The sequence below is a fragment of the Marmota flaviventris genome, chromosome 8 (genome assembly GCF_047511675.1).
Source record: "Marmota flaviventris isolate mMarFla1 chromosome 8, mMarFla1.hap1, whole genome shotgun sequence".
Classification (NCBI taxonomy): domain Eukaryota; kingdom Metazoa; phylum Chordata; class Mammalia; order Rodentia; family Sciuridae; genus Marmota; species Marmota flaviventris.
In genome coordinates, this window is record NC_092505.1 from 124,008,645 (window position 1) to 124,128,925 (window position 120,281).

Below are 120,281 nucleotides of genomic sequence, written 5' to 3' on the forward strand. Positions count from 1 at the left end.
GCAAGGAAGCAATGAGATTGTATTTCAAGAGGTAAAATAAAAATCTGCCAGCCACTATTAGTGTGAATAACCAGGTATGGAAAAGGCAAGGTGTGGAAGCTGGCTAGGACACACCTGCATTGGGGGAAAACGCAAATCAAACTCAGTGACCCTATTTGTTTGGAAGAGGGCTAAGTACGGGCTTGAAAGTATTGACCGTAAGTGTTGTGCCCCTGGACCTCCAGGTGAGAGACTCCTTTGTTGGTAACCTCCACAGTAGATCATGTTGGCCAGTGTGGGACTCGCGTCCACCCAGACCTGCTTCATTTGACCAAAGGGAAAAGAAAGGTGACACACCATGTAGGCATGAAATGCAATCCAATGGTAGATCCCTGGGACTTCAGATTTTCCCCTTTAAATATTTTGATCAAGTAGGCACCCCCCCACCGCATACATTTTTTAAAACAGTGATTAGTGACCCTAGTTTTAAATTCTGAATTCATTAAGCTGGGAAATAGAAGATTGGAACATTTCCTTTGGTGGAAAATAGGAAGCTGTGAACATATCTGTACATGGTAGAACTATTTTTTACCTATTATGTTAGGGTGCAAGAAATTTAGGTTTGAAGATGTCAAAACAATGTCTTTCCATTTTATATGCTCCCCCCCAAAGCCTGTCAGTGGTTCCCCATAACCTTCTGGGTAAATTTCCTGCACCTTATTATATCTCCTAAGTTTCTCTTTCTGCTTCTCCAATGATGCAACAAACTCAAATTTCTCCAGAAGTTTTCAGTAAGTTCTATTGTATTTGTACATGTTTTGGGATTTGGATTGGTGCTTTTGGGGAGGACGGATATAAACGGTACCAAAAAGGACCAAATTTAATTACAACAAAAAAATTTAAAAAATAATATGGTTTACTGAGCAAATATGAGATAGGCATTACATTAAAGTGATTTGGAACAATTGTGACTAGAGAAAACATAAGTTTTCTCTAAATCTTTCCTCCTATTGCTGAGAACTGTTACTTGCTATTCAGAAACATTCTTAATTATTCTCCAGGTTTGCAGTTCTCCCTCATGGCTGCACATTGGCATCACCTGGCGGGGGTGGGGGTGCAGCGCAGAGATTGATATGATTAGCTAGGGGCCTTCACGAAACTCCCCAGGTGATTCTAATGCGCGTCCAGGGTTGAGCCCCGCTGGCTATAGAAGATTTCGTCGACATCCTTACGTAATCCTTCTTTCCATTCTGTGCCCTGCCCACCCTCTTCTGATCATGTCTGCACTCCTGGAGCCCAATGTAGGGCCTTGCATTTTGTAGTCATTTGGTAAATGCTGTATGGGAGGGTGATATCAACATTCCTTGGGATCCTCCAAATGCCAGTTGCTGCATGGCTCAGTCAAACGAAGTGTCGGGAACTTGGGTGACAGCTACCCAGCAAGAGCTCTTGGTCATGCGAGAGTGGGGTGGTGCAGAGAGGACAGTCTGAGGTGGCCAGGTCTCACTCTCCGGTCATTGCACCAACAAATGTGTATTTCCGATGTCTCCCGGGTAAATGAGGTTCCACGAGACCTCTCACCTAATGCCGCACGCGTGGGCTGGAAAAGCAGTAGGGGGTGATAGCAAGCCCTGAACTGCGCAGCCAAGCTCCGGCCTATGGGTGGTAAGCCCCGCGGCCAACAGCAGAGCCAATCAGCGGTCGCGGGGCGGAGTCAGTCCCTGGTGGGCCGGAGAGAATCGCTACGGTTGCTCGCAGGCCGAGAGTGGGCGGGCCCTCGACGCGCTCGGGCTCGATTGGCCTCCCCTCGGCGGCGGTAACGGTCTGGGAGGCTGGCCCGAGTCGGCTGGGCTGGGCCGGCCGGGCGGGGCTGGGCTGCTGGTGGGAGGCGGCAGCTGAAGGTGAGTGGCGCGTGGGGCGGCAGAAGGTGTCTGCTGGAGCCCTTTGCTAGAGAGCCCTCAGACCTGGCCTCGCCCGGGCCCTAGGTGGTCCGTCCGGCCGAGCCTTCTCCCCAGGGCCCGGAGCCGCCGCTGAGGGTGGTTCGCGCTAATGAACACCGGTGAGAAGGTCTGGGGGCCGCGCGGACCTGGCTGAGCCCCGGCGCCCCAGCTTTTGTGCCTTTGGCTTCGTACTTAACGCCTTTCTTTGTAGCATAAAGGTGGTCATTCTTAGGTGGCGATTGTGAGAATTCAGTGAAGTTCAGAATCGCACCTGGCCCGGGCTGGGGCCCGGCTGGTCGGGCCCGGCGTTTAGTGTCGGGAGCTGTGACGGCCGGGCCTCGGGGACGGTCGCAGGAATGGGGGAGCGGAGCATCCTTTCTCCTGCTTTTTAGGCTCATCCCGGATTCCGGGGAACGCAGACTTTATTGGGAGTCTGTTTTGTTTGGATGTAGGTGGGGGGAGTCAAAAGGCCGAGAGAGACCTGTAACAGACCAACCAGAAGGGATTTTGGGAGTTTCACTTCGTTATTAATCATCATGATTTTTAACCATGCAGACAATACCCATATCGATTTCAATCCTCCATGTTAGTTTTTTTTTTTTTTTTTTTACTTTGAATATTCCCAAGTAGACGTGTGCCACCTCTGCCCCATCTTTTAAGAATTAACTGACTTGGAGTTTTACAGAGTGTTTTCTATTTTATTTTGCCTCACAGTAGAAGAGGCCAGTTCTGACCCTTTCTGGAACATCTTCTGGGACAGAATGAGATGATATCCAGTCCTCACTCTTTCCTTATTTGTTGCGAGTTAAACAGCAAGTTGGTATATTTTTGGAATAGTTTTTGAATATAGAGAATAGAGACTTTAAAAACATAACTTTCACTTATGCAGTAATTTCAAATAAATATATACTTTTGAGAAAGTTTATAGATTTATGATTTAAGAAAGAACGGTAACTGGTCAGGCTTATTTCCGTCCTTTTGCCTCCAAAATGTTAAAAATAATTCAATTTTAATATAGGTAGATGTTACAGGGGCTTCAGATATTTAAAAGTAGTTTAACCAAATGCTCTTGGGAAGCATGGACAGTACCAGGATATACACTTTTTTGCTTCCCTACACTTACATATCATGCACAAACCAACTTCTACCCCACAATCCCTTACTCTGAGAGACTTTAGGTGTGTCATGACACTGATGAAAGCTTACAACTTCTACCGTGGCCCTGGGAAGCATTTGGTTTCTTCCTGTGACTTTCAGTTCCAAATCTGTGGGGAAAAGGCTACTGTAAAATATTATTCAGAATAGACTTCTGAAAAGGAGGACTGAGCACAGGTGCAAAAGAGGAGTAGTTTTTTTTTCTTGCATTTGCTTTTGTGATCACTGGTTGTTTGAGAATGCTTCCTTTTAATTCCCTTGCAAGTGAGAACATCCTATCCATTTCTTTTGAAGCCAGAAATCAAAATGTTTCAACAAAGCAGGATGAGGAAAGGTATGAAAGGGGAGAAAAAATGGAGGAGTCATGGTGGTGAGCCATGGAACCCTGGGACAGTTACTGCATTTGTTTAGCCTTTGGTTAGCAGTTCTGAGTACAAGGGGTCCCTGTCCTGGAAATAACTATGCAAGACTCTTCTTAGTAATAGGTTGAACATTTCAAGATTTTGGTCTGTATATTTTTGAACCTAGATGAAGATCCAGTTTCAGACATGAGACTCACTGAGAAATAACTTCATTGAGATCAACTTGAGTGATTAGATACCAAATGCAAGAGGAATGTGCTATGACTGAGGTATGTCTAATGTGACAATTTTGTGAGATTATGGGAAGGGTCTCATACTTATTGAATACTGTACTAGATTTGTAACATATTTCCTTTTGACAATGCTATCATTTTAAACTCAATAAGGAAACTGAGGTTCAGAGAAGTTATATAACTACTTGACATCTGTTCTGTGTGCAGGGCACTGCTCTTTGTTCTTTTAATATTAGCTCTTCTATCTTTACAATGACCCAGTGAGCTATCATCAAATTAAGTTGCAGTTCATTGTAATTATTATCTTTATTAAAGCTCATCTTGTCTCATCTTTGGCTTGTGGGAACCTAGTCAAGCCTTTTTTTTTTTTTGTTACAGGGATTGAACCCAAGGGCTCTTAACCATGAGCCACACCCGCAGCCCTTCTTATTTTTTGAGATAGGATCTCACAAGGTTGTTTAAGGCCTTGCTAAATTGCTGAGGCATAATTTGAACTTGATCCTCTTGCCTCAGTCCCCTAAGCTGCTGGAATTACAGGTGCATGCCCAGCTTAAACCTATCTTTTTTTAAAATTTTATTTTTAAAATTTATTTATTTATTTATTTTTTAGTCATACATGACAGCAGAATGAATTTTGACATTTAATACATACATGGAATGTACATACATCAATCATATTGTCAATTCTATTCTGCTGCCCTTCCTATCCTCCTTACTCCTCCCCTCCTCTCCCATCCTTTCTCTCTATCCAATCTAATGTGACACAATTTTTTTCTCATTACAACATCATATATGTATTCTGTATATAAATATATAATATATAAACCTATCTTTTAAATTTTTTGGTGGTACTGGAATTGAACCCAGAGGCACTCTCCCATTGATCTGCATTTCCAACCCTTTAAAAAAATACATAAATTTTTAAGATGGGCGTTTCCCCATCTCAGGGCCTTGAACTTGTGATCTTCCTACTTTAGCTTCCAGAGTCACCGGGATTACACATTTGTGCCCTGGGCTTGGCTAAGCCTAACTTTAGTAATAATTTGATAGCTTCCCTGTTATCTGATAGCAATTTCTGTCCCAGACCTAAAATCAGTCTTTAAGAAAAGATAGCCACGTAACAGAAACATGTTTTAAAACAAATCTATTTGCTCAGTATCAAGGAAAAGTGCATCATAAAATTAAAGAAAAGATAGTATAAAACATGGGGAAAATGCACTTATTTTGGGAGTGGGTAATATGTAGGAGACTTTGGGCCTATAGTTGCATGGACGACAGATATTTAAGGGGTCACAGAGCAGTGGTGTCTGTTAGACCCTGTTGCAAGGTTATGCTTAAAATTGATGTTTTCCTCTTGTTCTTGTATAAATAGAGATATATATTGGTGATAAATGAGTGAAGTGGAAAGATCTTAAAAAAAATAATTCTTAGAACAAAATGACATGACCATTTGGCAAGGATATTTAACTTAGTGATTTAAATCCTAAACTATTTTTATGACATAACAAAACCAAGTGCCTCAATTTTACCATTTGACCAATCCCCTTACTTTTTCTTTGACCTTGGGTTTCTACATTTTTTATTTTTTAATTTCTCATTTTTTATTCTCCCATTAAAGCTATTAGTTCTACCTTTCATTGGCTGAATTTATAGGCTTGGGGCTGCTAAGAAAAAATCTGTTTTAAGAAGTTTTGCTTTTAAGCTACAGATGTACCTGATTCTCAGGTATTGACTGAGAACATTTTGTACCTCTCATTAACTAATTGACTTAATAAGAATATATATCAGGGGGTTGGGGATATAGCTCAGCTAGTAGAGTGCTTGCCTCACATGCACAAGGCCCTGGGTTCAATCCCCAGCACCACAAAAAAAAAAAAAAATATATATATATATATATATATATAAATATAAATATATAAATATAAATATATAAATATAAATATATAAATATAAATATATATATAAATATATATATATAAATATAAAAATATAAATATATATATATATATATCAACATGAATTACTAGAATTGAACATCATAAGCATAGTTGTTTTATGGTATGGACTTAATAGCTACAATATCAGAAGTCTTTCTTTGTTGGTTTTTAAAATTTCATTCTCTTTCTTTTTTCTTGTATGCCTTGTTTATCTTTGAAAGTTTGTTGGATATTGTGTATGGAACATTTTTCTGGGAGTGATTTGAAGCCTTTTTTCAGAGAGGATTTCATTTGCATTTTCTACTTCTTCAGGATCAACCTGTTAACCTAGGATGATCTTGAAGTACTAGAACAACAAAGAAGAGGGGAAGCCAGGTTTGAGGTTGATGGGAGAGCTAGTTTACTTCTGATTCATCCTTATCCTGAGAGTTTAGCCCCTCTAGGTTATAACTTTAAGATAGAGTGGCTTTGATCTTTAGCACTTATTTTCACTGCTCTGTGGAATTGGCAGATGCCTTTGGGGAAAGTCAGTTGATGAATCTCTTCATGAGATTCTTTAGCAGCTACATGCCTAATCTGCTTAAGTTTTAAACTCCATAGACTTGGCTATTTGGGAGCCTGATGCAACCTGTTCTGACTGTGTCAGCATCCCTATGTCTTCCAATGTCATAGCTGTGACTACTGTGAGTAGCTGTAGATAAGCATAATTATCACTTCTTCCTTGGTATCTTCCTCTGTTTCCCTGAGACCAGTCTTTTCTGAATTGGTCAATTCTTCCTACATTCTTTGCTAACGATTTTTACTTTAGGAAAGAAGGAATTATATCTGTATGTCGGAGACCTATGGAAAATTTTTCCTCTCACATGGCAGTTTTAGATAACAAGAACAAGTGATGCGTAGGGTAGACTAAATGTTTTTTGGTGACCAACAGAATCCCTTGTTGCTATTTTCTGTTCTACTTAGAAATAAAGACTACCTAAGTAAATGTCACTTCATTTATCCTTGGCGTTCAGTGAATTGTTAGACTGGCCTGTAACCGTAGGCTCAGATGTGGTTCTTTTAGACCTTTTTGGGTAGCAGCTTCCCAAAGATAAGTTCATTAGTGTTGCATCATTTTCACCTTCACTAGTTAAAACAAATAGTTCTTTTCTCATTTTCATTCTCTCTCCCTCCCTACCTACCCCTCTCTCCCCCCCCTTCCTCCCTCTCCCCCCCTTCTCTCTCTCTCTCTGGGTGTGTTGAGAGACAGAGCATGCCCATGCATGCATGTGAGAGAGCCCAGAATTTTTTTTTTTCTGTACTGCTGAGGAATTCAGAATTATATTCCCAGAAAAAATAATTATAATTTAGGGCAGATTCAAATGATTTATACAGTCATCTATCTAGGAAAATAGCTGTTTCAACATAGACATGGCCTGATTTGCTTTGCAAGAGTCATGGATTCTTTTAAGTATAATTTCCTTTAACTCTTATTCTTTTTTTGTTTAGGCAACTCAAATTTTCTTATTACCAGGCTTGACTTTGGACTCTACAAAAGAAACTATGTCTCCAGCAGCCCCTAAAACTCAGGAGTCCGTTCAATTATCAAACAAACTCATGCTTGAAAAACAGGTAAATTGAAATGTTTTAAAGTTTTTCAAAATACGTGCCAAACAATGTTAGATCTATAAATATGAAAAATCTGACTTTGGAAGATTTTCTTGATCAAATAATTTTGGGGAATTCTGGGGTAAATATTACTAAGTAGTTTTACTGACACATCAGTCTCCAAAGGACAATTTAATATATGTCATTTTCCTTTGATCACTAGTTTGAATATTTCATTAGACTTGTGTTCTGTAGCACCTATTTTGGAAAATGCTATTCCCTGTTATTTCAGAATTCATAAACTTTTTTTTTGATATATGAAGTATCAGGTAACAATATGTATAACTTTATCATTGAAAATGTGTACTCTTATTATATACAGAGCATTTTGTTTTTAATGAATTACAGTAATTAAATAATTACAGTGAGTATCCATTGATACCCACTTAGAACTTTTGGCTCCTAAAACAAATATCAGTGATAATTTTAATCCTGTATCCATCAAGTTGTTCAGTTCTGTGATAAATGGCCTAAGGCATAAGTGAGGGAAAAGTTGTGTGTGAGAGAAGTATATAAAAAGTAAAGGGGAGGAAAATGTTAGCAGTCAAAAAGAAAGATATATTTTGGGCTAAGAATATAGCTGAGTGGTAGGATGCTTGCCTAGTATGCACCATTCCCTGGGTTATGTCTCTACACCATACAACAACAAGGATTTCACTATGATGTGGGAGGCAGTCTCGGTGAATGATTTGCATTCTCTTCCCCTTGAGCAGAGGGGCTCTGACCAACACTCTCGTAGTGACCTGGACATTGCCCTCGTCCTGGAGGTTGAGGATGCGTCTTCAGACGTAGGCATATCATTCTGCAGCCCCTTAGGTTGAATTACACTCATCTGTCCTTGTAACCCTGCCCCTCCTGACCTTCTTTGAATGGAACTTTCTGAGAATGAGGTTCCCCCCAATAAAAGCTCACTTTCAAATGTGCTTGCGCTCTCACCAGCCTCTCATGATTTTCCTTGCTTTCCCATTTGGGGAGCTTGAGGCCGAGAGCGGAGGAGCCGTCCTGAAGCTTGATTTAAAGGTAAAGTGTGTGTGTGTGTGTGTGTGTGTGTGTGTGTGTGTGTTTTATTTGGTGTCCCAGGAAATTCACACAAGTGACCTTAAGTTCAGCTGCCTGTACAGGTCAGGGGTGGCACTGTGAGTCATGGTAGTATAAAAGAACCATTAGGGTAATTTGTTTCTTTTTTTGTTGATAAACTGTTTTAAGTTAGGCACTATATTAATAAAAAACTTTTTTGTGTTTTTTATATATATATATATGTATATATATATATATATATATATATAAATTTTTTAAAACATTGAAACTTCTCTCAACCTTTTCACAAATATCCTTTAAACTTAAAAAGCACCTCACACAGTGATTTCAAAATCAATCATTGTACTTGCATTAACAATGGATTATATGGCCAGGCATGGTGGCATATCCCTATAAGCCAGTGGTTCCAGAGACTGAGGCAGGAGGACCACAAGTTCAAAGCCGGGCCTAAGCAACTTAGTGAGATCCTTTCTCACCAAAAACCAAACAAAAACAGGAGTTTACAGCTGGGAGTAGAGTTTAGTGGTAGAGCTGAGGCTCTGGAAACTCAATCCCCAGTGCTGAAAAACCAACCAACCGAAAAATAACCCCCAAAACATATTTAAATACATGATATTAAATTGTTTTATAATCTTTGTTTGTATGTGTGCTGGGATTAAATCCAGGGTCTCATGTGTGTTAAATCCAACCTCTAAATGTATTGTTCTAAAAAATATTCTCTTTTTCAATCCTTTATTTTTTATTTCTTCCCATTCTAATGTTTTTATTCATTTAATCAAGAGAGCTAGAATTCCTGTCTCAAGTTTAGGATGCAAATACAAATTTAGAATCAATTATAAGATTTCAGAGTGTCCTTCAGGTGATTCTACTGGAATTGTTGGTCAAGGTGGACATGCTTCTATGTGATGGACTAGGTCTAAGTTTTTGGCTCCATCTAGTTAAGCGTGTTTTGAAATTTTTGTTACTAGTCATTTGGCTCCATCTAGTTAGGTGTGTTTGAACGACTGATCTTTTCCTTACTATTCAATTAATATTACCTAGTTTGCACTGGTTTTTGAGTGGAGCCTGGTCTAGTTCATGAAATCTGTTTGGCTCACTGGAATTATGAAGTGTTGTAATTATTTTTTTTCTTTAATTTGTCTACTAAGGCCTACAAATGAATATTCTACATGATGTGATAATTTGTGCTTATTTGCATGCTTCTTGTCTGTTGCTGATTTTGTTAGAAATAATAAATGTATTTAATTTTAATAAGATATGCTTAAAAATTCATGTTTGAAAATTTTTTGAAGAAGCTGTTATTTTGAAAAAATAGGAAATTGTATTGTAAGAATTTTTCTTCATATCTAAGGTTGATCCTTTTCTCTCTCCTTGTCATTGTAGCAGGAAGAAGCAGAATGGGAAAGTATAAATGTGCTGTTGATGAATCATGGCTTACAATCTTTGTGCTTGGTCAAAAGACCAGATATTAAAGGTAATCAGATCCTATTTTTTGCTTAAGGTAAAAAATTTTTTTCCTTAAAAAGTTTTTTAATCCTACAATGTTTTACTTGATTATTACTATCTGTATTATATTTTTTAAAATGTAGATCTCATCCTTTTTGACAAACAGTCATCACAAAGGATGAGACAGAATTTGAAAACATTGATGGAAGAAACAGTTCGTCAACAGAACATGTTACAGGAGCTTATAGAAAACAACCAGAAACTTAAGTAAGAAAATGCAAAGTCTCCTTTAAATTATTTGTATATTCTATAAGTAATGACCATGAAAATGATTCTGCAATTAAAATTTTAATTTTGATTACATATTAAATTTAAAAAATTTATAGGTAAATTTAAAAAAGATCTTTTGGTAATAGCTTACCATATATATGTAATGGTACTATGTATGTTTTTGTTTCTGTAATAAGATAGAAATGCTGGGGCTAGGGGTGTAGCTTCATGGCACACCACCTCCTTAATGTGTGAGGCCCTGAGTTCAATCCCTGCACCAAAAACAGAATGCAGATAAATTTTACAAAGTCAATAAATTGGGTATGTTTGGTGATTTTATTTATTTTTAGTACTAAGGGAAGGAATTGTATGTCTATTAAATTAGAAATGAACTTCAGCTAGAACAAAACCGAGCAGCCCATCAGGAACAGCGAGCTAATGAGTTGGAACAAATTATGGAGAGTGTGAAAGCCAAAATTGGTGAATTGGAGGATGAATCCCTAAATAGGGTTTGCCAGCAACAAACTAAAATAAAAGATCTTCAAAAGGAGCAGAAAACTTTACAGGTACTGAGTTATGTGTTTTCTTAGTCAATTAGTACTAGAAGCTCATCATTGACTTCCATGTTGCTTAACTTGGTGATTTTTACCTTCCTTGACCTATCACTGTTTCCTTTTCCAGAACATCCTATTTCCCTCACCTCACTGGACATTCTATAGTTCCTTTGCTGCTGGTTCTTCTCTCCTTCCTAACCTCTTGGTGTTGGAATTCTCCAGTGCTTGGTCCTTAATGTCTTGTCTTTTTTCTACATACCCAAACTCCCTTGACCTCAATCTGATTCATGGCTCCTCAATTTTTATCTATAGCCTAGACCTGTCCTCTAATTCTGTACTGATAGCCAGCTTTAATATCTCTATTGGATGTCTAATAGGCACCTAGAACTGTTTTTATGTGTAAAACTGAGTTCTTTTTATAGAAAGGGTAGTGTTACAACAATGAATGCTGAGTTTCCTAGTATCAAAAATATTTACATTAAAATTTAGATGTTTTGTGATTAAAGGAAATGAATCTTGTGTTGATAGCAAATTAGGGAAGATAAAAGTGCTCCTGGAGTATAATTATTTTACAGTTTAAGGGACATTCTTCTATTTTTAGTATACACTTGTTTTCAATTTTAGACTGGTTTCATGCTGCATATTTTGTAATTTGGAGCAAAGAAATATTGGTTTTTGTATGTCTGGCAAAGAAGTCAAGGAGATCAATAAATGTAGGTATAGTGAAAAACTGGAGAAAAGACAACTTATGTGACATAGAGCATTATATTTATATCTGATCTTTTCTCATTTAGCATATTTGTTTTGAGATTTTATTCATGTGGCCACATGCTGTGATTTAGATGAGTCTTCCTTAAAGGTTCATGTTTAGTTAAAGGCTTCATCCTCAGGGTATCATTATTGGGAAGTGATGGAACTTTTAGGAGGAGGGTTCCAGTGGGAGGTCCTAAGTCTTGTCTTTGCTTCCTGACTTATAATGTTAAGTGAGTTTGCTCTGCCATGTTCTCCTGCTGTGATGTGTCATCCTCACTTGTGACCCAAAGAAATGAAATAATTCATTCTATGTTTTCTCCTTTTTAAAAATTATAGTATTATTATTGTTTACATTTGATTAAATATTAGACAAAATCATAATATAAGGAATCTTATTTCAATCCCCATTCCTCCTGCTTCCCTCACCTCTCCCTCCTCATATTCTTCTTTCTCTACTGATTTGCTTGCTTATTTATTTATTTTGCTTGCTTATTTATTTATTGGTAGTTGTAGATGGACAACATGCCTTTATTTTGTTTATTATTATTTTTTCACACAGTGCTGTGAATCAAACCCAGTGCCTCACACATACTAGGCAAGCACTTTACCACTGAGCCACAACCCCAGCCCCTCATTTACTTTTTGACTGGTACTTTCTACATAAACATACCAAAATGGAATTTCTTCATGTATATCTATGCATGTAACATAATTTTGTTAAACTTGTTCCATATTTCCTTCCCTTTCCAATCATTCCTACCCCACTCTCGTCATTCTCCTTCTGCTCCACTGATCTTCTTTATATTTTTATGATATCTGATCACTGCCCACCCCCCTTTTCTTTATTTCACTCTAGCTTCCAATGAAAGAAAAGTTTTGATCTTTAATTTTCTGAGTCTTGCCTATTTGACTCAGCATGGTCTTCATTTGCATCCATTTATTGGCAAATGCCATGATTTCATTCTTGTTTATGACTGAATAAAACTGCATTGTGTATATGAATCACATTTTCTTTAGCCATTATTGATGGGCATCAGGGCTGATTCCTTAATTTGGCTAATGTGAATTGTGCTTTTATAAACATCGAAGTGGCTGTTATCACTATAGTATGCTGAGTTTTAGTTCTTTAGGATAAATACCCAGGCGAGAGATAGCTGGGGTCATATGTGGTTCCATTCCTAGTTTTGAGGAATCTCCATACTGCTTTCCAGAGTGGTTGTGCTAATTTACAGTCCTACCGACAATGTATCAGTGTACCTTTTCCCCCACATCCTCATCAGCATATTATATGTTCTTGATAATTGCCATTCTGACTAGAGTGAGATGAAATCTTAGTTTTAATTTTCATTTCTCTGTTTTCTAGATATATTTAACATTTTTTTCATATATTTATTTAGTTCTTGTGCCCATTTATTCAAATCCCCCCCTCAACACTCTCCCCTATCCTGCATTGAGATTTTTTTAGTTGTTTATCTATTAATTCCATCAGAGGAGCAGCTGGGAGATTTTCTCCCATTCTTCAGTCTCTCTCTACACTCTCTTAATTGCTTCCTTTGCTGTGCAGAAGTTTTTTAATTTGATGGTATCTCACTTATTGATTCCCCATTTTATGTCTTGAGCTTTAGGGGTCTTGTTGAGGAAGTCAGTGCCTGTACCTATGGGATGGAGTGTTGACTCTGTTGTATTCTAGCAATTGAACAGTTTCTGGTCTAATTCCTAAGTCTTTGGTCTATTTTGATTTAACTTTTGTGGAGAGTGAGATATAGGGGTCCAGTTTCATTCTTCTACATATGGATATCCAGTTTTCCCAGCAACATTTGTTTAAAAGGCTGTCTTTTCTCCCAACATATTTTTGGCACCTTTGTCAAGTATCAGATGGCTGTAAATATGTGGCATTGTCTATGGGGAGGTGGCCCCAGCATCTCCCTAAGGGGTCCTTTTTCCTGCCCAGGAGGATATAAGCCACCGGAGAAGATAATATCTCAGAAAAAATTAGTGCAGAAATAAGACAGAGTTGGAAAGAGTTTTGAAGTAGGGCACCAGATAGGTCCAGCCCACCCAGAAGCTGGAGCTGAACAATTAGAAAATGGCTTCCGTGGTTTATTTAAGTGGGTACATCAAAGACAGGGATAAGGTTTCAGGGTGGAGTCTTGATTTGGGATATCTTGGGGTCAGCAGGTTGACTGGCATCTGGGCGAGTTATGCCCATCTCTGGGAGGCTATGTGGCTGCAGCAGGTCACCCCATCTCCAGTGCTTGTGTTGGACCAGGCAGAGCTGAACAGGGCTCACAGGTGTCTGGGCATTCTAGGCCAGAGGAAATTTCTACTGGAAGTCAGATTCTCCTGTTCACTGGCTATGATACCAATTTTTAGTTCACACTCGGCCTATGGATGGCTCTTAAAATTATCTGTGTGTCTTCTATTCCATTGGTTTTCATGTCTCTTTTGATGCCAATACTATGGTGTTTTTGTTAGTACAGTTCTGCAGCATGATTTCAGATCAGGTATTGTGATGCCTCCTGCATTGTTGTTTTTTAGAATTGCTTTGGCCATTCTGGGTCTCTTATTCTTCCCAATGAATTTTAGAACTTTTTTTTCCCTACTTCTGTGGAGAATGTCATTGGTATTTTCATGGGGATTGTACTAAATCTGTATATTTGCTTTTGATACTATGGCTATTTTGAAAACATTAATTCTGCCTATCCAAAAATATGGGAGGTCTTTCCATCTTCTAAGGTCTTCAATTTCTTGCTTCAGTGTTATGTAGTTTTCATTGAGGTCTTTCACCTTCTTGGTTAGATTAATTCCAAGGCATTTTAGTTTTTTAAAGTTATTGTGAAAGGAGTGATTTTCCTGATTTGTCTTGGCAGAATCACTATGTTAGAGTTAGGAGAGCTATTGATTTCTGAGGGTTGATTTTTATATCCTGCTTCTTTGCTGAATCAATTTTGATAGAATTCTTTGGGTCTTCCAGATATAGGATTGTGTCATCAGCAAACAGATAGTTTGACTTCTTTTCCTATTTATATCCCTTTAATTTCCTTTTCTTGCCTGATTGCTTTGAGGTTTTTTTTTTTTTTTTTTTAGTTCTTGAAGGACTTTTATTTTATTCATTTATTTATATATGGTATTGAGAATCGAACCCAGTGCCTCACACATACTACACAAGTACAACCCCAACATACTACATAAGTAAAACCCCTAGAGTTTTGATAACTACTGAATATGGGTGGTGAAAGTAGACATCCTTGTCTTATTCCTGATTTTAGGGAAATGCTTTTAAGTTTTTCTTCATTATGATGTTGGCTTAGGATTTGTCATAAACAGACTAAGATGTTGAGGTTAAATTCCTTCCATCCCTAGCTTCTCCAGTGTTTTCAACATGAATGGTTACTGTATTTAATCAAATGTTTTTTCTACATCTGTTAAGATTATCATATGTCCTTAATTCTATTTAAGTGGTGAATTACACTTATTGATTTTTGTATGTTGATCCAACCTTGTATCCCTGGGACGAAGCCCACTTGATCATGGTGTATTAGCTTCTTGATGTGTTTTGAGGGTAATATTAAGGATTTTTGCATCTCTGTCAGGGATATTGAGCTTTCTTGATGTGTTTGTCTAGTTTTGGTACCAGGGTTATACTGGCTTCATAAAATGTATTTGGGAGTGTTCCCTCACTTTCAATTTTATGGAATAAGTTGAGAAGGACTGGTGTTGGTTCTTTTTTAAAGGTCTCATAGAACTCAGCTGAGAATCCATTCAATCTTGTGTTTTTCTTTGTTGGTAGACTTTTAATTGCTGCTTCAATTTCATTACTTGATATTAGTCTGTTTAGGTTTCTGTATCTTCCTGGTTTAATTTGGGCAGGCTATGTGTGTCTAAAAATTTGTTTCCTAGATTTTCCAATTTATTGGGGTATACAGTTTCAAAATGAGTTCTAATACTCTGGATTTCAGAAGTGTCTATGGTGATATGTCCTTTTTCAATTCTAATTTTTTTTTATTAGAGTTTATCAGAGATCCTCTAATTTTGGGTCCTCTATATTTTGGTTAGTTTGGCTAAGTGTTTATCTTTTTTGAAGAACCAACTCTGTTTCACTGATCCTGTATATTTGTTTTTTAATTTTCTAATTCATTAATTTAGGCTCTGATCTTTATTTCTTTTCCTCTGAATTTGGAAGTAGTTTCTTTCCTTTCTAAGGCTTTGAGGTAGAGCATAAGTTTATTTGTTTGGGAATCTGTTTTTGTAATGTAGTCAATACTATAAGTTTTTTCCTTAGTACTCCTTTCATACTGTCCCAGAGATTTTGATATGTTGTATCTCTGCTCTCATTCATTTCTAAGAATTTCTTGATTTCTTCTTTGATCCATTCTTAATTAAAATTATTCTTAAGTCTCCATGTTTTTAGGTGGTTTCTATTTTTTTCATTTTTCTTACTCTTGATTTCTAGTTTCATTCCATTATGATCTTGGGAATTCTTCCTTTTTTTTTTTTCCCTTTTCAATGCTTTATTCACTCAAATCACTCGATACAATTTCACTCTATAGGTTCTTAATCAAGAAAATGACAATCCTTAATGCTAGGCACTGCAATAGACATAATCAATTCACAGCAAACAATTCTAGATTAATTCTAAACACTGTAAACACACTTAATCACGACAGGTTCATGACAGACATTTCCTTCTTCATGATAAGCTCAAAGGTCAGATCAAAATTCTCAAGCCTTAGGCTCTAAATCTAGCAGATGCACACTCACTCAGACCATGGGGATCAGGTCAGGAACCAAGGCAGGCTTCTCCTGGGGTGGAGCTGACAGCTGACTGAGGACAGGGTCATAGGGAGAAGTCCTTTTCTCACCAGAGTCAAGAGGCTGCTGTAGAGTTTGAGAGCCTGAGAACAACACAGAGGATTGGGCAGATGAGAAGAGTTGGGATGTCATTCTGGGTCCTCATCAGGCTCTCAGGCCTTAGGGCCTGGTTATTGGTTTGGGGTTTCTCTCTTCACATTTATGAGTTAAAGTATATTCAGGCTCAGGTGGGGCTAGATTATATTGGCTTGGCTGAGTTGTATTTCTCAGCAGCAGGTTCCCTACTTTGATCTTGAAGTGACCCACTTTCTAGACCCTTTTCAGAGAGGGGGAAGCCAGAAATGCCATGAATGTCAGCAACACATGAATAGCCTTAAGATAACTATCTGGTGTCTACTTTGACATCTGTAACACTGACAACTATATAGAAATGTTGAAGTCAGCACAAGTCAGGACTTCAATACCAACAATAAAAATAAAATAAAAATGGTGAACTAGATCAGGCATTGGTGTTAGCTGTGTCATCCACTGTGTCACAGTAATCACAACAATGTGAATGGGCAAAAATTACATAAACTATATAATCTAGTGGGAGTACAATGTCTTTTTTTTCCACCTACCACATGGGTAAAAATCAAATTTATTAATCACAGTATGCTATAAAATCTTCATAAATTGTTCACAGATGTGCAAGTTATAGATATATTTTTGCCCTGCTGAATAACTGTTATACAAGTGGAAGTATGTATTAACAGATTTATGATTAATTGTATATGAATTGGATGATTAGTTTTGTAATTTTACACTAATTTTATTTTTGTACTCCACAACTGTCTTTTACATACAACTCATTACCTTAACATTTGGTGTATTTTCTGTTTCTAAAATAGGGACTAGTGTTGGATATAATTGATTTTTAAAAATGGCCAACAAGTATTCCCATCGATACACACCAAATTATTTCATGATGTGACTTCTCAGCTCCTCTCATTAACGGGCAATCACCTCTTCCTGTTCCTGGAGTCTGAGCTGGTTTTATGACTTGCTTTGGCCAATAGAATTCTCCAGAAGCAATGTATGCCTTTTTCTAATCTAGACCACAAGATTCCTTGCTGATTTCAGGAACTTGCTTATAAACATGTTAAATGACTACATGCCTGCGCTTGGGTAGCCTGGTAGAAATCTGAAACATTATGGAAGTGTACCAAAATACCCCAGCCAACAGTGAGCCAGCCCCAGTCAGCCTGGCAGCTTGATCACAATCAAGAGTTAGCCTAGATAAGACCAGAGGAACCACTTAGCTTGTTCCAGCCCATAGCAATGACCCTCAGAATCATGAATTAAATAAATGGTTATTATTATAAATGGTTGTTTGTTAGTCAACTAATTACTATTCTCAATTAACTTATTGTAAGTTTCCTGACTGCTTAAAATTTTTAAATTAAATCCTTCTAAGAATACCTATTATTTTTCTATTAATGTAATTTTATTATTAAAAAATGGAAAAATAATGAAATGCAGGAAGAATAAAACTAGTATAACTCCTGTTAAAATATTTGTGTATATCTTTCCAGTCTATTTTCTAAATATGGACACATTTTTATAAAATTTAATGTATGCTTTTTAAAAGTGTATTTTGGAACATTCCTGGAAAGTTTCTTCATAAACTTTTTTTTTTTCAAATGAATGCATAGTTTTTTAAAAAAAATTCTATATATGACAGCAGAAAGCATTATAATTCTTATTACACATATAGAGCACAATTTTTCATATCTCTGGTTGTATATAAAGTATATTCACATGAATTTATGTCTTCATACCTGTACTTTGGATAATAATGATCCTCACATTCCATCCTCATTAATAACCCCATGCCCTCTCCCTTCTCTTGCCACCCCTCTGCCCTATCTAGAGTTTGTCTGATCCTCCCATGCTCCCTCTCCCTACCCCACTATGAATCAGCTTTATATCAAAACATTCGGCATTTGTTTTTTTGGGATTGGCTAACTTCACTTAGCATTATCTTCTCTAACTCCATCCAAAAAATATAGAACGTTTCACGAATTTGCATGTCATCCTTGCACAGGGGCCATAATAGTCTTCTCTCTCATTCCAGTTTTAGTATATGTGCTGCTGAAGTGAGCACTTCATATACCTTTTTATTATTATTATTTATTTATTCTAATTTGTTATACACAATGGCAGAATGCAATTCATTTCATATTACAATATAGAGCACAATTTTTTCAAGTCACTGATTGTACTCAAAGTATTTTCTCACCATTCGTGTCTTCATACATGTACTTAGGGTAATGATGTTTAACTCATTCCACCATCATTCCTACCCCTTTGCCCCCTCCTTTCCCCTCCCTCAGGAGTACAATTTCTTAAAGAGAAAACAGGGTAGGAAGGTGAGAGAAAGTTTGAAATATTTAAAAAGTGTTGAGACAGGGGATAGGTAGCAGATGTTGGCTATAAAGAAATAAAAGTTATTTAAAAAGAAAGAGTGAACAGGAAAATTTGGCTGTTAGTGGGTGAAGAGAATGAAGAAAAGGAGACAAGAGGGACAAAAATCATGGTAAAAACAAATCAGCAAATATAAGATCAAAACCACTCAAACCCTCATATAATTGTACCCCACCTAAGTCAAATCAAGGCGAAACAGTAGATAAGTATAGAAGAAAGCAATTAATGTCAAAGTAAAATTATGAGTATATATATATTTTTAATGAATATATCAATGCTGTGGGAACACATGCATCTATACCTCTCCCTGCACACACAAAATTATGCATAATGGAAAAAGTAAAAAGTGGGTATAATGAAGTGTTTGAAAAAAATTAAAAAGCTAAAATTAAAAAAAATATGTAAATGGGAGAATGGAGAAAAGAAAAATAAGGGAGAAGAGTTGCTTTTTCCACTGAGGTGGTCAGAACTGTCAGCAGGGATAGATTTGCATTTTTATTTGTTTTTGGCTTTGTAACCCTTGGGTTGATGCACAGGGATTGTTAAACAAATGCCTTGTGTTCCTCACTTAGCTGCTAACTGTTGTGACTAGGAGGCAAAGCTGATTTGAGTAGATCTCAGCTTCCAGTCTCCCAGTAAAGGCTGGGATAGCACAGTTTGGGTGCTGATAAATTGTGTTCTTTTTCTCTTTTGGTACCAGGGATTGAACTCCTGGTTGCTTAACCACTGAGTAACAACACCCCCACCCCTTTTTGATATTTTATTTAGAGACAGGTCTGCCATGCGTCCAGCGCTGGCTTCATTAAAAAAGGTTCGATTTGTGAGTAAATGCTAGGGAGTTTTAAATTAAAGAGACAAGACTCCAATTACCTTTAAAACTGGCTCCCGGATGGCTTCTCCCAGCTCCCGCCTCCAGCCACCTAATTCGGTATGGAGGTTTACTGAAGAGGCTAGCAAGAGAGAGAACACGCCAGGGAGTGGACTTTTATTGGGTAACAAAAAATTCCAGGGAAAATCCCATCCAATGAAGGTTAAGGGGGGCAGCATCCCAAGGTCAGGGGCGATAATTGGGTCTTTGGGGCAGTGGCCAGACACGCCTCTGCATGGACAAGCCCTTGGACCTGGAGAAGGGTGGGGAAAACTCTGACACAGCTGTGTCCAAGCGCCTCTCACTCAGCCAGGGAGGTAATTCAAATCACGTGAAGGATGGCCTCCCACAGACATGATCTCACTAACTTGTTTAGGGCCTTGCTAAGTTGTTGAGGCTGGCTTTGAACTCGTGATCCTTCTGCCTCAGCTTCCTGAGCTGCTGAGATTACAGGTGTGCACCACTGTTCCCTGCTCAGATTATGTATTTCTATAGCAGGGGTGGTACAGAATTCTAAATTGGAAGTTCCATTGGTTGGGGTTTAGTCTTAGTCTTATCTGAACTTTGGAACTTTTTGGGTAGGTGTTTGGTATTTGATCCACTCCCTCTAGTGCTGGGGAGGTGCTGGTCTCTGCATCTAGGTCTCTAGGGCCTCTAGTAAAATCCACTTTTAGGTTGTAGGGATCTAAACCTCCACAGGTTTCACCTTTACCACTAAGAGTATGAAATACAGGGTATCTGCCCTGGAGTGCAGATTCTCCTATGTGGTCCCTATAGACATCTTCCCAGTAGCTCTTGTGGGGCGCCAGTGACAAGAACAACTTTCTCTATTAAGATCCAGAGTCTGAACGGTCCAGGTAAAATTATCTTTGTGCCTGTTGCAGTCTCTGATTCAGGTACCCTTTGAGATTTTTTTTTAGTTGGCTGCTGGTAGCTTCCTCTGAGATCCTGATCGTCTAGAGCTGCACCACACAGTGGCTGTGGCTTTCCCTGCCCAGGAGCATTTATTGCATCCAGAAAGCATTTATTGAATCCCAACTCCTGGGCTAGCTGTTTTTGGATTTGCTTTCATTGAGCCACTTTGCCTAGGACTGTGTCCATTAAAATTAACCTTCCTCTCAAATCCACAGATTTTCCAAAGTCAATTTTTTCTTATTTTAAAAAGTTCTTTATCTGCTGGCCATGTCATCTCCTTTGTCTACTGCTGGTGCACCTCTAACATATTTCTTATGTTTAAATTTGACTTTCTGTGTGTCTTTTTTCCAAGTTTTTTTTTTTTTTTTTTTAAACAACAGTTTAGTATTAAGTTTCAGTGCATTCTTAGTTTCCCTCCTTTCTGAGAAGCAGTCTTCCAGCTTTGGAATTCTGGTTGCTAAAGAACTGCTGGAAAGTGCATCCTTTTGCTAATCTGCCATTCTCTCTCCACACTAATTCTTAGTCCCCCAAAGTGGAACTACTTGTTCTTAGACTGAAATGTCAAGAACTGTGAGCTAAAATAACCTTGTGCTGTTTATAAGTTAATTGCCTCTGATATTTCATTACAGGAATGCAAAGCTAGCTAATAGCTGTCAGTGGTCTGTTCCTTTTTATGCTGAGAAGTATTTCACTGTGTGGATATACCACTATTTGCTTATTCATTCACCTTTTGATGGACATTCGAGTTGTTTTCAGTTTCTGGCTATTTGAAACTGACCTCATGTAAATATTTCTGTTCAAGGTTTTGTGTAGACATATGCTCTCATTTCTCTTTGGTAGATACCTAGAACTTGAATTGCTGAGACATACAATAAATACATGTTAACTTTTTAAGACATTGCCAGGCTTTTCCAAAGGTGCTCTATCATTTCACATTCCTAATAGGGTATGAAAGTTCTAATTTCTTTATATCCTCACCAACCTTTCAATCAAAAATTGAAGATTGAACATTTCAATTTTGATGAGTATTTTCATTGGATATATAATTTTAATTTGGAAGCTATTTCCTTTCCATATTTCCATTTTCTCCTGGATTCCATTGTTTCTGCTGAGGGTTCACTTGTCAGTGTCTTTGTCGCTCCTTTGAAGGCATTCTACCATTTCTTTGGCTTCCTTTTAATATTTTTCTCTTTGCTTTTGTTTTAAAATAGTTTTACCTTGTGTCTAGTCAAGTTTACTTTTGAGTTATCCTTCTCAGATTTTGTAGCACTTCTTGAATTGGTGGCTTGATGTTATACATCAGTTTTAGTAAATTCATAACCATTATATCTTCAAATATTGCGTTCATCATGTTCTCTTTTCGGTTTTTCTTTTTTAAAGAGAGAGAATTTTAATATTTATTTATTTTTAGTTTTTGGCGGTATGTGGTGCTGAGGATCATCGAACCCAGGCCACATGCATGCCAGGCGAGCGCGCTACCACTTGAGCCACATCCCCAGCCCCTCTTTTTAGTTTTTCCAGGATTTCAGTTCTGTTAGAGTTTATCATTGAATCCCTATGTCTTTTATTCTTCATCTTTTTAATCTTTTGATACTTTATTCTAGGTATTTTCTGTGGATTATTGGATTTTTTTGTTTTAGAATTTGTTTAGTTCTTTGGTTTTTAATTTTCTGAAATTGTTTTGAACATACTAAGTTAATTTATTTTAGAATCTATTCAATTTATTTTAGATGGGAGTGGTGGTCATACAGTATTACAAGAGTATTAGATGCTAGTGAATTGTTCAGTTTAAAATGGTTAATTTTATGTGGTGTGAACTTTATCTCCATTTAAATCTGATAATTCGATTATCTGGTTCTAATTGGATCATTTTTTGTGTTTGTTTAGATTTCTATTTGTGTTTTCTTGTTCTCTGGCATGCCTGATTATTATTATTATTGCATGCTGAGCTTTTTTTCATATTTTATTGATGTATTATAATTGTACATAGTGGTGAGATTCATTGCATATTTGTACAAACGTATGATATAATAATTTAACCAATATCATTCCCCAGTATTTCCCTTCCCCTGTGTGTCCTCTCCATCTTTCTTTTCCCTTTTCCTCTAGCTTTCATATATGAGAGAAAACATATGACCCTTGACTGATTAAAATTGCACTGTTTATATATGTCACATTTTCTTTATCCATTCATCTATTGCTGGACAACTAGACTGGTTCCATAGTTTGGCTATTGTGAATTGTGCTGTTATAAACAGGTATGCATGTATCACTATAGTATGAAGGTTCTAATTCTTCAGGATAAATACTAAGGATTGGTACAGCTGGGTCATAAGGTAGTTCTGTTTGTAGTCTTTTGAGAAAACTCCATATTGGTTTCCATTTGTGGTACTGGGAATTGAACTCAGGGGCACTTGACCGCTGAGCCACATCCCCAGCCTGTTTTGTTTTATATAGAGACAGGTTCTTGCTGAGTTGCTTGGGGCTTCACTAAATTGCTGAGGCTAGCTTTGAATTCACAATCTTTCTACCTCAGCCTACCAAGCTGCTGGGATTACAGGTGTACACCACCACATCTGGCTGGCCATTTGTATTCTTTTGAGAAATGTCTGCTAAGTTTATTTGCTTGTTTATTGATTGGGTTGTTTGAGTTCTTTTTGTTTTTATTTCTTGGTTTTTTTTTTTTTTTTTTGGTACTAGGGATGGAACCCTGCTTAATGACTGAACCACATCTCTAGCGTTTTTTTTTTTTTTTTTTTAAATAATGAGACAAGGCCTTACTAAGTTGCTTAGGGCCTTGCTAAGTTGCTGAGGCTGGCATTGAACTTGCAATCCTCAGTCTTCCAAGTCACTGGGATTACAGCCATGTACCTACATATCCGGCTTTGAATTCTTTATATATTTTGGATATTAATCCTCTGAGAAGAGTAACAGAGATTTTCTCCTGTTCTGTAGGTTCTCTTTGCATTCTTGTTTTCTTTGCTGCACATAAACTTTTTAATTTGATGCCATCATATTTATTATTTCAATAGAAACTAAATATGACTTTGGGTAAAGTATTAAGACAGCATGTCTTAGAGGTACATATCATAATCATGTTTTTAAAAAATTTCTTACAGATCAGATGCCAACATTACAAGAAAAAACGAATGGAACAACAAGAGATTATTGCTTCTCTGCAAAAGGATATCTGTAGATTAACAAAGGAGGAAGAAGAACGCATCATCACTCAAAACAGAGTGTTTGCCTATCTCTGCAAAAGAGTTCCTCATACCGTCCTGGATAGACAGTAATGTTCACCCCATAAGATGATAATGTAGCTAAAGTCATTTTTCAAAAATAAGTTTATTGGGCTAGGGTTGTGGCTCAGTGGTGGAATGCTTGCCTAGCATGTGTGAGGCACTGGATTCGATCTTTAGTACCATATAAAATACGTAAATAAAAAACTTAAAGGTATTGTGTCCATTTACAACTAAAAAAATATTTTTTTAAAGTTTTGTTTTATTTATTTATATGTGGTACTGAGAATCGAACACAGTGCCTCACACATGCCAGGCAAGTGCACTACTGCTGAGCCACAGCCCCAGCCCCCAAAAAATATTTTTTAAAAAATTGAGTTTATCATGGGAGATGAGAGTAGTTATATTTCTCATAGAGGAGACTCTCTCCCTCTCTTCTGCTTTTTTCCTTCTCCATTCTTTACTTTTTTAAGTTTTATTTTATTTATATGCGGTGCATATAAATAAATAAAATAAATATAAATATATAAATATATTTATATTTATTTTATTTTTATTTTTTTATATGCTCTAGTGCCCTAGAGCTCTTTGAGGAATGAAATTAGATATTTGTTAAAAATAACACAAATATTTAAAATTAACAATTGAGTTCCCAGTTAGTTTATAAAGCTGTTTTAATTTTTATTAACTGATAAATAAATACATACAAATTGTACATACTAGTGGAATAATATGATGTTTTGTTGCATGTATATGTTATAGCATATTTAAATTAGGTCAAACTTTTCTGTTTCTTGAACATTTATCATTTCTTCAGGGTAAAAATTTTGAAAATCCTTTTTTCTAGCTTTTTGAAATATGCAGTTTATTATTGTTACCTATCATCACTCTACTGTAGCACCTCAGAACTTGTTCCAATCTAACTGTAACTTAGTACCCATTGATCATCCTTTCTCTATCCCTTGTTTCTCCCCCCAAATCTCCCAGAACCATTTTTTTTTTTTTATGAACACAGTACCTTTATGTTATTTGTAAGTGGTGCTGAGGATTGAACACAGTGCCTCACATGTGCTAGGCACGTGCTCTACCATTGAGCTACAACCTCAGCCCCCCATGTTTTCAACTTTGATGAAATCAACTTTTTTTAGATTCTACATGTGAGTAAGATCTCTGGTTCCATTTATGTGTTTTTTGTAAATAATAGGATTTCATCATTTTTAACGACTGAATAATATTCCATTGTATATGTATGTGTATATATATCTATATCACATTTATTCATTCATCAATTTATGAACACTCAAGTTATTGCTATTTCTTGGCTATTGTAAATAATGCTGCTTTTGAACATGGGAGTGCAGCAGTATTTTTGACATTACTGTTTTTTTTTTTTCCCTATGGATGTACATACCCAGTAGAATTGCTGAATCACATAGCAATTTAAAATTTTTGAGGAAGCTCTGTACTGTTTTCCACAATGGCTGTACTAATTTATATTCCTATTGACAGTATACATAGTTCTCTTTTCTCCACAATCTTGCCAGTACTCATTATCTTTAATCTTTTTGATTATAGCCATTCTTATTGGGTTGAGGTGATTTCTCATGGTTTTGATTTCCATTTCCCTGATTATTAGTGATGTTTAACATTTTTTCATATACCTATCGGACATTTATGTTGTCTTTGGAAAATTGTTTCTTGAGGCCTCTTGCCAATTTTTAAATTGGATTATTTGGTTTTTGGTATTGTGTATGTGAAGTTGGTTTTGTATCCTGAATATCAACCCCCTTATGTATGACTTGCAATTATTTCTTTTATCGGTTGTCTCTTCACTCTTTTGATCCTTTCCTTAGCTATGCAGAGTTTTTTAGTTTGATGTAATCATATTTGTCTTTTATTTTTGTTTCTTGGGCCTTTAGGGTCTTCTTCAAAACATCTTGCTCATTTCAATATCCTGAAGCATTTTTTGTTTTCTTCTAGTAGTTTCCTAGATTTAACCTTATGTGAAAGTTTTTAATCTATTTTGAGTTATTTTTATAACAGAGAGGTCTAGTTTTATTCTTCCGCATGTAAATGTCCAATTCTTCCAGCTTCTTAAAACTCCTGGTTAACCTATCAGACATTTATCAAAAGAACTGATTACTTTTAGTAAGGAATGGTGTTTAGATACTACTGTATAGATGTTGAGATTGCTTGAGTTATTACGTTTTCTTTGACTTAAGACTTCAGTGAAAAGAGCTAGGAACTGTGTTTCTGGGGGAAAAGAAATCTTTTTTTTCCAGCTGAAGTTAATGTTACAGTACTTTTAATTAAACTCTTTGTTTTATTTCATAACTCTTTAAAAAGAGTTTGTTCTTTTGTTCTTTTTGTGGTGCTGTGGATGAATCCAGGATCAGTATAACTAATTATAATATAATATAATATAATATAATATAATATAATATAATATAACTAATTATAATATAAAATATTCTAAAGTAATCCCAGAATTACTAACAATAAGCCTATTGAATTAAATTTACATTTCTTTAGTGTTTTATATTCTACCATAGATGCAGTCAAAATGTGGTTTTCTAAAATATCTTGAAATACCACTTTTCTGTGTGTTTGTGTCACCAAATTAGTAAACATTGGGGTTTAACTTGTTTTTAATTCTTAGGAATTGCCTTTTTTTATTTACTTAAAACAGTTACATAATTTCAAAGTCAAAACTATAATTATTCTTGTTTTCATTTCTTCCCTTTTATACCACCTTAGACTTACTCCCCGCCTTGTAGGCATTGGTTTTAAATGCTTAGTATTTTTAGCAATATAAGCTGTATTGGTATTATATTTGCATTCTCCTTTGAATGAAAGGTATCTCTTTGTGTTTTTTACTCATCAATATGAACTGATTGCATTTAAACTAGTCTTATATATTTATGTAATAGGATTGAGAATCAACTATATTAGGTGCTTCTATTGTGCATAAAAAATGAAGTTATATATAAGTTTGAAGATTTGAGAATACATCTGTGATCTACATAATTTTCATCCTTTTGAAGAAAAAGGAAGGATAAACACTTTGATTCATAAAATATGTAGTTAGTGATAGGTGTGAATAAATGGAAAGAAGAAAGCAAGGAGAGAAAATAAAGGTAAAGAAGATTAAAAAGGAGGAGAGGCAGAGAGAGTTACAGTGGGAGGAAAGGATAGAGCAATGAAGGGGAAACAAAAGCAACGACATAATGAACCCCCAGAACAGCCAATATGAGTGAGTGAGACACTGAGGGAACTTGTTATTGCCACATAAAGTTGGGCTGATCCAGGTATGGATTTGTCTAATGGGCCAGAGATTTTTTCTGCTCTCATTTATTTTTGTGGTGCTAGGGATTAGACTTGGGGCCTTTTGCATGCTGGGTAAATGCTCTACCCCAGAACTCTACACCCCCAGCCTTATGTTTGACTTTTAATGAAGCAAATCTTCGGTTTGAGACATTGAAATTAAAAATTGAGTTAACCTTATTAAAAATACAGCTATTGTCAAAAGGTATAAAGGCACTAGTCTAACATAGAGCAAACATAGATGAGTGAAGCCATGATTTCTGCATCTGTGAGCCCATTGGCTAGTTGAGTAGATAGGTATGTAAGTAAATATAAGGCAGATAGTGGTATGTACTGTACCTGTGGGGCAAATGGGATGCTGAGTATGACAGAGAGGAGTGAAAGGTAGAGGCCCCAGAGAGGCTTCATGAAGATGGCTGGCTTGCAGCTAGACAGTTAGGAACTGTAGAATTTTAATAGAGGTAAGAGAAAGGATTTTTCAGTTAGAGGAATACACAAGAAGGAAAGTGAATTTACTTGGAAATGGCAAGTAATGTAAGAGGTCTCAAGCATGGTGAACATGGTATGTGTTGATCATTGTGTAGTATTGTCATGTTAACCGATGAACTATTAGCATTCCAATCCCTCTTCAGCTTTTTGATGTGAAAACCAGCACTGCCTCTCCATGTGCCCCCTGGCTTACAATATCATCTCCCAGTAAAGGACCCAGAGTTCTTTTTCAACACGTGCATAAATTTATATATAATTTCTTTCTCTATTTTCTAGACCAAATAGAGTAATATTATACATTTGGTTGTACAATATTTTTCCCTCATCAATCCTTATTAGGACATGATGCAAATTTACATCATTACTCCCAGTGCCACATTATTTCTTATAGTATGGATGTGCCACTGTTTAACCTTTTTCCTGTTGAAGGCCTAGAAGATTTGTTTGTTTTTTTTCCACTCTTATAAATGATATAGTGGATAACTTTGTTCATGCTCAGTTGCATCCTTGGGCAAATATTTTGTGGGCAAGATTGCTAGAGGTAGACTTGTTAGAACAAGGAGAATATACATTTAATAGGTTAAAGTATACTATTTATGGCTATTTAAACATCTGTTAAAAATAATATAAAATATGACTTAGTATAATATTTGATTCTGACAGGAGTCTTTTAAACTTTTAAAATCCTGCCAGATAATCTGTACTTCCTTTTATCACTATAATTTGAAATTATGTTAGAATAGTAGATATCATACTGCATTTTGAAAATAATTCAATATAGATTTTATTTTCTAGGTTGCTTTGCCTAATTGACTACTATGAATCTAAAATAAGAAAAATCTATACACAAAGGTATGAATAATCCTGTTACAACTTTTGAAGTTACTATCCAGTAATGAATCATATCAAAAGTTTCTATAGCCTTTTGAAACTTTAAATATCCTACAGAATTCTACCTAATGTCACTAAGAAGTATTTTTAAATATTGTATTTTACTACCTATGTTAAAATATATTAATATACATATATTCAATAACCATCAAAGTATTAGTTAACAGAAGAAATGGCATTTCCTCTTATTTTGTCGCAGTATTATAATTTGTTCTATTGACGTCATCTAGCTCACTCAAAAGTTACCAAGTATATCCACAAAATGCAAAGAAGTAAATGAGCCGCCTACCAAAGTGTAACATAATTAGGATCAGATTTATGAGATAAAGGTAAAAATGTCAGTGAAAACCATATAGATTAAAGCACACATGTCACTTCTGAATAAAGAAGTAAGGGTAAATAGTCTTTGGTTAACCTAAAAATAGCTGAAGAATATCTAAGACCATGTAATCTAAAATGCTTTAATGAACAGTAGCTATTCTGTTCATTGTTTATAAATGGAGCAGTTCTTTCAATAAATAGACATTTACTTGAGCATCCACTTGGTGTCATGTTCTATTTTAGGTACTTAGGATCCCAGGATAACAAATCAGATACATTTTTTGCTTCCATGAAGCATATACTTGACTATTCTTGCCCTAAGAATGACTTTTCAGAAATAGCTGGGGGCAGAGGAAGAAAGGGAAAAGAAAGAAGAAAGGAGCAATCGGAGAAGGATAAAAGCAACTAAGGCTAAAAGTGAATCACTCTAGTCAGAAAGCATCATATCAAGTGCTCAGAGATTTCTGACTTTGTCATTTCAATGGTAGACACAGTGTTGTATAGATTCTACAGAGATTGGACAGTTTTTGATAATAGTCCTTCTAGAGTTTACAGTCTAATAAGGAAGATAAAATGTAAACACTAATGAAAATAACATAAGACTTAAGCACTAATATATAATGTCATAGTGAATAATTTCTAAAGATTGTATAGACAGTAAGTACTGTAGGAATTTAGAATAGGAGCAGAATCAATTTTGATTGGAGTGACCAGAGAAGCCTTCCCAAAGCAGATGTGGTTTATATTTATACCCTTTTTACTCATAGAATCCAAACAGTCTAAAATGCCTTTACCTTTTTTCTTTGTGCTTTTCCAAATCTTACCTACCCTTTAACTCCAGCACAACCCACACAATTATGATACTGGCAGATTTGAAATTTGCAGGGCACGCTGGGAGGCTGGAGACTCTGGAATGAATTGGTATTTCATTCTTGAGGCCAAATGCAGACTGGAAGTAGACAGTTAAAGTGAAATCTTGTCCTGAACAATGAAGTTGTATTTTAAAGAAAAATACACTGATTCAGTTTTTGAATTTAAAGTGTAATGAAAATTAGTTTTTCACTTCAACTAGCAATATTTCAAGTGCTCATTGGCCACATGTTAGCTAGAGGTTACTTTATAGGAGAGTACAGTATTATCTCATCAAGATTGTTAGTGATTTGTTAGCACTCTGTGGATCATAGAATATGCTTTAGTACATTTTATTTGCATTTTAATATCTTTTGTATTCATATTAATCTTGAGGTAGATATGACAACTTCCTCTTTTACAGATAAGACTAAATTCTGAGAGATTGAGCTATTCAGATGAAACTATTGGTTAATAACAGTGCCAAGGTTTGAATCAAGACTAAAGTCTGTGGTCTTGTCCATCTATGTTCTATGTTGTTGTTTTTTTAAGGTAGATTATTTGAGCTTCAGGTACTAGAAAGATAAAAACTGTATGTGGAGAATGCATTTTAAAGAAGAACACTTCTTTAATGTTCTGCATTGTTTTATTTGTTTATTCATTCAATAAGTGTCTTTTGAGCTCTTCTTATGTCCCATAATCTTCTAGGCAGTGAGATCCAGTGGTAAATAATAAAAAGTTCTGGTTCTCATATACTCTAAGTAAAGGGATAATTAATAGATATGTACTATTATTTTTGTAAGTAACGTGTTCTAATGCCATTTCTTATGTGAACAAATAGGAAATTTGGATTAAGTCATGGTTAGATTATTAAGCTCTTATTAGATTGGTTTAATTTTTATTAGCAAAATGTTTTTAAGATTTTTTTCATAAAATGTATACATGTATCTTTTCACAGGCACTATAAAGAAGATGAAAGTCAGTCAAGTGAAGAAAATGATTATCAAAATATGGGTGCATCACCGACTTATAAATGCCTTCTAGTGGTATGGGGACTATAACTAATAAATACTTAAAAAAATTTATTTTTGTGGTGCTGGGGATTGAACCCATGGCCTTGTAATGTGAGGCAAGCATTCTACCAACTGAGCTAGATCCCCAGCCCCAAACACTTTCTTATAAAGTAAAATAATCACCCAGAAAGTTAATTATTTTTGTATGAAATGTGTTGCAGTCATTACAGAATCAACTCCAGGATGCAAAATCTAAGATTGATGCACTTACAAGTGAAAAGCTGAACCTCCAAAAAGATTTGGAAAGCAGGTGAGAGAAACTCAAGTAATGTTTCTTTTTTAAATTTTTTTTTTTTTAAAGTAATGTTTCTTTGTCCTTTGACAAGTAAATACATACTGGAACTTGTTATGTTAAACCATTCTAACCCCTTTACCCTACAACCATCCTGAGTGCTTATTTTAGGCAGCTTTTTTTGCTGCTGTGACTAAAGGACCCAACTAGTAATTGTAGAGGAGGAAAGTTTGTTTAAGGGGCTCACAGTTTCAGAGGTCTTAGTCCATAGAAGGCTGGCTCCATTCCTTAGAGATCGAGGTGATGCAGAGCATCATGGTGGGAGAATGTGGTGGAGGGAAGCTCACATCATGTCAGGAAGCAGAGAGGTCTCCACTTGTCAGACAAAAATACATGTAACCCAAAACCACGCCCCAATTCCTACCTCCTCCAGCCACACCCTACCACTTCAGTTACTACTCAGTTAATCCCTATCAGGGGATTAATTCACTGATTGACCTGCAACCCAATCAGTTCTTCTCTGAACCTTCTTGCATTGTCTCACATGTGAGCTTTTGGGGGACACCTCATCTAAACCATAACAGTGCTTCACATTCATATTCATGGTTATTTGTGTCCCATGGTAAATGATAGAAGGTCTACCCATAGACAGGCAAGGAAAATGAGAAAATAGGAGTCTGTGTTGAAGAAGTTAAAACTGGGTAAGAACTTTCGAGTAGGTATTTTTCCTTTAAAATTAGCTTTATTGGTGTATAATTGATATACAATACATTGCACATAATTTAAAAGTTTTGACATACGTATACTCTGTGAAACAATCATAATTGAGATCATCACCCTAAAAGTTTTCTTTTGTAATCTCTTCTTCCCAGTTTATTTTGCCATTATACAATAGTTTATATTTCCTAGACTTTCTGTAAGTGGAGCCATATTATTTTTCTTTTTATCTTCCAGTGAGCATGATTTTTTTGCATTTTTAAATTGTTTAAATTGTTAACTGACAAATTATAGTTGTATACGTCTTTGGGGTACAAAGTAATTTGATTTTATGAATATGAGGTAGAATAATTAAGCTAACCTATCCATCACCTCAAATATTTACACTTTGTGTGTGTGTGTGTGTGTGTGTGTGTGTGTGTGTGTGTGGTGTGAAAACATTGTAACTTAGTGATTTTGAAATGTTCAAAGTTTTATACCAGTGGGTTTCTCATTCCCAAATTACTTGAAAATATCTTGTGATTTCTTATTGTGGAAAGAGAAGAAAAGTAAATAGTTCTTGTAACACAACAGAAAGCTATATGCAGCATAATTACAAAGAGAAACTGCCATCTGTTGACAGTAATACAGAGTGAACATTGTTGACACTTTATTTTTATTCAGCAAATATTTGTTGAATACTTTTAATAAGTTAGGCAGTTCTCCAAGCTGTGGGATTAAACAATGACCATACAAATCCCTTGATCTCATAAAGCTTACACTTGATTTATTGCAGTGCTGGGGATAAACCCAGCACTTGTGGATGCTAGGCAAAGTATCTTATCTCTGAGCTCCATTGCCAAACTTTAAAGCTTAAACTTTAATGAAGAGAAACTATTAATGGTTTACATATAAGTCATTTATATAAAGTCTGAAAAACTGCTAGGTAATACGTACATTTATGGTTACAGAAATATATAGTAAAGATTTTAAGAATAATGCTTTGGAATAAGGAACAGTAAATTTAGGATAGTGTGGGAAGAAGAATGACATTAATGAGGATGGAGTTCTTAAGTACATTTTTAAAGATTTGGAATAAATCTATTAATATTCAAATTTGGTAAAGCTGGTGAATATACTAGGATTTGTTGTAATCTCTAACATCTGTATATTTGAAATATTTCACTATAAAAACAATAAATTAAACAAGTAAATGGTTTTGAATAAGGAATTATATAGAAGAAATCCAGATGTCCAGTAAACACCTTATTAGCAGTCAGAATTTTTAAAGAATTTTCATGAACTTGTGACAAGTAACAGGATATCCTCTGTAAAGTACTTTTATTGTTTTATTCACTTAATTGAATGCATTCAACGTGGTGTATTTTCAACAGGCCCACACAAGAGGAATTAAAACTTCAAAAACAGCAAGTGAAGAAACTGGAAAAAGCCCTTAAGAAAAGCATCAAGTAATTATATTTCACCAAAATCATAGCTTTTATTAGGGTTTTGTATTTTGTTCCTATTTATCTATGTTACTTATCTCATGTTACTTCATGTAGCCTTGGATTGGAATTACCAGGCTTATGGGGGAAATGATACTTAAAAATGCATATTTCCACATGGTGGCACATATCTAGAATCCTAGTAGCTTGGGATTTGTTTAAAGTTAACAATTTAAACATCTTGCGGGGCTGAGGCATGAGGATTGCAAGTTCAAGGCCAGTCTCAGCAATTTAAAGAGACTGTAAGCAACGTAGTACCTGTCTCAAAAAAAGGACTAAGGATGTGGCTCAGTGGTAAAGTATCCCTGGGTTCAATCCCTGGTAACCCCTTCCCCACTACCCCCACCAAAAAAAGCTTTTCTGGTTCCACAGTTCAAAAGCAATTTCTTCTATATTGGATTTAGCTTAGCTGTATATCCATCTTAGGTGATAAAAAGAAAAAAGGTAAGTTGCCTAATGTAATAAAGTACAAAGATTTTAAATAGAATATTGTCTTCAGAAATGGAAGAATTGCTAGAGAATCAGTAAAAGTAGATATGACAAGCTCCTGATTTTTGTTGTTACTAGTCATGATCTGAAAAATTTAAAGGGAGTCTTATCACTTTAAAAGTACCAGAAGGCATGCAGTAATCCATTCTTACCCACTCTAGCTTTGAAAAGCAAGAGCTCAGAGGTATTTTAATATCTGATCTTAAAGAGTAATGGTATTTTCTTTTTTTTTTTTTTTTTAAAAGAGTAATGGTATTTTCTGAAGCTTGTCCATGAGTACCCTTTGAGTCAAGGGATTGAGAAAGTAGTTTGGGACACATTTTGTTGGAGAAGAAATCTATATATATGAAATATTTTGAAAACTGAGTTAATATATACATCAGATGTATTAAGTCAGTTGTGTTAGCAAGTGTTGATTTAATTTTTACTGACAACTATTTTTCCTTCTGTGGCAACAAACATCACTGTAAAAGGAAAGCACGTGCATCCAGGAATTACATATTGAGTTAAAATTAAGATAGTAGTGAAGGAAAACTAAAAGAGAAGTGGAAGGTTTGGAAAGAATGCTTTCATTATTTAATGCATATTCATTTCCTTCCTACCATTGCTTGACATTTCAGGTGCCTATAGTATTTCCTATTATTTGCTTGGCATTCAAGTCTGGGGTTGCTGTGGTAAACCAAATGGAAGAATATCCCTGCCCTCGTGGAGATGGCATAAAGGGAGATGGATAATGAAATAAATATGACAATTTCAATATAAATACTACATGTAAGATAGTGGGAGCGTAGCTATTGTTTGAGTTTGGACAGGTGGTGGCAGTGGTGACATGGTCAGTGGTGGAAGTACTGAGAAGTTTTGGAATTGGAGAATATTGAAAGTAGAACTAACAACTTTCAATTGGATGGATGGGATATAAGGTGTTGAGCAGGAAAAGAGAAGAAGCAAAAGTCTTCTAAGTTTTAGGCCTGAATAACTAGTTAGTTGTTAGTGCCATTAAGTGAGGTGAGGAAATTAGGAGACAAACAACTGGGAAAGGGGAAGCTGTAGGAGGTAAAGTCAGAATGAGGAAACCTACTGACTCCAAAGCAAGCATATTAGTGAAGATAAACATAAACATACATGTTTTTACATGTACATAAACATCAGTCCTCATTATTCAGATTTCATGTGTGAATTTGCCAAAATCATAACCTCGGATCAGTCCTCACGGCATTTCAGTCGCACATGGGCATGCTCAATGGCAAGGAATTTTGAATCAACATATATTCTCAACTATTGACCAGGTTGATGCTCTTTCCTCTTGTTTCAACCCCCATACTGAAAAGAAGGATCTTTTGCTGTTTAGTACCACTCCCCCCCCATACTTATGCTTTTTGTTGGTGATTTCTCTAAGGTACCTCACCAAGCATAGTGCCACAGTGCTATCTAGCACTCCTGTACCCAGGAAAGGCTGTGGTGTGCCTTATGAAAAAAATACACATGTTAAGTTTTGTTTAAGGCAGGAGTTAAGGAATACTATTGGCAAGTTCATTAGTGAATCAGCAGTGTACTTCAAAGTGTCTTTAAGTAGAGACTCACATAAAACATGGTTATATATTGATCTGTTGACCTATTATGTCCCTAGTTTTCAGTTCTGCAGATACTTCAATGAAATTGACACAAGTACATTAAAACAGGTTGGAAACCATAATCTGGATATTATACGTTGACATGATAATTTAAATTATATTCTTGTATTATGTCATAATTATATATTGTATATTTTATATATGTTTCACATCTGGGACAGTGAGACAAAATGGAACAGTGAGGAAAATGTGACTAGAGACTTGCCAGAAGCATGACAGTGTATTTCCCCTAGGAGCAGTGGTTCAGTACTCTAATTCAGTATTCACAGTGACTTTATAGACCATAACTGCCCCAAATAATGAGAATCAACTATATATATTTTTGTTGTTCACTTGGGTTCTGGTCTTTAGATTGACTTACCATTTTTGTCTTTTAAAATTATGATTCAGTTGTAAAGATGGTGGAATGAGATGGACATCATTACCCTAGGTTCATGTATGATTGCACAAATGTTGTGTCTCTACATCATGTACAACCAGAGAATTGAAATGTTGAGCTCCATTTGTGTATGATGAATTGAAATGCATTTTTCTGTCATGTACAACTAAGTAGAACAAATTAAAAATAAATAAATAAAAATTATTTTAAGAATTAGGATTCAGAACTAATTCCTACTATAATTTTTTTGGTCGAATTTTGAAGGAATGTTTAGGAATTTTTATAATTTAAAAATATTTTAGTTTGGAACTTTTTATCTAGATGTCGATACAGAGAATTGGGAGTGTTAGATAACTTACCCACATTACACAGATGGTAGGCAAAAAAAGAGAAATCATATCCTTAATCATTCTTTCTCCAAGTCTCACTCTTGAATCACCACACTAATAATTAGAACCAAGCTAAATAAAGAAAATCTTTTGATTTTTGTTTCTGTAGTACTAGGGATTGAACGCAGGGCTTGAACCCAGGCTCCCATGCATGTTAGGCAAGTGCCCTACCATGTTAGGCAAATACCCAGCTCATGAAAAGATTTTTATTTTCTGTTGTGCCAGAGGTAGAATTATTTCAAAGTACTATTGATGTTTGGGAAATAATAATCTTCCACAGATATACAAAAGACAGTTTTATTACTGGGTAAGCTTTCAGCCAGACAGGGATGTGCATTATAGGCAATGTGCTAAACAGGTTTACAGACAGAAAGAAATCTTCCTATATAGCCAGGCAGGTAGAATTCATTACATACATGCTGTCTTTAACCAAGGGAAAAATAAAATTTCTGGTGTTCTTATGACAATTAAGAGGTTAACAGCTTGGCACCAGGGCCCTAGACTAAATTCTGATAGTGTCAGATGTGACCATCTTCCTTGATAGTCACATTTTGACCATGGTTCCAGGGTTCCTTTAAAAAAAAATCCTGGAGATATAGAACTGGGAAAAGGTTTATTTAGCTCTGGAAAAGATTTAAATACATCTTAAAGAGACAGAGAAAACATAATTACAAGTTTTCCAAAGGAAATTCTATGAGAAAAAGGAATAGAGGAATCTTTTCTCTTTCACTACCCAGAATATTTCAGTTGTGTGTTTTTTTTCTTTTGTATTTTTAAGAGTTGTAGTTACTCTTAACACCTCCATTTGGTATTGAAGGTTAGTTTAACAATTTAACATGGGAGAACATGATTTCTTCTTACAGGAGAGTTAATATTACGGACAGTTTGTTCCTTAAGAAGGGATGAAATAGGTCTACCAGGGCAAGACAACCAGATGTACTACACTAATTTCCTTTATTTTTCAATACCTAGTTTATTTAGCTAGGGGGAAACGGTCAGAATACAGCCAGTCTAGTGTTGACAGACATCAGAGTGGTCGCTGGCGAGGCACACTGAAATTAACAACTAAGCTTAGTGCCCATACTGAGATAGAAGCAAGAAGCCAAAAGAAAAAGTCTGGCTCCTCAATGTTCTTTTTTTGTTTTCCTTATGAAATGTACTGGGTGGGTTGGTTAGTACATACAGCCAGATGGGGCCTAACTATCTCACTGCCAAGAACCCTGATGTTTTATGGGGCAGGGAGGGTAAAAGTACTGGGGGGGATGTTTAGATAAGGCCCCTCACCAGTAAGGAGATAATGGAAGAAGCACCTGAAAAATGCCTCAGTAAAGTCCTGGTAGTAAAGGGGCCCCTAATGTGGGTGCTGGGCTAAGAAAGCAGAAATGCATGTGAATATGGCTAGCATTAGAGGGAGGGGGTTAGTCCTTAAAAGTAACTGCCTCCACAGATTTCAGTGTGCAGGGTGTGCAGCTGGTCTGGTGTGAGGAAGCTTGCTGTTCCTCATGAGGCCTCCAGGCAAAGCCTTTGTAATTGCTTATTGCTGGGCCTAAAGATAACACATAGTATTTGAGTCTGGGCCTGGATTTGGGCTCCTCACCAGAGAAACAGTTGCCTGCAGAGTTTGGCAGTGGTGCCATGTTGTAGTGACCCACTTTTTTTTCTTTTTTAAACACTATAATTTATGTATTTTGGTTGCTGCATTGACAGCTATAATGTTGTATATTCATAGTGTAGTAGTTATTTATCAGATTTGCATACAATTTGATAACCCTACACTCAGATGACAATGTTCAGCTTAACATTTAAATTAGAATAGTTTACTTGTCTTTCCTGTAGAGGATGTATTAGCTTTTCTGTATCTTTTTGTATTCTAGATAATGTGCTCATTGCACTGCCTTTAGTCAGAACTGCAGACTGTGTGAATGTGATAATTAGAGGTGGAGTCGGGTGGAAAGTGGACTGTGAGAGCCTGGTATGTGGTGGAGAAGTTGGCCAACTATTAGAGCTAATTCTGTATATTTGGTTTGGGCATCTATTCATCATTGAGCAGAGAATAGCAACTGAGTAAAGATCATGGGTGTTACATGTCACTGGAGTAGGAAATTGTAGGGGAGAAGTAAAATCACCTGAGAGAGTCAGGAATACTGGGTTAAACTTCAGAGCATGAGGAATTTTGAATGCTAAACCAAAGAGCTTAGATTTAGTTCACAAAGCAGCAAAAGCCATTGTTTTTCAGCTGGCAAATGACATAGAATTTGACTATTCTTTTGTACAAATAGCAGTTCAGAATTTGTTAACAAGCTATGGAATTAATTTAATGGATTGGGATCCCAGCAGGAAACTGATAGCATATTCAAATTGAAAAGATTGATTTGAAGCAGGTCTGATAAGAAACTACTATTTTCAAAGGCATGATGGGGGATGAGAAGCAATATCTACCTCAGCTGGCCTTTGTAGATATTTTAAGAAGGGAAAAGGTTTGTGACTGGGTGAATACACTCATACGTAGTGAGGTTCCTGGGCAGAGTCTCTCCTTTCCCCAGAGTTCTTGTAGCCATCTGTCTCTTAGGTCTCCATGCTCTTTCCAGGCCTGAGCATCACTACTGTCTGTTCTTTGGCACAAGTGGAACATGTAGAGAGGGACCAAATTGTTGAGATGTTCCTGCTTTGTGCCCAGACCAATTGCCTGCTCAGACTGATTTCTCTCTGTACCTATGGCCTCTAACTTTGGAGCACCTTGGATGGAAATTGCTTCCATCTTTTGCTATAGTTTTTTCCCCTGGTGTTTTTTATTTGTGTTGGGAGAGTGATTAGAATTTTCTTCTTCAGTCTGATCCCTTCTGTTTTCAGGGATTCCTTCTAATTTGTGTTCTGTTGGGAGGACCTTCTCATTTTCCAATGGCAACATGACTTAAGTTTTTAAAAACTTCAATGTATACACGCACATGCATATATCACATATAAGTAAAATGATGTAAGACTTTGACAAGCCAGCTGGATGGATCATTGTCATCTTAATCTAATGTCCAGGAAGGCATTTTGTATTATCTTGATATTTTCTCTCTTTAGATTACAGGAGGTTATCAGTCCTAAAAACTCTGAGGACACAGAGAAAAAAGATGAACCCATCAAAGAAAACCATCAACAGGCCCTAATTGACCAGAGATACTTTCAGGTATTGCATAGCTAACAAAAAGCCTGGTGTTTGTAATGAATCTTGGTTTCAATTGCAGAGTAATAAATGATCACTTGATATGAATACTTGTATAGTCATCTTGTGGTATCCATGGGGATTCATTCCAGGATACCTGTGGATATCAAAATGAGCAGATGCTAAGGCTCTTAAGATAGCATATTATTTGTATATAACCTATGCATGTTTTCTATCCATTACTTATAATACCTAATACAATGTAATCAAGGTAAATAGTTGTTATACTGCATTGTTTAAGGAATAAGGACAAAAACATCAATTAAGACTTTTAAAAGATTTTATAATCCTTTGCTCTCACACTTTAAGCAATTTTTATTTTTGTTGCTTTTATTCTTACATAGGTAATTTATTTTCTTAGGGTAAGGTCCTTGTGTGGTTTTGTTTTGGATATTTAGTTCACATGAAATTTAATTTTCTATTGATATGATGTAGGGAATCTCATTTTACTGGTTCTATAGATCATTATTGAATAGATGAACAATTAAATCTGTTTTATTTTATTGACAGAACTGGGTCTGTACTTTTATTTTATTGGGCCAACATAGGGTTTTAAAATTTTGAATTAATTACCAATATTTCATACATTAAGAGATTTTTAATGTACATTATCTGAAGAATTATGTCTTTTCCCTGTCAGATGTGGACATATGCTCTTCTGTTATCCACAGTTCCCACTCTTCCTTGTTTGACTCATTTATGCTGCTACTTGGCTTCTGTGGGCATTTGACTTCATAGTCTTTTGATAGGCAACTTTTTTTTCTCTGCTTTATTGATGCTTATAATATATTGCTGTATATGCATAGGTTTTTAGATTCTCTGATCTATTTCATTCCTATACTACTTTCATTTTCTTTTTTTTTTTATTTTTTATTTTTTATTGTGGGTTGTTCAAAACATTACAAATTTCTTGACATATCATATTCCACACTTTGATTCAAGTGGGTTATGAACTCCCACCTTCACCCCATACCCAGATTGCAGAATCACATCAGTTACACATCCATTGATTTACAAATTGCCATACTAGTGTCTGTTGTGCTCCGCTGCCTTTCCCGTCCTCCACCCTCCCCCCTCCCCACCTCTCCCCTCCCCTCCCCTCCCCTCCTCTCTCTCTACCTCCTCCACTGTATAACCCTGAGGGTCTTCTTCCATTACCATGCAATTTCCCTTCTCTCTCCCTTTCCCTCCCACCTCTCATCCCTGTTAAATGTTAATCTTCTTCTCCTGCTCTTCATCCCTACTCTGTTCTTAGTTACTCTCCTTATATCAAAGAAGACAATTGGCATTTGTTTTTTAGGGATTGGCTAGCTTCACTTAGCATAATCTGCTCTAATGCCATCCATTTCCCTGTAAATTCTATGATTTTGTCATTTTTTAATGCAGAGTAATACTCCATTGTGTATAAATGCCACATTTTTTTTATCCATTCGTCTATTGAAGGGCATCTAGGTTGGTTCCACAGTCTTGCTATTGTGAACTGTGCTGCTATGAACATCGATGTAGCAGTGTCCCTGTAGCATGCCCTTTTTAGGTCTTTAGGGAATAGACCAAGAAGGGGAATAGCTGGGTCAAATGGTGGCTCCATTCCCAACTTTCCAAGAAATCTCCATACTGCTTTCCAAATTGGCTGCACCGATCTGCAGTCCCACCAGCAATGTACAAGTGTACCCTTTTCCCCACATCCTCGCCAGCACTTGTTGTTGTTTGACTTCTTAATGGCTGCCAATCTTACTGGAGTGAGATGGTATCTTAGGGTGGTTTTGATTTGCATTTCTCTGACAGCTAGAGATGTTGAGCATTTTTTCATGTACTTGTTGATTGACTGTATGTCCTCCTCTGAGAAGTGTCTGTTCAGGTCCTTGGCCCATTTGTTGATTGGGTTGTTTGTTCTCTTATTGTCTAATTTTTTGAGTTCTTTGTATACTCTGGATATTAGGGCTCTATCTGAAGTGTGAGGAATAAAGATTTGTTCCCAGGGTGTAGGCTCCCTATTTACCTCTCTTATTGTTTCTTTTGCTGAGAAAAAAACTTTTTAGTTTGATTAAGTCCCATTTGTTGATTCTAGTTATTAACTTTTGTTCTATGGGTGTCCTATTGAGGAATTTGGAGCCCGACCCCACAGTATGTAGATCGTAGCCAACTTTTTCTTCTATCAGACGGCGCGTCTCTGATTTGATATCAAGCTCCTTGATCCATTTTGAATTCACTTTTGTGCATGGCGAGAGAAAGGGATTCAGTTTCATTTTGTTGCATATGGATTTCCAGTTTTCCCAGCACCATTTGTTGAAGATGCTATCCTTCCTCCATTGCATGTTTTTAGCCCCTTTATCAAATATAAGAAAGTTGTAGTTTTGTGGATTGGTTTCTGTGTCCTCTATTCTGTACCATTGGTCCACCCGCCTGTTTTGGTACCAGTACCATGCTGTTTTTGTTACTATTGCTCTGTAGTATAGTTTGAAGTCTGGTATCGCTATACCGCTATACCGTCACTTCCTGCTTAGCATTGTTTTTGCTATTCTGGGTCTTTTATTTTTCCATATGAATTTCATGATTGCTTTCTCTATTTCTACAAGGAATGCCGTTGGGATTTTGATTGGCATTGCATTAAACCTATAGAGAACTTTTGGTAGTATCGCCATTTTGATGATGTTAGTTCTGCCTATCCATGAACAGGGTATATTTTTCCATCTTCTAAGATCTTCTATTTCTCTCTTTAGGGTTCTGTAGTTTTCATTGTATAAGTCTTTCACCTCTTTTGTTAGGTTGATTCCCAAGTATTTTATTTTTTTTTGAAGATATTTTGAATGGAGTGGTTGTCCTCATTTCCATTTCAGAGGATTTGTCGCTGATATACAGGAATGCCTTTGATTTATGCGTGTTGATTTTATATCCTGCCACTTTGCTGAATTCATTTATTAGCTCTAATAGTTTCTTTGTAGAGCCTTTTGGGTCTGCTAGGTATAGAATCATATCATCTACAAATAGTGATAATTTAAGTTCTTCTTTTCCTATTTTTATGCCTTTAATTTCTTTCGTCTGTCTAATTGCTCTGGCCAATGTTTCGAGAACTATGTTGAACAGAAGTGGAGAGAGAGGGCATCCCTGTCTTGTTCCAGATTTTAGAGGGAATGTCTTCAGTTTTTCTCCATTCAGAATGATGCTAGCCTGAGGCTTAGCATAGATTGCTTTTACAATATTGAGGTATGTTCCTGTTATCCCTAGTTTTTCTAGAGTTTTGAACATAAAGGGATGCTGTACTTTGTCGAACGCTTTTTCCGCATCTATCGAGATGATCATATGGTTCTTATTTTTAAGTCTATTGATGTGGTGAATAACATTTATTGATTTCCGTATATTGAACCAGCCTTGCATCCCAGGGATGAATCCTACTTGATCATGGTGTACAATTTTTTTGATATGTTTTTGTATCCGATTCGCCAGAATTTTATTGAGGATTTTTGCATCTAGGTTCATTAGAGATATTGGTCTGTAGTTTTCTTTCTTTGAAGTGTCTTTGTCTGGTTTAGGTATCAGGGTGATGTTGGCCTCATAGAATGAATTTGGAAGTTCTCCCTCCTTTTCTATTTCCTGAAGTAGCTTGAAAAGTATTGGTATTAGTTCTTCTTTAAAGGTTTTGTAAAACTCTGCTGTATACCCATCCGGTCCTGGGCTTTTCTTAGTTGGTCATTTTCTTTTTTTTTTAAATATTTTATTTTTTAGTTATAGTTGGACACAATACCTTTATTTTATTTAAGTATTTATTTTTATGTGGTGCTGAGGATCAAACCCAGGGCCTCTCATGTGCTAGGCAAGTGCTCTACACAACCCAGCCACAACCCAGCCCCTCCATATTCTTTTAATTTCTATATTTTATAGTGTCTTGAAATTTGGGGGGGAAAGCATCCCGTCATCATCTCCTCACCTGCCCCCCAAATTTTCTTGGCTATATAAAAATTTAGCACATTGCCTTTCTGAATGAACAGTTTTTCAGATTAAAAAATCCTATTGGGATGAGCTGAAATTGGATTAATGTTTGGAGAAATGATACCTTTACAGTTTTGAATTATCCTATTCAGAAATATGTCTCTAATTTCATTTGCGTTTTCCTTTTCAACCTTCAATAAAGTTTCATATACTTTAAATTTCATATACTTGTGTATTTCTTATTAGGTTTATGATCTGGGTTTAATAACTTTATTGCTATTGTGAATGGGATCCAAGCATATTTCTGAAAACTGTTTTATTTTAGATATTGCTATCGGCCAATAATGGATTTCTTTCATTTCATTTGTCTCTTAGATTTAATTTGAGAGGATTTTTTTTTTTTTAAGAAAAAGGCAGGGGCTGGGGTTGTGGCTTTGTGGTAGACCCTGGGGTTCGATCCTCAGCACACATAAAAATAAATAAACAAAATATATTGTGTCAATGTGTAACTAAAAAAAATATTTTAAAAAAAGAAAAGGGCAGTTAAATTATTCATGGGCATTGAGATGAATTCATATTTTTGCTTTTATTCCTGATGCTTTTCTGTTTACTTGGATTTTGGTTCTATTTTACTTTGGTTTGTTTCCTTTTCCTAGTATTTACTAGATTGGTTGAAATTTCTTTGTTGTTATTTACCTTCAAGTAATTAGGAAGTTTATTATGCTAATTCTTTCTTTCTTTAATGATTACCCTTAAAGTTTTTTTTTTTTTAAAAAAAATCAATGTAAAATAATCAATATTAAGAGCTTATCAGTATCTGCAAACTCTGAAGAATGTAACACCTATATTGATTTTCTTTTTGAAATTCTCATCTCTGTAGCTGGGTATGGTGGCATAAGCCTGCAATCCCAGCAACTTGGGAGGCTAAGGCAGGATAGATTGGAAAGTTGAGGCCAGCCTCAGCAAGTTCCTGAGACCATGTTCCCCACCCCCCAAAAAAGGATGGGATGTAGCTCAGTGGTGGAGTCCCTTGGGATAATTCCCAATACTATAAGGGAAAAAAAAAATTCTCATCTCTGGAAATGGGAATTGCCAGTTTGCGGTTTCCTCATTGTTAACGTATCTTTTGCTGCCAATCATCAGAAGGTGTTAAGTCATAAGAAAGAATGTGCTTGGATGTCTATAAAAATTCAGTGGAGAGAAATTAATACATTTTTCTATTAAAATGAAAATCTAAATATAATAAAAGTGAAAAATTTAAAAACACTATCTTGAACTATAAAGAAACTTTAAAATAAGCCTCTGAAGTCATATTACCAGGACACCTATTATTTGAAGCTTAGACACGTCCAAGGAAAGTGATTTCTTTGCTTACCTGTGTATGTGTTGCTAGGGATTGAACCTTAAGGCTTCACACATGCTAGACAGGTGCTGTAACACTGAGCTCCATCCTCAGTGAGCTCCATCCTTACAACACCTGTCTAGCTTTTTAAATATGCTGTTTGGGAGTCTCCCTTGCCTCCTCTTGTATGATATTTAAGGTAGAATTTATCATTTATGGGGAGAGGGTATGGTCAAATAGTAGGTATAATAAGATATTTACAGTTCAATCTAGGCATCAGTAATATTAGGGAATTATTGTTAATTTTCTTAGATATGATAATAGTACCACAGTTTTGTAGAATATGCCTACTTTAAGAGACTCATGCTTTATTATTTGAGGTGAAGAGTTATAATGTCTGTTTTTTCTTTAAATCATTCATCTTAAAATAGTGAGCAAATATGGCAAATTGATGTTAACATCATTGAACCTAGGAAGTGATTTTGTGGGTGACTGTGAAGGTTAGTTTTTCTATGTCAACTTGACTGGGCAACAAGGCACCCAGATATTTGGTTAAACATTTTTGTGTGTCTGTTGAGTGTATTTCTTGATAAGATTAACATTTGAATTGGTAGACCAAGTAAAGCAGATTGTCCTTTATGATGTGAGTGGGCATCATATTGTTCCCTCTGCTTTGTACTTGACCTGAAACATCACCTCTGCAATTGCTAGGGACTGCAGCTGCACCTTAGCACTTCTGAGTTTCTACTTGCTAAGTACCTATCTTGGAATTTATCAGACTTAATAATCCTATGACCCAATTCCTTACAAATAAATCTTATTATAGTGAATATGTGTGTGTGTATATGTAAACTATATGTAATGAACCAAATTTATATGAAGACAATGTGCACGTGTGTGTGTGCGTGTATATATATATATATATATATATATAAATGATACTGGCTATGCATCTGCTGTGAAGTACAAGCCAATAGAGCAGTTCTGCTTCTGGGAGTTCAGAGAATGTTGTCTTAGTAATGAGGATGACTGGGCCATGTGTTGGTCATTATCTACTGGCCCTGCCTGGACTTGGCTATATGGCAGTAGCAGAATGCAAACAAAGCAAAAGTGATCTATGCCTCTTAAAAAAGGGCCCTGAATTGGCATAACATTTTTCCTCAGTACATCTGTGGGTCAAGGCAAGGCCCAAGACCAGCCCAAATTCAAGGGGTAGAAAACAGACTCCACTTTTTGATGGGAGAACTGGTAGTGTTATACTGCAAAAATACACAGAAGAGAGATATTGTCATTTTTTCAACAATTTGAGATAAAGTATGTATGCTGAGGTTCAGGTAGTATCTGCTCCCTGATCTCTTTTGGGAGTTCAACTCCCAAGGCGACAGCCTTCCTGATCTTTGGTGTGAGAGAGGAGAAATAGAAACACATCCTTCTCTCATTAATAATTTAGTGGAAGAGAAGCTGTGGTTGTAGTTCAGTGGTAGAGCATTTGCTTAGCATGTATGAGGCACTGGGTTCAATTCTCAGCACCACATATAAAGTTCTATCGACAACTAAAAAATATATTAAAAATAATTTAGTGGAAGAATGGTAATTATTTTTTCAATTAGAATGTTCTTGATGAGTTTAAATATAACAAAAGTGAAATATTGAAATACACTATCCTCAAGTAATAAAATAAAGCTCTTTTAAATAAACACCAGAAGTCAAATTCTCAGAAAACCTGTTTATTGTAGCTTCCTATGGCTAGAAAAGAACAATAAATAGCACCTGCTACCCATTCTACATATTTTAATTTTTATTCCTGAATTATAATTATTCATAGTAATAAGCATCATTGTGACACATTCATACTCACACAAGACATAATCTTTTAATTTCACAATGAGACCTATCTAATTTCTCACGTTTTCTTGGATAGGCTTGTTACTATCTAGGGTTTTGATTGCGTCTTAGCAAGACGTGTATGGTGTGTCTAGAATGTGACTGTCCTCATTTTGAATTTATCTTAAGTTTTGAAGCAATAGGAAAAGCCTCTTTGAACATCTTGCTTAGCTTAAATAGGAGACAGAAATAGGGAAATGTAGATGTGGTAGCTAAGGATGTCTGGATGATTATTCTTTATGTGGATTATAAGAAGTCATTTATAACTCTTTTTAAATTTGTTTTAATTAGTTACAAATGACAGTACAATCATACATTTGAATCAAATGGGGTTTAATTTCTCATTTTTCTGAGTGTACAGGTTGCAGAATCACATTGGTTATACAGTCATGTATATACATACAGCAATACTAGTGTCTATTTTATTCTGCTGTCCTTCCTATCCCCCCTTCCCCTCCCCTCTCCTCCTATCACTTCTCTCTACCCAATTTAATGTGACGCACTTCTTTTTTCCCCCCTCACATCATCATATTTGTAATCTGTATAACGATGAGGTCTCCTTCCATCTTCTGTGCAATTCCCCTTCTCCCTCCCTTTCCCTCCCACCTCTCTTCCTTATTTAGTGGTAATCTTCTTCTCATGTTCTTCCTCCCTATCCCATTTTGAGTCACCCCCCCCCCCTTATATCAGAGAAGACATTCGGCCTTTGTTTTTTAGGGATTGGTTAACTTCACTTAGCATAATCTGTTCTAATGCCATCCATTTCCCTGCAAATGCCATGATTTTGTTATTTTTTACTGCTGAGTAATATTCCATTGTGTATAAATGCCACATTTTTTTAATTCATTCATCCATTGAAGGGCATCTAGGTTCATTTATAATTCTTTTCAAGTCTTATTCATTTTAAAATTTATTCTTGTTTTTCTGTGAAGTTTTTGGTTCTCCTCACAACTTATATGATTAATCATAATAATGAGATTACTGTATAACCAAAATTTTGCAAGTGTCAATCTCATTAAAAATTTTCATAATACCTAAAATTAGCTCTGAAAAATCACGTTACATTGGCATATAAGGTACCCCTTTACCCTTTTGTATGACTAAAAACTTTTTATTTTTTAAAAAAGGTGTTGTGTAGCATCAATTCAATTATTCACAATCCAAGAACTCCAGTAATAATTTATAAACAGAGCAAAGGAGGAGCCCAAAATTTTAATAAAGATCTTATTCAAGATTGTGGATTTGAGCATCTTGTTCCTATAATAGAAATGTGGGCTGATGAACTGACATCTCTAAAGGTAAGGGGTTGAATGTTTTTTGTGTGCTTGTAAAAATTGATGGAACTTTATGGATTTATTAATCAGACTTGGCTTTTGATGTTAATTTAACAATAAATCTGGAAAAGCTTATCTAATACTGGAATTTTACTATCTACAAAGTTATTTTAAGTACTATCAATTTGATGATGTCACTACTGTTATGTTTTCTTCCTCTAAAGTTCTACCAAAGATTTTTAGGCCCATTGCCTCATTGAAGATCTATCGTGGATCATTTCTGGATCTTCCTTTCTTGTTCCACCCTCATCTCCCTCCTGTTGGTATCTCTACATTGCAGATTTTCTTGGCCCTGTTTGTCTTCAAATGTAATGTCTTAATTGCAGTTTAGTTGAAAATATTTTCCTTCTCTTCTTAATTTTTTTCCTTTACTCAGAGCTGAGCTTAGCTTTGATTTATTCTCTAGAGCAGGTAATAGTCAACTAGCAGCCAGCCCTCCTCTCAGCTGTTCTGATGATCCATGAAGATTAAAATGTATTCACTTTATAATAATTGTGTATTCTTTATTGCAAAATTTGAGGTATTTCCAGTTTTGATTGTATTGAAAGGTGAATGGCCTTGAAGTTACTAGTGTTTAATTTCTGTGCCCTTTAAATTTAGATTTCTCATTAACTAATATCATACATAGCACTCCCTCAGGAAATGAAGATATGCTTCACGGTATTTGTCAGCAGAAGCCTTAATACCATGAAGTATAAATAATGCAGAAAATATCTGTTAAGTATGTGTAAGCTTCATGAGAACAGAAAGTTTTCTTATTTGTTCCTTGATATTGCCCAAGGATCCTCATGACACATAATGAGTGCTCAATTAATATTTATCCAAAGAATAAAGCAGAATATATTCCAAGACAACAATATGTATGGAGGGTGACAATAGTAAATATTAAAAATTTTTAATAAAAATATGCCTATATATAACTGATAAAAGAATCTTCACATTCAGCCCAATTTCTTTTTCCCTTTCAGCTCAGAACTAAACAACACATAAATGTTTTGGTTAAGGATATCCTGTACTGGATTAATATGCTTACTTAAATGCATCTAGTCTGTTTCTCATAAGAGGGTGAAATAATTAGTGATAAACTGTGAACACCACGGCACTTCCCAGTCATTGCCCGTCAGATGGACTTCCCAATAGCATATAACAGTGCCAGCTCCTCAACAGAAATGGAGTAGAAAAAGCCTCACTCAGCCTTTCCAGCAAAGGGAGAAAACAAGAAAGGAGGCAAAGGGATCAAATTAAGAGACATATATTGATTATTTAATGTCCAGAGCATTGTTGGAGTTATTAGAAAAGGTGAATATGAGATTCAGACAAGTTGGAGAGAGAAAATATACTCAAAATATGAGATTTAAATAACCATTCATGGTGTCATTAGAAGAAAAGTATGCTGTAAAGACAGATGGCAAAGTGCACGTGAATAATACATGTGACTTGTACTCTGGAGTCCAGAGAATGAGGAGATCACTCTGACTGCAGCTAGCACCCAAGAAAGCCTTTGCAGTGGTAACACGTTCTTGTTATTCCAGTTTTTCCAGTGGAAGGAGCAAGAATTAGTTTTATAAATTGAATATTCTGAGGACACCCAAGAGGCAATTGGCTAGAATTAGTTACTTCTGACATAGAAGTAATTCATAGATTTTTAGGCAGTGCTTCTGACATTTTTACTTGATTCAAGTACCCAAATTGAGAAATTACGTGAGATTCTTTGAGGCCTCATGTGAACAGTTCTTTATAATATAGCAATCTCTTAGTTTGGGAAACAATCTTCCCAGATTGGTTTTTATCCTTGGGTTTGATTGGCTTAAAAGAGAAGGATGGTTTGAGGGATGAATGGATAAGACAAATGTGTTATATATTACTAGAGAATATAATTTTTGTTTTATTTTTAACTGACACATAGCTGTACCTATGTATCGGATATAGGGTGATATTTCAGTACATGTATACAATGTGTAGCATTCAGATTAAGGTAACTGGTATATCCATCACCTCAACCACTTAAAATTTTTGTTTTTAGGAACATACAAAATCCTCTCTACTAGCCATTTTAAAATATACAATTAATTGTTGTCAACTTAGTTATCCTCCAGTGCTAGACAGCATTAGAAGTTATCCTCCTATCCAACTGCACCCTCTGTTTCTGTTAACCATCCTTTCTCCATACCCTCTCCAGACCCTTCCCAGGCTCTGGTAACCACTATTGTGTTTCTGTGAGATGACATTTTAGATTCTACTTGTTGATCAACAAGAACATGCAGTATTTTTCTTTCTGTGGCTGGCTTATCTCACTTAACATAAGGTCTTCCAGTTTCATTATATACAATAGTTGATATTGCTAGTTTTTTTTAATCGTCTCCATAATGGTGGTATTATATTACATTCCCATCAACCATGTATAACAGTTTCTTTTTCTTAGTGGGTTTTCTTACTAATCCATTAAGTATTCAGTCATAAAAAGCAAAGAAATTCATACCACAACATGAGTGAGTATTATGAAGATATTATAGAAGAAGCTAGTTATGAAAAGACAAATACTGTATGAATCTATTTATATGAGATACTTAGTCAAAATCAGAGACAGAAAACAATGATGGTTGCTTTGGGATGGCAGAATGGGGAGTTATGGAATGGAATAGAGTTTGTTTTACAAGATGAAAGGAGTTGTGGGGATGGACAGTGGTGATGGTTGTACTATGTATTTAATAACATTAAACTTAACGTTGAAAGTGGCTAAGATATTAAACATTATGCATGTGTGTCTTACCACAATTTTTAAAAAGTACATGTTAACAGCTGGAGCAGGAGTGGGTGGGCAAGCGGGGAAACACACCAGGCCAGCTACTGCCTCTTCCTGTCTTTTACTTCTTACCTCTCTGAAAAAGGGAGCTACAGGCGCAGTAGCTTTTCTCACCCAGAATACTTGTGTGCTGTTAGTTTCCCATTCCTCAGTGATTCAGGAAGCCAGTCATACATGACAGGCAAGACCTTGAAGTATTTCTACATCCTATAGCTAAGCAAAGAACCTAGGAGATCCTCTTAGTATTTTTTCCTGGCTTACTTGACGAACTGTGCTACAACCATTCATAGTGACTGCCAAGGAGACCAGAGCATCATCTTAGTTTTGTAAAACTAGTTTATTCTCAGGCACAAATTTTTAAATTGGGTATTCTTTTTATCATAAACTGCTTCTTCATAAATGTACCTGTTAATGGGAGCATTGGTTAATTCAGTTATCATTACGTTGCTACTTGCTGATTTTTTTTTTTCCAAATTTTAGTGGCACTTCTTACTTAAAACATTCATTTGACACTGAATTTATTGCTGTGAATTGCTAAAATAGATAGCTACCATACTACAAAATGAAAAGTATCAGTATGTGAGGTCTGGATCTTAATGGAGGAGTGCTAAATAAGTGGAGGACTAGAATAAGAAATAAGAAAAAGGAGGAATTTCTTGTACTTGTGTATTCTAGAACTTCACTCTTCAATATGGTAGCCACATGTGGTTGTTGATCAATTGAAATGTGGGTAGTTCCCCCATTGAAAAGTGTAAAATGCACACCAGATATAGAAGACTATGGAAAAAATTCGAAAATATTACATATTATTTTGGGGATATACTGAATTAAATACATTGTGCTGAGGACCAAACCCAGGGCCTTATGCATTATAGACAAGCATTCTACCATTATAAAAATATATTAACTAAAGTTAGTGTTACCTGCTTCTTTTTACTTTCCCTAATATGATTGCTAGATGATTAAAATTACTCTTGCTCATTTTTTTCCCAGACAGCATTGTTCTAAAGGGTCAAGCATTATGTTGTGCACAAACTAGATACTTGGTAAATATTTGTCAGTTGGTCAGTCTTAGAGCTCTAAACTTCCAGTGGCTTTGCCTTTTGTGCATAGTGTAAATAGACTAGGGCAATATATCTATGCCAAGAAAGTTAAGGTGGTTATTAAGATTAAGTAGAATCAGGTTTTTAATGTCAGAGGAGCTCTTATATGGAGACATACATTACAATATGGATGAGTCTCAGAAACGATATACTTAGTGTAAGAAATCAGTCCCAAATGGTCATTTGTGTGGTTCTGTTTGGTGAAATGACCTGAAATGGCAGATCATAGAAACAAAGAGGCTTAGTGGTTCCTGGAGGCTGGGGGGCAGAGGAGCATGGGGAAGGATTATGAGTGGATATGGGATTACTTTTGGGATGATAAACAAGTTCTGAAGTTAGATAGTGGTGAGGTTTGTATATTTCTGAAAATACTAAAACTGAGTTGTATACTTGATTAATTTTTTGGTATATAAATTCATCTCAAAGCTATTATAAAAATTCAGAATGTGAGCTGGGGATATAAGTTGGTGGTAGAGTGCTTCCCAGCATACATAAAGCCCTGGGTTCAGTCACCAGCACTGGTGGGGAGTGGGACTCAAAGAGTAAGTTTATCCTTATATTTTGGTTTTATATACCAGTAATTCAAGATAACCACGTAAATAATATAGTGATCATAAATAACATATAATTGCTTAGGGCATCCATATTTGGAATAATCAGTGTGTACTTTGTTTTTATTAAATAAATCCTATGTTTTCCTGGAGAAACCTAATTTTAATAAATTTTTTTAAATTATTTCTAAACACTGATGATGGTTACATGTCTATTTTTTAAACTGCCTGGATTGTTTTATTAGTGTTATTGTAGAAATTATTGAAATCAATACTACCATGTCGTTTCTTTTGTCATAAAGGATTTGTATAAGTCCTTGAAAACGCTATCTACAGAATTGATACCTTGGCATAATTTAAAGAAACAGGATGAAAATGAAAGTATTAAAGTTGAAGATCTATTGTTTATGGTGGATACAATGTTGGAAGAAGTGGAAAATAAGGAAAAGGTAATGCTTAACTTATATAAATGTTCACATTTTTAAGTTTTTAAATTTTTTTAATTAAATATTTAGAATATTTCCAGACATGAATGATCTTTTCCATACCTTCTTTTGGACAGGACAGCAATATGCCAAACTTGCAAACTTTGCAAGCTATCGTTGCTCACTTCCAAAAATTATTTGATGTGCCTTCTTTAAATGGAGTTTATCCCCGAATGAATGAAGTTTATAGTAGGCTTGGAGAAATGAACAACGCTATGAGAAACCTCCAGGAACTCTTAGAATTAGGTGATGACCCTTTTTCACTTTTGGCCCCTACTTGATAATTTTTTTCCTAAGAAATTAAAAAATAGGTTAAAGAATCAAGGATAACTAAAGTATAAAATATTTGATGGATGTAATGATTTTGGAAAGCCTCTTTTTATATATTCTATGTTTTTATTTCTCTTTGCAGACAGTTCATCCTCAATGTATGTGCTGGTGAGCACAGTTGAAAAATTGTGTAGGATGATTAATGAGGATGTGAATGAGCAGGTTAAGCAGGTGTTAGGACCTGAAGACTTCCAAAGGTATTTGTTTGAGGAGTATCATCCAGAATTCTTGGAGTGATGAAATTAAAGACATTCAAAAGTTCCTAACTTATTTACCTTCCCTATTTGGAATGGCACTTGTTAAGTAACTTGACAACCTAAAATAATCCCACACCTTTAGGGATGGAGAAAATGCTAAGTATTTTCAAGACAGAAATAAGTTGCTGGGCCTGTAAGTTTACATAGGTTGGGTAAGAAACTCTTCAGCATAAGCCTGTTCCCAGGGAAAGTTGTATGTGGAAAAATTCAAACCGTTTTAGTCACTGTAGAAACTATTAAAATCTGTAATACCATGTAGTTTCTTTTGTTATAAAGGATTTGTGTAAGTTTTTGAATACTGCCTACAGAATTGATGCCTTGGCATAATTTAAAGAAGCAGATGAAAATGAAGGTTTTAAAGTTGAATACCAATTGTTTATGGTAGATCCAGTGAGTTCTACCATGATCATAGTTAGATCATATCAACAAGTCTTGTTTTTAGGATACTACCATATACCACTGAATAATTACTAACAGGTTATTTATTAATTATTTGATTAGACAGTAAATGTGAAGTATTTTTTAAAAGACTGGGCATTGCTAATATAAAACCTACTGTTTTTAAAAAATATTGAGGGATTGGGGATGTAGCTCAGTGGTGGGTTGTGTGCTTAGCATGCATGAGACCCTGGGTTAATCCCCAACAATACCCCTCCAAAATTGAGATGTAGCTTAAGACAACTTTTCCCAGCCTTCCCTCCTTTTATACTGCAACAGATTGAAAAGGAAACAACATATTCCACGTATTTCTTATGTCCTGTATGTTTTCCAGGAAGAACCCTTATAAAATCTGACACTTGAGTTTTTGATATTTAATGCTTTTAAAAGGAACATATATCCCATTATTTGTCTTTTTCTCTCTACCCATGGTTTTACTCACTGTTCATACTTTTATCTTCATGTTTAATAGGATGCTGAGCATAAAAGCCTGTTAGAAAATGCAATAAAAGCATGGTTCTCTAAAGAAGGCTTGAGCTAAATGGAAAGTTTGCCATGTCAAGAATATGATGTAATTAAACAGATGATGTTTTCTTAAAGGACATTGATATTAGGACAACGAAAAGCAAAAATAGAAAATATTGTAGTGAATGATTATTAAGTTTATATTTAAATTAGGATAGTCTCTTTCCACTTTGAAGATGTTCTTTTTGCAACCATTGGCTTGCAATCAGATGTAAGAACCCAAAGTTGGAAATTTGACGTAACTTTGCATTTTTTAAACAGCATTATCAACAAATTGGAAGAACATGAGGAATTTTTCCCAGCATTTCAGGCATTTACTAATGATCTACTTGAAATCCTAGGTAAGAACTCCATTGGTAATAGTTAAATTTTGAGTCTTTAAGATGTCAGTGGGTTTGAGAGAAGAGTGTTCCTTAGTTACTGGATTGGTGTTTTTACCTTGAATGTTTGATAGAAGTGTCTGTAAACCATTAATAGTTGTGGAAACATGCTCCTTACTTGAAGTTAGAGTCAGTTGGAATTAGTCCACAGAATAGAGCAGCACAGAGCCTTTAAGGAGATTAGAACTGCCTTGTTTTGAGATGTTATAAAAAATGGCATTACTCTGGCCAGGCCCAGTTTAACTCTGGCTCTGCCATTGCCTAATAAGAAATCTTGGCAGAATTTATTATTTCCCCCCACCCCTCACAGGGGATTGAACCCAGGGGTGCTTAAACACTTAGCCACATCCCCAGCCCTTTTTAATTTTTATTTTGAGATGGGGTCTCGCTAAGTTGCTTAGGGCCTTGCTAAGTTGCCGAGGCTGGCTTTGAACTCATGGTCCTCCTGCCTCGGCCTCCCAAGTCACTGGGATTACAGGTGTGCACCACTGCATCTGGCAGAATTTATGATCTTGAAAGGCCTTTCCTCCTCCCCCTCTTTTTGTTTGTTTGTCTTAAAGGTGGCATAGCCTACTGTGTTTTAAGAGTACACAAAGTTTTCTTCTCAGATGATATGAAGTAATGTAAAGTAGTGAACATCTATAGAAGAGACTTAAGTACGGCATCTATACTGTTGGTCAGATTGAGAGCTTCATTAGTAGCAGTATCTGTTAAAGGGGAAAAAATATATTTGCTTAGGGATCATAGGCAAAGAGACTCTTATTTTAACATGGCTGTAAAGTTAATTTATCTTAAGAACAATTTTCAAAGTTTAAAGTGATTTATTCACTAGCAGAATTTTTGTTTAGCTCATTTGAAAGGATTTTAAAGAATGATTCCTCAATTTTCAGAAGCAGAAATGAGACTTGGTAGGAAGATTAGGAAATGATTAAATTCAGATTTGGTAAGAAAATTAATAAATAAAAGAAATATCTTACTGCAGTGTATAGCCTAGAGAACATAAAGGAAGTTTTGTGACTGGTGTTATGTGGACTGTGGACTCAAGGGAAACAAAGAATGAGTGTCCTTTAGGCATTCTCTATATGCTTTGAAGCTCCTAGCAAGTGAAAATATTACTTGAAAGCTAAACTTCAGATGAGTCATGAGGGTGGGGTTATGGCTCAGTGGTAAAGCACTCACCTAGCATGCTTAAGGCACACTGGGTTCAATCCTCAGCACCACATAAAAATAAATAAAATAAAAGTATTGTGTCCATTTACAACTAATAACAATTTTTAAAAAGATGGGTTATGAAATTGTACAAGTGGGTTGTCTAGAATCCTGAAGAGACTGGTTTCCTGCAATGATTCTACTTGCTTCAGGAGGGCCATTAAATTCAACAGTGATGTTTGTATTAATTAATAAGTACTACTTTGCAAATTAATAAACATTTTAGTGGGTGTGCTTGCAACACTTGAAATAAGACCCTTTATTACCTTTGTCTCAGATGTTATTACATTCAACGTAGTACATGTATTTGCAAGAAAGTTCAAGGTTCTTGCGGAGGAATTTTGTATTTGGTTTGAAGTTGAAATTCTGGAGTTAAATATTTAACATTGGGGAAGTTTGGCAAAATGTGACTGGATTTTAAATTACTAAATGTCATTAAGTATCTAGTGGTGTATTGGATATCAGATAGGGAGACTACCCTTCAATAAATTTTAGTTTCTATGCTTATGTAAGTGGTATAATTGGCTGAGAAAATTTCCATATCAACAAAGGTCTTTGTCTATGAGGTTAATTTATAAGGCAGGTTTCTCATTTAATGGGAAAAGAGATATGATTTCAGAATGGATGGGGGTCGGGGAAGGTCTGGGAATAACTTGATTTTTGGACCTTTATTTACCACAATGTAAGGTGTGAACCAAATTCTCTGCAGCAGGCTGGATTACACTGTCCCCCTTCCTGTATGCTTGATGCTTTGTGAGCCCAGACAGGGATTCTGACTGAAGTCAGAAGCTTATGGAACTCATGACAGTGGGTCAGCATGGGTCAGGTGTTAAGGCTAAAGCAAGAGCAACCAAAATCTAGCTAAACAATGGAGAGAAAGAGAGCTGGATTCCAAGAATTCATGGCAGAATAAGTCAGAAAAAAGTAGTGGGTTTCTATAAATCTGCCCTTAGGGCTTACTTTAAGGAAGGCTGAAGTCTGGATAATGAGAAAAAGGGACTTTGCTTTCTCCATAGCTAGGAGCTTATGAGAATGAGTTCTAACTTCAGCTGGCTGGAATAAGATAGGTTAAGAAAGAGGAATCAAATTTAGAAAAATCTGTCAGAGAAGAAACTGAACTGGTTTATCTGGGAAGCCAGACCAGCTAAGGACTCTCACACCTGGCACCTGAGGTTCTCTCTCTGTGGACCTTCACACCTCTTATTAGGCACACCTGTTCAGCTCAAAAGGTAGGCCTATGGGTGATCCACTAATGAGAACTCTTCCTAAGAGAATCAGAGGGGCATTGTGTGTCTGTGTCTGTGTGTTTAATATCTTTAATTATAAATGGACACAATATCTTTATTTTTTATGTGGTGCTGAGACTTGAATTCAGTACCTCACAACTACTAGGCTAGTGCTGTCCCACTGAGCCACAACCTTAGCCCAAGGGCACTGTGTTTTATGAGAAGAATTTCCTAGGACTTCAGATGAAGACCCTAGTAAAGAAATGCTGCTACCTGGGATTTTGCTGTGTAATTAGGTCTAAAGAGGCACTACACATCATAAATGTGACCAGTTGGATGTGTTAGCAAGAGCCAGAGTCAGAGAGTACTTGTGAGTATGTGGTAGCTTTTATAAACAGATGCACTGTTTAGCATCTGTCTCTGAATCAGTGATAATGTATCACCATGATGTGCATGAAAGCACCAGTATTGTCTTTTTGCTTGAGGTTTGTTTCTGCATAGAGTTCTCATTTCCCCTGAACTGATCACTAGAAAGTTACTCTGCTTTATTATTTTTGTTTTTCTGTTACAGAAATTGATGACTTGGATGCCATTGTACCTGCAGTAAAGAAATTAAAAGTACTTTCTTACTGAAAACAAATCAAATCATTTTTACTGTGTAAATTGCATTCTTAACATTCTAAGTATTTTGTAGAATTGATCTTATTTTGTCATAAGGGTTATAAAATGTATTTGCTCACAGAAATCATCTTAATATTGGGTCATTCTCCAGTACTAAGATTCTTTTATAGAAAATAGCTGCTAAGTTATTAAAGCAGTAACTTAATTTGAGATCCTTTAATCATTTCTTAAAAACACTTGATGCTTAAATTTTAAGGTTATTTTAAGGTAGAGTTTGTAAGTAAAAGAGACACCCAAGGAGAGAAATTGCAAATAATAGAAAAGTTTCAATTAAATTGAAGGTCTAATGACCTTTGGTTCAGGGCAAAAGGAATACCATTTGCTTTCTAAGGCCAGCCAGTAGGAAGCTACTGCTCTCCTGGAAATGATTAATTTGCATTTTACTAAGATATCCCTCATGGTGGTTGCCCTTTCAAAGCAGGAGGAAGAAAAGGAAGAAAAAAATGTTATATCTTAGTGTTAGAATAGGAAGTAAATCATGGGAGTAAAATAAAATAGGTGAGTCAATAGAAGTCCCTCATTTTTTTAAAAATATTTTTTAAAATTTTAATGTAATGTACTTTTTATAAGGACATGAGATCTCAAATAAAATTTTTGTAAAGAATTTCCAAACATAAGTGTCCTCAGTGACTTATTTGTATTACTCACAAATAATGAGTCATTCTTTTCATAGGCTCAGCCTTCCTTGGGCAACTCCTTCACCTTTGCTGCATTTTACATAAGAGTATTGTTCTTGTGCTTTCTGCTTATTCTCTATTCCCAACTTTCAGCCTGCTTTGCTTCAGGGTCCAGTGTTCTGCATCACATCCATGAGTGTGGGCCACTTCCACCTGCCCTCCATCTCCTCTCCACAAGCAGCAGGCCTAGGAGGATTTCTGTTATTTTTGTTGCTTGGTATATTATTGTAAAACATTTTCAGGAAGCAGCAGAGTGGAATGGAGAGAAAATGTCCATAGACAGCATCCAAATCCCTGGTGTTGTGACATTAGGCTTAGGGATCAGGCATAGACAATAACTTAGATTCTTCTAAAATTAAAACTCTCTATCCAGAATTCGTAGAACATGTCTTGAGGTTGAGTAGAAAAGTATTTGGATATTCAATGATGTAAATACTCCGAATTGATTATTCAAAGAAATTGCCATGAGACATTTTTTTGTTTGTTTCTAAGTTGCCTAGGCTGTCTTCTAATTTGCCATTCTCCTACTCCAACCTCTTGAGAAGCTGGGATTACTGGTGTGTGCCACCATGCCAGGATAATAAATCATTTTAATCTGGCACCTGATTTAAGAGCCTATGAATAACTCTTAGTTTAAAATGTAAGTTTTCAAAATTTTCTCTAGAAGCCTAGGGTTTTCATTTGGAAGTGCCTCAAGGATCACTGGGAAGGGATAGTGACACTAATAGGAATAGTTTTAGGCCCTCTCTTATTGTATCTACTTTATCCATTTTTTAATTATTTAAACTATAAAAAGCAAAGTTAATTATTTAGCAATATTTAAATATAAACATTTAAAATACCAAAATTGATTTTAAAAGTTTTATTGATGTGTAATTGACATATAAACTGTATGTGTTTTTTTAAAAACATTTTTAGTTGTAGATGTTCACAGTACCTTTATTTAGTTTAGTTTTTTTTATGTGGTCCTGGGGATTGAACCCAGAGCCTCAGTGGTAGAAACTTTAAAGTGTAAATTTGGCAAGTTTTGATGTGCATATATACTTGTGAAATCATCACCACAATCAAAATGATAGATATACCTAGCACTCCAAAATTTTCTTACTATCCTTCCCAATTCCTCCAGTCTCCAGGAAGTAGTTGGTCAGCTTTCCATCACTATAAATGAGTTTGCATTTTATAGATTTTTATATAACTAGAATCTTACATACTCTTAGTCTGGCGTCTTTCAACATAATTATTTTGAGATTTTTATGGTGTTTTTTTTTTTTTTTTTTTGCTTGTATTAGTAGTTCATTCCTTATCACTATGTAGTATTCTGTCATCCATTTGTTCATCCATTCACTTAATGATGGAAATTTGGGTTATTTCCAATTTTTGACTACTAAAATAAAACTGCTCTGAACATTCATGTTCATATGGACATATTCCTGACATTCAATGCTGTTTCATATGTTTTGTTTGGGTTTGGTTATTGTAGGTAGAAGGGTAAATTTGGTTTACATTACTCCATCCTGGCTAGAAGCAGAAGTTAGAGGTATAACTTGAAGTCTGAAAATATGTAGAATTTCTAGGGTTGTTCTTAAAATTGTTTATTTTTATTTTGGTGCTAGGGATCAAATCTAGCACCTTGCACATGATAAGCATGGTTTCTACCACTGAATCTACCCAGTCCCTTTTTTTTCCCCCCTGATTTTACTGCATTATAATCAGAATATCTTTTTGGTATTAAGTCTTTAGGATTTGAGGTTTTTGACTTTAGACAAATTTTCATAATGCTCCATATATTCTTTTTAAAAAAGTCTAATCTCTGTTATATACATGTTGTGCTATTGTGATATTTACTACATTTCTAACAGTTTGGTTTTTGTCTGCTTGGTTTGTTGGCTTCTAGGAGTTACTAAAATGTCTATAAACTTGTTAAGTTATTTTATCATCCTAATATACCTCCTATTGCTACTCATGTTTATTGCCTTGAATATATATTTTTTCTTACTAGGTATTTCTTCTCCTTTATCTTCCTTTTAATTTGTTTTACTGACCTTTTTAATTATAAAATATCATAAATGTCAAGGATAATGAATGATATAAAGTGAATACCCATATGACAACCAAAAAGTAAAACATCTCTAGCACTCCAGATAGCCCTCTCAACCCACCTTAAATGTCCCTTCCTATGGAGAGCACCATTATCCTGACTTTAACATTAATCACTTCTTTGGTCTTATAAAACTAGTTTTACCATTTCTATGTGATGCCTAAATCAATATAATTTAGTTTTTATAAAAATCACAATTGTCCTCTTAATATTTCTTTAGTATTATGATTATACAGTGCATCTGTGTTGTGTGCTAGGTTCAGTCATGTGTTTTGATTGCTGTAGAATTATTCTACCTATGAGTATTCTCTGACTCATTTTTCTGTTATACTGGTGGTTGACTTTTGGTGGTTTCCACTTCTTAGCTATTCTGAGCAGTGCTGCTATGAGTCTACATCCTTGAACCCTTTTATGCAAGCTTTCTAGAGTATACATCCAACTAAAATTGCTGGTATGTGTAGCCACATGTGCTAAGTATCGTATAACCTGAGGCAATACCATTTCTGTGGATATCAATATGAATGGAGTCTTTAGAGTTATAGAAGATGACTTTGATAGAGAATGTGTAACTTTAGAAGAAAATGCCAAACTGTTTTCCAAAGTGATTGCTCATGAGGAGTATAAATTGGTACAATGTATGAAAATCCCTATTTTCAACATCCTTTTTGCCAGTATAGTTGGAGAACTATTATATTTTTGTTTATTTCCCTGATTAGAAGTTGAGTATCTTTTATTTACTTATTGGACATTTCTATTTCTTTTTGAAGCATTTGTGTCTTTAGCCCATTTAACTATTAGATTATGTTTTTCTGAGTAAATTGTAAAGAGCTATTACTCTGGACATGAGCCATCAGGCAGTTATGTGTGTATAAATGTCTTCTTCCATTCTGAGGCCTATCTTTTCATTTCTGGTTTCTTTCAATGCACAGAATAACAATTTGGGGGGGTAGGCAATACTGGGAATTGAACTCAGGAGTACTCAGCCACTGAGCCACATTAGAACTTAGTTTTAATGTAGAGAAAGATATGGTCTTTATAGGTAGTGTTCTTTGTGGCTTATGAAAATTTGCCCTGGTCTTAAATTGTGAAGTTATTCTTCCATATTACAGCATAAGTTTTCCTTTCACATTTAAACCTAAAGTTGATTTATATTTGAATGTGGCAAGAGTAAAAGACTAGTTCATATTTTCCCAAATGCATATCCAGTTGTGCCAGCACCATTTAGTGACAAGTCTGACCTTTTCCATTGCTCATAGTGGTGCCTCTGTCATAGACTACTACTACAACTACTATTGTTGGGCTTTTCTGTTGTTTTGGTCCATTTGTCTCTTCCTGTACTACTACCACCTTGTTTCAGTTATTGTATGGCTTGAAAGTAAACTTTGTCATACTGCTGAAGACTTCCCAGCCCTTGGATTTCTATGTGCATTGAATCTACAAAGCTACCCACATACAACCTTTTGGATTTTTAATGAGCTTTCATTAAAAACAAATTAGCATGGGAGAATAGGCATCTACACTGTTGGGTCTTCAAATATGGCATAGCTTTCCATTTGTTTAGTCTCTGAATTTATTTTAAAAGTTGCATAATTTTCATATAGAGGTGGTTATATGAATAGTGCTTGAAGTCTTATGCATTTATAAATTACCATTTTCATTTTCTCATTGGTGAGGGAATAGAGAACTAAAATTGATTTTAAAAAAAATTTTGTATCCATCAACCTTGCTAAAAAAAAGAATTCTAATTCTAGCAATTTATTTTGCATCTAATGTTCATATCATCACCTGTATTTATATGTAAGTTTTCTAGAGTACTTAGAATTTAAATTGCTGGATCAGAGGGGGAAAGGCCTGTGTAGCCACACGGGCTGTGCACTTGAAGCAATACCATTTATTTGGATAACAATGTGAACAAGCCTTGGTGGTGATGTGTGATTTGGCAATATTTAAATACAAATATTTAACAGTTTTGACTTTTTTTAACATGGGCTACAATAGTGTTGACTAGAAGTGATAGGAAACAGCTTTTTCTTAATGTAATATTTGTTAAGATTTCTGATTATATGAATAGTAAGTATTCTTGGGTGTATCTTTTTACTTATACATTTGTATGTTTGAGCTTTTGGAAACAGCATATATAGCTATGCCTTTTACTTTCATGCTCTTTGGTATTCTAGATTTTATAAAAAATGTTTATTTTTTTTTTTTTTTAGTTTTAGGACACAATATTTTATTTATGTGGTGCTGAGAATCAAACCCAGTACCTCTGACATGCTAGGTAAGCACTCTACCACTGAGCCACAACCCCTGATATTCTAGATTTTAACAGTGTATTGTGATTACAGACATTTATAGAAGCCCTTTGGCATCTTTTTTATATTCTCTCTATCACATTTTCTGTGCTTTCCTCCCCACTATTGGGGAGGGGGTTAATTTTGCTTTTTCACTATTGATTTGGAAGTTTTATATTTCAACTTGGTGGGTTTTCTCTTACTTTATGTTCTTGGTTAAAAATTTTAACATATTGTCAGTTGAGAGAAACCACATTGCACAGGTAACTAAACATGAAAAATTTACTAAAAGGTGGCTAACTATTTAAAAGGAGGTAAGAGAATACTCTTGGACACAGTGTAGCATCTTTGGAAAGTAGACCACTCCATAGGGCCAAGGGAGAGGGTACAAAAAAAAAGGATAAGCACCTCCTCACCAGGCCAGTTTAAGCCTCAGGGGAGAGGTGGAGCTGTCACAGGAGCCCTCTTGGCCAAGAAACTTGCAAGTGGTGGTGGAACATGAGGGCAGGAACCAGGGCTGAACTGTGAGGGGTAATGAGGTGAACGAGAACATGCTCCTAGGTTGGCAGAACCCTGGAGAACCTACCTCGGCAGAGGAGCTGCTCCAGCCTCGCAGTGTCCTTCCATTGCTTTTGGAAAAGCCCAGCAGAAAGACCCTGGACAGAGACTTTGATTTGAAGCTGAAGGTAATAATTCAGTATCTAACCCACAATTGGTTTTATATTTTTAGAACCAATTATAAATCCCTTTAGCTCCCTAAATAAGGATTTGGACACTAAATAACCAGCCAGGTGTTAGAAAACAGTGGAACTAAAAAAAAAAAAAAGTCTTTGGTTGCTTACTCCTATGGTTTGTATAAAAGTCCCAAAGGTCCACGTGTAAAAGGTGTGGTCCCAGGCCTGTGGCACTATTTGGGAGATGCTGGAATTTCCCACTGGGCTCCACCTCTTAGTCTTCCAGTTTGGGAATGTGTCCTTGAAGCGGGTACTGAGACCCCAGCCTCTTATTATCATGTCCAAACAATGAAGTGAAACCTCCAGCTCTGTGCCTAGATGAACTTTTTAAGAGCTGATTATCAGGTGGTTAAAGTAATGGAAAGCCAATTAACACTTTTTTTTTTTTTTAAAGTAATCAAGACAGGTTTACCAACTACTTACAAGTATTTTTGCTCCCCTATAGCCACTTCTGCCCTAATGACATTTTCCTTCTTGTGTCCAGTTACTAGTTTTATCCATGTTTTGTTTCATAATTTTTGCTTGTGAGCTTCCTTTTAGTGACAAATCTGCTTTATCAGTCTCCCTGGAAGTGAAGGGCAACCTTAAGGACCAGTTTTATGGTTGACTTAATATGATCTTAACAGGACTCCAGGTTCTAAACCAATTTTTTAGTCTTGGGGATTTCTACACCAAGTTGGTGGTATGTAATTTCAGACCTTATGTTCCTGTGCTAATTGGCATCTGTCTTCTGATGAGACATAACTTTTCAGGCTCTTTACTCTCTCACATAGGGCCCATAGACTTGCCTCCAGTCTGACATAAGCTAACAATTCTGGTTTCCTTTAACTCATCCTTGATTCTGTACTGCTTTTCCGATCATCATGCGGAATTTTACCTGTTAGGAAGAAGGGTAAGCTTTCATTTGTCTGCCACCTTGATCAGTAGTTGCTTTAGTGATTCTAATATTTAACATGTAATGATACATTCCCTTATACTACTTGATGCTTTACCATTTTCAAGGTACTTGTTTATTTAGGGAACAATTACAATGTCATGAAGTAGACAGCATCATTTCTCATATTATGAAAATCTGTCATTCAAAAATAGAAATCTCAGCAGAAACCAATTTTTATTGTATATCTACTTAACAGTCTTAAGAAGAGGGTGAAAAACCAAGTAGCTTGAAGTTTAGTTTCAATGAAACTGAAACAGTTTCATTGACAGTTGCTTAACAAGATACTTAGTAAACATTTTTAGTTTACTGTTACAATGAAAAATGCTAGATAGTTGGTGGGAAGAGGCCCTTTCAGCATGGGCTGGCTTAGTGGAGGAGAGAAGTTTGAGGGGCATAGTGTTTGGATGACTCAGTTAACAGACCATCTGCTCAGGATAATGTAGCTGAAATCAGATTAGGTTTAAAAGGCAAATTAAGGGGTAGGCTTTGATTTTTATAAAAAATAGTTCATCATATTACTTATAAATTATGTGATCTCCTGTTTAGAACATTGCCTGAGTTAACAGAGAAGAGGATGTGACCTTGACAACTGCTCTAAGAATATCAGGGCAAGTCTATGTGGTCTTACAGAGTTTGAAATGCATAAGAGGCACTTGTTTAAGTAGACAATTTACATATTTTGCTTTTAATGTGTTATTTAAGTAAACTACCTATCTCTTGGAATGGTGGAACAGAATTCCCAAACTTGTCTGAGATACAAAAAGCTCCTTTTCCTTTGGCAGTGCCATTCCTCAGCAGCCTTTAAGTTCAGACTCAGACCTAGGTTTGGAACTTGGCCCTAGGTTCCCCACCACCAGAGTACTTAGGTATATCACTGTAAAACAGAGTCAAAGGTCCAGGCACACAAGCACCACAGGTTACAAACAGGGCTTTGGCAGTGCTAGCTCTTGGCAGTTTGGGGTCACTTTTTATATCCAGAAAAGTGTCCTCCCTTGGTCAATAACTGCCCAGGAATACTGGTAGCTCCTTTAGGACTTCTTCCAGCCTGTATGTTAGGGACAGGACACTTTCTAGCAAGACCTAAATCAGATGTGCATAATTACCCATCAAAAGTGAAAAAAAATCACTACTGAGGTTTTGATGCTAATTAGACACAAATATCCCCATTTCTTTCTGCATTTGAACAAATCCAATTGCAGTAGTTCTTTCCATAACTCCTGTTTCTTCCTAATACTGTCTGGCCATGCAGATAAATTTAACACAGTATTTACTTTCATCAAATGGCAAACTGTATATATATACACACATTCTGACACATCAGCGATGTTGCTACTCAGCTTCTGGGCTGTCCATCTGGAGTCAGCTCATACCTGCAAGGCAGTTGGGTTTGGACTTATGTTAGGTCCACAATACCTGCTCATTACTAACGGCATTGGCCTCTACAGAGCCAGCAGCAACTCTCTCCAAGTTGGCCAGCCAAGAATAAGGGTAGTTAACAGGGGTCTGATAGGTTAATGAGACATGAAGTAAAGGTGTTAGTAGTTTGTCTCTTGATACTGAAAAGGGAAGAACTTTGGAGAGAGAGTGGGCAGCTGAGACAGTGTCTTGAAGAACAGATGAAAAGTGATAAATGAAAGAGCATACTCACCATTGTGAGAAGCCCTTAATCAGATCTTCTTTTGATAAGTCAATCAGCACCTAAACAACCGCAAATAATTATTTCCCTCCAAAAACACTGCATGAGTCCATCATAAAATTTCCTTGGGCTCTTAGGCGTTCAAAATGGACCTTCTCGAGAGGGAAAATACAGACAGGTGCCTGTACTTTAGGAATTTCAGGTCATGTTTTCAAGTTTATATATGAATGTTATAAAAAGAAAACCTGCCTCATCTGTAAAAATGAAGATAATACCATCTACTTTATAGAAATTGGCCTTTAAAGAGGCGAGTATAGGGTACTTATTTGAATGTAACACTATGAAAATACTGTACACATACCATTTTGGGGGGCCTTTCCTTGGCATAGTCCTAGGGAGTATATTTCTTCCACTTTAGGTAAATATATTGTGCAAAGCTTGGATCTTATCACAGTACTTATTACCGTAGTGGATATTCAAATTCTTCTGTTGTACTGAGTTTGATAGATTCTTGTTAAAATAGGATTTATCATATGAATTTATATTTCTATATTATTTAATTTCAGTGGACTCGAGTTAGAGTACTGGGAGGAATATAGTACCAAGAACCCTTCTTGTACTTACTTTTCCTAACTCTTTCCTTCTGTGTGAGCCAAGTGGCCTACTATTTTTTACTGCAACATCGAGTGACCTCTTCTTTACTTCTTCCATGGGAACAAAAAATTCAAATCTTTAGGAAGAAAAAAAAAACATCAGTCATTTTTGTTGAAAATCTGAAGTGTTTTATCCACTTCCCTAGTAAAGCAGGAGCGGTAGACTATGAGGAGCATATTGGTTCCTAGGTACTCAGTGCACAGGTAATCAGAATCCTGGAAGTGTTCTGAAGCTGTGTGCCTTTCAGACTACTGTGGTTTGGAGTTTATGACCCATTTGTCTAATTCTACTTTGGCTTTACTCTTAGTTGCCTTTCCCCACTCTGAACCTGCTCAACCTCTTTCCAAGTTGTTTGCTCAGACCATCTAAGGGATAGGTTGCTGAAGAGTTAGGCTTTTTCAAGCTACATGTAAAATAGTGACTGTAGAGTAGGGCAGAGGAGTCTATGTATGAACTTTGTAATCCTAAGAGAGCCTTTACTTTAGATTATTTTTAGGGCAGAGTGCTAAGTCTGCCTTTTAGATAATCCAGGCATAATTTTGAGAAATTTACTAATGATGGTTTTAAAAGTCAAGTCTTTTCTGTATTCCTATGTAGCAATTTGTGACATCCTTCTATAACTGTATCAAAATCTCTTACTTGTGTGGCTCTACTGATGAACTCAAAGTATGGATCTTTAACATGGCCCAAAGAGAACTCAGTCCTCTTAAATGAGTAGTTATTGATCAGGAATAGAGGGAATCATAATTAAGAGGTTACAGCATCTTCCTAAGCTGGCTAGAAATGGCTTTTCTCAGGATTCTGAAGCAAACAAGACATTTTGGTTTTAGTACCTTGAGGATTATCAAGAATAAAAATACTTGAAATCAGACTTGCTACCACTAACCCATCAAAAGTAAGAAACATGATTAGAGTTGGCCTAATCTCTTCTGTCCCCAGGAACATGAGTGGACAAGCCTTTGCAGAGAAAGGGAGGAGTCCTTCATCTAACACCTCTGCTGTTTGCAGGAGGGAAGAGAAGCCAAAGAGCTCTGGAGGAAACATTAGGTCTAGCTAGCATGCAGTTAAAAATGCGCCCCCCCCCCCCCCCCGGAATACTTATTTGGCAGTAAAAGGATTTGAATCTTATTAAAGAGACCTCATTTAAAGAGAGGGGGGCTGGGGTTGTAGCCCAGTGGTTGAACAATTGCCTCGCATGCTTGAGGCACTAGGTTCCACCCTCAGACACAGTACATTAAAAAAATAAAGGTATTATCTACAACAACAACAAAATTATTGTGGAACATTCAATAATCAGGAATGCTTCAGTCTCTCAGGGCAGCCTTTGTGATAAATGGCCCACGTTGTCCTTTCCCTGCTAGAAAGTATACGAAAGCTTCATGGAGTCGGACCATGTTGTATTGCCCAGTCCTGGCAGGCTGCCTGGGACACACACAATACGCAAGTGGATGAGGCACTCTAGGATGGCTGAGGGCCCACTCACGTCTCATCAAACAGAGGTTCCAGGGTCTTCCTCTTCACCGAGGTCTTCTTCCGACTTGCCCACCTCCTTTCTGGCAGCAAGTAGATGCGGACATAGGGATCTGCCCCACTGCTGGTGCACGGCGTCAGGTTTCTGATTTGTAGAAAAAAGAGGCCCCTGAAAAGACTCATTTGGGAGAAAGCGTACTGGCCGCTCAGCTTGGATGGCTGGGGTAGAGAACCCTCTATAGTCTAGATGACTAGAGGCATTTAGAGGACAAGATACAAGGTGTATTTTGAAAATAGGAATTTTTGTATTTGGGGTACAGCAAGTACTTTGTATCTGAGGGAATTATACTGGCTATCAGTCACCCCCAGACAGTTTTGTAGTAGTTATGTCCGAGCAAACCTCTGAGACCATCAGCCCCAAAGAATGACCATCCAAGTGCTCCTTTGAGGATTCTCTTCATTCATGGCACACAAGCCTTCAATTCTCATCTCTTCCCAATATGTTACTTCTCCACCTGGGAACCTCACACCCTGGCCCCCACTTTAGTTTGTGGCCACCTGATGCCTCTAAAGAATCCTCCTACCTGCATCTGTTGATGAGCACCCTGAGGCAGCGCCGCAGACACACGTAGCGAACCGTGAGCTGAATCTCGCCAAGCCGCCGCTGCCCGCAGTCCCCACCTCTGTGAAGAAAGGGTTTGTCACCTCTCTTATTAGAGTGTTGGCCCTCTCCCCTAAGACAGAGATACATGTCCTACTTGGGGAACACAGAGCCATGTAGGTTAATAATCTCAGGAATGTTCCATCTAGCATCAACATTTATCCTACTTTGCAGTAGGAAGAGCATGAACCCTGGAGTGTCTCTGCCTTTGTCGTGATTCCTGGGGGACTTTGGTAAATCTTACTTTTATGGTGGTAAGTTCTATCTTGTGGGGCTATTGTGAAGATTGAATCAAATCTCATAAAATAAGGCCATGGTAAAGAGTAAGTGACTACCAGTTACGTAATTCTATACTTCATGCTTTTTGTATCATCCCAGTGTGACTCTTTAGAATTCAGGAAATGTTTCTGCTGGAAGGGTCCTTAACAACCGAAGGCCAGCATCTGTTGTCCAGTTAGAGTAACTAGAGCCATAACGGGCTCATGCCTGTGTCATGCTGCCTCTAGTATAGATGTTTTGTGGAAAACCAGAACTTGCACAGGTGTGTAAGTTCATATCTACTCTTCCATCCAGGGAGATATTTTTCATGCAGGTGATTTTAGAAGAGATTAAGCAGAGGTGCATACTCAATGTAGAGGCTGTTATCTGTCAGGTCAAAGCAGGAAGAGGCCAGGGAGTTGAGCGAGGACATGCTGGGAGCTAGTCCCGTGGGTGGCCATGCGAATGGGGAGGTGGGGCATTTCATGGGCCTGGGTGACTTGATGGGCCCCGGAGAGTGGGGGCCTGGGACAGTCAAGAAGACGGTGGTTGAGCTCTTCTTCTTCCCCGGGGGCTCACAGAGCCCTTTGGCACTGTCCTTGCCTTTGGGCTCTGGGCCTGTCTTTTGGGGCTTGGGGAAAGCACTGGTGGTGGTTGTGGCGTTCTTGGGTGCCTCCTTGGTGTTTGAAGAAGGGTCTGGGGGACATGGCAGATCTGTAGGGCCTTCTCCTTGGGCTGGGGCATTGGGACTGTGGTCGGTGGCCACCTTCTTGATGAACAGAGGGCCTTTCTTTAGGGCTTCGGGTCCTGTGTAGGGGCTCCCCAGCTCCCGTTCCTCCACACGCAAGAACTAGAAGCAGATGATAAGATGGTTATGGCCGGGCCTACCAATCAACTTCAGCTGTTGTGTTTCTCCTTCCCCCTCATCATCAAGACCCTAGGGAATTCCATTTCCAGAAATAAACATGGCAATCCAAATATGCTGAAAAGCCATTATGCCAGAATAAAATGAAACATCCTTTTAAATGCATAGCCAAATTTATAAGTAATAAGTGAAAAAGACAGTGAAAAGTGAAATACAAAAGTTAAGCTTTCCTTGGGTCAATGTGAGATCCTGAAGGTGGTTTCTGTGAAAAAGGTAGAATAATAATAATAATAATATACTCTAGGTTTTTGTTTGTTTTTTTGGTAGGGTGGTGGTGGTGGTAGAGGAGTTGTAACTTATTGGCCTGTCCTCAGATTTATTTATTCACCCATGGGTTTTGATACCCAAAGTAAAGAAAATAACAAATGAATCCAGACTGTAATGCTTCTGAGGTACCCAGTGGCAACAAAACTTCCTTGGGAGGAACAGCCAGCCTTAATGCAGGCCATTGTCAATTAGAGAAATGAGTCATCATGGAAATGTATCAGCAGATCAGTGTCCCAGACCTTCCAGATGATAGAATGAACAATGTTTGCCAATGACCAAAGATGGAATATAGACACAAAGAGATAAAATACAATAAAAAAAAAAAAGGTAGATTTGGAAGAGAAAATTAGAATACTCACTACTGAAATAAACAGGTCGAACAGTAAACTAGGCATAGCCAAAGAAAATTTGTGATCAAGAAGGTAGAATGTAGCACTATGAGATGGGAAAGAGAAGATGAGAACAAGGGTTACGGAGGATAGCTGTAAAGGTTCAATGCAGAAGTTCTAGGAGGGATTGAAAAATAGGGAAGAGGCAGTATTTGAAGGAATATCAGCTGACAATATTCCAAGAGATGAAAACCAAATCCATTTCCTGGCATCTTCAGCACAGAGTAGTTTCTTCATGCTGGGACAGTTCACCTTGCTCCACCCCCATCCCCCAGGCCGAGGGGCTTACCCGAAGTACCAGCCTCATGGAGATGAGACTGTCCAGGCCAGAGTGATCCAGCTGAAAGCGCTGCTCCAGGGTGAGGTCAGCGTGGGGGAGGATCTGGCATAGCGGGAACTCCAGCACTCCCAGAGCGCACTCCTGGTCATCATCTAGCACCTGGGCCAGTTAGAGGGGGAACTAAATCCACCTATACCACGACCAAGTCTGAGTTGTGTAGCTACTGGCATCTGATCCCTGCCTGCAAGTGCTCCAAGCTAGTCAGGTGGCCAGGGCCATCGGGCTTTAGAGACCATGGGCTGAGCTGCTCCACAATGGAATGTCCAAGCAGGGCTCCAAATCCCTCAGCTCAATTTCTTGTCCATGAAATCTTGGGCAAATCATTGATTTAGCCTCTATCTCCTCATGGGTAAAATAAACAAAATAAAGACTCTTCCCCAGATCTTTTGTGAAGATTAAATGAAAAAAAAAAAAAATTGAAGTCTGCCATTATCAATGTCCTGAGTATACTCTAAGGCTACTTTGTAACAACTATAAAGACCCTTGTGCAGGGGCAGCCTCCTCCACAATGACCTTAGGCACCCGCCTGGAGGAGGAAACAAGGCCTTGGGGGGGGGGGCCTCAGTCTCCTCTCCCTCACAGGCCCTGACTCACTGCCAGAACCGCTGGATGCGCATGTCAGACTCGCAACCTCTTAACTGTGTTCCAGGAGCCCAGCTTCAAGCACACCTTCAGGCGGAGGTGCTCAGCTGCCACACTGTGCACAAAGAAGGAGAACACCTGGCTCCACACCGGGTCCTTGCTGTGGGGACAGATCTGGGAACAGAAGGAGGAGAGAGCACAGATACTGGCACCTGCTGCTTTCAGTCTGTCCCCAGAGATCAGATATGACATGCTGTAGTGGGGGACTGCACAAGGACCACACAGCCAGATTCAAAATGCTGACAGTGCTCTGCAGGGAAGAATGGGGACTAAAAACATATCATGAAGGCTCACTGAGCCCAGAGCTGACAGAATTACTGGTGCTGGGGTAAAGGACACAGGCTGTAGGGCCAGGCCAAGCTTGAACCCCAATTCTGCTGCTTTGTACAATTGCTCTTGGGCAAGTCCTCAGCTATAAAACTATTTTGTGAGGTTATCATGAGGACTAAAGAGCCTACTAAGCCTTCAGTGTAGGGGAATTTCTTCCTTTCTGCCTCCCTCCCTGAGGGCTGGGGCCCCACTTCCTTGGCCCAGGCCTAAGCACCCGCTGTCTTACCTTACTTGTATGCGTCTTCTTGCCTACAGTCAGCTTTACATAGGAAGAAGGGTCTCTGCTGACCTTGTTCTAGGAGGAGGCAAACCCACAGCATTCAGGGTAGTGCTTCAGGGTCATCTTGAGACACCACCCCCATCAGTGGCTCCTGGGGTAACCAACTGCTTCCCTTTGAGAGAGGACTGCCCTGTGCTCCCAGGCCCTCTGGGTAGCTGTTACTATGCGAGCACCAGGACAGGACTGGCCTCAGGAGAGGCTTGATTACAGACTAGAGGCCCGAGCTGGCTTGGTAAGCACAGGCCCTTATTCCCTGGGGCTATGGAAACAGATGGTGAAGTCATGTTCCAGTCCTCACAGACCCAGGCAATAACCTTCTGGGTCGCATTTATAAAAGGGCAATAAAAGCTACTGACATCAGTCATCAGGGGACTCGGATGACAAATAGGGGCAAGTTGCTTAGTCCAGTGCTTGGTTCATGGTGGATCCATGGAATGGTCCCCTTGTTGTCCCCAGGCTGTATGCACACACAGGTGCAGAAAATAAGCTGTGGTTACTTTCCGGGGTGGGGGGAGGCTGTAATTTACCCTTGCTTTGCACATCCACACTTACCCTGGCAAACCTGGAGAGTTTTTTGGCTCTATATTCACCATTCAGGTAGTCGAAAGGGTTTCTCTGCAGCACCAGAAGAAATGGAGTTAAAGCAACACATGAACTTTTGGAAGTAATAGGCACAAAGCAGGGTGTGTGTGACCCTGAAAACGTCACCACTCACCGGCAGGTTGCAGGCATTCTCCAAGAAGACCACAAGGATGGCAGTGGAGAGGCCACCATGGTCCTACAAACAGTTACAGGCTCTCACTGGGTGTCCCCAGCAGCAGGACACACCTGCAGGTTTTGCAGATGACACAGCAAAAAGAAGCCAACCCTTACCCTCCAGACCAGCTGTAAGATCTCTCATGGCCTAGCTTTTTGTTGAGGATAAGAATACAACAAACAGCAGCATGACAGATTCAAGTTAAACACAAAGGTGATTTCCCTGTTGACCTGGGATGACAGGCATTGACACAGAGCTCTTGACCATGACTTCCCTAAACATGACTGAGATGCTTAGAAGCTTGTATGCTGAGAGATTAGGGGCTTCCCTGGGTGGAGGGAGGGGGCTGAGTGACATGTTTTCCAGGACATGAGCAAGAAGTAAGGGGCTTCATCTCCTCCCTTGCCTCTTCCTGCACACAGCCTGCACGTATCCTGTACCTGCTCCTGCTAGGGAGCCCGTGACATCCCGCACTCACCTCAGTCATAGCGTCCTGGTCAGTGAGCAGTGACAGCCACTCTAGCCGCAGGTGCAGCCGCCCACTGTTTGTATCATTCAGGACAAACCACTGTGAGGTGGGGTGGGAGAGGGAAGTTCAGAAAGAGGGCCAGGGAGAGGCTACTGACCCTTTTTGGAACACTCAGTCATGGGCTCCAGGAAAAGATGCCAACCCAGACAGGGCACACATGGGCTTAGCAGGAGGGCGGGCAGACAGGTTCCAGGAGGGCAGAAGTGGTACTTCAGCATGGACAGACCCACCCTGCAATGGCACATCCCCTGCTGGGATCCTCACTCTGGACATTTCCCATGGGAGCTTCTTCTAACCCAGGCCCTGGGGTTCCCTGGAGCCACCTGTGCCTTACCCAGCTCTTGTCCCCAAGAATGGGGAATATGCAGCCAGCACAGAAGGCCCCATTTCCCAGGACAACCTGCCAGGGCTGCCTTTGGGAAGTGGGCCACCCCCCCCCCCCCCCCCCCCCCCCCCCCCCGCCACCAGGAACTGTGGCACCACTTTACCTCATCCACCACTCTGTTTGTCATGACGTCCCCCAGGCAGATCTGCAGGCTGGAACACACAGGGAGAGGGGGTCAGCACAAAGGAGGAGCACAGAAAGGGCCTGGAGGCCCACCTTGGAATCTACCTGGGGCCGTTAAGTCAACAGATCTTTTTCATCCCAAGAATCAATGGGATGTCAAACTTCCATTCAAGTGAAGGAAGGACTAGCTGACCACTGGGCACATGGTGCCCAGGGAGGCAGGCGGCTCCCAGACAAAGGAGCTGCTGGACATGTTGCCTCTGGACCTCTCAGCAGCAGGGCTACTGGCATTTTGAATGCGATGATTCTTTATTGTGCAAAACTGCCCATGCGTCACAGGGATTTAGCCTCCCTGGCCTGTGCCCTCTGCACGCTGCTTAGTGCTGCAAGCACCACCCCCAGTCACCTTAACAGAATGCCCTCTGATTTGGAAACTGCCCCCAGGTACCCTGCAAGGGCTAAGATTGTGTGAGAGGTGGTGACTCCCACAGTCCCCTCGCTCACTCGCTCAGCCACATACGGCATGAGCCACAAACCACTCCTCTAATTTGCAACACTGAAACTACAACTGTTTCATTAAGATGGAAAATAAAGATGACAGGCAACACCTGTTGGTGAGCTGTTTCTTAGCTGTCAGGCTGTCTCCCATTTGGTTTTATTTCCACTTTTTATAATGACTTATTCATGGAATCAAGCCCGGGGGCAGGGTGTGAGACTAGAAACTCTCTTCTTTGCCTCTGGCCTGGAGGCGAGCAGTGCCAGCAGTTTCCAGGCTCCTCTGCGCATGTGAACACATTCAGGTCCTCTGGATCGCATGACATAGCGCTTCCCTACCTACGAATTGGGTATCAACTAGCACATAGATGTTACTTTTTTTTTTTGTACTGGGGAGTGAACAGGGGGTGTTTAACCGCTGAGCCACCTCCCTAGCCCTTTTTATCTTGAGGCAGTATCTCACTAAGTTGCTTGGGGCCTTGCTAAACTGCTGAGACTGGTGCTGAATTTGTGATCCTCCTGCCTTAGCTTCCTGAGGAACTGGGATTATAGGCATGTAACACCACACCTGGCTTCTACTTTGTTTTTAAAAGTACAGAATACTCTGACATTTGGCAATGGCAACTTACTCATTTGAACATTGGACCAGTGCCCTGGGACTGGGCATCCATTCATGTTTCCAGGGTGAGGAGGGGGTGTGTTCTGCTACCACAAATACTTACGCAATAGCATTTTGAGTACTAATGCTTTTATTTTGTAGGAGATTCCTGGACATGGGACTGCCTGACCCAAAGACATGTAAATCTGAAGGTCTGATGGCCAGTCCCACCCCAGCCATTTCAACCTTCCCAGAACCCAGACGGAGTGGCCAGGGTTCTTTGGAACTGGATCCCTTGTCATCCATGCTAGCCTTGCCCTCTGCTCCAAGTGGGGACTCTGGGTTCATTGTCAGGAGGGCAGAAAGCAGAGCCCATCATGCAAAATACTTGGGGTTCTCTCTGGCCTGCCCCAGGGTTTAGGTCAGGAGTGGGGACTTGAGAGATATCCAGGAAAGTGAGTGGCAGAACTGTGGTTGGTGGGGCAGGCTGCCTGGCATAGTCACCATGTCAAGGTGACCAGAGAGGGTTGCAGGTCAGTAAGCAATGAGAGCAGGGATGCCTGGGCCCTCACAGGCTCAGCCCACAGCCCCAGACAGGGGAGGTCCAAGGCCCAGTTCCACCCTCCTCACCTGCCAAGGAAGTCATCCCTGTCTGTGTCCTCGTCATACAGGTCCACCTCCAGGTCCTGCCCAGGGACTTCATACACCATGAACTGAAAGGAGAGAGGTGTCCTAACCTATAGGTTGCGACTGATCCATCAGCCCTTATGACCTGAGGGAGCCAAATCCCAGCCTGGTGTGCAGGGATTTGGCCTTTTGATTGCCTCAGAACCCCACCCACAAGGAGGAAGGGATGCCCCTCACGCAGGGTGGAGGAGGCCAGAGAACATGAACAAACCGGGGCAGTGGCTACTATCCGTTCTGCCTTGGGCCTGTGGAGCACTTGCCCATCACACTCCCTTGGCCCCATGGCCGTGGCACCCCAGGACACTGATCCACCCTTTATCACTCTGTTTCCCTGCCTTGGCCCATTTGTGATAGCACACAGATGGCTGGTTGTGAGGGGAAGTTGGAGAGGGCACCAAGGTGACAGCCCTGGATTGTGAAATTGGAGGGGCCGTCGAGGTCTTAACAGACTATGGGTCCACCCTTCAAGTAGCAGGGACTGTGGGTGGACCTAATGAAGGACTTCAGGTTCCTGATGTGTGGCTCTAGCAGGGAAGGCTGGGGTGTGGGCAGAACTGCCTGTCTGAGGGTCTTTTTTTCTTTGAGAATTTCCAACAAAGCTAATTCTGGTAGGGAAAGAAGATAGGGGGATTTGCCCGCAGGCTGAAAATACGGGACCAGGACAGCCCACCTCCAGAGGCCTGGTGGATATGGTCAGGAATCACACCAACCTGCCTGCCCATCTCCAAGTCCCATGGCTGGCCAGAGCTTCTCCACAGGGCAAGGCCCCACCCTGACTGTGCCCAGAACAGCCCAGATGAAACCTCTAGACACCCAGGACTGTCAAAAGAGGCCAAGGAGACCCTTACCTCAAATACCTCATTCCAGGTGGGGTTCAGGTTCTTGTAGATGGTCCTGCTCCGGAAATGCTGCAAGCCGATGCTCACCTTGGCGTAGGGGTCTGATTTGCCTCCAAGCCCCAGGAAGCCGTCCTTTGCGGACAGCTTCTCAGCTTCCAGCAAGTAGACTCTGATCACCCCCTGGAAAATGCCCCCGCCCAGGGCTCACAGCTGCTTCCTGGGCTGCATCAGCCATCAAGGCCCAGGAAAGCAGGGCCACAGTCGTCAGAGATCACTACCACCCCCAGCTCACCTGCTCCATGGTCTGGATGGGGAGATGGAAGCCAGAGACAGCAATGAGCCGGCCAGAGCCACACAGCAAGTGATGGTAGGACCTCAGGCTCTCCCCAGTGCCCCAGCATGTTCTACCGTGTCCCTGACCCTCCCACACACCCTACCTCCAAACTGCCACATGGAGGGCTATTCAAATGCACCCATTTCCTGTCCTGTACCAACAATCATGTCGCTTCAGGAGCTTCCTCCTTCCCATCAGCCCTCTTCACGTAACCTACATGTAGGCATGCAGTGGAGCATCCTGTGGGCACTGCCTGCTGCTGGTAGGAGGTCCCTCTACTCATTAAGGTCCCACACCAAGTGTCAGCCACCACACCCTGGGCCATGCCACAGCACAGAGCTCTTCCCCACACTCAGAGGGTTGTTCAAAAAAAAAAACTAAAACACGGTTAATAACCAACAGCACAGGAAATCTGAAAAGAATAATTCAAACTACTTCTTTAGAAATAGCAGTAAATACATATGCATTTTCCCTTTGACCCACATTTTCCCTTTGTTCCCATTTCTGGGAACCTATCCCAAAGGCATGCCGGCAAAAATATAGGATGACGCCCGCACCAGGCTATTCACTGCACTGTATCTGTAACAGCAAAAGTCCAGACACAGGACCTAACTGTTCATCAAGGGGTGAACCAGCTTCAGTACATTCCCACAATGAAGAGCCTCCCAGCAGCTGTGAAAGAATGAGGGCGGTCTCCATGCTGCCATTGTGAGATTTCCACAACCCAGTGAGTGACAAAAACAAGGTAGGGAAACTACAGTAGGCTACCATCTTTCCAAGGAAGGGGACTATGAAGGTAATCAAATATGTGCACATATGACCGTGTCTATCTATCTATTCTTACTGAAAACCAAGGAAAAATAATGGCAGGATAAACCATTAGTTATAGGAAAGAAGGATCCACTGGAGGGAACAAGAGGTAGAAGTTGAATTTCTTAAAATATAATTTGGTTTTTATATAGGACTTCAGAAACACACAACTATTTGCATAATTGTAAAAGGAAATTAAGGTAACAATTAAGTCCTAAAAAAATAGAGAATAGACTGAAACAAACAAATGTAAACATTTGTGGCCAATGGAACTATTCCAAAGGAGTCTAAAATGTAGTAGTGGGACATACTCTAAGGACAGTGGGACATACTCTAAGGACAGCAAGTCTTTACTAATTGTGATATGGGAGGAGGCATTTGTATTGTTACTTGGGGACCATCACACATACAGTGCAGGCCACACCAGTGTGCCACCATGGGAAGGCTGAGAGGACACATGAGCTGCATCCCCAGCCAGCCTGGGTCTTCTTGGATCTCCCCCAAGCAGATGTGTGCCTCATTCAGCAAGAAGGCCATGCCTCTTACCTGGTGCTGAGGGTAAGAATGGGTGCTTTCCCCTCTCTTGGGGTCCTGACTCCCAGCCCCCAGGAGTTCAGGCCCACAGCCAAGGCATCTTTCTGTAGAGACTGTCCCCAAGGGCGTCCTGAGCTGGACCCAGGATGGGGAGACAATGTGGCTCAGTGCACCAGCTCAACCGAGACTCTTCCTCAGTAGGCCCAAAGGTTCTTCCTGACCCAAACTGACAGAGTCCAGGGACCCTCCCAGAAGGAAGGGGACTCCTGCTGTGTCATGGGAATGACTGCACACAGTCCTCAACACAAGCCACAGGGGGTGCCAGGAGCACAGAAGAGAATGTGCCTGGGCTCTGCCCCTCCCTGGATGGTAAAATGACTTCAGACAAAGTCATCCCACCTCCTGGCCTCAGTCTCCACCCTCTGAAATGGGATGCCAGCCCTCGAAGGGTGGAAATTGGGATCGGTATCTGAGAATGCATTTCAGGACACCTCCCCAGCCGCCCAGGTGTCCCTCCACACTGATGCTGCGGCCAGCACCAGGTACTCACTCACACAGGGCAAAGGGAAGCGCAGGTTGGTCACATCCAGGCCCTTCTTGACAGGCACAGTCACGCGGTTGGGCAGCACCAGGTGGGCGGCAATGAGGTCCTCCAGCAGGCTGTCCGACACTTCACTGGGGTATCAGGCATGACTAACTATAGCGGGGTAATACTCCCTCCCCGTGCTACCTGTCCCTCCACGCAGCCTCAGCACTGGAACTGACAGCCCAGCTTGGTGTGGGCCCTGACAGGCAGCCTGACCCCTTCCCACCTGGATGGAGGTGGCTATCCATTTTGACAAACCCTGACATTCTGTCCCAAATAGCAGCCCTCCCATCTGCACCCCCTGGCACCCACCACTCCAGTCCTGCTTTGTTCTCTGGATGGCCAAGAACAGACCCTGGGCCTGGGTATGATCTCAACTCAACTGCCCCCTAGTTGTGTGACCTTAGGCATATCACCCACCTCTGTGCACCTGGGTTCCCTCATCTCTAGGAGGTCGGCTAGCAATGCCAGCCTCCTTGAGTAGCTGTAGGGGAGGAGATGTGGCGGTGCCTGGACCACGGAAACACTACGCAAGAGCTGGCTACTGAAGCCCTCTGCTGCCTGGCATGACCCTGTTCTCATTATAGCCCACCTCGTTCTCCCCCAAACAGGGATATAAGGACAGGAAGGACACACAGTGAGTGCTCAACAAATGTTGTTTGAATGAAAGAAGTTCTTACCCTGACCAATCCCTGTCCCTCCTTCCTGGGGAGGCATGTCTGATGGGCTGGAGCCCTCCTCTGCACCTCACCAGGGGCCTGGGACCTTCTCACCAGCCTCCGCTATGACAGCCAGCCCCTCCCATGCCTGAGTTCATGACCACAGTCATGAGGCCACCTGGACTTCTCACCACAGACACGGGCTAGGGAGGGGCTGGCTTGAAGAATGAAGAGGACACCTGGATGTGCCCAGTCCCAGTGTATGGTCAACACATTCCCAAATGCTCTCACAGGGACCTCGAGTCAGAGGAACCAGGCTTCCCTTTAACTGACAACAGGCCCAGAGAGGTGAAATAGCCTGTCCACAGTCACAAATTTGCTAAGTGACAGAGCCAGGAGCTAGCTGGCCTGTGCTCCTCTCTCACTAGCCCCTGTGGTCTCCAGAACACCTCATCTGATCAGAGCCCCAGGACAGGGACCTGAATGCCCCTCAGCCCAACACTGAGTAAAGCGCTTCCTTGCCTGTGCGTGTGTGTATGTGTGTGTGTGTGTGTGTGTGTGTGTGTGTGTGTTCTGGGCACAGCCCTGTCAGCCTCGGCCCACACCTATAGAGGCTCTCCCTGTGGAAGGGAGGGCTCAAGGCTGTCCCTCTCGCCCCAGTCCTCATGCATGGAACAGGAGGGTGGGCACATCCTTGTGCAGCTCTCGGCACTGACAGCAGAACCCTGGTGTCTCCACTGGGGAGCTCCCTGGAGGTTCCCAGGCACTTACTTGATGCCTGGTGCATCCAGCAGGTTGGTCAAGCCTGTCCAGTTGATCTGCAGATGCTACAGGGGCAGGAGGAGGCTGTTAGGCCACAAGGAGCTGAGAACCTCTTCCAAGTACCTCATACCTGCCTGAACAGAGAGCCCAGCCTGCCAGGGATGCCCTCTGTGGGCAGGTCAGATGGGCAAGGGCACCTCCCTGTCCTGCTCGGGCCTTAGCTCAGGATGAAGCCAGGGCTGCCAGCCTGCTGCCACCCACCACCTGAGGAAGCCTGCCCATTCGGCTGCAGGCTGCCTGGCCTTGGAGAGCCCGAGATTGTGAGCTCCCCTTCAGACCTCCTGTGTGCCCCCTCTGGGATTTGTCTCTTGGTGGGACCAAGTCTGGCTCCTCAGGCTGCTGGAGGATTAAGCGAGGCAGGATCATGAGGGCCTAGGCCTGGGGGGGCTACAGCAATGTCCATTCTTGGGCTCCAACCCAAGGGCTCTGCTCAGGAGCATCTCTAACCCTGTCCCCGGGGCTCACCGGCTTTTGAAGGAAGAACACGGTGACAGCTCCCACGAAGGGCTTGTCCACCAGGAGGGGCTCCAGGATGACCCGCAGGGTGCCCTGCAACTGGATGGGCACAGAGGCTGAGAAAGCAGGTCTTCTTTCTTCTGGGTCTGCTGCACTCGGCCGAGGTCATTTCCTACCTCGTCCCATGTCCATATCAGGACCACCTACCCCAGGCCACCTGCTGTCACAGCAGGGACCACACTGGGTGTGCAGGAGCCTGGACATAGCAGCAACTCTTGTGCCAGCCACCAAGGCCACAGACTGACCCCAATCACTTTCTGTGATGTGCTAACCACTCCAGGAGCAGGGACGCAATGTCACTGCATTTTCCTGGGGTGACATCGCCACCTCCTGCTCTCACCTGGATGTCTAAGCAACGGTTCTTCATCACTCCAGAATGCCTCTCTCCCCAAGGCAGCTAGAGCCGCCCAGGGAACTTTGCAACCTGAGGCAGGTTGTGCAGCCCTGAGGTAGAGCTGGGGCTGAAGCCCAGCACCACTTCCTGGCCATGTGACCCAGGGCCTGTGGTTTCTTCAGTCCCCAGCCTGTGTTTGGTTCCTCACCATCTTTTGCAGCCTGCTCCAGCCTGAACTGACTCCCTCCTTCCCAGACCTTTTTTCTGTCCCCAGGGGCTGGAACAGAGGCAGTCCTGTGGCTCCACCCACCTGGATCCCATTCACGCCTGCATGTATCTTCTGCAGCTCCACACTGATCTCACAGTCCCCGATGTAGCTGAAACAGGGAGGGAGAAGGAAGAATGGAGACGGGGCAAGTCCACCCACTCAGAGAGGTCTGGAAACTTGCCCAGTGTTGCACAACCTGATCCCTGGCTGCTGTCCACCAAATCTAAGCTATGTTACTTGTCACACAACCTCCCCTACAGCCTCAGCCTTCCTTGGTTCTGTTTAGACCCTAACCCAGGTCCAGGTCAGGAGAGGTAGCCCCTTAGTCCCCTGCATCTTGGTATCCTGGGTATGTCCCCACCTCTGACCTTGAGGACAATGACTCTGAATACCACCTTGCCCCATGACACCCAAAGATGGAAAGAATCAGCTCTTGGTAGACACACCACCCCTCTCCACCACTGCTGCGCCCCTGCCCCATTTCTGCCCGGGTCTCTTTCCAGAAGCAGCCCCAGTGCTTACATCAAGCCACTGCCCAGGGTGTGGTGGGGGCGGTAGAGGTGGGCAAAGGTGACCAAAGGTAACAAGGCCTCAGGCTGCAAGAGGAGGAGCCTACACAGGGGCCGGGCCCAGGGAACTCAGGACTAGTGCCCTTGAGGGTAAAGATCAGGAGACTATTAAAGGTCAGAGGACTAAGGGGGATGACAGAGTGGTTGTCACACATCTGCAGGTCACAGGCAGAGGAGCCTGACATCACAAGTCAGAAATGCTGAGTGGGGGCAGGCAGGATGGGCAGACAGGGGCCCTGGGTACTGCCTGGGAGGCTGGATGGCCCAGATGGCATCGAGGGGCTCCAACTGTTCACACAGGATCTCATGGCAGAGCCTCAAGGGCCAGGAGCACCTGGTTGCCTGGAGACCAATCCTTAAAGAGGGCGGGTGGCCTCAGAATTGGCTCCCATCTCCCCAGCATGCTCTCAGGGCCAGCTTCTGGGCAAAGGTCAGAAAATATGAGACACTGGGAAGGAAGGGCATCACTCTGGGACTCAGGAGTTGACCCTCTGTCTTTCAAAGCACAACTCAAATCTCACCACCTACAGGAAGACACCCTGGACAGAGCCTCCCTTGATCCTGACTCAAGCCCATTATGAACCTCACTTGAAAGAGGTGCCTGGGTCCCGCCTGCTAACCTAGCTGCTTGTGAGACTTTGCATCCTCCAAGCCTCCAGCTGGCCTTTCTCAATGCGTGCTCGGAACTCCCTGGGCTTCCCTCCCTCGTTCTCTCTGCATCCTGAGGCAGCTGGTCTGACCCTGTAGGTGATCCCAGCCCTGGCTTCCTTGTTATCCAGAATGAGCCAGGGGATGGGAGAAGCCAGGACGGGCCGTAGGCCCAGCGAGTGGCAGCTCCCCCAGGACCAGTCATTCTTCCATCCGTTTTTCCTGATACTCCTCCCCTTGTGCCCCAGCACAACCAGGGGTTCCACAGCCCAAATCAGAGTGTAGACATGCCACTCCATCTTCCAACTGGCTACTCCCTGTCCCTGGAAGCCCCCACCTGGCACGAGGGCTCACCATATCTGCAGGTCCAAGGTGACCTGTCTTCGGTTGCATTTGTTAGTGTGTGCCTTGACACCGTTCACCCTGGGGCACTGGAAGAGATGGCAGACAGGAAGGTCAGTAGGTTCTCAAAGCAGGGATGGCCACAAGCCCCTGCCCACAAGCCACTGTGCTCCTGGGTTGAGGCGCACACACACACACACACACAGAAACCCACCTGCAGCCCCAGATGCCCCTCCCTTGAAGGTGTCTCCTCCTTTGTCTCCTGCCACGGCTATTTACTGGGCGTCTACCCTGCACAGCCCTGGACTGAGAGAAAGCAAGGAGCAAGAGGGACCAAGTCTGCTCTCACAGGCCTGCAGTCCAGCCCAGGAGACAAATAGGGCAGGGAGGGGCCACAGGAGGAGCAGCCCTGCTGTTCTGAGGCATCTGGGACTTCAGGACCTCCTGACCGGCTTGGGTGGGGCTAATGTAGGCTCCTGGAGGGGGAAGCATTTAAGCTAAGTCTGGCGGGTGAGTTGGCCCCACAGAGGAAAGAGAAGGGGGCAGGATCCTTGGTGAGGGATCCGATCCTGAGGATTCAAGTGCACTGCTACAGGGCCTTGCGCTCCAGGCTCTGGGCCAAGACCTTGGTTCCCAGATAACTTTCCTTCTGCTTTCAGTTCTACTCACTCAGACTTTTCTGTCAGGCAGTCTGGTTATTACTGATCAAGGGTTAAAAAAAAAATTTCATTTGAATCTGAATTAATGATATTCATGCTGAAGTGGGTTAGGGGTGAAGTTCACCAATATCTATTTAGTTTGAAATGCATTTTTTAAAAAGACGAGTAGATAGTCATAAAAAAAGTGAAATTACGGCATTTGCCGGTAAATGGAGGGAACTGGAGGCTATCATGCTAAGCGAAATAAGCCAATCCCAAAAAACCAAAGGGGAAATGTTCTCCCCGATATGTGGATGCTGACTCACAATTGTGGGGGGGTGGAGTATACCAGATTGGATGGGGGGGAGGGTAGGGGATGAGAATGGGAAAAACAGTGGAATGAATTGGACATAACTTTTCTGTGTTCATATATGAATACACAACCAGTGTAGCTCCACATCATGTACAACCACAAGAATGTGAAGTTATACTCCATGTATGTATATGTGTCAAAATACACTCTACTGTCATGTTTATCTAAAAAGAACAAATAAAGATATGTAGAGAGATGGATGCATGGATATGTAATAAATCAAATATCGCCAAAAATTACCATCTGCATAATTTGGATGGTAGGTACATGATGTTCACTGAATAGCTTTTAAAAAATTTTTTGTACGTTTGAAATTTTTCATAAGAAAAAGTTGCAGAAAAAATTCAATCAGTACCACTAGAGAAAAGATTCATTAACTTTTGACTTGCTCCACAAAAAGTGGAATTTACAAATGTATTATCCTATGGAATGGTTCTAAGTATGGAGCAAAAAAAAAAAAATGGAGAAAAATGTATTATAGGACATATTAAACAAGTTCACTAAAAATGTCATATGGTTTTTCCAGAGTCTGTGATAAGTGTGATTTGTCAGCTTTTTAAAATGTTTAACATGCTCCAATTTATTTTCTTATTCTTTCTATTTATTGTTTAATAAATTTTAATTATTTTTTTATGTGGTGCTTAGGATTGAACCCAGGACCTCACAGGTACTAGGTGAGTGCTCTACCGCTGAGCCACAACCCCAGCCCTCCTATTTATTTAATATTCACTTTACTCCCATTTTGCATTTTTGATTCTACATTCCTTTTCTTCAAGAGAGTCCCCAGTACTATGGAAGCCTCGAAGGACACAGCCCCTGGCTCTGCCTGGCCTCAGTGGAAGCCTGTGTTGGAAGAGGCTGTGACTAAGCCACCCAGGGCCTGCTGGGGGCCAAGAGGTTGGGAGGGGCTTACCTGGTACCTACAAAAGCTTGGCCAACCCCAAAGACTCACATCCACAGAGCCAGGTCTTAGGGAGAAATGACTGCCTGGAGACCTCTGCCATGAAGACCTACTCTGTGCCAACAGGGCTCACAGCCAGGTGAGGGGCACCAGGCTAGAACTGACCTCCGCAACGCAGGGCACTGCTCACAGCCATATAGATCCATACCAAGGCCAGGCCTGTCATTTATGCCTCAATGACCACCTTAAGAAGTGGCTCCTTTCCTTTTAGACATGAAGAAACTGGAGCTCAGAGAGGTTTAGTCCTTGGTCCAAGTGCAGAGGGAGCTGGGAACAGACTTGATCTTCCCTGGCATGGGGAAGATCATTCCTTAGGGATGACTTGCCCCAGCACCACGTCCCCAGACGCCCCAGTCCGAGGAGTGGCCTGGTTGGGCAGGCTCTGCAATCAGCAGAGAGGACTCTCAGGTCTCCTGCCTGCTGAATTAGTCACATGCTAACTCAGCGCTTCCTCCCAGAAGTCCCTCCCCCCTCCGCCAGCCCTCACCCCTCCACCTCTGAACCCAGGTGCTCCACCACCCTGCACGCACTGCCTTAGTTCACCTACTAGCTCATCTGTCTCCTGAAGGCAGGTGTGGCGCATGCGCTCCGCAGCACCGAACACAGCGCATGCTCAGTAAGCTGCACATGAGCCAAGCAACCCTGGGCCAAGCTGGTGCTGGCAGAGCCCGGGGGCCTAAACCAGAATCTCTGCGAGTCAGGCAGCCTCCTCTGCCCCGTCTCCAGGGCTGGCAGGCTGGCCTGCTCTGATACCAGCATACTCCAGGCTGCATGCCAGCACCTCTGATTTACTGAGTGGTGGATGTCATCACAGCAATGATCCAAATAAGACTCACCTCGGTGGGCTCTTTGGGGTGGGAGGAATGGGGCCCAGAGGGTGAAACTGGAAACCTGGTCTAGACCCGGGATGTGATGTTAGGTGTGCTGAACACAAACCTCTTTGGCCATGGACCATTTTATCCTGGAGTCCCTGTTGGTCTTCATAGAGCTGTGGGGGCTTCCAACCGAATGCCAGGACCAACCAGGGCATCATAAACTGCTTTATGTACTATCACAGAACATGAGGTTAGCATGGCTTGCTCATCATGAATCTGTCTGGCACCACGACTTTTTTTTTTTTTTTTTTTTTTTTGGTATCAGGGATTGAACCCAGGGTTGCTTAACCCAGCTCTTTTTTCAACTTTGAGACAGGGCCTCATTAAGTTGCTTAGGGCCTCACTAAGTTGCTGAGACTGGCTTTGCACTTGAGATCCTCCTGCCTCAGTCTCTCTAGATGCTAGGATTGCAGGCGTGCTTCACCATGCCCGGCATGTTTTAAACATTTTTGCTAGAGAGGAACAACTTCTCACTTCCCCCTTCTGCTTCTGAGACGTAGCTTCCTGGGAACCTGCAGAGATGGCAGCACGAGGACTGAGGCTGATGCTGGGAACTGCATATTGTGGGGGTTGCCCCTCTCCAAGGTCCAGTGGGATCTTTACAGTCAGGTGACCAGGGAGTGGGAGGCAGGAAAAGAGGGGACAGAGAAAAGACTTCCTAGCAAGTCCAGGCTGACCTCCCTGAGACAACACCCACCTTCTGTCCAAAGTAGAGCTTGGTGAAGGTGAAGGTCCTCAGGTGGGCACTCTTTTCCCGGATCTTGGGTTCAAGTTTCTCCCGAAACTTGTTCTCCATGATCATGCTGAGGTAGGGCCAGATCTGGGCGATGATCTGTGAGGACAGGAAGAGGCCCTTGGTGGTCAGATATGTGCCCCTGACTGGAGACCCGCATCTGCCCAGGACGGGGTCCTGATTGTCTACAGCCCTGTCCCAGGGGTAGGGGCCCATGGTTCCTATGCTGCAGCACCCACTCCCCTGCCTGCCCCCCCATCTGACTGCCTGTCATCTTTCCCTCAGACATCTGATAACTACAGCCGTGATTTCTACTCTTGTGCAGGCAGCAGGACCTCAAGGTTTGGGGGACATTCTGCAGAGCCCCATGGAAATACTCATCCACTAAATCTAATAACATGAAGCCATTTAGCTCCGTGCTAAAATGTAGCCTCATTCTCCTGTGGTTTACACAAAGAGTGAGCAGATGACAGAGGTATGGGGGAAAATATTACAGAAAAAAAGAGTTAGACTGTTTCCTCAGGGATTTTTATTTCCAGCAGTCAGAAAAGGCAGCCTTTTTCTGATTCTGCAGCAGAAAGGCTCCTGGTGCTGGTCTGGGAACACACAGAGGGGACCAAGTTCCCCTTGAAGTCGGTACCTTATATAACCATAATGCATTCAAGAGTCATTTGAAAATTTCTCAATTCCACTATAACCTTACAGAATCCCCATTGTATCTGCAGCCTTTGTTGACCAAAATTTCCTTACACAGCACATGAGTGCACTGTTAGAGCATTTAAAACTAACCTATATGCCGCAGTCTGGCTGGGCACACAATCACGAGCCACCACACAGCTTGTAGATTCAAACAGCAACTCTTTATTCCCGAACTCACACCAGCCGTCTACAAACACGTTCTGGGGAAATCCACGTTCTCTGCCCAAATCCACGTTCTCTGCCCAAATCCACGTTCTCTGCCCAAATTCACCTCCACTGGGCTTCTATCTCCAAAATATACTGTCTGAATCCCGTGAGAACTCAAGGGGAACTCAGGCAGCAGGATACGCCCTATTCCCAGCAGGAATAATCTTAAACCTTAAACCTGGAACCTAAACTGGGAACGCCCTAAACACGACTATCTTAAACCGGGAACACCCTAATCTGCCTTGGTCCTTGAGCAAGGTCACCTACATTCAATGTCGCTGCAACATGTCAGCAACATGGGGTACGCTGGCAAGGAAATTGTCATACCTACTTGGCTAATGGCTCCCAGCATCTCCCCCCTTCTGATTAATTAAACAACAAGCAATGTGGCTTAAGGACCGTGCCTGGTAGGTTGTCCAATTCAACATATGGTTCTTACCCGTCATCGGAAAACTGACCTTTAGGCGTCAGCCTCCTGTCTTAGGTTGATACCACTGCAATTGAATCATACCCGTCACTGACTACCGGTCCAGCATACAGCCATACTTGTGGATAGGTCTATGCACCAGTGGGGGGGTGAGGTTCTTTGCCTCACCTCTGTTGGTCCCCAAATTTGGCCTTGGTGCCAGTGGGGGAGTGAGGTTAATGTGGCTTATGGACCGTCTTGCCAAAATACTCCTGTAGGAATATTTTTTGTTGGTAGTACAATAAATAATAAAGGCAAACTTATATCAATTCTATCCAAATGCATATTTTCCATATATGTTTCAATAATTTTTAATGCCTTTCTTGCTTTAGGAGTTAACATGCGGGGTGAATTTGGATCTGATGGACCTTTTAGAATATCAAATAAAGGTCCCAATTCTCCTGTTGGTATACCTAGATAAGGCCTTATCCAATTTATGTCTCCCAATAACTTTTGAAAGTCGTTAAGTGATTTGAGTTGATCTACTCGTATTTGAATTTTTGGTGGACGGACCATGGTTGAGGATAATAGAACTCCTAAATAATTAATTGGAAAATTTAATTGTACTTTATCTATTGCTATCTCTAGATTATAATTTTTTAATAAGTTTGTAAGTGTGGCATAACATTCCAGCAATATGTTTTTATCTTTATGTGCCAATAATACATCATCCATATAGTGAAATATTTGTAGTTCAGGATTTTGATTTCTAAGTGGCTGGATTGCTTTGTTAACATATATTTGGCACATAGTTGGACTGTTAGCCATCCCTTGAGGGAGTACTTTCCATTCATATCTCTGATCAGGACCTTCATGATTTAATGCAGGGATAGTAAATGCAAAACGTGGACTATCCTTGGGATGAATTGGAATTGAAAAAAAACAATCTTTAATATCTATAACTAAAACATGCCAGGTTTTTGGCAAAGCAGACAATTGAGGAATCCCTGATTGAGCAGGTCCCATAATAACCATCTCATTATTAATGGCTCTTAAATCTTGCAATAATCTCCATTTACCAGATTTCTTTTTGATGACAAAAATGGGAGTATTATGGGGAGATATGGAAGGTTGTATATGTCCTTCTGCTAATTGTTGTTTGACCAGATCATGGGCTACTTGTGTCTTTTCTTTAGTCAGGGGCCACTGAGGAACCCACACTGGTCTTTCTGATTTCCAAGTAATTTTGATTGTCTCAGTGGCCCTTTCTGAAAATCCAACCCATGTCTGTCTGTTCCTTGATCTATTTGTACTGGTGCTGCTATACCTTGCCCTTGTTTTCCTAATCTTTTTTCTTTCCTAAAGCCTTGTCTAGCCCTAGTAGTGGGCGAATTAGGATTGATGTTATTTGTTAATGTCAAACCTAATTGATCTAGGACATCTCGTCCCCATAAATTTATAGGAAGATGATCCAATACATATGGCTGTATAGTTCCTTCACATCCTTCAGGATCCTTCCAATCTAATATCATAGAACTTCTATGGGGATTAGTCGCCACTCCTAGGCCTCGAAGCGTTTGAGTGGCTTGTTGTAATGGCCAATGTTTTGGCCATTCTTGACGAGAGATAATGCTAAGGTCAGCTCCTGTGTCCAGTAGCCCATTAAACTCATGACCTTGAATATTTAGTTTTAGCATTGGGCGAGAATCTAAATTTAAAGACAACATAGCCCAATCTACACCTGTGGAGCCTAATCCCCTGGAACCTCTTTCTACACTATGACTAGGAAATTTATTATGTAGGCTGGGTATTATTAACAACTGTGCTATTCTATCTCCAGGTGAAATTACTGATATACCTCTTGGAGAACTAGCTATAATTTTTATTTCACCTACATAATCGGGATCAATTACCCCAGGACTTATCATAAGTCCTTTTAATGTAGATGAACTACGTCCCAATAATAAGCCTACTGTTCCTTGGGGAAGAGGTCCTTTTACTCCTGTGGGAATGATTTGAACTCCCATCTCTGGAGTTAATACTGCTCTGGCAGAGGCGCAGATGTCCAACCCTGCGCTCCCTCGGGTTTGTCTGATGAGGGATTTAATGGACAATGTGTCCTGGGCACTACCCTGATGGTGTTGCTGGGATCCTCCACTGCCCCGTATATTTGTGGTTGTGGGCCCCGGAGCATTGGGCCCCCCTGTCCGTTTTTTGGCAATAGAGCCTGATGCCTTTCTCCACGATATCTTGGATAAATACCTGGTCTTTGTCCGTTTTTTGATAAGGGAGTACCTTCTATGGTGGTTTGAGAACGGCATTCATTAGCCCAATGTCTCCCTCTACGGCATCGTGGGCAAATACCCGGTATTCTATTCCTTTGATACCTACTTTTGTTAAACCCTCCTCCTATGGGGCAATTCCTTTTAAAATGTCCTGTTTGTCACAATCATAGCATGTTTTTGGCCTGGCATCTAAAGCCTGTTGTACTGCAGCTGCCAAGACTTGCCCTTGTTCATTAATATCTCTACATAATTTAATATATGTGTTTAAATCTTCATGTCTCCATGGTCTAATAACCTCTCTGCAGCAACGATTTGCTTGGTCATAAGCCAGTTGTTTTATTAATGGCATTGCTTGTTCTGTATCCCCAAAAATTTTGGCAGCCGTTTGAATTAGCCTATCTACAAAGTCAGCGTAAGGTTCATTAGCTCTCTGTATTACCTTAGATAGCTGACCTTGTAAATCTCCATGTCCTTGTAAAGTCTTCCATGCCCTAACTGCGTCTGCAGCAATTTGTGCATATATAGCAGGATCATATTCAATTTGTTGCCGTTGACCCTCATAAGGTCCTTTTCCTAACAACATATCTAGATTTCTTTGAGGGTAACCGGCTGCTGCATTTCGCCTAGCTGTCTCCGTGCAAAATTCCTCATTGGCAACCTTCCATAACAAATATTGCCCTCCATTTAGTACAGATTTACACATGCTAGCCCAATCTGCTGGCGTCATGTCCAAGTTAGTAATGGACTCGACCATGCTTACCGTGAAGGGAGCTTGGGGGCCATAGGTTGTTACAGCCTCCTTTAACTGCTTCACTGTTTTAAAATCTAATGCACGGTGAATTCGCTGCCCTCCAGCCTGTTCAAGTACAGGGCATGCTAATCTTTGAGGTCCTGTCTCAGGATCCCATTTATCAACTACGGGGTTTGAGGGCCACTCAGCTGTCTCCATCGGTGGGGCTGTTGGTTGAATTACGCCCTCTTGTGATAAAACGGAGTTAGTAACAGCCTCCTGTTGTGGCCTTTTTCCTAACAACCCCTTTTCCTTTAAATTTTCTTCCTCTGTCTGACTAGCTCGAGAGACCTTCTCTTTTGCTTGATCTAAAATGTCTTTCTCCATGGTCTGAACCTCTAACAATTTACTTAACATCTTTTCGGTTTGTTTTTTACTAATTTCTAATCTACTATAAAGATAACGCAACCCAATAAGATAGCACAAAACAAAGCCGAAACTGAATGAAACAAAAACTGAATAAAAAAATCATTGTATCAATTTTCTCTTCCTCAGGGCCGACAAACTTCAAACCTTTAGTCAACCATTTTTTCCAGTTTGCCTGAGAAATTTCTAGGGATAGGCAGCTTGAAACAAAAACAAGATAAATCAAAACAATAACACATTGTTTTTTGAATTGGTCACCCATTCTTTCCCTCTTCCTCAGGGGCGAGCAATTTCACTTACCTCTAAACTTCAGAAGTTCCCCGTAGGGGCCACCAAATGCCGCAGTCTGGCTGGGCACAAATGCCGCAGTCTGGCTGGGCACACAATCACGAGCCACCACACAGCTTGTAGATTCAAACAGCAACTCTTTATTCCCGAACTCACACCAGCCGTCTACAAACACGTTCTGGGGAAATCCACGTTCTCTGCCCAAATCCACGTTCTCTGCCCAAATCCACGTTCTCTGCCCAAATTCACCTCCACTGGGCTTCTATCTCCAAAATATACTGTCTGAATCCCGTGAGAACTCAAGGGGAACTCAGGCAGCAGGATACGCCCTATTCCCAGCAGGAATAATCTTAAACCTTAAACCTGGAACCTAAACTGGGAACGCCCTAAACACGACTATCTTAAACCGGGAACACCCTAATCTGCCTTGGTCCTTGAGCAAGGTCACCTACATTCAATGTCGCTGCAACATGTCAGCAACATGGGGTACGCTGGCAAGGAAATTGTCATACCTACTTGGCTAATGGCTCCCAGCACCTATAGACTATTTGGGCTTCACTTTTGTCCTCATGTCCTCTTCCTATTCTAGCAGGAGGGGGGTGGAGATGGCAGGTGGTAGTGGTGGTGGGGGAGGGGCTTGGAGGGGCTGCCGGTGGCGCCCTGCCTGTTGGGTTTGGGCCTTAATTTAAAGATGGACCTCCTTCCCATGCCCCCCTTCCAAACCCATAACTGGAGAAGCCTCGAGGTGTGAGATTTAGGGGTTCACTGTCTCTCTTTTGCAGAGGCCTCTTAAAAGCCCTGGTTCTTTCTGTGGGCTGGTCCCAGCTTCCTGCAGCGCTGGTCTGTCACTCTCTGGTGCCTCTGGAGTGCAGCCTAGAATGAGGTCTACCTCCCCATGGTAAGGATCAGGAGGGGCCTCATCCCAATAGCCCTCTACCTCCAGTGCCTCTTGAGGCCTGACCTTCAGACATGCAGCAGTCCAGGGTGTGGCTAACACACACACAGGGGACCTCTATAAGGCTTGCTCCAGAGGCCCCAGGCACTGCATTAATCCACAGAAACCTTGCCTCTCCTCCAAAGGCAGAAACCTGTTCCCTCCGAATTTTACCCAGAGGCTGGGGTGGGGTGTAGGGAGAGTTTTGATGCACTTTGAAATGACATTTCTAGTAATATAAAACACCGACCATAGATCAAAAACTATCAGGAAGTTCTTTCTTATACCTAACCTAAGTTCCTCCTGCTACTAAGTCTTCTCCCAGAACAAAGGCAAGGGCTGAATTACGTCCAGTGTCTGGAGACTTGAGGTGAGGACGGCAGTGGGCCTTCACAAGTTTGGGCAGCTCAGGTAGGAGAGGGACTCAGGTTTCTCATCTGTAAAGTGGGGCTCCTTGCAGGGAGGTTAGAAAGCGACCCTCAGGGCATCTGGCAGTGGTGCCCAAAGGAAGTCACCTAGATGATCTAACAGCAATCATAACAATGACGTCAGTGAAGGAGTAGTTACTCCCATTTTATGGATAAGGAAACCAGCTCAGAGACGTGAGTCAACCTTCTCAAGGTTGCACAGCCACTGTGATGGTGTATCTGGCCTGAAAACCAGGTGAAATCCAGAGCTGTTGTCTACCTAGTGTCTGCCTCTCCCTGCCAAAGTGCTGATCTTGTCAGGGAGTCAGGGAAGGGTCATACTTTTCTCTATACTATTTTCTAACTTTTCTGATGTGCTGGAGTATTAATTTTAGACTTTTTCTTAAAGATAAGAAAACCATCCTGGTGAATGAAGAAAGGGGAGGTTGCTACCCCAGCAGCAGAGGGGACACCTCTGTCCCTCCAGAGCAAGGGAACTGCTGGACCTGAGGTCTTTGTCCCAGCCCCACCCACCTCCCGGCTGCAGCAGGTGACAGGCTGCAGCAGGTGACAGGCTGCAGCAGGTGACAGGCTGCAGCGAGCACCAGGCGCAGGGAGTCCACCCTCCCGGCCCCGCCCACGGCCTTACCTTGTTGGCCCACTCGACCCGCTCCACGTCCGGGAAGTGGATCTAGGAACAGAAGCCCCGAGGGCAGTTTAGATTGGCGCTGCGTGCCCCACCCCTGGAACCAGGTGCGAGGCTGTGTCGCCCTGCTGTAGCCTGGCAGGTTCCCCCAGTGCACCCAGGCGCTTCCTCCCCGCCCACCTCCCCTAGGTCGCAAGGGCGCTCTCAGCATCCATTGGGCACCCTGCCCTGGCCACTCAGGGCGGCCCTGCCTTCAGGGAGCGCACCCTCTGGTCTGGCAGGTGGTGAACAAACAGCACCTAGGCGGACACCGATTTCGTAGTAGAGGCTGATTCCTGGGACAGATGGCACGCTTGTGGGTGGCTCTAGACCTGCAGCGAGCCTGGGAGGGTCCCTGCAGTTCCACCCCTCTCCTGGCCCCCAGCCCAGCCCCCAGCCCAGCCCCCAGCCTGGCAGGAAGAGGCCAGGAGCTGGGGGGCGGGGTCTGGAAACTTGTCTTTTGCATATGCAAATAAGCCCCGCCTTCCCTGCCAACACGGGACCACCCCCTCCATAACACCCAGATTTGCTCCTTGGCAAACTCTATCCTGTTACTTGTTTTAGTGACACAAGCTATACATAGTTTCTGGAGCAAAATTAAGCAATGCATGAATTAGCTAAGCAAGAGGGAAAAAAGGTTTTAGGGAAAGCCACCCTCCAGGGATAACCTCCTTAAGGGGTTGACGTTTCACTGGCAACTGGGGAGGGGGTGTAGGGAGGCTCGTACTCTCCCCCTGACCTGGGCTCCCAGGAACCCCACCAAAGTTGCCCCTTCCCCAGCAGCCTCCGGTTACAGCTTCCGCCAGGGCACAAGCCCCATCCTCTCTGCCTGCGCTGTGTGGAGTCCTGAGTGAGCCCCAGTGGGGGGCGGGGGTGGGAGGGCAGAGGGGCTAGGTGGAGTGACAGCTCTGCTGGCCTTTGCATGACATGATTTGGAGAGCCTTTAACCCCCTCCTTGCAGGAGTCTCAGACGCCACATCTGTCTCCAGCTTCCCCTGAAGAGAGGGAGGTCTGACTGTGAGTGTGCAGGGCACCTGGCCCAAAATGTGGAGCAGGAAAACACTGGCATTGGCCATGCACGTGGCAGTCCCCGAGCATGGGGCCAGCTGGGGATCAGACTCACCATGAGCCTGTGCCACTTCCTCTGGTGGGGAAAGGGCCTGCCCTCCCTTCCCCAGGGCCCAGAAGACACCATCCTCCAAGTGCCAGGCTGTGGGCTGGTTTGGGGATTTGCCCTGAAGGGCCACCCTCGGGACAGAGCCATGCAGTTCTCTTAGGAGCACAGTTTTTAACTCCTTGGAGGTCAGAGGAGCCCAATGCTTCTCAGACTCTGTGACAGCTCGCCATTTTCCCTGCCGGCCTCAGGTTCCCAGCTCTGGGCAGTGGCCAGTTCTAATGGAGAGGTTAATATTCCAGGTGCTGAAGGAAAACGCTGCATGGTTCCCAGAGGGAGTTCTGCCAGGCCCACGGGAACCATGGGGGACGGAACTGGGAGAGCAGTGGGCAGCAGCTCAGGTGGGAGAAGTCACCTGTCACCACACATTCCCTGTGGCCATCCTAGGTCAGGTCCAAAGCTGGGAGCCGGGCAAGTGGAAGGAGAGACCCTTTCATTGCTGCCCAGAGGCCTAGAGATGGGCTTTAGCTCATGACTTCTTTCTAGGACTTTCCGTCACCCAGCCACGGACCTTTCCAGTCCCCACCTAGGGCTGCACATGGCATTCCATCTCTGAACCCATTCCCAGCTCCCTTCTGACTGCCTCATTCATTGCCCTCTCAGACCTCACATCCTCCAGGGGGTCTCTCCAGGTCTCCTAAGTGGAGGACAGGTGTCCCTCTAGGGTCTGCTGGTTCTCCATCACACACTTAGTACACCTTATTAGTGCCACTTGGTGTTACTGCCCTGTCCCTTCTAGATGGGAAGTGCTAGAAGGGCTGATGGGTCCCCCGGGTACAGCAGCATGTGAATGCGCACTTGTGGGCTGAAGGGATGTAGGAATGAGTGAATGTCCCCCAAGAGCTCCCAGGCTGGTGCAGGGGGAAGCAGTGAACAGCCCTCTGGGGCCCAGGATCAGACCACGGGGAGGGAGGTGCCAGCCTGACCCTTGCTGGCATCCTCCATCTCAAGCCCCTGCACTTCCCATCCTGCCCAGCGCACAGCTCAGCTTCCTACCCTTGCACATCCCCAGCCCAGGCAGCTCTGCTTCCTTGGGGGCTGGTGATCCTGCTTGGCAGGTCCAACACTGGCCACTGGGAGCTGGTCGGGTGAAGATTCCTGAGCCGCCTCCTTATAAAGAGCATATTGGGGTGGGGCCCTCCAAATTATTTTTAACAAGCTCCTGGCATGGTTCCGGAACCCTGTCAGGGCTGCTTGGGAGGCATCCCTGACCAGCCCACCCCTCACATTCAGGTGACCCACACCCACCCCAAAAAGTGTGGGCAGCCACAGGATGATCAGGCCTACGATGAAATTTTCATGATCCCTCTGCTCCCTGCGCCTGTATGTGAGGTTCCTCACTTAGAGGATCTCCATAGACAAATCTGAACCCCTTAAAAGAGCAATTCAGTCCAAGAAAATAAGAGACCCTCAAGGCACCCCTTTCTGCCACGTGTCCTTGGAGGCTCCCTTTGCCTGAATCTCAATGTCTGTCTTCCCCCCTCAGTGAGTGACACCAAGGGTCCAACAATGTTCTTGTGACTGTCTCCAGGTAAGTCTGGAGCACAGAATGACCTCAATGAGACTGACACCTAGTTATACTCAATGTACTGCCACTTTGACATAGACAGATCCATCACAACTTGTCTCTCTTGGATCTTGCTAAAGAAATCTTTTCTCCACCCCCAAATTCTCAGAGTTATCCTAAGTTTTTATCTATGAGCGTTCACGCTCAGATCTCCCTGGAATTTTTTGTAGGGGTGAGATAAGATGATTTTCTCTCCCTCAGTACTTCCCCAAAGGCAATTTTCCACCAACATATAATAACAACAACAAAAATCCATCTTTCCCTGACTGATGAAGCTACTTCACTCAAAAGCCAGCTTCTCCTATGTACTCTGGTGTGTTTCTGAACTTAGTATTCGACTATACCAGTCTGTTTGTCCGTTCCTGTGCCAGTACCACACTGTTTTCATTACTGTTTTTGCAAAGTGACCTGGGGCAAGGTGATTCCCTTTTTTGTTTTTCTTTTTTTAATTCATTTGGATAATAGTACATGTGTTAATGAGTTTTGCATTACTGTGACAAAATACCTGAGAAAATCGGCGTATAAGGAGGAAAGGTTTGTTTTGGCTCATGGTTTTAGAGGTTTTAGTCTTTGCTTCTTGGCCCTGTAGTGAGGCAGAACATCATAGCAGGAGCACTTGGTAGAGTAAGATGATCAGTTCATAACAAAGAGAAAAATAGAAAGGGGCTAGGCCCCTAATATCACCTTCCCAGGTCATGACACCAATGACCTAACTTCCTTCTACTAAGCCTTACCTTCTACAGGTTTTACCACCTCCCAGTAGTGCCACAGGATGGGGACCAATCCTTTAACACATAGGCGTCTGGGGGACATTTAAGATCTAAACTTTAGCAGTAGATACTTCTTCCATATGAACACTGACACATTTATAACATGAGGTTTTATATCCATGAACAGAATACTTCTTTATTCAGATTTTATTGTATTCCTGTTTAGGATCATAAACCTTTAAACTTTTTCTATTAAAGCCCTGCACATTTTTGTTAGATTACTTTGGGGGTTTTAGAGTTATTAAAAATGGTACTTGACTTTCTGAGCAACTTTGACAAGTGTGTTAATAGTTCTAATTGTTCCTTGATCCTCCTTGGTTATGTATAGACATCTGTCATCTGCAAATAATAATGGTCTCTTTTGCTCTCTTTTTCCTTATTTTTCTTGCTTTACTTCATTGGCCAGGACTTCTGATGTTATGCTAAGCAACAGTGGTGACACTAAATAGTCCTGGCTCCTGACCCTCAAGGGACGCTCCTCAAGTTTCGCTGTGAAGCATTTTTCCTGTAGATTTTGGAGGACAGTGCCTGTCAGATTGAGGAAGTTCTTTTTAATTCCCATTTGCTCAAGAGCTTTCCTCATAAATGGGCATTGAACTAGACTCAGTGTGTTCTTGAGCCCACTGACATGGTCATGACCTGTCCCCCATAATCCATTTAAGTGGTCAACTTCAGTGACGGCTCCTCCTAAGGCAGGACCAGCTCTAGTTCCTGGGATGAATCCCTCTTACCCCAATATATTTATTTAGCTTGATACTTAGGTTGTATACACCTGTGATTCAAAGTGGTCCCTAAAATTTTCATTCCTATACAATTCATAACAGATTTTGGGTATAAAGATTTTACAATAACTTGTAAATGTAGAAATTACATAGTTTACTACATCTTACCTATAAAACCTTCTCGGGCTGAGGATTTTGGGGGTAGTCAATTACCATATCATCACTAAATACCATTAGTGCCTTATGGTGTATTTTCGAGGTCTATTTATATCTTATTGTAGTAATTTGGGCAGTTGTATTTTTCTAGAAATGTATCCTCATTTTCAAATTTTGTTGCTATATAGTTTATAATATTTTGTTATTTCTAATCTATCATATCTGTAGTTATTACTTTTTTCATTCAGTATTTTATTTTTTAAAAAAATAAGTATTCTTAATCTTACTTTTAAAAATAAATTTTAAAAAATTCTTTTAAATTTTGCTGTTCTTGTTGCAAACAGTCTTGCCAATGGTTTTGCTTTCACAGAGGAATAGCTTTTGTTATTTTTTCCCTTTATTTAAAAAATATTATTCATTTTCATCTTCATATTTATCATTCCTTCTTTCTTTAAATCTGTTGCTCTTTTATGGATTTTAGAGTTGAGCTTCATGAGTCAGAGGTGAATCATGTTTTTAATTTTTCTTTTTTTATGATAGATTCAAAGTTACAAATTCCCCTACAATTGTTGACATAAAATTGTGTTATTCTGCTCTCATTTTTTTTTTCTGATTATCTTTAGGACTTCCTCTGCATGAGTTTTTTTTAACAGTAATATTTAAAAATATCCAGTCGTGTGATCTCTACAGCTTTGTCTTTATTACTGTCTTGTAACTCCATTTCTTTGTGGTCTGAACAAGGGTGGAATATATTGATGGCTCCCTGTGGCCTGGTCCATGATTAATTCCTGTGACTGTTCCATGTGTGATCAAGTTACTAATCCCGTCCTTCCAGCCGAGTTCAATCCTTGTCTGCTTATCATTTTCAGAAAGGGATATATTAAAATTTCCAAGCCCGACCCTTGGTTAATCTACTTCCTCTTGTCAGTGGCTGACTTAAGATGTCAAGTTTATATTACCCAGTAGGAGTCCGTGATTATATCTTAACAGTTACTCTTTGTGAACATTCAATATCCCTCTTGCCCTTCTATTTGAGTTATATTCTAAATATTTTGTCTAATATGAAAATTGCTATTTGAACATTTTGTTTCAAAATTGCCCAGATCTATATTTCCCCATCCCATTTTCTCAACCTTTTTGAATTGTCATCGTTTCATGTCATTTAATACCTACCTAATCCCCTTATTGGCCTCACTTTATACACAGGGAAGCTGAGGCTCAAGAGCTTATGTGACATACAGTCAGCAGCCATGGAGTGCCAGGGCTGAGGTCAGGACCCAGGTCTGTCTGACCACGGAGTCGGCTTTTCCGTTCCGTCCCCCTCCCTCCTTATAAGACATGTGCTTCCTTCTTTTATAGGAGGTCTGGTTTAACAAGGATCACTGTCCTCATAACAGGCCATGCCCTACAGGGCATTCACACACACCGGGGACAGTCCCTAGGCACTTTCATTTGATACTCCTAATACTCCATAAGGTGAAGAGCAAAGATATAATTATCCTCATTTTACAGATGAGGAGAGATTCCCAGAGACTAGTTACTGCCTGCCAAGATTACCCAAGTGACCAGAACCCGGAGCTTCTCATAGGCACCGTGACTTGAGCCCAGCCCTCACATCTTTTTCTCACTCATTAGTCCCTTCCCCTCCTCCATCTGAAACAGCCTAGCTTTTAAAGTTCATTCCCTACTGCTTTTCTAATCCATTCCTTGTGTGTTTAAAATTCTGCCTCAGCCTTTCCTTCTGCAAGATGGGTACAGTACTGCCAATACCGCTGGTTCCAGATAAGAGGAAATGAGACTGTAGCAAGGTCCTCAGGGCCCTTCTTGGTTCAGAGGGAGTGTTCCGGAGGTGAGAACTTCTGTTGGAAGTTGTGCAGACACTCTGACCTCTACGACCTCAAGTACATAAAGAAAAAGGTCACCAGGGCTATGTGTCCAATTCTGCCTGACCCAAAGCCCAGCAAATTCTCCGCTGAGTTTCCTAGTGCCTCAGGCCCTAAACTTTGAGAACCACCACTGAAAAAGTGTGAACAGAGCACAGGAGAAAGTCAAGAAGGAACAGGCTGGTTCTTTTCCTGGCCTTCACTGACTGGTGGAGAGTCTGTGCCCCAGATACTGACAGCCACTGATAGGCAGGGCCCAAGGCTTTGCAAAGCACCTGTGTGACACTCTGCCCAATGGGGCTGCTCCTTAGGGAGGCCTGGCAAAGGCGCCCAATCAGAGCCTCTGTCTTGTCTTTCCCCACTAGGGAGACAGAGAGAAGGCAGAAGATGAAGATGCATGATGCTCATCCGTCTGAGTCCTAAAGTCACTGAGCTTGTGTTCCAGTTCCCCAGGAGGCTAGAGTCTCTGGGACCAGCTGGTGGGGAGATGCCCCACACCACCTGGCAATGCAGAGTCAGGCCCGGCGGTGGTTCTCAAATCTTAGAGTGCAAAATGACTTCCTGAGCCCTCCTTAAAAGGCAGATTCTGGGTCAGAGAGTCTGATTCAGGAGGACAGGGCCAGGTGGGCAAGCTCTCCTGTGGTTCGGATCTTGGCGGTGGACATGGAAGAATGAGGGGACAGTACTGCCCAGCTTGGAGGGCCTGCTCAGGCCTCGACGAAGATGTCTTCTCCCCACCCCTTCCCAACTGGAGCTCCAAAGTCACAATCTGGCTGATGGGTGGTCACTTCTGGGTGACACTGCTATGTCACCAGATTCTCACCAGCACCCTATGGACCTCCGTTCTTTTACAAAGGGACCTCTCCCCTGAAGATCGAGGGCGAGAAGGCAAAAATCACAGCTTGAGTATGATTTTGCCTGGCTCTGAGGCTGTCCTTCTCCCTGAAAGGTGAGCCACCCTCCCCCCCGCCCCCCCCCCCTCCTATCTGCAGCCAGGTGGGGTGGGTAGGAAGTACGGCCACAGGGTGGCAGATCAGGTCTGGTCTTCATTTCCTTTAGCCTCAGGTTTCTCACAGGGATGAGCTGTTACTTCTCTGCCCAGATCCACAATCCAGAGAGAGAACAGAGGCAAATCCACTTATACATGGTTTAGGGCTGGGGACAACTCCAGTTCTCTAGCAAGTTGCATTCCCAAAGAAACCTGCCCACTATCTTGACTGATGTATGCAGGTGAGAATGTTTCCCCTAGGTAGGCCCAGAAAATCCCAAAGATGCCCAAGCACAAAGTCCTGGCCCAAGATCTCTGACCCCTGACACACCACACAGAGAGGTTTAAATAGATCACAGCCTCCATCTGGGGCCTCCCTAAACTAACACACCTCTTGATACTGTTCCCATCCTTAGGCCAAAGCCTTCCAGAAAAAAAGTGGGCTGATATTTTAATAATGGCATTTTGAGACATTGGCAAGGGATAGGCAGTAATGAGATCTTAAGGGGGAGGCATAGACTGGAAAGAAGGATCAAGTCTGTCAGAATCCCCCGCAAGCAGAGGCCACCAAAGAAGGTACATCAACACTCCTTTTCTTGTGTGTGTGGTACTGGAGATTGAACCCAGGGCTTCATGCATGCTAGCATGCTAAGCAGTGCTGTACCACCGAGCTCATCCCCAGCCCAGTTCATTTTATTCTGAGACAGCATCTTGCTAAGTTGCTGAAGCTGACCTCCAATTTTTGATCCTCCTGCCTCAGCCTCCTGAGTTGCAGGGATTACAGGCATGGGCCACTGTACCCAGCCTCAACACTTCATCTTTAGGTGGTAATCCTGTGTTTTATTTCTTAAAAACGGATTCCAGAGCAATAAGATTCCAAAAAATAAGAGAGAATGAAAATTATTCCAGAGCAAGAAAAGAATGGAAGCAGATGGACGACTACCCCCCCCCATGGGGCTGAAGCCTTGGGGGGCCTACAAAGAACAGCCTGGAGTTGGGGTGGGAGGTCTTAACAGGAGCTTTGGGCCACCAGACCCTCTCAGGAGGAGGCAGAGGACTAGGGGATTCACTTAAAGGGACCCCCAGCCATTTGGTGGATTCTGTCCCCCACCATGGGGATGTTAGTCCCTCCCAGACTACCATGTACAGAGACATGCACAGATCCTTAGGTACATGCCTGCACACATGCAGATGTACACACACCCAGAGTTACAGAAACTACATGGACACAGACACAGAATCACACATGCAAAGATACACCTCAGATACACACAACTCAGCTGGACCTCAAAGCAGAACTCAGCAGATGAAGCTCCCAAGATGCCCCTCAGTGACAAGAACACTAATACCCAGGGACCCGTCACCTTTTGCAAAGGAGTAAGGGCTCAGAGCACACAGGGACAGCTGAGCTAGAGCAGATTTTTAAAGGAGTTAGGAAGACTTCAGTGAGCCAGTTAGGTTTGTTAAGGCTTAGAAATTCAAAAACTTATCTTCTTGCTCATCAAACTAATAAAAGTGTAAAAATAATAATACTCAGTACTGGTAAGGCCACAGTGGAGTGGGCAGAAGTGTTTGAAATGTTCATAACCTTTTTCTTTTTTTAGTGTAAGAGTAGAATTTATTTAAGGGTGACTAGAAACTGAACTCCCATAGAACTAGAGGGCACCAGAGAAGGGTTCCTGAAATATTCATAAGCAGCTTCCTATGTTCAAATGTTCATAGCATAACTTCTAGGAATCTATGCTAAAGAAAATGGGAAATGCGGATTAGGATTTATATAGCATTTACTGTAGCACTCATTGAACAGATTTTCACTGAGGGCCTACTCTGTTCTGCACATGGGACTGGGAGCTGAGGGTACAGAAATAAGCAAGAGGCATGCCTTGCTGTAAAGAGAATTCAGTCTGGAGGAAAAGTCAGGCACACCAATTGGTAGATTCCAATCAGCATGGGAAGCAGACAGATAAGAAACTCAGGATCCTGTGGGATCCTGAGCACAGGGCTTGGCCTGGAGGATGAGTCACAGAACCCAGGCTGGCAGAGCACAGGAAGAAACTCCAGACAGAGGAACCACAACCCCCTCTGCTAGCCACGAAGAGGGAAAACTTGGAATTGAAATAACTGACATCAGAGAAATAATTCAGTCACTGCGGTAGTCATATTGAGGCTACCACAGTGCTTAAAAGTGTTTATGGAGAATGGAAGACGTCTGTAATATAAAGAACATCAAAAATAAGGGGCGGGGGGTGGGTGTATGGAGATGCGGGAGATTTTAAAGCTGTTTTCACCTACCTTCTATGTTCAGGAAGTGCGGCCCACTATAACCATGTAGCTCTGGGTGGAGGAATCATAAATGCTTATTCCAATTTTGTCTTTTAGGTCATTTCCAAATATTCTACAAGGGGGTGTACATTTACTTTTCTAAGCAGAAAAATCAGGTTTTTAGCCAGTGATGTTAAAAAAAAAAAAAGTCAATACGACATGGGCACAGGAATGAGTGGGTGGTTCTGGGCTTTTGAAATGTCCTACAGTCCACAAAGTCCTTGGTTATTTCTCTGTTTCAAGGGTTTATGAGTCATGCCTTCACCTGGGGCTTCTTGGGCAGAAGCATCCCTGCCCTCCTCCTCCTGTAGGGCTGACAGGCCCTGGGTCCTGGATCCCTGTGTGACCCAAGGGGTCTAGTGTCGTCTCCTTGCTGGAAGTACAGGACATGTGAAAAGAAGGCTGCTTTGTCCTTGTCATTGGTCCTGAGAGGGCAGGAAAACATCTTAAGTTCTTCCCTCAGTATTTACTGAGGGGGAGGAGGAAAAAGGAAATCTCTGCCTCAAGCATATGTGAACTGTTCTGTGCTGTCAACTCCAGCTTTCCAGAGATTAGCAATCCCTGGATCTGGCCTGGGACAAGAGACTCGGCATGGAGTGGGGTGAAGAAGGTGGGAAGCCAGGTCCAAGGGTCTTGCTTCCCAACGTAGCTGAGAAGTGACCCTCACAGGCCTTTGGGGATAGCTTGTACCTCCCAGAGACTCCTCTGAAGTCACTGGAGACATTTCCAAGGAAGCACCACCTCTGTCTGCTCTTGGGTCTTTGGGCCAGGAGCCAAATGAAGCCAGCGATCAGTTCTCTACACCTTTCTGCTCCCTGGAGAGGGGACTGCCACATAGGAAAAGGACAGAACTGTCCTCACCCTTGGCCCCGATACTCATCCACCAGTGACCTCCCAGTCACTCAGGTCCTTGGGCAACCTGGGCACTCCTTGCCTAGAAGGATGGAGTGGGCAGTCTCCTGTGAGTTCGAGTATGTAAGTCCCAGAGCCTATGCACCCTAAGATGAGATGATGTACCCAAGTGACCAAACCTGTGGAAAGGTCACGTTATAGAGCAACTTCTTCAAGGAACGCCTCCAGGGCACGTCCAGGGTAGGTTCTCCCCAAGCCTGCTCAGCACCCTGGACTGCGACCTCACAGGACTGCTCACACTGTCTCAGAAAGGCTGCCCTCATGAGTCTGAATCCCATCCCACACAACAGTTCCTCAAGGCCCACGGCCATGTGTCATTCATGTTCGTGGCCCAGCCTGCAGCGCTGGACCTCACACGTCGCAAGCCCTGTGTTGACGGAGCACAGGAATGAATGCCGGGATGCCTGAGATCCCTGTGCGGGGCTTGGAGGGAAGCAAGCCCACACTCTGTCACTCCTGTTGCCCAATCCTGACCCAGGACATGATAAGTCCATGAGGCATCACTAATACATGGGGCAGAAACTCAAGGGCATGACTAAAACCTGCCTGCCTCTTCCTTCCGAGGGTAGATCTGACTCCAAGCCAACTTCCAGGGTAGGTTTCCCAGAGTTGCAGGGACCTCAAGGATAAAAAGTTCTGCCTGATTCTAAGCAGTCCCGATGTTTCCAACTGGGTTCCATGGCACCATGTATGGATGAAGCTTATGATCTCATCTGAGAATGCCCAGGCTAGCTCAGAGCTGGCACTGAGTTTACTTCCTCTAATTAACTGAAGTATCAATATGGAACAGACTTTGAGAGCCCAGGCCCTAGAATAATCTCTACTCCACCCACAGAAAGAATCCTCAACTCCCAGCACCAGAAAAATGAGGCCCTCAGTCCCTGGTTATCTAAATGACCAGGAAGGAGGCTTTGCCAGAGGAGCAAACCCCCTCCCACCCCTGTGAGCACCCATCAGATTCCAGGCCCTCACCTCCCGCCAGCAGATGCACAAGGGTGGGATGATCATCCCAGCAAAGCTGCCAAATGACCGCTATCCACTAGCAGGACAGCAAACCGGCTAGACCCCAAACCACAGATGAATCGCCAAGTTCTCTCAGAATTCCTCCCCTTTCTCCCCTACCTCGGGCTATTTTCCTACAAAATGGCCCTCATTTCCATGCATGCCACCTCACCTGGAGCAAGGTAAGGCTCCACCAGGCTTCCCTCCTCACACAAGCCCTGTTATGGCAGAGGCAAAATAAATACCTGGTAAACAAACTAAATATGCAATTGGTGCTCTGATCAATGGCTCCATGAAAAACCTGGAAATGCACAGATCAGTGAAGGGCCAGTCCTGTGCTGTGGAGCAGTCGAGATTACCCAACGACAATGGTCCTAAGGGCCCCCAGCATGATGGTTGAGCTCTGAAGGTTGGTGGGTGAGCACTCACTGGGGTTCCATGTAGCTGGAGTGCCACCAACCACAGAGCAGGCTGGAGTCCCACCAAGGGCCTCCTCCTCTATAGTCAACCAGTTCTCGAGGGACACATTTATTGCTGGGACACTTGGTCATCAGTTTCACAGCTAAGATTTTTATATTAGTTAGGAGGTCTAGAAACTTGAGGAGCATACAGGGACAGCCCTTACTGAGCACCCACTTCTACCTGGTTCCAAACAAGTGGTTTTTCAAGCATTCAACTCACACAACCACACATGAGAACTCTAAGACTGGGCTCTCTGAGGCCTACGGCTGACTATTAACAAGCCCCCCATTTGTCACTGTGCTGCACACGGTCCCCAATCCCTGACAAGGAGGACTGACTCAGGTGACTCTTGATTCCTTCGAAAATATATCTAAAAATTGGACTGGGGTTGTGGCTCAGTGGTAGAGCACTTGCCTAGCATGTGGGAGGCACTGGGTTCAATTCTCAGCACTGCATGTAAATAAAATAAAGGTACATTGACAATTAAAAAACCTTAAAATAAATAAATATATATCTCCAAAAGCTGTGCCAGAGGAACACCCTTCCATGAACATGCAGCCCCACCCTTCTCAGAGGGTGAGGAGCCAGGGCCACCTCTACCTCCTTCACGTGGCCAGCCATGATCACAAGACAAAAGGATCCACAGGTCTTTACTCATGGTCCCCTTTGAAGCAGAGGAGTCCTTCCTCCTAGTCCCATCTCCTGAGAAAGGGTGCCTAGAAGAGGGGCAGGACTGTATGAGGTGTGAACTGAAATCAGACATCAGGCTGGCATGGCTCTGAAAGACCATCCACATCCACGTCCACGTCCAGGTCCAGCAAGGGAGAGTGATCTCTGTGGTCACCTGAAGACAGCAACTTGGAGCAATGTGCTGAGAGGACACTAAGACCGAGCAAGAGAGAGGAGGGCATGACCGAGAGCTGACCGGCAATGACAGCCGTAGCCTGGAGCCGGCAGTGGACAGGGAAGGATGTCCTCTCCAGGTCAGCCTGGTCTTGGCCTTTACCCCATCACAGGAACTGGGGAAAAGGTGTCCTTTCCAAGCAGCTCTAGAAGTGGCAGATGGGCTGGCTAAGCCACCTGCCCACTCACAGGGTACTATTATTGTACAACTTGTACAACTGGGCCAGGCGGTCCTGAGTGTGGCAGTCACACAGGAGGCCCTTGAGACCCTCGACTTCTTTTTTTTTTCTTTTCAAGTCCCTCACTATGGATTTTCCATCTGGTAATTTATAAAAATGTTTCTTGGATGCCAAAGGAGGTAGGAAGCTATCATAAGCCATCGCTCCCTCTTCCTTAGAAGGAAATCAGTTCTCAAAAACAGAAAGGCATATTAGAAGGTCAGCTTGTAAATGATAAAGAGCTGGGCAAGGGCCCCATCTCCCTTCGCCTTCATAAACAGTGTGTTCCCAGGGAGGCAGACCCACGTGTGCTGAGAAAACCAACCTCCCTGGGCCTGCCTCTCATTCTAGAGTCCCAAACCCAGTAACGAATACCCAGGAAACATCCTGCAAGGTTCCAAGATCCCCATCTCACCCGACTCTAGAAGCCACAGAGCATCTAGATTCATACACCTCTTATCTCCTCAGGGTCCCCACTACCAATATCTTGGTTCAAATAATTTTCCTGATTGGTCTCCATCCTCCTGCCAGGCCTCGCCAAAACTTCCAGTTTCCTTGTAGCCTTGAGAATCAGGCCCAACCTCCATCACACCTACCTCAACGTGGCCCTTCCCACACAGGTTAGTCAGGCTGAGGGCAGGGTACTTGGTCACAGAGTGGCCAGCCACAATGGCCTCCCTTAGCCTGGAACTCCTATGCAGTACCACTGCCTCCACCCAAAATGTTATCCAGGCCCTGGCCCTTCAAGCTGGCCAGCCAAGAGAGTCTGGAAAACCCAGGTTGAGGCCAGGCTCTTCTTAAGGCACTGTCAATAGGCAGGAGGCTAAGGTCTGATGGCAACCTGATATGGAAACCAGGTAGGGCGTCCTTCACTCCAGGCCTTTGACCCAACTGGACCCTATCAGGCTCTTGTCTCGGGTTACCCTGGGGCCTCTATGGTAATTACTGGTTATGCATCTGTTTCCCACCTGAGGCTGCCCTCTTGGTAGGAGACACATTATCATGGTCCTCCAAGCCCCATGCCCAGCTGGGTCAGACCTGGGGGATGGATGGTCTGTGTGGTGAAAACCCAGGGAGTACCTTCTTGGGTTGAGACCGAGGACCCTGTTAAGTTCTATGTTGTTCCTGGGGTCTCCTGCCACAACGCCAGAGCTATCTCCATGGGGCTGGGGGGGAAGATGTCAATGCCCCTACAGGATCTGATTCTTGTCCTAGTTTCAGAAATGCTGCCTTTGCTTAAAGCAAAGTGTCTAGAGGCCTCCCTGTACAGGAAGGGGAGAAAAGTGGTGCTGTTACTGGACAAGTTCTCATGGTCTACTCTCATCACTGAAGCCACAACCAGTTCATAACATAGGTCTACCAGGTAGCCTGGGCTCCCTTAACCGTAAGCAAGGGGGTATGGACAGGTCAGGTCTGCTCTCTGGGTCCACACCTTTCAGAATCACAAACTCCATAGAACTACCAGGATGAACAAGATCCCTTCCAAAGAAATTCATTTTCTGCTTAAGTCTCTACAATGAGACGCCCCAAACACTCCCCCCCACAAGGGTTGCTACTACTCTAGGAAAGTGGTTAATATAATTTTTTTCCAAAATGCATCCTTATTAGAAGTCTTTGCTTTCACATTATAGATATTATGTGAAGTGTTACGAGTTGAATCATGCCCCACCTCTTAAGCTCTAATCCCAGGTACCCAAGAATGTGACTGTACTTGGAGATAATTTCTTTTTTTTTTTTCTCCTTTTTTTCCCCTCCTTCTTTGGTAATGGGAATTGAACCCATGGGCGCTTAATTACTGAGCAATATCCCCAGCCCTTTTAAATATATTATTTAAAGACAGGGTCTTACTAGTTGCTGAGGCTGGCTTTGAACTTGTGATCCTCCTGCCTCAGCCTCCTGAGCCACTAGGAGATAGTCTGTTTTTAAATATATTTATTTTTTAGGTGTAGATGGACACAACACAATGCCTTTATTTTTATGTGGTGCTGAGGATCAAACCCGGGTCCTGCTAGGGGAGTGCTCTACTGCTGAACCACAATCCCAGCCCAGGAGATAGTCTTTTAAAGATGTAATTGAGTTAAATTGAGGCCACCAGAAGAGACTTTAATCCGTTATGACCGCTGTCTGGAGGAAATTTGGAGCAGAAAAAGACCATGTGAAGACATGGAGAGAAGTGGTTATCCATAAACAAAGGAGAGAGGTCTCAGAAGAAATCAACCTTGCAGATAACCTGATCTTGGGTTTATCTGTCCCCAGAATTGTGGAATAATAAATTTTTGTTTAAGCTACCCAGTCTACCATACTTTGTTATAGCAGCCCTAAACTAAATCCAACAAATTTTAAGCTCTGGTTTGTCTCAGTTAAGTGTTAGTTTTTCTAGTATTTCATCTCCAACCCCAATTATGAAGGCTATTATTGGCAGGTGTAAGGAATCTACTACCATCGAGAAGGATTTGAGAGTCCAAACCTGAGGAAATGTGGAGTTTGAGGGCCTCTGGGCATTTCCCCCTGTGGGCTTGGGTGTACCCAGAGGGAATCTGAGAAGCCAGAGTCCCCCGTAACAGAGGGGCTCATCTGTCACCGGCCAACCTTTGGAAATGGACCGAAGTCTCCTATTGCCAATGTTTGCCAAACTCTCCTGATCATAAGAATCACCCAGGGCGCCTGAGTGCCACCCTGGAAGTTCGTGGTGAGTCCAGACTCGTTTTAAGTGAGCCAGGTGATTCTCAAGACCAGATGAGTTTGAGAAACTCTAGGTCAGGCCGTTCCAAACCAGGAGGCAGGAATGTCCTTGGACCAAGAGTGTGCCCGTGCATCCCTATCAGGCGGAGGGAGCCAGAGCGCCGGTGGCCCGGCCCCCCCGGCTCTGAGCATCAACCGGCTGTCACACCCTCCAACCCCGCAGGGTTCCGACTCCGCCCCCGCGTCGGTCCGAGCCTCAGCTGAAGGCAACTAAAACCGGCTGCCACTGACATCGCAGCAATTATCCATCTACGATTGCTCCCTGCGTTCACTCTTTGAAATCAACAAGCAGGTGGAAGAAGTGCCTTCTGTTTTCCTCAACTTTGCCTAGTCCCAGACGCCCTTATTTTTTTTTTCCTGGGTGTGGCCAGCCCAAGACTTTCTCGTGCGCTCTACCCCTTAACTGACACCCAGGTTCCGAGATCCCACCGCCGTGGCTTGCAGGGTCTGAGCGCTGGGCTCGGTGGGCAACAGAGTGTACGGTAGCCAGACCCCCGCCCTCCCTCCGGTTTGCGCGCCCCAGCTTCTGGGCTCACTGCAGGTTCTTTCCCAACCGCGAAACGCATCCGCCCACCTCCAACCCCAGCGCCGCGCGGCTCACCCATGCCGGCAGATGCTGGCCCAGGAGCTCGCGGCTGATGAACTGGCGTTCGTTGTTTAGGAATTCGAAGGCGGCCTCCAGGCGCCCTAGCTTCCCGCGGCGGTTCCGGCGCCACAACATCCAAAGCAGGGCCCCAAGCAGCAGCCAGGTTACGCTGAGCCCCAGGTAGCCGGCTAGGTAGACAGGCGCCACGTAGAACAGCACGCGCACCACGAAGATGTAGAGCTCAGGCAGCAGCTGGGTGGACAGGCGCAGCTCGGGGCCCGGCGCGCGCTGGCTTCTTCCCTGGCCGCCGGGGCCGCCGGGACCGCCAGGGGCTCCAGGAGCACCAGGGGCGCAGGGCTCCTCCGCTTGCATCTCGTCGCCGCCGTCTTGCCCTCTTCAAGAGCTTTGCCCAAGCTCAGACCTGTGCGCCCCGACGCCTGGGCACATCTGTACTCCTGGCGCGACGACCAGTCGGCCGCGCTCTCCTGCCCTTTTGGAGCTCTAGGCTCTAGGCCCGACATCGGGGGGCCGGGCCTGGCAAACCCCGAGCAGGGCGGGGCCAGCGCGCGCCGCGGGGAAGTCGGAAGTCTCTCCACCCCCAGGGGCGTGCCCAGGTGAAAGGGGCGGGGTCAGGCCTCCTGTGACTGGGTAGCAAGGGCATCCTGGCACTGTTGCCGCTGGGGGTAGACTAAGTACTGCCCCAGGAAGTTTATGACTCATCAAGGTTATGTGTATAACTGACTTATCATGGACAAACATCACCTAAAGCCTGCTTCCTACCACTAGTGTAGTCCAGACACCTCAGCTGAGCAATCGAGGCCTTCCAGTGATTGGACGCCCACCCTGGCCAATGCAAACCCCAGGATGAGCCTAACTCTGCATCTGGACCCTGCAACTGGCCCTGAAAGCCCCAACTCTGACCCTTCCTCTGCCATCTGTGAAGCGTGCATCTGGCCCCCAGCACAGCCAAGCAGAGCTCAGGGTCCCTTCTGGACCCGTCAAGCCTCTCTGCCCCACTGCAACCACTCCAGCGCCCGCGCTCGCTTCCGGGCCTCGGTGTGGATCTTCATTCCCTGAATCTTCCAACCAGGAGTTTTCAGGGACTGGGCGGTACTTTCATCTGTGGGACACCCAGAAAGGGCGAGTGGCCTGTGAATGAAAAGAGAAATGAAGAACAAGTCCCGAGGTGCTTGGGAGTCAGTGGTGAAGCACTTGGTTTTAATCTAACCCCCTTTGAACGGTCAGAGCAGTGGAGCTCCGGACCTCCAAGTTCAGGGCGGACATTGTAGGCAGCACATAAGAGAGGTCACATCAATTACCAGAATGTGATTTTGAAGTCAACAGGTGTATTGTCATGATTTGGAATGATTCTTTATACTCTTTCAACTGTTTTATTAAAAGGCTGAGCCCCATGCACAAAAAGCAAAAGATCATTGTATTCTCTTTTCTCTCTATCCCTCGAATATCTCTCTGGCTTTATCAATCTCTCCTCAATAAAAGTACTTGCTTCAATGAGTTTTTTTCAACAACAGGTGTGTCCCCGGTTGGTCAGAACACCTGAATCCTCCTCTACTATTCTTGGCCTATTGGGATTCAGCCAAAACCCAGGTGGGAAGCCCCTCATCTTAACATCCTGTTACACTTTCATTTCCCAGTGTCGCTTGGTAATGTGGCTGGCTGCCAGGAAGGATGGACAAGGAAGTTGACTGTGGGGATTCTGCTCCTCATCCCTACCTGCCTCACTCCTGCAGAGCTCGGCACCTTCCCCCAGCCTCTAGGGCTGTGGGGCATGGGTGTCTCCAATCCAGAAAGATGGACTTGATGCTGTTTTTCAGTTTTAATTCTTTGTTGAAGATTCAACTGCTTCTATCTTTCCCTTCCCTCTTCCCACTCACTGGGCCCAACCCAAGCCCACCAAGCTGGGTAGAGGGGATGCCAAAGGTAGTGTATTTGAGAGAAACTTGCCAGAAAAAGGGAGGTCTTCAGTTGTGAATGGAACGGACAATGGGCATATCCAGGCTTCCTGCAGGACACTGCTGCCTGGGCTACGTTGCTTTTTCTGTTCCTGGAGCACACCCAGGTCATTCAGGCTTTCATGCTTACTGTTCCCTCCACCACAGTAAATCTGGTATAGGATCATGATTTGATTCCCCCCTTCAAAAACTTATTTATGATATCACTAAATTACTTTTATAAATGAAACTTGAGAATATTGGCATCTAAAATTTGATACCCACCTGAGGTTGGATTCACACCTAGAACATTCAAACTCTTATTTCCCTTCACCTGGACATTCATTCTAGTTACTACAGCCAAAAACAACAACAACAATAACAAAAACACTTAATGGACTCTTTGATCACAGCAAAACCTGGGGAGAAGGCTGCTTTCCAGAGCTACTTTCCGGCACTCACTTGAACATTCCTTACACTACATACTGGCTTTTCACTAAATGGTAGCTCAGATACTTACAGACCTCTGTTGTGGATTGAACTGTGTTTCCCTAAAAGCTTTGCTGAAATCCCAACCCCTGGCACCTGTGAATGTGATCTTATTTGCAAATAGTCTTTGCAGTTGTAATCAAGTTAAGATGACATCATACTGGATTAGGGTGAACGCTGAATCCAATGGCTAGCACCTTTTTAGAAAGAGGGAAATTTGTACGTAGAGATACAGAGGAGACATGGAAAGGGAAGAAGTTCAAGTGAAGTCAGAAGTCGAAACAACTACTTGTAGCAACACAGCTCCAAGCCAAGGAATGCCATGGCTGGCTACCGCCAGGAGACAGGGAAACCAAGGAAGAACTCTTCCCTATAGCCTTTGAAGAGAGTTTAGCTCTGCCTAACCTTGATTTCAGGTTGCCAGCCTCCAGGACTGTGAGAGAATACGTTCTTGTTTTAAGCCACATAGTTTGTGGTATTTTGTGCAACAGTCCTTGGAAAGGGCTTAGTGTCAGGCACTCTTCTGGGCACAGGAAGTCCTGGGACCAGAAATGAGAGTCTTGAAGTGGCACCAGGCACTGTTCTAGTCCCAGGCTGCCCACTGTGTGACACAAGTGAAAGAAGAGGGGATAAATGCAGCATACGAGGAAGTCTGAGCTCTAAAATGCACTGGCATCAAGGTGTTTATAATATTACTATTTCCTTTTTTAAATATTTGTTTTAGTTATAGGTGGACACAATAACCTTTATTTTATGTCGTGCTGAGGATCATACCCAGTGCCTCACATGTACTAGGCAAGCACTCTACTACTGAGCCACAACCCCAGCCCCGCTATTTCCATTTAATGTTGGTAGGATCTGTAGTGATGTTCCTTTTACATTCTTGTTCTAGATTCATTATGTTTTCTTCTTTTGTGTATCTGCTAATTATTTCATTGATCCTGCTCCTATCTTTAGTTCCTTTACTTTTTTTTTTTGGCTCTAACTTTTCTATTATTTCTTTTAGCTAGCTTCTTGAGATAGAGATTAAGGTAATTAATTTTTAACTCTCTTATGATATCTACATTTAGAGCTCTAGACCTTTCCCTCTAAGCACAGCTATAAGTATATCTAACCAGATCTTTTAAATAATAAATTGCTAACATTTATTATGTCATACTGTATGAAAGGCCTGTATTATAAGCTTTATAAACATCCTATTTCTATGTTTATTTTATTATATTTTTATTAAATTTACATGTAGTAAAATACACAAATCTTAATGGTGCATCTCACTCAACTTTTACCAATTATACATTTACATAACCATCACATCCAGATACAAGAACAACTTTATCACCTTGGAAAGTTTTCTCCTGCCTCCTCCCAGTTAAAACCCATGTTCTGAGGCTGGGGTTGTGGCTCAGTGGTAGAGCGCTTGCCTAGCATGAGTGAGGCACTGGGTTTGGTTCTCAGCACCACATATAAATAAACAATTAAAAAATATTTTTAAACATTTTTTTAATTAAAAAAACCCATGTTCAGGGATAACTACTCTCCTGACTTTCACAATCAGTGATTATATGTACTTCCTGTTGAACTTCACATAGATCAAATCCACTAGTAATCCAGCAGAATGTACACTTCTTTCTCTGCCTTTTGTGCTCAATTTAATGTTTTCTAGATTCATCTGTACTGTTGTGTATGGGAATTAGGTTTCAAAAATTGTTATGTAATATTCCATTCTATGGATATACTCCAATTTCCCGATTCATTCACCTAAAGATGAAAATATAGATTTTTTTTCCTAGTTTTTTTGTTAGTATGTTTTGCTATTTTACTGTGAATAAAACTTCTATGAAAATTCTAGTATATATTGTTAGATGGGTATATGCTGTCTGTCATGTGGAATTAATTACTTGGTCATAAAATATATGAATTTTTTATTTTAGTAGATATTTCAATATTTCTAATATTTTAAATTACAGAGGTCTAAATAATTGTTTCACTGTTTTTCTTATTGCCCTGTGTATTCATAATAATAAATGTGACAATAACACAATTTTCAATGTTTTGTTAAACATTTTTTTAAAAGAGAAAGTGAGAGGGAGAGAGAATTTTAATATTTATTTATTTTTTTAGTTTTCGGCGGACACAACATCTTTGTTTGTATGTGGTGCTGAGGATCGAACCTGGGCTGGACGCATGCCAGGCGAGCACGCTACCGCTTGAGCCACATCCCCAGCCCAGAGCTAAAGGTTTTAATACCCCTCTATCAGCTACTGATAGAACTAGATTTTTAAAAAAATCAACAAAGATATAGAAGATCTGAAAAACACTATCAAAACCTAATAATTATTACCTGTATCACAAAATGACCTATTTCAGTCTTTTCAGGTGTTACCATATGCTAGGCCATAAAATTAAAAGGATGGGAGTGATTGAGAATGCATTCTCTGGTCCAGGGGAATTAAACTAGAGCTCAACAACCAGGAGATAACGAGGAGCCGGCAGGTGCCATTGACTTGGTGCACTGTTGCCTGGCATTGGCAGTCTTGGGTACCAAGGCACCTACCATCACCAAGAGGATTTCCTCCTCAGCACTGAGGTCAGGTTCTCTTCCAACAGGGCCTTCGTTCCAGGCAGGGCCACCCCCAGTTGGCAGTGTACACTCTCCCTTGGCCTCCGGGTGGTCCTGCCACGTGTGGGGAGTCCCTACCAGATACTGCTCTCTGCCCTGGGGTTCCCTCTTGCCTGTGGGAAATACGTGCCTGGTTGCTGGCCAGGGGGGAAGCACAGGTCTTCCTCATCACCATGGTCTGACCAGACAAGGGCAGCTGCAGGCACAGCCTTGCCCCTGGAATTGCTATGGGTCCCTCTGGCCTTTGGGTCCTAGGACCCTCCTTTTATAGGAGGAGGGAGGAAAAGTGGAAGGCCAGGATGCTTCTTGGCCACACTTTCCAAAAACCTCCTCATGCCCACTCTTGATCCATCTGAAGAGAATCTCTTGTTTTGTTTTTGCAATGCTGGGGATGAAACCCAGGGCCCTGTGCCCACCAGACAAGGGCTGTACCTCTAAGTCGCACCCGGCCCCGAGGGGAACCTGGTGGTCTGGCGCAGACATCCGGCCTCCCTTGAGAATGCAGCCTTCACAAGTCTGCTCTCGTTCCCTCCTCAGGGCTTCTGCCAAGACTGAGGTGTGAGGAAGAGCAGCTTTTCATAAAAGCAAACCCTCTTTGTCCTGCCATATTCTTTTTATCCACTGTTAGGTTTATTAATATTATATTTCATAAGCAAAATTTCCCATTTGTTTTTCCCACCCGCTTTGCCAGATTTCAGCACAAAGTTATTCTAGCTTCATGAAATGACTGAGCAGCTTTTCTCTCAAGTCCTTTTATAGTTTGTGTGACAAGGGAATTTGGGGGAAATTAAGTAAAGTTTAGCTGTCAAACAATCTCGTGTGATTTGTAAAGTGATAAAACTTTAAACAAGATTTCCCAGTTTCGTGAATGTCACTGAGCTGTTCGCATTTTCCACTTCTTTCTGAGTCATATTTGGCAAGATAAATATTGCCACAGCATTTTCATTTTCTTTCTAGACTTCTGCTTTGTTACCATAATGTCACTTACTTTCTTATGGCTGCTTTAACAAACTACCACAGGGTGGTTTCAAACAGCAGACATTTATTATTGCTCACAGTTGGCAAGGCCAGAAATCCAGGACATTGATAGGATTGGCTCCTTCTAGGCTCTGATGAAGAGCCCACCGCCTCTCTCCTGGCTCCCCTGAGTCCTGGTGGCTTGTCGGAACATCACTACAACCTCTGCCTGTCTTTACAGGGCCTTCTGCCCTCGGAGTCAAGGCACCACCTTCTTTCTCTTATAAGGACCCCACTCATTGGATTTCAGGCTGGCTCTAAATCCAGGATGATTCCCACCTTGAGATCCTTAATTACAAATTAAATCACATCATGTGCACTGGAGGTTAGGACTTGAGCATATCTTCTGTTTATAGAATCATGACTCAACCCATTGGGGTTGTAAATGTAAATGTATTGGTAATTTAAAAAAGTATTTATTTTCCAGAAGCTTTCAGAGTCATTAAGAGAGATTTGTTTACATGATGCCTGTTTTATTTTATTTTTTTAAAAATATTTTTGAGTTGTAGATGGATACAATACCTTTCTTTTATTTATTTTTATGTGGTGCTGAGGATCAAACCTGGTGTCTCACACATGCTCTGCAAATACTCTACCACTGAGCCACAGCCACAGCCCATGATGCCTGTTTTAGCTTTTTTGCTGCTGTGACTAAAAGGACCTGACCAGAACAATAGTAGAGGAAAAACAGTTTATTCAGGGGCTCCTGGTTTCATCCACAGACAGCAGGTTCCATTTCTTGGGACTTGAGGTGATGCAGGACATCATGGTGGAAGAGTGTGGCAGAGGGAAGCAGCTCACATGATGATCAAGAAACAGAGAGACTCCACTCACCAGATACAAAAATATACCCCATAGCCACGTCCCCAATGCCCACCTCCTTCAGCCACACCCCACCTGCCTCCAGTTACCACTCAATTAATCCCATTAGGTGATTGATTCACTGTTTGGGTTACGGCTGTCACGATCCAATCATTTCTTCCCTGAACCTTCTTGCATTGTCTCACATGTGAGTTTTTGGGGGACACCTCACATTCAAACCACAATGCCCCTGGATCCATTTTTCACAGAAAATAAGTCTTTTTTTCTCTTTCTCTAACTAGATGTGTGTGGGATTTGGATGGATGATGATTCTGGGTTCCATGAATTTCTTCTCTTGGAAGTGACCAGCAGGGCAGAGAAGGAACTGTTCGTACTTTGTGCCAAAAGCTATCTAAGACTAGGAGCTCCCTAGGGAACATGTCTGGGCTTCTCATTTTTCCACGCGCCATACTGTTCTATGCCTCCCTAGGGCAGGGGCTCTCACGGACACCATGGCGGATGGAAGAGGGCCTGCCTCTCCTCCCTGTCTGGGTCTCAGTGTAACCTCCTCCTGCTCTAGAGGAGAAAATAGAGCTGTTGGAAATGAGATAGATCATGGAACTTGTTAATGGAGTTTGGCTGCCACAAGTCAGGCTTCTTTCTACTTGCTCAGTGACTAAAACAAAAACATCACAAATTTTCATTTACGATTAAAAACTAAAGTCATGGTAGCTTTGGTCATAATCATATGGGAAAAGACTCACCACAGCCATGTCATATGGTGCACCACAGCACCCATGGAATGGTGAGTTAGATCCACTGCAGCACTGGAGGAGGGGATTCAGTACCAGCCCTATCTGCAGAAAGGACCCTGAAGCTCCAGGAGATAGGGAGCTGGCCAGGGTCTCAAACCTCCCTGTGCAGCCCTGGGCCCTGACCCATAGTTTTGGATTCGGTGAGTATGAGGAGTGGAGAATCTGTACTTCTTCCCAGCTCCCAGGAGAGCTGTTGCCCTTGGGCTAGGACTGCACTTGGAGGATCCCTGGCCCAAAGGGGGGCTTTAGAGTCTACCTGGAAAGCTCCAATCCCAATCTGAGGCAGGAGGCCCTCACTCAGCACATAGGGAAATGCTGGGTTCAGAGTGAACAGGCAAGAGGCCAGAGGTCGGGCTCTTGGAGGTCCTAAGACCTTCAAGGGTAGAGCTTTGTGAGAATGGAGTCAACAGAGCCTTTCAGAAAGTCCTTGTTGGGGACCCCATGTCCCTTGCACCTTCCTGGAAAGCTCAGGCAGATGGTGTCATCTGTCTCTAGAAGGCATGTGAGGTCAGCTGTATCAGGTCTGGGATTGGCTTTCAGCATGAAGCATCCAGAAGAGCCAGGCTGGCCTCAGGTTGAGGAACAGTTGCTGAGAGGCGTCGATGGCTGGTCCTGAGTCAAACATTTGGCAAATGTGAACCTGCAGTCTGGACATACATTTCCTTAGGACAAGCAGCTCTGGAGGGTTAGGAAGCCTCAAGAGAGCAGGGGTGAGAGCAGGGATAGGTGGGCTGAGGGGTCCCACCTTTGAGATCTTTTGGAGAAGATAGGCTCTGTGGAGCGAGAGGCCTTCCCTGCAAATCCCCACGGAGATGCTGCTGGAAAGGGACCGTTCTCTCTGCAATGGTGCCCTCTGGTGGACTAGAGAGGCATTGTCCAGGCTTCCAGGCAGAACAAGTGGGAATGATCAGGCTATGCTTGTAATGCTAAAAATAGCAAGTATGGAGTCCTGAGAGATTTCCTCATCTATGCCAGTTCATTGGGTGCTTTAATTCATTCAATCCTCCCAACAGCCGTACAGGTAAGTACTCAGATGATTCTGGGCTTTCAGATGCAGGAACAAAGACACACAGATTTAAAATAATTTCCCAGGGCCACATGGCTAGTGAGGAAATGTCCTCTGATCCTGGTTTGGGATAGGCATGGGATCGAGTCAGACACACTTAGGTCTGAGTCCTAGCTTTGCCACCAGGCCTGTGAGACCCTGGGAGTTACTTAGGTCTCTAAAGCTCAGCATCTCCCTCTGAGGAGTTTCCTGTGAGAATGAGTGTCCTGAAACCTCTTGGCTCATGCCTTGCAGGTGCAAAAGCCAGGGGACACCATTCCTGCAAAAGCCACCTCAGTATAGCCCTCCCAGGGCTCTGAGGCATTGGCTCTGTCTAGCATACAGTGAGCCCTTCACAACCGGGCATTGGGCAATTTTTTTATGTTCAAAAAGATGTGATCTATCAATGAATTCCATCTCCTTCCCTAACCTTTGATACCATGTTCCCTGGAGAAAATGTTTTGCTTCTGGAGACTTCCTTAGAGACAGCAAGGTTAAGAAGGGAGAGGAATTAACAGTGTCTGGGCTTTAGAAACATTTGACCCTTACTAGAGCCCAGGAACTGGCAGTGGCCAGGGTGTCTGCCTGGGTATCCCCAGAAGGGAGGGAACTCCCCCAACCCCTTTGCCTTCACCCAATGTAGGTCAAAGCAACTGTCCTCCTCTTGCCTCCTACCTGGGTGTGCTGGCCTGGGCAGGTAGGGGTTTGGCAACCTTGAGCAACATACTCAATGGGCTATGAGGGGAGAAAATGGGATCTTGCTGGTCTGAGGTTAAAGTGAAGGGAAAGGGGCCGGTTTTTTGGAAGGATTGAGGCTATGCATCTCTGAATTTGGGCTGGGAAAGGAGGGAGCCATTGGCTGGCACATCTTCATCCTGCATCCTGGGAAACCCTTCATGAACTTGGCACAGGGGCAAGTACAGGGTGGGAGGGTGAGTGGGGAGTTTTGGAATAGTCTCACTCCCAGCTCATAGCTCTGCAAAGGGAATTCCCACTCAGGGTCAGCAAAAATACTGCATTCCTGCCACAGGACAGGATAAATAAACGGTGATGGGACAATAGGTTCGACGTGAAGCTAAAAGCTATTGTACACCGAGTTCCAGAATTAATTGCCAACAAACTGAAATTTGAATCGAAAATAGCCAACAACAAAGAACCTACTGTGTGCCAGTTACTATTCCTAAAACTCTTCATAAATTTGTTATTTAATGCCCAATGTAACGGTATGAGGTATGGACAAGTCAGTTTCTCTGTTTTATGGATAAAATGCCATCTGTAAAAAATGTGGAACTATGAAAGGTATTAGGAGAAAATAATATTTGTAGGAGAAAGGACAATGTTACCATTATACCAAAGACAAAAAACCACAAAGGAGAAAATGATAGCTCTGAACATTTAAAATAGAAAATGTCTGTAGTGGGGCTGGGGATGTAGCTGAGTGGTAGATGGCTTGTCTAGGATGCATGAAGCCCCGGGTTTGACCTCTGAACTGCAGG

The 120,281-nt window shown here is 41.6% G+C and overlaps 2 protein-coding genes and 1 non-coding gene across 10 annotated transcripts; 1 reads left to right on the plus strand and 2 right to left on the minus strand.

The window, feature by feature from the left end:
* The first annotated feature begins 1,792 nt into the window (after window positions 1–1,792).
* Window positions 1,793–58,179, plus strand: Cep70 (centrosomal protein 70). 8 transcript variants are annotated; one of them, XM_071615610.1, is made up of 19 exons: window positions 1,793–1,880; window positions 3,603–3,705; window positions 7,095–7,217; window positions 8,193–8,273; window positions 9,675–9,765; window positions 9,881–10,004; window positions 10,393–10,573; window positions 23,495–23,664; window positions 28,223–28,279; window positions 30,447–30,534; window positions 30,723–30,811; window positions 32,884–32,958; window positions 38,952–39,057; window positions 47,374–47,544; window positions 52,340–52,486; window positions 52,600–52,768; window positions 52,935–53,049; window positions 54,334–54,413; window positions 57,459–58,179. In XM_071615610.1, the coding sequence occupies exons 2-19, from the start codon at window positions 3,679–3,681 to the stop codon at window positions 57,518–57,520; spliced, it is 1,956 nt and encodes a 651-aa protein (XP_071471711.1). In that variant the 5' UTR covers window positions 1,793–1,880; window positions 3,603–3,678; the 3' UTR covers window positions 57,521–58,179. The 8 variants fall into 8 exon arrangements, with proteins under 8 accessions (XP_071471711.1, XP_071471714.1, XP_071471713.1 ...); XM_071615611.1 differs by lacking the exon at window positions 1,793–1,880 and adding an exon at window positions 1,916–2,038; XM_071615613.1 differs by lacking the exon at window positions 32,884–32,958.
* Window positions 18,168–18,272, minus strand: LOC114091580 (U6 spliceosomal RNA). Its single transcript, XR_003582517.1, has one exon. It is a non-coding gene; the product is annotated as a U6 spliceosomal RNA (small nuclear RNA).
* A 6,181-nt stretch (window positions 58,180–64,360) lies between the features above and the next one.
* On the minus strand, window positions 64,361–110,542 carry Esyt3 (extended synaptotagmin 3). Its single transcript, XM_027934006.3, has 23 exons — window positions 110,062–110,542; window positions 93,604–93,645; window positions 86,537–86,671; window positions 83,005–83,081; window positions 81,476–81,542; window positions 80,781–80,870; window positions 80,265–80,320; window positions 78,803–78,923; window positions 76,580–76,750; window positions 75,675–75,757; window positions 73,932–73,980; window positions 73,393–73,482; window positions 72,873–72,935; window positions 72,710–72,772; window positions 72,104–72,172; window positions 71,575–71,661; window positions 70,855–71,004; window positions 69,353–69,834; window positions 68,650–68,748; window positions 68,079–68,210; window positions 66,566–66,671; window positions 65,954–66,003; window positions 64,361–65,675 (listed from the first exon to the last, which is right to left on the minus strand). Exons 1-23 carry the CDS (start codon window positions 110,416–110,418, stop codon window positions 65,639–65,641), a joined length of 2,676 nt encoding a protein of 891 aa, XP_027789807.3. The 5' UTR covers window positions 110,419–110,542; the 3' UTR covers window positions 64,361–65,638.
* Window positions 110,543–120,281: the final 9,739 nt, after the last annotated feature.

What these genes read in the sequence shown, in the direction of transcription:
- Cep70 (XM_071615610.1), top strand. Translation starts at nt 3,679, where the DNA reads ATGCAAGAGGAATGTGCTATGACTGAG. An exon ending in AGGAATGTGCTATGACTGAG is followed by an intron (nt 3,706 to 7,094) that starts GTATGTCTAATG and finishes TTTTTTGTTTAG; the next exon opens with GCAACTCAAATTTTCTTATT. An exon ending in TGATCTACTTGAAATCCTAG is followed by an intron (nt 54,414 to 57,458) that starts GTAAGAACTCCA and finishes TTTCTGTTACAG; the next exon opens with AAATTGATGACTTGGATGCC.
- Esyt3 (XM_027934006.3), bottom strand. Translation starts at nt 110,418, where the DNA reads ATGCAAGCGGAGGAGCCCTGCGCCCCTGGTGCTCCTGGAGCCCCTGGC. An exon ending in CAGGCGTGAATGGGATCCAG is followed by an intron (nt 80,871 to 81,475) that starts GTGGGTGGAGCC and finishes GTGCCCATCCAG; the next exon opens with TTGCAGGGCACCCTGCGGGT. An exon ending in CCATGAGGCTGGTACTTCGG is followed by an intron (nt 69,835 to 70,854) that starts GTAAGCCCCTCG and finishes ATCTGCTTCTAG; the next exon opens with TTCTTGCGTGTGGAGGAACG.